Here is a 112349-nt window from a genome sequence, read left to right as displayed (position 1 = left end):
AGAATCTTTGCAACTAAGCAAAACAAGAGAAACTAGCCCAGAAGGAAACAGGTGCTTCCACAATGAATATATTACTCATTTAACATCTATGCTGCAGGGAACAGAAGCCAACTCCCATTTCACCTAAAGAACTGATTTGAAAAACAAATCTTTCGAGCTTATCAGGCGCTGTCTCTAGAAGGCTCACATCCCCTGCAGACATTTCAGGGGTAAACAGAAACTTGGAGTAAATCTTATGAAATTTGGATAAGTAATCAATATGCCAATATTGGGACTGGCTCTAAGCGTTCTCGGTTCTGAACTTTGTGCAAAAAGCATCTAATATCTTCTTTCAAGAAGTTATATCAATTCAATGTTTCTTTAAAAAAAAATCTCTTCCTTTAAAAAACCAATCAACCAAAAACCTTAGATGTATTTATTCCTGACTGAAAGTAAGGAGTTGATTAATTCTGAAGTAGTGTTCTTGGTTAGGTCCATAAGTGACATTTGAGATGTAATCCTAACTTTACTAAGTCAAGGTTGAACCAGCTGTTGATCTCAGTGAGACAGAAATTTCATTCCTGGGTTTCAGCAAAGACACGTATGTGCAGTAACACCACTTACTGTGTGTACAAAAGTGTAAATAATTGCGTCAAAAAATGTAATTACTGTTTCCAGAATGGAAACTTTATAATGCAAGGGTGCCAGCGGCACTGGCACAGAAAGGGCCTCTGGAGCCTTTCCTATCTGTACTCTTCAGTGTCGCCAGATTTGCGAAGAAGCAGCAACAATTCTTGATGAGCCAGTTATTCCTAGTTGGATGTGAAAGAGCTAGCAGTAGAAGTTATAACCAGGTACCTCACTTGAATGACATGAAAGCTAAATGAGGGAGAGAAGCATTTGACTTTTAAATGGAAATGGAAGAATGAGGTTAACTACCCAGGAAGCAGGCAATAGCCTGGAACTTGATGGAAAATCAGTCTCATAAACATAAGAAAATTCTATTCTTTTTCCTGTAATTTTTGAGGTATGAAATAACTGCCTTAAAAGCTTTCCTAGAGAAACTGTAATGAGAAGAGGAATTTAGAACATATAATTTGGTTCTATCCCAAAATGCAGAAACATTGGCAGAAAATGGCAACTGTTACTAAAATTATTATTGGAATTAAAAATATTAAATCTTTCCCACAGGAAATAATCTCAGTAATAGATAATGTAGAAATAGCAACCGTTAAAACACACCAAAAAAAAAAAGTGTAAAAATGTTTTTCCTGGCAAAGAAATCTGCTGCAGCAACATGGAAGTTGTGCCTTCCTCTGGTTTCTGTTCTGAGCAGTGAATGAGCAGTGAGCAGCACTCAGTAAAAACAGAGTCCTGGGCTCGTTGTTACCAAAATAAACTGAGGATCTGATCTGTAAAGCTGTGGTCACCTTCTGCAAATGCAACAGTAGCGCCAAGCTCTGCAGAAGAAACTGGAGCCTGGTGACATGGACAATTGAAATTTTAAATGGACTGACGGATGCACTGACTTGTCAGCTCCCGCGGTTTGGAAAGTGCCTTTACTTCAGTTCTGTGAGATGAGAAATACCTGTGCCAGCATCTGTTAGTTTTTAGGTGTGTGAAGAAAATGGGGCTTCATGAAGCAGGCCTTGTGTGATCTCAAGTATTTCTTAAATTTCAGTGGGGCTCAAAGAATAGCAGGGTGTAAGGCACACCTCGTCTCCTGGTCTTGGTCCTAGGATCGCCATGACCCAGGAAAGCCACAGGCACTTGGCCACCTTGGCTGTTGTAGGAAAAGGGGGAATTGAATGCGCGAGGGGTACGTGGGTGAGGGCAAATAGCTGATCAGGTTAGATCACAAGTGGCAGCCAGGAAAGATGGTCCGGCCTTGCTGCAGCGTGCAGCGGTTACCCCATGGGGTTGCGTGTGTTGAGGAGAACATTTATGTCGGCACCTCCTGTTTGTCTTGTGCTTTTTGGGAGCACACGGCACACAAGGCCCTCCTCAGAGAGTCCTGCTGGGCAGGAAGGAGCCTGCACACGTGGTCACGTAGCGAGCCAGACCCACAGCTTTGCATCATGGTGTACGAGGAAGAAAGAGGCGGCATTGCCGCCCGGCTCCCACACCGCCTCCATCCGTGGGCTGCTTTAAAGAAGAGCGGAGCAGTAGCTCACTGCGATGCTGCTGGTTTGCCCAGCTGTGTGCCACAAAGGAGCTCGCCGTGTGCCATGAAGTGCTTACCACAGGTGTTAAGTTTTTCCCCTAAACTCCTGACTGTGCTTCTGAAGGCTGCATCAACTGTCCCATAAATACGCTGGTCGTAAGTAATAGCTTTTCTTTTTTTCCTGCCTCTATGGTGTTGGGTAGCTATAGGTGGGTTTTTTTCTTTCCTCAGCGCAACAGTTGGCTGCACAACTCCACTCCTTTCCAAAGGGAGCACAGTTAGCTTTCTATGGCCAGAGGGGAAATTGGGCTAGAAAGGAGAAGGATCTGCGGGTCACCCCGTAACGTGGCAAGTCTGATGGCATCTCTTTAGTAATGCAAAGTCTGAAAATGAAATCACCGCTCCTGAGGGCAGTAGCTCAGCCTCTCATTGCAGTAGCCTCATGGTCTGATGAGTTGTTGTGTCTTTCTGATAATTGCTTTCCATAGCATTGGTCGTTCTTGGCCTTAATAGCAACAGTAAGCTTGGCTCAATGACTGCCTGTGGCTTTTGTTGGTCTGATGGCAGTTTCAGAGTAGTTAATTTCACTAAAAAGATACCTGATTGTGCTGAGTAATACAACCATCAAAAAGGAAAGAAAGGAACACACATTTACTTTTTATGTGTCTAACTTTGCTGCTGGGACCTCATCACAAGGGCAAACGTTCATTAGCACATTCCTATGAAAGGCTCAGTTGTCCAATACCTTACAGGTATGTTCACCGGCTATTTATAGTGTTTGGTTTTAGCTCAGCATTGGGGGATTGGTAAGAGGTTTTTTGGTTTGGTTTGGTTTTCTAGACATGAAATCTAACAGATATGAAAGGTCAAAATTCAGGACTGATTTACAGGATAACAGCTTCAAAAGCATCTGTGTAGTGTGGTTTAACCTGATGTTATGATGAAACTCCAGCAGAAGGAGTTTTTTTTAAAGGAGGAACTCACTTGGGTGGAAACCAGGGAGACCGCAGATACCCCAACCGAACGGGGCGTGACAGAAACAGCAGTGGGTATCAAGGCTGGCTTTACAGCTGCATTTGCTTTGGATGGGGCCAGGGGTGAATAAGCAATAGGACCATAGAAATGCCGTTTGGCAGGGACCTTTGGAGATCCACAGTCTGACCTCCCACTCACCGTGGGCCCACGGACAGCGCTGGGTCTGGCCAGCCAGTGCTTTGTCCAGCAGAAGCCTCCGGGAGTGGCACGTCCTCCCCCAGCACGAGGGGCTGAGGCTGAGGGGAGCAGGAGATGGCTGTCGCCAGCCTGGCAGCGGGGATTGCACGGTGGTTGTTCTTCTTGGCATCGTGGCACTGCACAAAAGCCTCATATCGCCATCAAGCATTGTACCGTGGCTGTAGGAATGCATGGAGAGACAGTGTCCAGCCAAAAGATCTTGAAAGAAAGTATGGCTAAAGGGCTGCATGAAAGATTATGAAGCTGTTGAGATGTTGGCGCACATACCGTCTTGACTACGTCCCCAGCCTTTGCCCACCACTGAATGGAGCCGTGCGCAGCCAGAACACAAGTCTCACCTAAAAGGGATCCTTTTCAGAAAATGCGCACCCACAAAGCCGCAGGTAGATGGGTGACTGCCAGAGACCGGGTGCCATTTCACAGATGGAAGTGCCAGACGAATGGCAGAGCACTGGTAGGGATGACGACGATCTGCTGCAAGCCTTGCGGGACACTCGTGGCATGTCACCAGGGGAGTAACGCCTTTTCTATATTCAACTTCTCAATATATGCCTTCTCCCAGCTGTGCAGTAGGACTGTAAGACTGACACAAGTCAGTGCTCTGCCCCCCAAATGCTTAATACTGGAGGAATTGTCTAAATAAAAGTATCTCCCAGAAGAAAGTCGTCTTTCCGTTCCCAGGGATCGGGAGGGGACAGGCCATTTCCCTCAGGGAACTGTATTCATGTTGCTGAAGACCAAGTCACTGGGCAGAAGGAGGCAAATTCAAATCCATAGTGGTTTTTTTCCCCAAAGAAAATGCTTCTCATAGGAAAATATTGGTTTGACAAAATGGAAATAATTTGGGGGAACTTACTGGTGTGTTTACAATCATACTTCCGAAAAATGATAAAAATATTTTGTTTCCAAAAAAATCAAAGCAAAAAATGTAATAAAAAGGCCAAGGGCTTGTATTGTATATAACACATTATATTCAAAATTATAAAAATAAAAATGAACTGCTGTGACTAGGTCATTTTGACTTTTCCAGAACAGATTTTGGAAATATAATTTCTTGGAAATTTCCAACTGTGCGTGCCAATTTAGGCCTAAAGGATTTTTTTTTAACATTCAATTTCCCATATAACAGGACCTGCCAGTTTAAACTAGCTCTAAAAATAACAAAAGAGGTCACACAAATCCAAGTAATATCTGGAATTAAAATGAACTTAACTGACAACCTCATCTCGCATGTAACTCTGATGCCGTCAGTCTTCTTGCCCTCTTTTTATATTTAATCCATATCCCAGCCAGGGCTAGGAACAGGAGGTCACGGCAGAAACGGTACCGAGGTTGCGATGCGCTGGTCCGGTGTCTGCACCGTCCTTTGGCGGAGGGTGTCACATGCCGGGGGGGACAGTCCCCACGCACGCACAGCAGCGCAGTTGCGGCACCCTGCCTGACCAGGGGGTTAAGCCAAGCTGCTGGACTTGCAGCACAGCAGCCGATACCTGTGGCCGAGCTGATCGCTGGGAAGCACCGCTTTGTGAAGTGCCAACACAAGACAAGCAAGACCTTATTTACCCAGGCTCGTAGCTGAGGGATTGGCACCGCTGGGCACACAGTTTGCTTTAGTTTATTGAAATGCTGTGGTTTGCTGATTTTTAACTTTTTTTTTTTTTCTGTTATGATTCAGCTTAGGGTAATGGTGGTCACTGGAATCGGTGTCCCAAGTGGCTGTGTGTTTGCAGCAATGCAGGAACATTTTGTTATTGTTGTTTTTAAAATGAACTGTAGCCCAGATCTGCTTTGCAGCTTTCCCAATGGAAGGTAAAAAGTAATACAGGTGTGATGACATAGCGATGTGAAAGCATTTCAGGGTTGGCAAGTTTAACGCATACTGACCTAAGGCCACGAGCAGACTGGAAGGACTGAGCATGTTGTAAGGGCATGACTTCTGCGTGGGCCATACCTGTTCTGACAGAAGTGGACCGGGGACCGATGACTGCTCCTGAAGCCAAGTGGTACCAATGGGCTTGTGTCCACACTGACTGGGACTAGTGTCCCACCCCCCAGGGATACTTTTCTGTCCCCGCTAGCTGGGACAGCCTGACACAGGGCCGGTGAGTAACTGAGCAGTGCGGACAGACGGTCACAGCCCAGGAGATCTGTCATCTCACTGTTACAGCGGGACGCAGTATGGGGGACATGCAGCCATCCATGGGTGATAGCCAAGCCTCCATCTCTGCTGTCACAGATAAGCACGGCACACGGAGTGCCTGGCACATGTCAGGCTGAGCACGGCACACGATGCCCACAGGAAGCAGCGTTCGGGGACACGTCCATCTTGCCTATCCCCACGGGCTGTTGCTGTTTGACAGAGGGGCCTCCTGGTGTTCCTCAACTGAAAACAAAGCCCACATAGTCACAGCGATTAACAGCAATCCCTGCCACATGTAGCTCCCCAGCCCAAGCCAATTCCATGTTCCTAACAGTCTTGCACTTGGCCCTGGTAATTAATACAGTCACGACCTTGAAGCCTAATTACTCAAAGTCAAAGTAAAATGAAGAACCTCAAGCAAGATGGAGGTGACGTACTAGAGGCAGTCTGCTGAGCGGCTGTGATTGCAGTGCCCCTGTCTCTACAGTGCTTTACTCTTGTGTTTGGTCTCTATTAAATTGAGCCTACTTCAAAATTTCCTACATAGGGTGAGAAACTTGGTGGCAAGCTGCAAAATTATAATTGCTCAGTGTGGAGATTGCTTGGAGGGATTTTTAACAGCTGGTTCGGGAATCAGCTGATTTAATAAGTGGTTTTGCCAAAGCAGAGTAAATTGCTTCCAGCACATTCCTGCTTTCGTTCCTGCTCCACCTCAGCTGTAAGACACGTTGAGGTGACCTTACGCTGCCCCAAGCAGCCCGGTCTGAGGTTGGACTGGAGACCTGCAGGGCCCCTTCCAACCCAGAGGAGTCTGTGGCTCTGGGCCAAGGATGGCCAGGACCTGCTGGAGGCTCTCTGGCCAGAGGGTGGAAGTCTCAGCAGCAGAAAAAAAGGATCAGTAAATAAGATGGAAAACAGTTTATCTGGAAGGAAAAATCCTCTTTTCTAGCAGCTGAGAACCAGTATGGAAAATGAAGCACGGCTGTACCCAGTGAGAAGAAGAAAACACAGTCATGATTAGTGAGCTCAGGAGTAACTTTGTGGTTCCCTGCTAAGGAAGAGCCCTGGTGCAGTACAGCCAGGCCAACCCCAGCAACAGCAGCTGGAGTTCAAGGGACTGGGAGGAGACTTTCCAAAACAGATTGCAGATCCCTGGTTTTTCCCTGTCTTTTCAAATACATTTAAATTCACTTTGCAGCTAAATGACTGACTTAAATTAAATGATTAACATCTTCCCTCTTGCATAAAGCTTCCTCATCCCTTTATTACGAATTTAAATGTTACTTTGCATTTTCTGAGTGTCAACATACATAATCAGGCTTGACTTCCTTTTGAGAAATATCAATAAAATAACAGCTTCTACTGTCAGGCTCTGGCGTGGTTCCCAGTTATTGAGCTACTTGAAACAACATTTGTCATTGCTAAAAAGGATTTTTTAATATAACATGAAATAGGCCATAGAAGTTTAACTGCTGCCCTCTTTAGGGTAGGATAATTACTGCTCATCTCTGTCGAGATACTCTACCACCAACAGATACTGAATTATCTCAGCGTTGGGAGCACAGTGATGGAATGGTTTTGTACATAGCATAACATCCTTTAATACCCCAAATTCCACATGCTGTTTGTACCTTCCTTTACAATTAACAGTGGCTTGCCTATGAAGGACTTCTGCAGTCAGGGACGGTTTCTGTGTCTCCCCGATCTTCTTCTACGGTTCCTGTGGGCACCAAACAACTCCGTGCTGCAGGACACTGTGGATCACAAACTCATATTGTCGGCATGAGTTTTAATTGCTTACAGAATACCAGGGAGAATAGCGTAGGTTTATCCAGTCTCTGCAGCCTGATTTTCAGATGGCTTTCTCTTGCACTGGGAAGCCCAGAGTTAATATGTACTTATATTAACATGAACATGTTGTGCTTCTATTAAGACTCTTTCCCCTAGTGTCTGTATTTATTTTTAAAGCGAATAACAGCAGTTAAGTGGTCACAAGGGGGATACCAGAAACTGTCAGAGCAGATACTGGTAAATGTCCCAAGACAAAAGCAGTAGAAGTGCAGAGGCAGAGAAGGATGTTTAAAGCCAGTGAAAAGACATTAAAGAACACCTGTGCCTTTGCAAATCAGCTTCTAGTTTATTTTTAAATCCTGGGATATGAGTCAAAGGTGAAACATTTCCCTCTGAGTCCCTGCACGGGGCAGCTATAGCTGATCAGCCCCCGTGAGAAGAAGCAAGAGGTGGCCAGTATGGAATCAGTGGAGATTTTTTTGGAAAACGCCTGTCCATGGGTGGCACACTTTGCTTCCTCTTTCACACTTGCTGTCAGTGGACAAAAAGTGAAATGAGGGGAGATGCAGGTTCAGAAAATGTGGTGGTGTGTGATCCCTCCAGTCTGCCTTTGCCTTTGGCTTCACTTTTATCACTGAGGTTAAGCAGAGGAGATGCAAAGGCTTGTCTCTAGGATGATTTTCCCTTCCCCATCACGGCTTTCCCTAACAGACTCTTGAGCAGTGGGTTGAAAGATGGATGTCTCATGGCATATCTTTGAAAGGAGCTGAAACCCAGTTCCTAAAAGGTGCTTACATGCATCTGATTTCTAGTTGCCTCTTGCCTCATTTAGACAGCTCTGGCAACTCTCAGGTTGCTGCACATCTGCCACAGAAGCACCCCCTAAGTCCAAATCCCATGGGGTCCCTGAATTCATGGGATAAAGATGCTCAAACACCAAACCTTGCCCCACTCCTTACAAGCTGCTGAGGGTCCTTATTCAAGCTGATGCCAGGTTGGCACAAAATGAGATTCTTGACCTAGACAAGAGAGTGCTTACCTGACCATCAGAGCCCATTTTGTTAGACATGTTCTGCGTATCTCTAAGGCAAAGGGTGGCTAATTGTGTCTTGCTCATTAGGGTACTGGAGTGGGGTGTAGGGTGAAGTTTCTGCTTCAGAGCAAGATTTTTCAGTTTCTTTCTTCCATACCTGAAGGCAGATGCTACTGTATAGCCTGTACAAAGTTATATGGTTTTTTTGCAAGAGATTTTTTTGGTAGGTGTGTGTATTCATCTTTTAAAGGAGTGTCTTATTAACTGGAAATAGAGTTGGTCCCTCTCTAGCTTAATATTGCTATTTATACAAAATAAAACATCTTTAACATGTGAAGTCAAGAGGGCTTCTATGATATGACAGCCAGTGGTCTGAAGAGATGGACTGTCACAAGAAGGGTAAGAGAAACGTCTGGCTCCAGGAGAGGCAGAGGTCCAACACGAGCCCCTCTCCCACCTCCAGCCATGAGGCCGCTGGCTACGCTCAAGCAAAAGCAGCTTCCTATTTGTTCAGAGGTGAGAAAGCTGGGCTTTGGGTTTCTGCTGCCCACAAACACATGCAGATCTCTGGCAAGAGGTACCAGATGGCTGACATAAGTGGTGGCTTTTTTCTCTGTATCAGACTTGGCTGCCTCAGGTGGCTCCCTCAACAAAGGACAGTATTTATTCTAAGCTTCTAATAAGATACACAGCTCTCCCTAAGAATTATTTATGGGACCTGGCTATGTAATTTAAGGCTTTAGAAAACAAGTGACACCACAAGTTCAGGCACCGATGTCCCTTTTGTTGATCTACTCTCGGCAATCTTTAAGGCTGAGGTCTGGATGACCTCAGCAACCGCTGATGCTAATGAGAGGTGAGACCACCCCGTGATCTCACCAGATTAAGCACTAACCTTAATAAGTGCTGATCTAAACGTTCCCACTGCAGCAGCCAAGGAGAGGAAAAATGCTCTGGAAATCTAATTTAATCTCTCAGGACAAGCCTCCCGTGTGGGCCTCGTCCCCACCACTGGACCGTCTCCTCACGGAACGCCTCAGCCACCGCCTTTGAGGGACCTGCTGATACAGTGCTAAAATCTCATCCTAAATTTGATCGCTTTAGACATTGTCTGGCCTTCACATAACTACAACCATATTAACAGTGTAAAGAATTTATGTTCGTGACGTTTATCACCTCACGAGCTGGCAGAGAGGACTCGGCATTTAGTCCCTGTGGAGCCCAAGGGTAATCACGTCCCACAGGCTTGATACATTGAAGAAGCATTTTGTAGAGTAAAATATAACAATAATAATTCCCGGACCCTGTAAGAAACAGAAGCCAAGGGTCAGCGCTTCCACGGGCTGCCACGCCGCGGTCAGACGCGCACAAGCTGCAGTTGGTAGGGGCCATCTTGTGGTAAGACGCTCGTACAGTCATTTTAAAAAGGTCCATAAGGAGATGCCGTTAGGTTACAAAGAATAATTTGAGCCTCCCCCAACCTTTCCATGTTACTGATAGTATTTTAGGAACCTAACAGTGAAGATGACTGTGTGATAACTGTTTCCAGTAAATGCAGACTGGGCAAGGGCCTGCAAACACAGCTGAGTAACAGTCAGGCCCCAGCAACAGGCCAAGCTGGGCTGCAAAGAAAAATGGATTTTATCTCTTTCATGGAGATTTTAGAAACTTCTCAGGTTTCAAATTTAATTACCTGGAAGTTTTAAAAATGGTGTCCAAGAATACTTTTTAAAATACATACCATAGTTACGACAACTCCATGGAAATGCTAAAACAAGACTATAGCAAATCTGCTAAGTACAGGCTACCACAGTCGGGGTCATCATCTTCACGCCGGAGCAGAGTATTGCAGGCTGTCATACGGCCAGTCGAGGATGTGAAAATAGTGGTGTCAGACCTGAACAACATTTGAAACTGCGATGAAGATGCTCCGCTGCTGCATATTTTGGCCAAAGTGTGAGGACACGTGCAGCTCGGCTTCCTGTGAAAAAAGGGTAAACAGGTTGTCTTCTGGAACTTTCCAAATACTAAAAAAACAGTAAGAGTAGTTCTTTTTTGTTTTAATTTCTTGATTTTTGCTAATAAAGCCGTGAAATTGAACTACATTATATATTACTCATATATTGTTCTCACTGTAGGCTGGAGCATTGCTTACAGCTTAATTAATACCGATGTCTAACAAGTGGCACTAACGTATCTAGTTTTTTAATACTCGGTTTTCAGAAAAGCGTCCATTCTCAGAGTTGACTATAAGGTAATCCTCTGCTTCAAATAACTGGTGACAGCAAAATACTCGATGAATAGTTCCAGTACAAAAAAAGAAGGAAAAAGACACCTGGAAAGGGCATCTTACCTTCATGCCAGAGAAACTGGATCAATCATTGCGTTACTCTGGGGACTAGTATTGCTTGATGGGTCAGCTCCACCCTGCTCTTTCCCAGTTTGGACCCCAGTTTAGGGGTGATTGTCCCCAGCTAACTCCCTTTCCATCCGTGGTCATGTAACAGGACAGACTGGTGTTGGGGAGCAGCTCACCTGCATCAGGTGAGAAGTAGCGTGCACAGGAGCATTGCTCAGCTCAGACAGTTTTCCTTTTGCGTTTAGTTGTGCTAGAGCGGCTGTTCTGCCTCCCTCCACCGTTGCAAATACAGCACCGCTGGAGTAAGTACAGCAATGCCTTACACAGAAAGACAACGTGAGGAAAGGAAGGATGGGATTCAAACATAGGCAGCTGGTATTCTCTTAGGCAGCTTCAGGTAGTCCACGGACAAGTTTACCAGCACTGTCTGGACACAGTCCTGAGTTAAACAGGTCATGGAGCCTGAACCATCCTGTGGTTTCTAGAGGAGTTTCCTCCAGTCGAGGATGCTGTTGATCAGCTGGGAAGCTTGCATGGCTGCTACCAGCACGGGAGGGAGCGTTTTGTCAAAACTGCTTAATAAATCAAGAGAAGGTAGATCCCAGGGTAGGATCCCATCCTGCCCCTGGGATCCCACCTCTCTCTGAACAGTGTCTCAGCATTTCATGAGAAGCTGCCTCCAGCAATGACAGCTGTTGAAGGGATCCTGCCGGTGCTGCTCGTGCTCCATCCTACCTCTCCCTGCTCGTTCTTGCCATTTGCCACAGTGTCACAGAGTGCAGCTGCCATCTCTCCGAACGCCCCGTGTGACAGCAGCGGCCAGTCCTGTTTCATGAGCACTATCATCACCAAAATATTTGGAGTAGACAAACGAGATGCACCCCCCCTAAATAAAGGTGGATTTATTTGCAGGATTGGCTGGAAAAAATGAAATTGCCTGTTCTCAAATAAAAGTTAATGCAGTTGCCATTGTTATTCCAAGATTTCAACAACACTGGGAAAAGATGACTGATACGTATAGCTATGTTGGAGTTGGCACATCAGCCTCCAGCACATTTCCTGCTAATTAACCACTTCCTGGCTAATAAACACAGTCTCAGAGTTTATTTGCTTTCATCACCTTGGCCTTCCGCTTCAGAGTTCATCCAGCCCAAAACAATGCTATTGCATTTCTTTTTTTTTTTTTTTTTTTTGACACATCCTGATGTCAGAACTACAGCTAGCAAAGGAACAGGATGGAGGACATTGCACTGCTGGATCCCAGAAAAAGGAGCTACTGTTAGTGGCGTTGCCTGAACTGTTGAAATCTTCCTGTGTCGGATCCTACAGACCTGCTATTGCCTGTCATGATGTGTTTCTTCCCATTTTGCAGCATATTAGCACCAATACAGGTTTTACTTAGATTACTTTGGACGGGTTTTTCCTAAATGCAGCTGCTGACAATCAGTTATACCTATGGTAGCAAATAAAACAAGTTCTGTACTAACAGCTTTGAAGAATGGAGTCAAAACAACAGCAATAGAACAAAGCAAACACAGTCATAATCTGACTCCTGTCACACTTACTGTCCCAACATCCTGACAGAAAACCTCCTTCAGCATTTTTTTCAACGTGTTAAGTCCTTTAAATGCCCAGTAAAAACAAACCAAATCTAACTCCACATAATACCTTCTTGTTACACGTGTGGCATTTCTCCGTCCTTTATCCATACCAAAAGTCATGGTTGGATGATACCATTTTCTCTCTTTAAGACATGGTAAAGGACAAATTTTAGTCAGTATTTCTGCACAGAAAATGCTGCTTCCAAGCTTCAGAAATGTCTGACTCCTGCATTTTTCTGTGCCACCCTGAAAACTTGACCCCTCCAGCCTCCTGAGCAACTGGAATCTGAGGGAAACCATCCTCTGAGTAAATCATCAATATTACTGTCTTTGAGGCTAAAATGAAACTGTTTATCTCAATACTCCTAGTCATTTAGGCAGACTGTTTACTCTGATGCTCACTTCCAAATGACGTAGAATTACTGAAAAATATGCTGGCAGATGCTAGAGCTAAGAATAATGTGAAACAATCAGGTGATTTGCACAGGGAAAAATTCTGCTTATGAAGATGAGCAATCCAACAGAATCTTTGTTTTCTTAAATCAAAATCCTAATTGGGAATATTTTCCTCATTGCAAAGTATCTATAAATTATCCATTTGCTTTTAAAATGAAAACTTTTAAAATAAACTGTCAGAGCATTTAAAAATTATATGTAGAGACTGATTATAAATTAGGATTGCTGCCTCCATTTCTCCAAAGCAGGACCTCTACCTACTATTTTTGATTGTATAGGACAATTCCTCTCAATATTTAAATTTGACATTGGTTGTTTGCTCACCATGGTTTTTTTTGTTAAGAGTTAGGCTCACTTTAAACTTGGTAGTTTTTCATATATTAAATAATCAAGCATGCTTCTAAGGGTAATGCCCCCCAAACCAAACCCAATCCAACCCCTGAGGAGTAAGAGTGATTCCGTCAAGCCCATGGTATTTGGGAAGCAAATTTTCAAAATGTGTAACATACAAAACATATCTCCATTATAAGATTGTTATTGCTCTTTCCTCAATGGGTAACGTTTTGGGTGGCAGACTAGGCTACTTAATTAGGCTGCTGGGCTACTAAAACTGTGATTTGACATTCAGCATCTGTACTATCTGAACACATGCTAGGCGCTCGCTCTCTTTCCTTGTTGCATTGACTTTTCAGCCCCATGGCACCCTCTTCCCAGGACAGGTGTTTGTGTGACCATGGGACTTTCCAGATTGGGGAATTAACCTTGCTGAAAAATAAGCCAACAGAAATGCTTGATTTTTTGTTGTTGTTAGGAAAGTGTCTCCCCAGCATGGGTCACTGCACAGCCTCACAAATGCTTATGCCAGAACAGTGCAGGAGGTGGCAGAGAAGCAATGACAGGATCAAAACGTTGCTTGTTGGATTTGTGTCGGTGAGGATTACACAGCTAATGGCAAACCCACTGAAGCTGTGCTTGATGGTGCTGCTGCTCCCCGCTGCCCCTGCGATGCCCCCTCGGTTGTGCTGCCGTAATTGTGCAACTGGGCAGCAAACTTAGAGCAGAGAGCTTAGGCCAAAAAATAACCCAGTAAAACAGCAGCTGCTAATTTTAGCTGGATTGATTTTCTGAAACACTTCAGTCACATGGACAGTCGTGCCGGCACAGTGAAGGAGCACGGGGAACTGGGGGTGCTGGGAGGATGGGGTCAGGACGGGCAGGGTGGGGAGTGCCTGAAGCGTCCCTCTTGCTGAAAAACATCAGTGTAACAGTAATGAGACTAGCTCTGTCACTGCGGGAAAATTCATGGGTACAGTCTGGCCTGTTGTGAGTCATCATTCTTCACGTTACTGTTTTCCTTTTGGAGCAGATCACACATTGATTTCAGGTCACCAGCTTTCACCTCTGATCCTACCCAGTGCACAGGCTTCCATAGGAATTGCGCCTGGAATAGGTCCTGAGGTTTCATGCCTATGGGACCAGTGGCTCACCAAGGAAAAAGATTGTTTCATAAATTAAACATTATAGTTTTCTTTATTCACAATATGTTTGCAAGCAAACCAAAGTTTTAACAGACCTAGTTTGGGAAGCTGTGTTCGCAGCAAATTTCAGCTGTTTACTACAAATATTCCTTTGAGAAGTTAATACTCAAGGCTGCTTATCTACGAGATAAGATGCCTTATATCATAGTGCAATATTTCAATTTCTGACTGGCTAACCAAATTATTACGTAATTGCTTTTCTGGTCAATACAAATGTAATCACAAAATAAAACTACTCCGTGATTAAATAAATCAAAGCCTGTATCTGAAGGAACAAATGAATGCAACTTACTTAATCTGAATTTATCTGAATAATCATGTGAATGTACCTTCACTGACAACATTATACATGGACAACTAATTACAAAATCATTGTTGAAATACTTTTTAATATGCATTCCTTTAATACTCTGCTAACTGGGAAAGAAGACAGGGAACTCATGACATGAGAAAGCTGTGACGGCCTCAAGAAGGTAAAGCACATTCTGATGGTGAATTGGCTCATAAAATCTTCATAGCCATACTGTTAAAAGTACTTGTCTAATGCCAGCCATTATGTGAATGTATCTCCTAAATCAGCTGTAGGGCTAAAGGGTTAAGGGGTTGGCCATGATTGTACCTGCTTTGTAAAATAACTCCAGGTTGGATCCTGAAAAGCATGGATCAATAAAACTTTTGTATGTATCTGGCAAATTTGTTGAAATGATACTTGAAGAGAGTAAGCAAAAGTGCCTAGAAAATCATGAGATGCTCTGCTAATGTTTAACTAGCATGCTTTCTGTACAAGACAATCATGTTCCAGCAATCTCATAGTGTTATTGTGATACAAGGATGGAAAAGTGAGGGGGTAATTTATATTTATTTAGTCTTTCAGGAGACTGTTTAAGAAATTAAGTGGCCCTGAAATGAGAATTCAAATAACGTAATAAAAAGGAACTGGTTAAAAATACAAAAACCTAGAGAAGATTTATGCTATAACTGATAAAAAATAAGAACAGGTGCTTCAAGGTTGTGTATTAAGGTTGTGTGTTAATTCTGCCCGGCAGAGAAAGACCTGGGGGTGCTGGCTGACAGCCGGCTGAATATGAGCCAGCAGTGTGCTCGGGTGGCCAAGAAGGCCAACGGCATCCTGGCCTGTATCAGAAATAGTGTGGCCAGCAGGAGCAGGGAGGTGGTTGTCCCCCTGTACTCGGCACTGGTGAGGCCGCACCTCGAGTCCTGTGTTCAGTTTTGGGCCCCTCACTGCAGGAAAGACATGGAGGGGCTGGAGCGTGTCCAGAGAAGGGCAACCAAGTTGGCGAGGGGCCTGGAGCACAAGTCTTATGAGGAGCGGCTGAGGGAACTGGGGTTGTTCAGTCTAGAAAAGAGGAGGCTGAGGGGAGACCTTATCGCTCTCTACAACTACCTGAAAGGGGGTTGTAGTGAGGTGGGTGTTGGTCTCTTCTGTCAGGTGGCTGGAGATAGGACAAGAGGAAATGGCCTCAAGTTGTGGGGGGGGAGATTTAGGTTAGATATTAGGAAAAATTTCTTCACCAAAAGGGTTGTCAAGCATTGGAATAGGCTGCCCAGGGAAGTGGTTGAGTCACCATCCCTGGAGGTATTCAAAAAGCGAGTAGACAGGGTACTTTAGGACATGGTTTAGTGGGCATGGTTGATGGTTGGACTCGATGATCTTGAAGGTCTTTTCCAACCTAAACGATTGTATGATTCTAATTCCATTATTGTTTAAGATATTACCAGGGGAAATATTAGATAAAAAATCTGCAGATTGTACAAGTAAATTAATTAAAAAAAAAAACAGGCGCAGGCCACAGTACTTGAGAGATTTAGTAAGAATATACAAATGGACAACATGATATCAAATGAAAATTCAATAGTGACAAACACAATATAATAAACACTGGAGACAAAAATGTAAACTATCCATACACCTTCAAAGGGTCTAAATTAATTTCATCAGCTCAGGAAAAGCACCTTTGCATGAACATAGGCAGCTTATTGAATACCTCTGGTAAACATGCTGCATAGCCATGAAAGCATGTAAAATGTTACAATGGTCAGGCAATATATAATAATATTAAACAAATCTGTGGAATATCTCCATGTGGCACCTTTCATCCAGTTCCAGATCCTCTCTCAAATTTTCCATTTTTGATGGAGGTAAAAAGACCAAAATGAGAGAGAGCACTTCTGAGGGAGTCTACACGCTGCACTAATAATAGGAAACATATCTGCACACAGAGTATGATGTAGCACAACTCTAAGCAAGTTTCTGAGGACAAAAATCTGAGAAAAAGGATTAACTGTGCAAGGGTAGTAAAAGTTCATAAATGCTGTTGTATATTTCTATATGCAAAAGTTAATACTAAAATGTCTTCTGTCTTTGGAAAGGATAGCTTATTCCAGGTCTATCTTCAACCATTAAAGATGCAGATGGCACCCACTGAGGACATACGAGTCCGCATCTGCTTGCTGTTCATCTACTTTCACCTTCCTCTTTGGCATTTCATTCTCATCACCTCTAGATATAAGGTATAGTATTAGATCTATATCAAGTCTGATCCAGAATGGGAATGCTTATGTACCTATGCATTTATTTTGAAGAACAAAAAAACCTACAAAGTCAAACCATTATTTTATTCCAGATTAAATCTTCTGGAGTTCAAAAAAAGTTGTTCCATTGTCTCACAGAAAATTATTAGTTAAACTAGAGATGCTTAAGATTGTTAGAATGGAAATTATCAGAGAGAAAACTAGAATGGATTGTATTGGAAAGAAAATGGGAGGAGAGGATGTTGACTGAAAGCTTCTAGAGCCATAAATAGCAATTCATTAATAACTTTCCTCCCATTTTCTTGTCAGTGGCAGCATACAGTAGCCATGAAGTAGGTCTAGTGTCTCAGCAGTAGAGGAAGCGTACCCTAGCTGGACTGATCAAAAGGGTGGACAGCACCTGAAAAATATAAATGGCAAACAAGCAGCAGCAGTCACCCAGGATTGTTTGGCAACTTCCAGGGGAAAACCCCTGACTGGATGTCATGGTTTAACTCCAGCTGGCAACTATGCAGACGCTTACTCATCTCCCTCACAGTGGGATGGGGGAGAGAATCAGAAGGGTAAAAGTGAGAAAATTCATGGGTTGAGATAAAGACAGTTTAATAGGTAAAGCAAAAGCCATGCGCACAAGCAAAACAAAACAAGGAATTCATTCCCCACTTCCCATGGGCAGGCAGGTGTTCAGCCATCTCCAGGAAAGCAGGGCTCCATCACATGTAACGGTGACTTGGGAAGACAAACGCCATCACTCTGAACGTCCCCCCTTCCTTCTTCTTCCCCCAGCTTTATACGCTGAGCATGACATCATATGGTCTGGGACATCCCTTGGGTCAGTTGGGGTCAGCTGTCCCAGCTGTGTCCCCTCCCAACTCCTTGTGCCCCCCCAGCCTGCTCGCTGGTGGGGTGGGGTGAGAAGCAGAAAAGTCCTTGGCTCTGTGTGAGCACTGCTCAGCAGGAACGAAAACATCCCTGTGTTATCATCAACACTGTTTCCAGCGCAAATCCAAAACATAGCCCCATACTAGCTACTATGAAGAAAATTAACTGTATCCCAGCCAAAACCAGCACACTGGAATAAGGTGAGATATCTATGGGAAGAACTGTGATCTTTCCCCCTGGAAAGCCAGAGAGAACCTGAGAGACTTCTCCATCGACCTCCCAGAACTAGAACACCTAGTCTGGGGGACCAAAGAAAAACCTAACCTAGGAAAAACAGCTTGAAAGATCTATCCCCTAGTTCCCCCATGCTGACATACCAGAGGTAGAGTGGCAGTAAAAGGATTTGCTGCCCAATGTCTTCAGCTAAAGTCACGGACTTGGCCACCAAGGTACCCACTTGCTATCCTGCCAGACCTCAAACCAGAGAAAGCAAAGCGAGATCAGGGCTCTCAACTGCTGACGGAGGGGCCGGCTGGGGGACCACAGAGAGCTCCCACTAGGAAGGGCCGCATATGAATAAATGGGAGGTGGGTACATAAATGGGATGGGGATATAACTTTGGAAAGAGTGGTTAATCTAAAATTTTTTATACAGCTGCTTGAGACTTCCAAGGCCCTCCTGCAAGATGGAAAAAAATGGAATTCCTGTTCCGAATTTATTAGAAGGATTAGGAACTCCTCTGTAGTTGTTTATATGAATTGCCCTATGGAGAGCTGATTCTAGCACTTCGACAATCATCTGCAGTGAAGTCCCTGAGGGGCTGATGATGAAAAATAGAGATGGTATTTCTGCCACATAGACCACATTGCAAAGGGGCATGTCGAGGGGTGGAAAGCCTATAAATAGACCCATTTTAATACTTTTACAAATGGCTTGAGAACAAAAAGTAGAGCACGTTAATGAAATCTGCAAATAGTATTCAGGCACATTCCGTAAAAGATTATTAAAAGTACTGTAAAAGGAAAAACTAAATTAATTTGATGCATGGAATAATAGAAGTGGCATGAAGTTTTTTACTGTAAGACTTCTGGGACTGACACCCTAAAATTCCTGCTGTAATGTATGTATGGGTATCAGGCGATTTGGGGATGACTAAGCCACTAAAACGATGCAGATGTGAAACTAGTGGAGGCAATTTTACAGCTTTGGTCTATACATTTCCAACACAGCCAAAGAAAAAGCAATGCCCTTGTAAAACGTAGTCTGGAGTACCACCATTCTGGTGATCATTTTTTGAGATAGATGAACTCGTGTTAGAACAGGAGAAGCACTATTTGTGGGAAGGAACTTATTTATGGGAAGAAAACTCCTCTAATTCTATATGAACTCACAAAATGAAGAATAAGGGCAATATAACTTTCTAAATATACCTAGAATAAACATGAGGAAGGAAGAAAATCTAATTGGGATAAAGAACAGTATCTACTCCTGTGCCAGCAAGCTAGCAGCAAATAGAGTGAAAGTAAATAAGCTGGAAGTCAGAAGGATTTACAACTCTGAAAAGTCAAACTCTGGAATAGCTGTTCAATTAGAGATGTGAGGACAAGAAACTTAACTCACCTTAGACACTATTAGCTTATGCATGGCTGCACATGACTCTGCAATGTGAGGGGCTTAAACTTAGAACTGTAAGGCACTTCTGATTTATCATGTTCCTCTCATAGATTTTTCCTGGTTGACTTCATTAGGCTGTCATAGATCTGGTCATACCAATTATCCAGATGGACAATACTAACCTCTGATAAGGCTAGCAAAAACTGAAGCTGCTAAAGGATCTTTCTAATGTCTCAACACACTAGGAAAATTAATACTTTTTTTTCAATAAAACAGTCAAATCCACCTCAGACTAATGTAAGAGTTCGTGTCTAACAGTGCAGTGTTGCGGTGTGTTACAGAAGCCGGTAGGGAGGTGCAAAACAGAGGCAAGACTTTCATTGGTTCAAAACCACAGTGATAGTGGTTATCCACCCTGGAAACACGGCAGGTGAGGGTGATGCCCACAGTTCATACTAACCCATCACCCAGGAATCTCCTTCTAAGGCACACTGTGCCTTCAGAGCAGGGTCAGAACAGAACAATCTCAGAGGCAAGACTAGAGCATCAGTACTGTAGCCTATGCTAATCAAAAGAATGACTTATCTTGAGTGAATGACACTTACATGAAACAAGTAAGTGTCTAGAGACAGTAGCCTAAAATACACTGGTGCTGCATTGATCCCTGTTGGGTTGGCAAGTTTGCCTTCACAACAGTCTTGAGATGAAAGAGGCAGTAAGCTGGCAATCTGAGTTGGCATTTTGTGTGCTTGAACATAGATATCTGCAGCATGAAGATTTTTAAGTGTTTGTTACAGACAAGATAAAACAGGCTAGTTTAAGCTATCATCCTACCATTTACTGTACTGGTGAATTGTTCCCGAATACCCCAGAAGACCATGGTAGAGGCAGCACAGAGGCTGTGTGAAGGAAAGCCCACATGTTTTCCAAATATTTAGTGTAATTTATTGCTGATAAACTTCTAAGTATGAACCATAAGCAACATGTTCTGGTCAACCAGTCATAAATCCTAAAGATAACTTTGAAGGTCAAAATAGCTAAACTCAGTGACTGTTATGTTCAGCTCCCCGTTTCTTCTCAGTACACTGAAGTGCTAACTGACACAGCGGTTGCTAGACAAGCAGAGCCAGGAAGAAATGGAACATAAGCAGATACAAAAACAAACACAGTACGTTTCCTGTAAAATAATTAATTCAGTCACTTGTTTTAAACAATGCTCAAGCTCTTACTATTACAGCTTCAAATACAGGAGTAAGTGTCACAAGATGCCAAAAGTCTAGATCCAGTCACACTGTCCACCTAGCCTACATTTTTTTCCTCTACTGACATTTTGCCTTCTGGTGTCAATCATATTTACCCCAATGTAATGCCTTGCTTGTGAAAAGCCAGGTTAAGTGAGAGGTGCGTGCCTCAATTCTTGGGCAGAATATTAGTTTAATAAACACTGAGTGTGACTCAGTCAGCTGTGTGTCTGACATCCTCCTGAATTCCCCTTCTGCAGGCTGCTGTTGTGGCAACTCGACAGCCGCTCTAGTTGTTTCGTGGCTGCTCCCGGCCACTGTCACTGTTCACTGCTCTGACAGCGTCACTGGTACTGCACACACGCAACTACACAACACACCAATTCTCTATAACCTCGTTCTTCTCCCCTGTATCTCTGTCTGCATACCACTGGTTAATATGGTTTGTACCCTCCTTGCAGTAAGACCCAGTCTTACAATGTGGAGGTTGTTCACTTAAATACCTAATATTTTACCTCTTCCCAGTTAACCTCACTTACAACACATTCCATTCCTAGTCAAACTCCATTCTTAACAAAACTGAGAACTTGAAATGAATTACTTGAATGGCTAATATAGTTTTGCAGCATTGCGTACTGTTGCTTTGCAAGAAATAAACTGAAGAGCCAATGTCTACTTCAGAGTGTGAACAAACTGAAGGAACTCTTCTTCAGATACCTAATAAGCTTGTTTTCAATTATGCCAATGAAGCTCACATTGTCTTTACTTGCAGTTGTAGACCTTCAGTGCTGCTACAAATAGACCCCAGAAATCAAGTCAAGACCCATAAAATAAGACACACAGCAAAAATTTGAAGCCTGGTTTAAGCCCCTCACCAGAGAAATGCAGGAGACCAGAGCAGTGCAAGAACAGGCAGGCAAAGACAGTTACTGTCCCAGAATTCCTGGAATCTGCTTAATCATTTTCATTCATCCTGCACTTCCTCAACAAGAAAGGTAAGGTCCCTACTACGGACAAGCTGCTTCTCTCACAGACCTCCAGTTTAGAGTTGGATCTTAATTTATTCACAAAAAAGACTTTGGAGAATAACAAGAAGAGTACCATTCTCTGCATCCTGAAGGAAAACAGGAGTAACGGAGAAATGGATGGTGATTGCAGAGATTTCAGCCAGAAGCAAAAGCTGTGAGGGGCTGGGGCATGCTCTGGAGGATGAGTCGTGCAGTCCAGTCACATGTGAGAGCTGTGAGGGAAAGGATTGTTCTGAGATCCTCCTCTGAGATTAATTGCTCCCAAGCTTGCCACTTGCAAGCTTGCAATTGTCATCGTGCTTTCATACTAGTGATCCACTTCCCTACTGACTTTGATTTCCTTATCTCACCTAACTTAGCGCTCAGTCACTTCTATTGCCTTACCTTAGACTTTGTCAGATGCTCCTGACTACAGCAGATCTTTCCTAGTGTTACTGTGTGTGTGCACAGGGCTGCCCGATTAACACATATTTAAAACAAAGCAAAACAAAAAACCCTAATTCATGACTGTGTTACTACCAACTGTTGGCTCATTTTCCTTAACATTTTAATCTTTAGCCAACACTAGCACTAGTTGGATGTTTTCAGCTGTGGAAGAAAGCAAGCTACAGAAGGACTGCTAGAGCAGCAAGCACAGGCTCCACTACCGACAACACTCTGGCAGCAGCCCAAAAGCTTTGAACTATTTTAGGAGTATTAACACCACAAAAGAGGGAAGCGTTAAGGAAGAATGTGATGCATCTTTTTTAGCCAACAGCAGAAATAGCTTCAGCGTTCACTCTGACAAGATAAATGAACAATCAGCTTTTCTAAGAGTAGCCAAGAGAACATTAAGATTGTAATATAGCTGAGAGAAAATGTGACTACTTGAACATGTTCATTTTTACTGCAGATTACTCCACTCAGTCCTTCCACTGAAAATGAGGGCAAGATGCACCTGATGATATGGTAAAATGCAAGATTTTATCTGCACATATTGTATTGATTTGTGAAAAAAGAGTGCATTTAATGAACATGCTACTTTCAAAGTATGCTCAAATAGACAGACAACTTCAGGAGAAGGGAAAGGTACAGACTGATCAAACCACTGTGTCTATTCAGGGAACTGACAGATGGATCCTAAGGTGTCATACCTTACTTGAGATGGAATAACCACCACAACAGTATAGACTGAGGACTGAAGAAAAAAGGACTCTGGTGGTCCTGGTGGACTGTGTCACAGACAGCAAGAGCAGGGCCACTCCATGAGGGCGGATAAACTGGGAACCAAGGCTGACCACAGGACAGGCAGGGCAGTGCCCTCACCAACCAGGGTGCAGTTCCATAGGATTTGGGCAGGGCTGGGTTGGTGACAGGTCTTGAGAGTCCAAGACAAGGTGAGATAATGAGTCAGGTCCAGGGTCCAGGCAGCAAGTCCAGCCAGGAACAGCAGAAGACAGAGTCAGAGACAAGGTCCACTCAGGAGAAAGGGTTTGAGACAAGGCTATATATTTACATAGGTCCATCCAGGAAGGCCAACTGATAAGCCAAGACAACAGGAGACAGGACTTGGCACAGGTAAACCTACAGTACTGCACATGCTGAAGTCTCAGGTGAGGATGTCAGGGCAATTAAGGCCCAGTCGTGCACTTTACTTGGCCCTGAGAGATACCAAGCTAAACATAAGAAGTGAGCAGAACGCCACAGCAGTGAGCAAGGCTACCTTTATAAAGACATACTAGGTTCTTTTTACAGGCATGAAGCCAGTAGATCAAGAGAATTATTAGTCCTCTTTACTCAGCACTTGTTAGATCACATCTGGAAAACCACACCACACTTTGGGCCCCCAGTATGAGAAAGAAGTTGACAAATTGCAGTGAGTGCAGCTGAGGGCAATCAAGACAGTGAGGGGGTGGCAGCACATACCCTGTGAGGAGAGGCTGAGGGAACTGCGTTCAGTCAGAAGGCTTGAAGAGGAACCCAAGAGCTTCCTTCCAGTACCTGAACTTGTCAAGAAAATGGAGCAAAACCCTCCACTGAGGTGCACGGCAGCAGGATGAGAGGCAATAGTCACATGGGAAAGTTCTGATTTAAGGGAAAAAGACTTCACCGTGACAACAATCAAGTATTGGCACAGGTTGCCCGCATAAATTGGGCATATTCTTGGAGGTTTTCAAGACCCTGCTGGACAAAGCCCTAAGCAACTTGGTCAGAAGGCTGAAGAAGCAGGTTGGCCTAGAGACTGCTTGAGCCCGCCCCAACCTGAACAGTAATATTCTATTTCTATTGCTCCTATGGCTATTCAAGTGTGCTGCTGAACACACAAGTCCACAGGACAATGAAGGACCTTTGAGCATGCTGAGGAAGTTGTTGAAGAATCTCATTACGAATACAAGCTACAAGTACAGAAATACTCAACTGAAGTAGTCCTTTATTGAACACAGAATTCTTTAAAATAGCTTTTTCCATACTCTTCAGGTTTTTTTGACATTACCTCTTTGTACACAAACTTCTAAGTCTTTAGCTCTTGTTTTGCTGTTCTTTAGAGTAAGACTGATTGTACATTGCGCTGTTTGCCCAATAAACACACTTCAGGGCTTAAGTGTGTTGTCATACTTTCACTACCTTCGAACTCCTCCACCTCTGACTGTTGTTTTAATTTTCCTTATACTCATCTCTCCTTTCAGTGCAGCCCTGCTGATCTCCCCACATTCTTCAACTGTGAAGCTGAATGTTACCCTGAAAGACGCTTAATGTTTTAGCATGAATTACATTACCTCCTAGGTAAACCACATCAATTTTTTACATGGTTCTCTTGCCACTTCTGATTCTTGTCTAGTAGTGAGCACCATGCCCCCTTCAGCATTGAAAGCTGTCATTTCTTGGGAGAAAAATACTTGCATTCTTTTGAATGCAAAAGATGTGTTTCTTGCCGTCATCCCATTTCCTTGACCCTTTCTTCTGCCTTTGGCTATCACATTGTATCACCTGCATGGAAACACTGCACATTTACACCCAGTTTATGTGAACAGTCTGTGAGCGTGCAAGACTCCTATCATCCTGCTCAGTTAGCTGGTATGTTCCAAGCTTTGCGTAAGTTCAGCACTAGAGGTATGCTAATGTCTTCTCAAGGTTGGGAGGATGGGAGAACTATGGTTGGAAGCACCAGACTGCTGTTACGAGTAGAGCAGTCCAGCGGGATCTGGGGAACTAAACAGCCGATGCTGCTCAGTGGCCCGCACTGCAAGGGACTTACTCTGGAGGAGATCTAGCCTGGTCCTATGCACTGAATACGCCTTGGCAGTTGCAGATCTTCCAGTTTAGTTTCATCTGAAGGTACCAAAGCTCCAAGTCTGCTCCAGTGTGCAAACGGAAGTGGAAACCATTAGATTTGTTTAAAAGGCAAACTCCTAAACCAATACGGAATGCCAGCGAAGGCACAATCTGAGAGTCCTTTCACTCCTACAGGTGTACAACACAATGTTCTCTCCAGCACAGTTTTCAGAGGTGACTCTGCCTTGTAGCTCACATCCAGTAGCGTGAGGCGAGCTCCAGATGGAGTTACGTGGGAAAAAAAGGCATTCTAGATCAGTTTTAAACCTGGGCTGTTTTTCTTGTCGGCCCTAAAGCAGCTCCGTTTGTAAAGACGCGGGCCACCTTCTCCACTCCCCACCACTTTCTAAGCTGTATTTTAAAAGCGAATCCTTCTCCCCCCACTAAAAAGCTGCGAGCACCGCTCAGCACAAGGAACGGCAAGCAGCTAGCGCCCGCGGTCTCGCTAACGCCCGGTACACCCCGGGAAGCACGACCGCACCGGGCAGCCCCAAACGAGGCTCACGCTCCGGTCTCGCCCTGCCCTCCCGGCGCTACCACCTCAGCCGGCGCTCCCGCAGCCGGCCCGGGCGGCCGTGCAGCGCTCCTCCGCCCACACGCAGAGCGGGCGCAGCCGCCGGCCCCGGCAGGTGCGGCGGCCTCGAACCGGCGGCCGGAGGCGGAGGCGGCGGCGGCGGCGGCGGGCCCCGCCCCGGGACTCCGCAGGTCCCACCGCGTGCGCCGGGCCCGCCCCGGAGGCGGGCGGGAAGGAGGGAAGGGAGGAAGGTGCGCGGCGCGCAGGGGTGGGGGCTGTCTCCGGCGGCCCCCCCTGGCTGGCGGCCGGCGGTCGCGCTGCTGCTGCGGCGGCGGCGGCGGTGGTGGCGGCGGCGGCGCCGTCTTCGCCTCCGCGCCGGGGCCGGGCCGGGCCGTGCCGGGGCCGGGATTGGCTGCGCGGCCGCCTCGTCCCAGAATGCAGCGCATGGCGCGTCATTGAAGAGAGACCATGATGGCGGCGGCCGCGGCGGCGGGGGGGGCCCCCGAGGTGATCGCCCAGCTGGAGAACGCGGCCAAAGTGCTGATGGTGAGGCGGGCGGCGGCACGCGCCGCGCCCGGAGCGGCGCCTCGCGGCGGGGGCGCCCGCGCCGGCCCCCTCTCTCCGCGCCCCCCCCCCCACCCCCCCAGCCCTCGCCTCCCCTTCCCGCCGCCCGCGGAGTCTCCCGCCGCCCTCGCCCCTCAGGCGCGGCGCTCGGGGCGCAGCCCGCCGGGGCGCGGCGCCCCCGCCGCCCCCTCCCCGCCTCCTCCCGCTCCCCGGCCGGCCTCTCCCTCCGCGGGCGGCCGCCGGCGCCGCGCCGGCTCGTCCCTGTCACCCCGCAGCCGCGGTCGGCCCCCGCCGCGCACGCCGCGCCGGTCCTCCATGTGCCGCCCGCTGACCCCCGCCCCGGGCGGGCTGCCCGCTCGCCGGGCTTCCCGCCCCGGCGGGCCGTCCCGTCCCCTCACGCCCTCGGCCCCCGCACCGCCATTGTCCGCCGCGGAAGCCCTCGCCGAAGTTGCCAGGGAGCAAGTCTCCCTCCCGGCGGCGGGGGCCGGGGTCCCGGGGCGCCTGGCCGCGGCAGCGGCGGGGCGGTGGGAGGTCGCGCCCGGTCCCCGGCCCAAGGAGGGGGGGGGGGGGGGCGATGGGGCACCGTCGGCAGCGTGGAGGCCACCTCAGAAGAGCCGCGAACCGCGGGCTGAGCGCCGCTCGTTTCCAGAGTTTTCCTTTCAGTGGAGGAGCAGGGAGCAGCCAGCGGCTCGGGGTGCTGCTGCTGCTGCTGCTGCCGCGTTGAAGCAAAGCGATTAATCTTTTCGTTACCAGTGAACTGTTCGTGCTGACCGTGAATGTGTTGTGTGTTGTTTTCCATGGCTGCGTGGAAAAGACGGTGGTCCGCACGGCAGAGATCAGAAATGTGGTGGGCCTGAATAGCTATAGCGAGCGGTGGTGTTTAAACGTCCTAGGCGCGCATCCTTGTAAAAGTTTTTGTTTGAATGAAAAGCTGTACGTTGGCCGCTGTCGTTTAGAGGTCGGTCTTACAGATCTTCTCAAAATGTCTAGCTGAAAGCCTTCCCCACAAAATTTATCTTGCCAAAATGTCATTCCAACAGAAATAAAATTTGTAAGTTGTTGATATTAAAGAGATTTCAAAAGACCCAAGCAAATAGTAGGAATTTTGCCTGGTGTTGATAATGGGTCAGTGGCCAGAGCCTGAAGCATTGCGGTTTAATGTCTAGCTGAAGCAGCCTGACTGTAAAGCAACAGGCGATTAGCTTTACTCGCAGGCATCCTCATCAAAATATGTGTGTGTTACTCCTTGTGATGTCAAAACCTGAAAAACGTTGGCTATGTTTCCAAACAGGAGAGTAAAGGTAGATAGCTTAGCAGCGAGCACTAATCCTTTTAGAAGAAAAAACTTCTCAAAGTATGCGAACAGTGATGCATTTTAAGCTTTGAGCTGCTTTTGATTCATGCATGCCTTTGCAAAATGTAACTGTGTAGATTATTGGAGGTTCTCATAATGTCTGTGTATCTCAGTTTTAAAAATAACGCACTTGCTGTAATTACCAGAAGTGTTTGACTGCATAGGGGAAATATGTAATAAGTATTATTATGAGGCAGAACATGTGTGTGAAGGAAGCTGACAGTTAGGTAGTTTTCAGTATCAAACTGATAGCATGTGGAGTGGCATCTCCAAAGTTTTGCATCTGTGCTAGAAAACTTAATGTTACTTGTGTTGGCATCGTTTCCCTAGCATAGCCCTGCTATCAGAGAGAGGGAAATGCAACTTAATGTGGAGTTAGAGTAAAAAAAAAATGTTAATACAACGAAGAGATGCAAGCCTCTTATGGTAATGTTTGTGCTTCTGTTGAAGAATAGGTGCTAAACTTGCTGGTAAAAATACGTCTCGGGTCTGCAAGCACATGGTTGTTAGGATCTGTGTTGAATTTCAAGCTTCCTGTCTCCCTCCAGCCTCTGACAGTATAAAAGCTGACTTGTTGCAGTCATTAGCTTTTTTCTTGTTCTTTTTTCTTTTCCACAGCTGCTCTTGGAAGTTTCACTGGCAACAGTGAACTGACAAGAATTAGCTGGATGGCTCTTCCTGAGGAAGCCGCATAAAACAGATATTTACTAAAGCTATCTGTGAGGCTAAGGACCCAGAATCAGGCTTTAAGCTGGGCTGGCTGTACAAGAGTTGCGACAACTGTTTAGGGTTATCGCTCCGTGGTTCTTCTCAAAAATCATCAAGTCTTTGGAGTGATGGAGGAGAGGAGGAGTGCAGCTCGCCGGGTGCTTTACAAAGGTGGATGTGCGACCCTAGAGACTGAAAGGGTTATGTGCTCTGCTTCTGTTCTTTCTCACTAGCAGCTGTGGCAAAACAAGGGCTGTTTCAGGACTGCACCTGGACAGCGATGATCTTAATTTAATTTAGCCAGAGGACTACGCTGTTTGGTAAAATCTGATAAAAGGTCTACTTGGGGATGAGGGCAAGTAACTGTGTGTGGCAGCTGGGAGGTGTGAACTGATCAAGCAAACTGGTGGGATCACTTAGGAAGGTATTTCTGTAAAAATCTGATGACTTGGGGGAGGGTGGTGAACCTGGTGCTGGTAATGGAGGTCATGAGTAGAGGCTGGCACCTTGCAGTGGAGCCACACTTGAAGCGATGGGAAGGGGCAGAGCTGTGAATGGTCTGACAATAGATGGCAGCAAGTTTTAACTGGGCAGGAAGTTGTGGAGGGATTCAACGAGGTTTTCCTGGGGCAGTCTGCGGTAGCTGAAGCAGTAGCAATCCTTGCAAAATACGGTTGGCTAGGGAGGCGTCAAAGGTGGTGCAGCATATCTGAGGATGGAGCAGGGAGTGGTGGTGTCTTACGTGATACTTGTCTTGATTTCAAACTGAAATACTGAGCCTTGGGGAGAATAGTGGACTAGAGGAATTCAGACATGCTAATAAAAAAACCCCCTGAATGTGTTTAACTTTCCTTGAGGGTAAGTATGGATTACTGTGAGCTCTCTAAATCTTTGATAAGTATTTTCATAATTCTTGGTTGGGTTTGGTTTTTTTTTTTTTATTGCATTGGGTTAGTTAGTTTTCCTTTGGAAAAATCCCTTTTATAAGTCAGATAAGAGATATATTAGTTCTGATCTCATAAATGACTGATCTTCATGGACTTTACAAACCATGGCGTGCAGTGTATGAAAACTGGAAAGATTCAATCTGTTCTCTCACCAAGCTCCTCTACAGCTGTATAGAAATGCTTTTCCTTTGTTGCCAATAATACCTTTCAACAGGTTCTAGGTAGCCCAATTTCAAAAGACACAGTTTGGAAAACGATTGAAATTTGGTGTAAGTTGAAGAGTTGTTATAAAGTATGAAACTTGAGTTGTCATTAGCTGCCAAATACGACTTTGAGTGCTGGTCCTGTGACAGTTTTCTTTGGTGTGTGTAAGAGTATTTGCTATATTAAAAAGTGTGTGCTTTTTGTGTACTTAATTCCTTTCCAACAAAGCTAAATGGTGTTTACTTGAAGTAAGGTTCCCATAGTGCCTCGTAACTTAAAGCGTAGAAAGCTGTGCAGTTTTTCAGTGCTACAGGCTGGTAAACACCTTTGACCCATGAGACTTTGGCTTGCTGAAGAGCATACACCAGCATCTGTATGAACCAAATGAATTTACTGCTACTCCATTTCCAGCTGGCATGGCATCTTGTAACCAAGTGTATATAGTTCCTATCTATTACGTTCTGCTTAGCTCAGATTGTAATTAATGCTGAATATAATTAGTATCAGTTAAGCACTGTTTTAATAACTGTCTTCACAGATGAGAGAAGACATAGGTTGTGTTATTAAGGAAAGAAATGTAAATGTTATCCCATAGGTGAGAGGATGAAGTAGGAAGCATGTGTAAGACTGTTTAGTTATTGCCAAGAGTTTATTAAAGCAGGCTGAAATTTTTTAGCATGTGATGTTCTTTGACATCTAAATGTAAATACAGAGGTTGCAGCTTGTTCCCCCTGCCCCCCTCCAAAAAGGGGTGCTGTGTTCCTACCTGCAGCTCCACTTTCTCCCTTGTGACCCTGTGCTGAACATATTAATACTGCTGAGATGACATAGGAATTAAACAAGGGAATGGACTTCTGTCAGATTAGCAAGACGAATTGGCTATCTGTGCAGCCATTTAGGTTGCAGAGCTAGCACAGGGGGGTGGGATGGCTGAAATTAGATTGTTGGATATGTACAGGACTGGTCTGCCCCTATTAGCAGTGGTGAGCTGTCAGGTTGGCTCAAGTGTATCATATACCTTCACTGTACAATTTACTTGTTAACTCAGACTGCCTTGGTATCAGAAATGCCAGACTTTTCTTAGAGGTGCACAGTGAAAAGACAAGAGGTTACAAGTTTCAGAAAGGGAAATTCCAGCTGGAGAGAAGGCAAAAAAAAAAAAAAAGAAATCACAGTAAGTGTGGCTGGTGAAGGCAGTAGAGCACGCTACCTGGAGAGGCTTATGGGATCTCCCATCTTTGGAGATATTTGAAACTTGACTGAACAAGGCCCTGAACAACCTGATCTAACTTTGAAACAAGTTAGATCCCCTGCTTTTGGGCAGGGGATTGAGCAAAGTGAGGTCCAGAGGTCCCTGTCATCCTAAGCTGTTCTATGCAGTATGGGTCTGGGTAGCATTAACAGGTTCAAGAACATTTGAGCAAAGGCTTTTGCAGAAGAATTCCCTTCTTTAAAAGTTTGTAAATGTTCTCCTTTCTCTGTGGTCTGTTTTGGGGGTGGTGGGGGAGTCACACATTACTATCTTCTCGGGGTGCTACTTAGTTTGTGGCTTATCCTGCCCTTCTGAGGGAGGTTTCAGGCTAAAGTTGGGTAGTCTGACAATGGTCATGCAAACTTCTCTTTTAGATGTTGAAATAAACTTATGGAATAAGAGCATGAGGGAACACATTAGTGTCCTTAAAATCCAAGACCAAATTGTTTATATCATCTACCCTGACAATTAGTATGGTTGGCTTTTTTTGACCTGCCTTTCTTGGAGTTCAGGGCTGTGACAATGCTCCCTCTGTGAGGAAGTTCAGTTTCTCATTGCAACCTGTCTTCACTGTGGGGCAGTTTTTCAGATTGTGAAGCATATCTAATAGTAAGGGTGAAAGGGAGAGATGGACTAGCTCTGATTTTGTTATGGCAGGTTACCTGTTGGAAGAAATCAGACAAATGAGTCATTCCAATGCTGAGAAGATTTGTTGAAGTCCTCCAAGACATCACCCAGCAAAACAAGCTGGATGTGTGCTATATTATGGCTGGATTAGACCAAACATCTGCCCAGCTGACTTCTGTTTCCAGTGATGGCCCATAGCTGCTAATTTAGAGAAAGGGTCTGAAAAATAAGGGTAATCTTTTCACTAGTATACACTTTACCTTATTTGAATTAGTAATTTCAAGAGCTTGAGGTAGCATTGTTGTGTTTAATGATTGTTGATCAACTTTTCTTCCATGAATATGTCCAGTTGTTTCTGGAATGCATTTATATTTTTTATTTTCTTTGTTTTTATATTATACTTGTCTGGTAATAATGAGTTTCACAGGTGTTTTTGGAAAAAACCCAACATTATGTTATTTGAGAGAAGCCTGCTGTTTGATCATTTCATTCATTCTTGAATTATGAGATATACCTGATCATTGTTGTGATTTTTCTTCTATGGTATCCTTTGTGGTTTTTATAGCTCTCTATCATATTGCATCTTCCAGTCATCTGTTAGCTAAACTGAAGGGTCTTGTCAGTTTTTGATGTGGGGGATTCCCCATACATCTCATGATTCCTGTACTCCTCTGTAGCTTTTTAGATTTATGATACCGTTTTTGAGATGGACTGACTAAAACTGCATTCTTTTGTGATGTGGGTACTTGAGGATTTTAAATGATTGTAAATTTATGGTATTGTTCTGTATTCCTTTCCTAATAGTACTTAAAATTGTGCTTTTCTTTATTACTTCAGAGTAGCAAGGTAATGTTTTCAGAGGACTATGCCCAAGCCATCTGGATCTTTTTCTGGAGTGGTACTAAGTAATTTAGAGTCTATCATGTATAGTTTTTCCTCATTTTGCTTAAGAACTGGTATGGTTGGTGCATTTTACAGGCACACGGTTCAGATTACAGCTTGGGAGATAAGTACGTGCAGCATGCTAATGAAACTTTTACCTGGGAACTGAGAACAAATGTGCGTGGAGCATACCCGAAGCACACAGTACTAAGGGTGAGGAGTTGAGAATAGGAATGTGAAGATTGGTACAGATTCTGGTATCTTTGAAGAGCAAACATAGCATCTGATGAAATGAAAATCTAGTGAAATGGGATTCTTCACACTTAGGGTTTATTTCCCCTGACTGTTTCGCAGAGGGAGTATTCATCTTTTTGAATCAAGATGATGTTTCACACTCATTTGACATGTCACTGTTGCATTGGGATATTTCTATATTTTGTTCTGAGTCGTCAGTGAAAATACTGGTGTGTCTGCTCCTAGATTCGTCCGCTGGGGAGCTTCATTAGTCCGTAACTCCATCTGGATAATTCTTCAGGCACTACCTACTGCTGTCTTCCTTTTAACCTGCTTCCTAAGAGTCTTATCCTTGTTGTGCTAATCTGTGTTCATTAGTTAATTAACAGCTTTCCATATGGAAGGGTAGAAGAAATCTTCTTGATTATTAAGTTGAGCTGATGCTGTCACAAGCAGCTAAATAAAATATTCCTTTTCATCAATTTCTGACACTGTTCTGATACTAAAAGTCTGTCTGGATTAGACATACATAAGATCTCCAGTTCTGTGTCCTGGCTTGATGTAGGGGTGGAATTCTGGATTTTGATGATCATGCCCTTTTCCATTTTACTAGGGGAAAATGTATTCCTCGTATCTATCTCCTGCTTTCCTCGGCTTCCCCAGAACAAAACAACTGAGGAACTGAGGCCTGTGTAGAGGCAGTGACCTGGTAGAGGGAATGCAGTAACATTTGGAGAAATTTTGATGTGTAGTGGGTTGTATGAGTGGCATAAAACCATGCATGTGCTGGGAGTTGTGCTGTAGAAGCGAGGGTGTCAGATCTGGGCTGTAGGAGACATGATATGAGTCTTCAGTTCTTTTTCATCCCTTTAAAGTCTGTCTAAAACATCCTGTTCAATAGGGAGTAGTTGTTCAAATAGGAATTTTAAGAAATGGGGGAAAACTGGCAGAAGGATGTATTTTAAATAGTCCCTCTTCTTCCCCCTTTCTGCCTCCCAAAAAGGAAAACCCCAAACTTTCCTACTTCTGAGACTTAATGATGAATGGCAGCTGTACAGTGCTGCCTTTGGCTCTACGAAAACACAGAGTAGTAGTACACCCACATGTGTGGCTGCATAGTGAACTTGATTGGGAAGTGGATGCAGGGAGAAAAGGGTTTTTTAATTCAGGTAATTTTCACTGTGTTGCATTATAAACAATTTTGCTACCTTGGCTGAGATGAAAAAGCTTGCATATGCTCCTAAAAGAAACTTTGGTCAAATTATGCTGTCAAACCACTTGGGAAGTAGCGGATATAATTCTCTTTGTCTTCAGATGAAGACTGATTTTTTTTTTTTTTTAATTGAAAATACACTTAAAGTTATTTGGATTAATATAGGAGCAAGTGAATAATGTTTTATTGCTTTTGTTACTCTAGAAGGCAGGTAAGTTGGTTTAGTGGTGCCTACCAAATTCAAAATTTACAGACTATAGAAGTGAATATGAAGAAAGGCTAAAGATATATCATGGTTTGTGCTGAAATTATGAATTTCAGTATTTATAGTCATGCAGTCCAGCTGTGTTATGTGCAGCTGTGCAAAATGGTAGAGGCACAGCTGTAGTAGTGTTGAAAATATGCCTTATGCCAGGGTCTCCTGAAGGCTTTGTATAATTAATTTGTGGCTGTGAAATCAATAAAGTGCAGAAAAGTGTTTTGCCATGGAATTTTACTGTTTATGACGGTGGTCCCTGGGATTTCAAAAGGCTTGGCCAAGGTGAAGAACATCTGCAGTCCTAGGCTTGTAAGTGTAACGCAGACATAGGCTATGTTTTCACAGAAACCTAAACCAGCCTAACAGTGAGTGGCTGAGGAAAATCATTACTTGTCTTTTTGCTGGATTGATTAACTGCTAGTTTAGTGAGCTGGACTGGCTTATGGAAGGACCTGCCAGTTGCCAAAGCTCGCACGAGATGATGTTTGTCTAGGAATGGAGAAGAGTTAGCGTGGTTGGAAGGAGAGAAGGAAGGTCTCTGTCACTGCATTGCCTCTCTGGGAACCACAGCCTTGTTGTTCTGGAGAGGCAGCCCCTGTTCATTATCAACTTAGACTAGGATCCTGGTGTAACGAAGGAAAAGAATAATATCAGCATCCTTCACGAATGTGTTTTGAAATCCGTCCATGGGAAGAGCTGCAGAGAAGTTACACGATATTTGTCTTTTTGGGTACTTTACTGAAGTATTCCGTTTTCGAGGTAAGAGTGGACTGGAATGCTTAGAGTGCTGGTGTTTTGAGGGGGTTCCTGTAGTGTGGCATTAAGACTGTGTTGGAGTGAGTGGTATATTCTTTGACTTTTTATTTCCAGTTTTTCAGAAATGGGTAACTTGATAGCTTTTAAGACACCAAGAGGTGGTTGAGCCATGTTCAATCAGTTCTCCAGGTTGCTTTGGAAGGACCTTGAATTTGACTCTTTCACATCACAAGTAAATGTGGCTGCTGAAGTTTTTGCTCCAGCAACAGGTGAAGTAGGGCAGAGGCAGTTCATAGAATTAAAAAAACAGGTCGCAGCATCATTAACACAAAGTCTGAAAATCCAGTACCTGGGTGTACTCCAGAGGCTGGTGCGCTGGCCTGTGCCACAGGGCATCCGTGGCTCTGGGACTTAAGCATTGGTTTGTACAGAGACCAATGGTGCAATTCGATAACAAACAACATTGAGTTATAACATCCTTTATTATTATGAAACAGTATTCCAGCTATTGTTAACTGTGGCATTAGTGGTGATATGCAAACAGTATCAAAGCTAACAAACAGCAGAAACAATTTTACAAACACAAACCATGTTGGCTCATACACGCACTTGTTGAGGAGTTACTGCAGAACTGCCACCTTTCTGTCACGTCGCAGCACAAGAGAAGTCATACCTCCATGCACTGCCTGCCTGGGGACAGGGGCAAGGTTCCATGCTGGTGATGTGGGGGCAAGCGTCGTCCTCTCCAGACCAGGATCTACTTGTGTAGCTTCTGCCTTGGGCACTCAGCGAAGGCTTTTCTCTTTTTGCTGCTTTTGTCTGGCTCTGCAAATAGGCGATCTTCAAGGTTTTGGAATGAACTTCCCCAAACTTGATCTGCCACAGCTTGGGCTTGTATCGCTGCTCTTGGCATCATATTGGCCCTTAAGTCAGTTCCTCTTTTGTCTTGCCATGACTTTACCCAGGCATCGTTGGTGCTGGCAGACCCTGCCTGCCTGCCTGCTGTGGGTTTCACCTTACAGCTCAGTTAGTTTCCTCTTATGTTACACCCCTCATCTTAAAGCTACATTTTACACATTTGTCACTGCTAGATTTCATGAGGACTTCTCCACAGCACCTGTATGAACACATGTGTATACAGTAACTGGAGATCCCCAAATGGGAGACGGGATCTGTATCTCTGTTGCAACAGGACTGCAGCCCTGGAGGGGGAAAAACGTGTTCCCCCTTGCAGCTACAGATGCTGGTTTGATATTAGGTGCCTTAAAGCTGAATTTCTGTGTTGTTAAAGCAATGGCTGAAAAGCATTTACTTAAAACTTCACTGATCTTATGTACAAACAGAGCTTTGGGTGTTTTCTGCACTGATCATAGTTTGGGTTTGTTTTTTTTTTTCATTAAGGTCTTAAGTGTTCACATTTAGCTTAGCTTTATCATCTCTTCAGTCACTGACTTCTACTATTTGCTTTGCTAATAATGTTGTTGCTATTTGACTTTATTTTCAGCCATGCTTTTTTGGTAGCTTCCCAGATGGCTACATCTTGCATCGTTACTGAGAAAATGTGCAAATAGATTTACAAAACATGTACACTCCTCTCTGGTTAAGAAAACATGAATAGTGCTTTCCTTACCTGTCAACAGCAACAACAAAAGCCCAACCCAAACCCCAAACATGCTTCTTCCTGAAAGAATTAGGGAGGCTTAGCTGCAAAGCCTTTATTTTGTGAGGTTGTTTTAAGTGGTATTAAGAACAGATGTTGGGTAGCTTCAGGATAATGAATTGTTTAGTGGGGAATATACAAATATTAAATTCTAATATCGAGAAATGACAATATTGTTTCTGGAGCTATTCTCCTGTTCATGTCACAATAACATTCCCTCTAACAGTGCTGAGAATAAAATACATAATTATGACTGCATTTCTTCACAATTGTTTTTCAGTAAGTATGTGGAGCCCTGTGACTGTGCAGAACTTGAGACTTAGCTAATTTATGCAGGTTTCTTAGAGCGAACTCAAGCACTTTAAGGGAGTCTTAAAAACTGCCTTTCTAATTAAAACGCCAAAATGTGTGTGTGTGGAATAAAAAAAAATTATTCATAAAAAATACTTTTCAGAAGAGGATTTCTCAAAATATGTATGATGTCTGCTCCTCTGTATATTGGAGGATGAACACAGAGATATAACTCCTTCGGTAATGTGGTTCAGACTGTATCTGCAAGAGCAGAACAAAGTAGTGAAACAAGGGAAAAGTAAATGACATCCTACCTCTCAAGTACGTACAATTCTAGATATACTTTTGCCATTTCCCAGTAATGGCCAAAATGTTAGGGAAAGGAAATTTTTCTAGGTGTTCAGTGAAAGTCCATAATTTTTCCTGGTTTTGAGTGAAGTTACTTCAAAAAATGGTTCAATTTCACAATTTCTCTTGGCTTCCTTATCCTCCAGGCTGGCTTAGGTGATGAGCTTCCTCCTCTGTCCTCTGTTCTATTGCTCTTTGTTGCTAAACCTTGATTTCGTGTCTCTGTAGCTACATTTCTGTTTGCTTATGTGATTCGGGAATTGTATTTTGTGTGTATTTTACTTGTGTCTGCCTGCAAGTTTCCATTAATGCCCTAACAGTTAAAAGACATTAATAAAGTTAGGTGTTTTAGGCTGTGCCATTTTGAAAGTACGCTAAGCCAGAGGAGTCCTCCATATCAAATTTAGATAAACTTCAAAAACTTTAAAAACTCCCTTATCTCGCTTTTAATCAACTCCTTCTAAATAACTAAGATGGGACAAAATGGTTTTGAAATTTTAGCAAGATTGATGGAGGAGGAAGTGCTAAAACCTGAATTTTGGCAGGGAAGCTGGCTGCCCTGTGTGTCAGCCTTCATTAGCTTGGTGGGAGGATACTTTTGTGATAGGGGGCAAAGCCTAAAACTTTCTGAAACCAAAACGCATCGCTATCTCAGTTTAAATCTTTCACGGAGTGATGACATTTAACTTCTGTGTTGGGGGGTCCGCGTGAGGCGGATGGGGGGGTTAGCCCTGTGATGTCCTGTTAGCCCTGTGATGTCCTACTCCATCCGCACATGCTTACTAGAAGGCTACATGCGAGTAAAAATAAATACTATAAGACACTTCTTCACATATGAGTAATACTAAAGTTTCTTTTGCAGGAGGAGAGCAGTTGCTGACCGTGACCTTGATAAATGGGTTATATATCACGTACATCTCAACTTGTGAACTTTGGAAAATGAGTATTGCCATTACCAGCATTATTATGATCTGCTGTCTAGTAGAAGAGGGGTCACAATGGTTCTTTCTTTACTTAAAACTTTGTCTTGAAATTCACTGTCACAATCTTGGCATTTTTTGTTAAGCCGTGTCTATACTGTCTTATAGGTACAGAAATGGGCAATACAGAGATGAGCTACTTGAATCTTACGATCGAGTTGCAATTAGGCTTTCGGGGGTATGGATGGGCTAGGGTCCTGTCTCTTGCTGGAGAACCAGGACCTGTCATGGGGGGAGTCTGCCCTGCAGTGGAGACTGTGGTGTATGTTGATGCTGAGACCCCTCTCCTTCCCCAGTAGGATAACAGACTCGGGGCCTGAACTTGGGACCCATTTATCTTCCATGCCTGCTTGCTGGGGAAAGAGGGAAGCACCTGTAGTTGGTGGGAGCTGAGGGAAAAGTTTGGTTTGTTTCACCAGCCCTTCTCCTCCTTGCTGCAGGATGAGGAGGCCAAGTCCAGTCCAGTTCCAGGAGACAGTCAGAGGAAGGAAGGAAGCAGGAGAGCAGAACTTGAGGCTAGTGTGAGTGCAGTTGTAGTAAGGGCACTTTATGACTTTTCGTGTCCTTTAGTAATGTATATTTTTAGGGTTCCTGTGCTACTGTAGTAGTGATGTGTCACTCCTGCTAAAGTCAAAGCAAGCTGATTTTACTTGTTAACATTAAATGGTTTAAAAAGATTTGGAACAGTGAGGTTTTCCATAACTGTTCTGTGTAGTTATGATGTTTTTCTTATCTTTGTCCTTCTCTTCCATATTGAGTTGCTCTTGTTCTGTCTTGACTGAGCTTTCTCTGGTCTGCATGGGTTGACTTCTTGTTGCTTTATAGGATCTTACTGACTTCAAGGGACTCTGCCTGGATTTGCCCGTTGCCATCAGCCAGGTATTTTACAGAAATTACTTTGCTAAACAGAACTGCAGGTCCGACCTTGCTTGTGCTTTGAAATGTTGGAACAGTGAATGTGGAGATTAGGAAATAAATAACGTTTAGTTTAAGGGTCTGAACTGTAACCTCGTGTCAGCATTCATCCTCTGGCTGTCCACAGCCAGACTACGGTAAGCTAAATATCCATTATAGGACATTTCTCAGATTTATCTGTTGTCAGCATACTTAAACCAATGTCCTAACTGCAGTTACAGAGGAAACAGTAACAAATAGGTATAATACATAATTTTCTAAAGTGTTTTGTCTTCACTGACGTGTTGCACTGTATCCTGGTTTTTATTGCCTAAATTTACAGAAGTGAAGGACTATTTAAGTTTACACTAAATTTTCTTGAAACCAAATTGAAACATTTTCTTGACCCAGTGATTATAAAGAAAGCATTATGATATAAAAAGAAAACTAGATTTTGATCTTAGTGTATGTAAGGTCTGATAATTCTGTGTGCTCCTTTTGTGATTACTTTATATAGGGCTCTGAGTTTGGGCCAGCACTGACAAGTTTAAACTTGTAACTCTTGCGATATGCAGAATTTCCCATGCAGAATTCAGTCATTTTCCCAAATTCTGCTGGAGCAATCCTCTGTGGGGTGGATGGAGTTTGGGCTGATCCTGTTCACCTAATGCTTCCAGAAGGTTAGCATGAGTCAATGTACTGTTAGTTTGGTTGAATTTGTGGATTTTCTTGTTGAGCAATGTGCACAGTGGTCAGAAAAGAGAAAGTCCTAAATGAATCCTGTGAGGAGACAGACAACGGTCAGAGCTGATAGTGGATGAACAGCTGCTATAGGTACATAGACCAGCTACAGACATCCGTTTGTCAGTGTCCTACCACAGCTACCTGAAGGCTATACCTTCATCATCCTCTTTTTTTCTCTTGCTTCGTTGAACAAAGACTCCACTCCACCTTCCTCCCTTTTGCCTTTCAAGTCCTACCTGCTCTTCTTCAAGCAGCAGGTCCTGGGTACCTGTTTAGATGCTGAGAAGCAGACATGGACAGTGGAAGCGGTTCCTCTGCAGACTGGTTACCACAAATCATGTATCTGAAGTGTATTGTGCACATAAATGAATGGTAATTTTAGTGGAGTACCTGTAATAGTCTATACTTGAGGGTCAAATTGTTAGCAGAGAAGTAAAATCTGTAGGTCTTGTTGCTTATCTTGGAGAGGAAGTCTTATCTCAGAAAATGTTTTGATATTGATGGTAATGATTTACTTTGGCTCTCTAGTCAATTAATGTGTGTTTATATATAGTATCTTGTATATGACCATTTCAAAACTGAGAATAGATCTTATCACAAACCATAATTTATCTCCTGTTTTACTTGCAAAAGACTTAATAAAGTACTTCAGCTCCAAAATATAAAGCAAAATCCGATACGAAGAAAAAAAAAAGTCTTTTTTCCCTTATTGTTAAGTCTCTACATGAAAGCAAGACATGAGTGAGTAGATGTGTAGGAGGTAATTCCTCCAGCAGTCACGCATTTGTTCCAAATATATACTGAAAAATACTGGGCACTCTGGGGTTTAAATAATTCAAATCATAATTACTTTTGGAAAAGAATTTTTTAAAAAATGAAACAAAGTTTTTGTTCAGAAAGTCTTATCTCCACCATGCTGTCTCTACTGCAGGTGTGGTCAGAAGCCATCTATTGCATCTTTCTTACTAATATTCAGATATAATCTTGAGTATCTTCTACATTGGAAGATGAGTTACTGCTGTAATTTAAATGATTATTCCAAAAAGCAAGTGCAAAGGGAATAATTGGAACATAGTTGAAGTTGTTTATTATGCTAGCTAGGTTTTCTGTAGTAACTTAGCTGTTACTCAAAGCTCTGGCAGTTGTGTAATGACAGATCTGAATTGGACAGCAGAGGCTATCGATACCAGTTGTCCAAACGGCTTCCTGGCCTGGTGCCCGAGGCAGGAATGTCTGATCCACTTGTGAAACAGATGCAGAATGCTGCAGAGCTGAGCATCTTCATGTAGCCTGAATTGTTGGTTGGTGGCATCTGCTTCATGAGTGGATCAGACATCCTTGCATTGTTAGGTATCAGCGTCTGCTAGAGAAGTAGGGTGAACAGCTGAGAACAAAAGTGTGGCTAACCATCCAGTTCTCTGTGTCTGACCCCTGTGTTTGATCTCTTTGAATAGCTATTTTAATAAGGCAAGTGACAGTTATTGAATGTGCTGTGATATACTGTAGGAAAAAGCTTATTTAAAATGCTTGAAAAGTGTTACTGGTAAAACTGGGATGGAAACTTGTTAATGGCTTGACTCCATGGAAGTTAAGGTAATGCAGTCTTGGGGCATGTTGCTTGATGTGACTTTGGTAGAGTTAAACTTGGAATCTCCTTATTCTGAGAATCTGATTCCTTTTTATAACTCATCTATATAGCAGATGTGCTGTGCTGGGGAGTAATTCTTTTAAGGTGTGTTTGTTATTTAAGAAACAGAAATCTGTTTTTAGGGGGTTTTGAGCACCTTAGTAGAAGAGCAAAGTAAGTTAAAATTTCGTGACTTCTGATTATTTAGGTATGTTGCAGCTGTAACAATTGCTTACATGGATAGAGTAATATGTTTAGCTGTCCTAAATGCAGTATGTGCACTAGTTAAAAATTACTTGCCCTTGTGTTTGATTTTTTTTTTCCTTTTTTTCTCTCTCATATTTTTGCCCATACTCCTCAGCTACGTTACCACTATCACATGGTGTTCCCCTTGCATGTGCTTCTCAAGTTCACTCATGATCTTTCTCCTTTACATATGCCTCACTGTTACTTGGCTTCCCTGCCTGCTGGGATGTGTTGTCGAGCCATCTGGGCTTCCTTTATTCTGCGCTTCTCTGAGCGTGTCTTGCCTGATGGTGGCTGTCAGCAAGGTCCAGACCCAGTGGTGCCATTGCCGTCTGTGGTGGCTTTTGCTTATCCTTGCTGATTGATAGAGATTCAGTTTCTTATTCTTGTCTCCGTTAGGCTTCCAGGCTCTCTGCAGCACAGAGTCTAGATACCATTCTGAAGAACAACTAACGTGTTTTTCATAAGCAGATAATGGCCCACAGATCAGAGTTTGGGAACAGTTTCATTTTATCCCTCTTGACTGCAGGGAAAGCAAGATTCCCCTACATATTTGGGGAAGCTCAGTTTGGAGAGTTTGTGGTGAATTTTATGAAGTCACACTTCAGTAGAAATCTCAGATTTTTGTTTCTACCCTTGTCAAGTTTGTAATGTGCTTTACTTGCAGACATAAACATTGCCTTTGGCAAGAAAGTTCCTTCTTGACTTTAGTAGTAGCAGGTACAAGCAATTTGATCTTTTTTTTTTTAAACCCAAGAAAATTCTCTTAGTAGGCATGTTTGCCTTTCCATAATCCTACTAGTGTTTAGGCTGTACTGTTCATAGGGGACCTCTTTTGTAGGTGGGAATACTGTGGGTGTCAGCTTAAAACACTCTGGTGCGCTCTCTCTGTGTTCTCTTAAGCAGCAAAGTCTGGAGGAGTGCGTGACTGTTCTTTGTGACATGCTAATTTGCAGATTTCCCCTAGTGTAATTGTAGAAAGGTACTGAATTGGGTTGTATTCAGTGCTGTCTTACCATAGCAAAAGTCTGAAAAATCAGAATTTGTCTCTAGCAAACTTTTCTGTCTGCAAGGAATGAATGCTGTTCATCCCATCCTTAATTATGTTTATACAAGATCATGGGCAGGTTTTTTCTTAGCAAAAGTATGATGCAGAGATAACAGTGCAAACTGGTTAATTAAATCATACTTAAATAAAAAACCTATTTCATTATTGATTTGAATAATAATGTTGTCACTTGAATGTTAGAAGTTGTTAATTTTAAGATACTGTCACTGTCCACAAGTGACCAAGAAGTAGTATTCTCTGGCAACTAAAATCATTAAGAAGATAATGTCACTTCTAATATACAATCAAAAAATGTTGTATTTTGTATGTCTATGATGATCAACATGAAACTGCCTGAACAGAATCACTTTGCAGGGGGGATTTGATACTTTTTTTTTTTTTTAAAGCAAAAAGTGTTTTTGGAAATAAGGGGAAGGAGGTAGAAAACCGGACACCACTTCAAATGTGGATGTGGTATTACTTCTTCAGCCTGTTATTGGCAAATAGGCAGTGACTTCAATTTTAGTCTTACGAAGAGAGCATCTGGTATTTGCAACCCATTTGCTACCTTTCTCATGTCTCTTACCTTCATTGCTTGGCATTCTCCATCCTGACAAGTCATAATTGTATATTTTTTTTAAAGGTACGTTACTGAGGTAGGAAGTGATTATACTAAGCATGTGGTTCTGAATACGTATGTGTAGCTTCAGATACTCTATCTGCATCTAACTACTTCTATTTAAAACAAAACAAAACCCCCAAGCCCCCTATTTTTACCCCTTATTTTTTCCATGTGTACCTTCACCAGCTGTTTCCTACTCATGTGTGTATTTTCCAAATGACAGTTGGTCTATCCCTTTCTCATACTTACTACTTTCCTGTTCTGAGTGTCACTATCAACTAATATTTTAAATTATTTGTAGTATCTGTTTGTGTTAATCAGTTTCTGCCTAGGTCATGTATGCCAAATTTTTAGCCTTTTTAATTGTTCCTGGTTGTGCTGTCCTTTCTTGTAGCATCAGTGAATAATATATCATTTAAATTGATGGTGTACCATCAAGGGAGGAGCAGAAAAAAAGATGATCAAAGTTAGAAATGAGAAATCTGTGATATATAAGGAAGAAACAAAGACAGGTTATTGTGGAGAGGAAAAAAGTAAGTGGCAATATATAGACTTATGGAATTAAATGCTGCTGCTGTATCAGGTGCTCTTCTTCCCATAGTACAAAAGGATGGTTGCAGGCAGTAAGGATGGGAAAGCTAGTTAAAAACCTACCAGTACTCTCGTGGCTGTTGAGGACCTTGTGCCGTTTGGAGGGTTTAATATTGTTAATTTGTTACATTTGTGACTTCTGCATTTTTCAGATCAGCGGCTTGCTTATCCTAAGATTGTGAGAGGTAGACAGTTGTTACGAACAATGTTGGGGCACCCCCTATTTTGTTAGTAGAGTGAAGGGTGCTGGAGCTTTGTTTGTGGTATGGTTTCTCGTAACATTCTCATAGTGGTAAGAAAGGGGAGAAGGAGGATTTAAAGGGGCTGTGCTGACCTTGAACTCATTGAGGAGAAACTTTTTTCTGATGCAAAGCTGAATCCAGTTTTGTTTTTATCAGGTTCTGCACTGGAAAGAAAAGGTAATTGCGTGGAAGTTATGTTTAGGTTTTTGTAAAGTATCTGGTCTAATAGTCAAGGAAAGCAAAACCTGACTTGGGATTAGTTTTACATGACAGTTCCTGTCCTTCCAAAATAATTGTCTCATTGCTGTAACACTCATGTAAGCTGAGATAACCTATGTCCTAAGAGTGATTTGCTTTTATTGTTTGTTTAAATGTACAAAAAGTGAAAAATCAAATGTTAGGTGATATGTGAGTCTGTGAAAGGAAACTGCTAAGAACCTAATCAAGGGTATAAGAGCCTAATCTCTCTCTCTCTCTCTCTATCACTGAAGATCACTGCCTAACTTTTGGAAGGCTTGCCTGTGTCCAAGATGCAGGCTGAGGGACTTTCTGTTGGCGGAACTGATCTTTATGTACAGAAGGAGCTGTAGCCATTCCCTGTGGATTCAGTCTTCATAAAAGAAGTTGGAGAATGCTTACGTTACACCAGAAGAATGCGTTTGTACCTATGATTTGGACAGCTTTTCTGTTTGGCTGATCTGTGCCAACACGTTCCTTCAAACTGCATCTGTCTGCCTGTATCCCAAAATATTAGAAAGATGCTGACTGCTGAGGACTCAGTATTTACCATAATATGGAGAACCTCAATCTCCAGCTCTTTTCTTCTTTTTTTCTCAGTTCTCTTTCTTTGACTGTGAGGTGTTAAAGGTGTTTTCTACTTTTGACTTCACTATTTCCTCCTAAAGTTTAGTGTTTCTGCTCTTTTCAAAAAGATTTTTTTTCCACTGGCTCATTTACTGTTGATGGCTTGAGGAGAATTATCACAATTATTTGTGTTCTTCTAAGAAGAAGTGAGAAGGGAAGCAAAGATCTTGGCTTTCCCATGTTTTTTCCTTGAGCAGAAAACCACAGAGAAAGTACAGGTTTTCTGTAAGCATGCGCAGGATTTAAATCTTCTAACATATGCTTATTGGCTTTGTTACAATTTTGTCATCAAATACCTTAATTTTTCTCTGTCTCTTTTTTCTCTTTGTTGTTTTGTTCAGACTAGTGATAGTAGGACATAATGAAGTAGAACAAACTGTTTCTTTTTTTTTATAAACTGGTTGATATGAAAGGGAAGGAGTTACATTACTTACTTATTAGTTGTCCAGGCTTTCAGATGAGTTTAGTAGTCCTGAAAGTATTAGGGCTAGTCTGCCAGAGTGTTTCCAGTCTTGTCATTTTTCAGTTTCTCTTTCCTTTGTGTGAATAATTGCCATTTGAGTCAGTAGTCCCACTGGATCTGATCAGTAGGCACTGCTGTTGCTGTTGCTGTTCCTGTTCTGTATCCAGACAGTCTTGGTAGCTGAAAGGATGTAATTTTATTTATAATACTGTGTTATATAGAAGCTCTATTCTTATGGGGCAGCATCTTGCTATGCTAAAACCAGAAAGATGATCCTTGTCCTGGTGAATTTTTTATAGTTAACTTCTGAGTCAAAAAAGTGAGCAGATGGGTGTTAGCAGTAATATCAGACAGTGTAGAAAGGAAAGCGGTATAGTGGGCAATAGTTTCAACGTGCCAAAAGAGCCTGATCATTACCATACTTGTTTTAATTCCCTGTAAGCTGGATGGTAGAGAAGAGTTTGAAGGAGACAGAAAGAAAACAGTGAACATGTAGGTATTTTGAGGGGGACCTTCCAAGAGCGATGGGTACTTGGGGTATGTTTCTAACCCTGTTGCGCTGAGGGGATGTTGGGCACGGGCTTCCAGGGCTCTTGAACTTACCTAAGCCGGTGTTCTTGTAATGTGAAATTTGCACACAGAATATGTATATGCTGGGCTTTCGTTTAAAGCCTTACGTTAGCTGGACTTTAAAATACTTTCAGTGTACAGATAACTAGTGTTTGAAGGCAGTAGACTGTGAGCTTTAAGCTCCCTCTGGTGGCTGTATAGTGCAGTTTAAAGCTTACCTGTTGCACTTGTCTGTTCTGGACAGTTTTGAGAGTCTAATTGCATAATGTATTATTAAATTATTGCGATTTTTAAAATTAATACAGGAATATGATGTGCTGTATGCCTTTTCAAGGTGCCAAAGGTCTTCTGTAATCAGACTTCAGAGAAGTAGAGTTAAAATAATGTAAAATTAGAGGTCTCTTTTCTAGTTATTGTAAGCAAAAAGGGGTATTTCCCATAAAACTCTAATTCTGTCTTTTTTTAAATGGTGCTATAGTTTGCTGCTGATGTCCCTGAAAGTGCCCTTAAGTATTACAGAACGCTGAAAATAGATACGATCTCTGTATGACAAACTCAAATATGCTTTGTTAATGCAAAATTAGTTCAAGATCAGGTAACCCTGATTTGCTCTTCTTGCTTTAAGAATGTGAATATAAATGACTCCAGACTTGAAAATGTTATGCTTTGTCACACCCAAAGGATTCCTTCTAATGTGGCTGTAATTAGTGAGGCTTCGCAACACTGCAGAGCTGTGAGCTGCAGGGTCCGTACTGCTGAAGGGGCAATGTCACTCCACTCCTTTTCTCCCTGTCGTTGCGCTGGCTCTGGCACTTGTCTGACTTCTTGATGCTTATTAAAGTAACAAAAGACTGTTCATTCCCCTTGCCCACTCCGCCTGCCCCCCCCCCCCTTTGGCAGGCTGCTTGATAGATGGGATAATGCAAGGACAAGACCATGCAGGTGAGAGCAAGAAAGGAGCGGGACCTCTCCTTTTGGTAGCAGAAAGTTATTTTAATAAGTCACTTGTCTAGAGAAATTTGATTCTTAGTTCTCACAAAACTTCATTGACCAAAGCTGTGTGTTCCTTGAGACTTCGGAGTATTCCCATGGCGTTGCAGAGCAACAGAGGCTATAGATTTAAATGCACTTTAAATGGTAGTTAGTGCTGAAAAAAGAAGCCTGTCACCAGCCATTATGTCCTATGCTGTGCTGGCACAGGTTTCTGTGCTGGCTTATGGTGAACCAGGCTGGGTAACTGATCCAGATGAAAATAACTTGCCTTTGGTGGGATGCTTTTTGGTGATAACTTCCCCAGTCTGGTTCTCTGCATTTGTACAAATGTGTTTCCCCCTTACAACAGGGAAAAAAACGGGGGGACTGGTTGGTTGGTTGGTTTGGTTTATTTGTGATAGCACTGACTAAAGTGCATGTCAGGCTGTTGCTGTGTAGGTCATTCCTGCATTTTTGATAACGTGCTCCAAATGTTGTTCTGGCATTCAGTACAGCTGGCTCTGTTGCAGTGAATGTAGCTAGAGTCCACACAGAGAGGTACTGTCCTTCAGACTGCAGAAAGCACGGGTGGTTGGGAACAGCTCCTGCTGATGGCTGGCTGCGCGTGGGAGGGTTGAGGTTTTATCACAGAAGTGTCATGTGCCCCAATTTGGTGCGGCTGCTTCTTTACAAGTTTACATTTGCTTTAAAAGTTATTAAGGTTTGCGTTTCTCTGTTGGGTTGGAGTTCACCAAAGCTCAGTGTCCTGGAAGGACTTGGGTACCACCATGGAGCTTATTTCTGTCTCAGTTGTTCAGCAGTGCATAATGCCTCAAATATCTGAAAGCTTTTCTGCGTGTGTATCTGCTTGCAACCTGCTGACTTAGAGACTTGAGACGCTGCTCCAAGCACGTGGAAGACACGTGAACTGAAGGCACGCTGCCGTCTATGCCTGTGCACAAGCTAACACGAACTGATGCCTGCCCAGAAGGGGGCATGGACAAACAGTGTGACCTTGTCCCCAGAGCTGGTAAGGTTGGGCTGTCCTGTGTATGTTCAAATCACTGTCCAGGGAGGTCTTGCCCCCAGATTGGCTGTAGAGCAGAGCAGGTTTGTGAAGGGACAGAGTGTTTATTCTGCATCCACAAGGCTTTTTTGCAGTTGCCTTCCTCCACTACTTATTTTGCTCCCTTCACAGGCATTCATCATATCTACACAGGAGAGGTTGTGAGAGTCAGAAATTGGCTGTGTAGGAAGGAGCACAGCTGCTTACTAGGACCCCCTTGATCCAAGGATCAGCAGCCTGCTCTCCCTTGCTTCATTTACACAGATTGAGTTTTAATCTGTGGTGTTATTTGCTCATATTTGAATCTTCTGTCATCTTGTGTTTTGTCAAGGGTGAAAGAATTAAATCAGATTTGATATGTTTTATTTACTGAAAAATATTTCACTTAAGTTAAAAACCTTGGTCTTTATGCTAAGGTCTTAATGCTTTTATTACCAAAGCAGTGGCTATAAATCAAAACCAAAAGATATGTGGCACACACATTCTCCTCAGATTGCTACAGGCAGGACTGGAATTAGGAGTTTGGAAGTTCAGCTGAAGCTCGATAACCTACGCTGTCACCTTGACCTGGCTCTGCAGTTTGTATGCAATCTTTCTATGTGTGCACGTTCCTTTCTCAAAGGCGCATCAGTTCAGTTTACACTGCCTTGTGGCATCAATCCCCTGTAAGAGTATTTTGTGCCATGTGCTTGTTCAGATAAATCCCAAATAGCAGAAATCAGAGAATATTAGTGGTAAAAGTGGAGAGCAGCATTGATGTTGTGAGCAGCTGATGTTTTCTGCAGGATTGTTTTTATCTTGTGGGGCATCTTGGCGATGTTCGATGAGATGAGGCTGCAATGCAGGCAGTTAGCTCTCATCTGTGCTCTGTAGGCAGTATCCCATCTCGCAGTGGTCTAGGTTACTACGTAGTTTCATGCTTTACCTATGGCTGATTTTCAGGTAGAAACCACCATGGAGCTGGCTTTCAGCAGTAGTGGAGCAGCAGGTGTTACCTGAGCAGCCAAGGTGCCCATGATGTAAGGGGGTGGGTATATAAGGAACCACTGTAGCCATCCCCAAATGGGCTGACCTGTCTCTTTAATCAGAGTCCTCACTCAGTCTTGAGGATGTCAACTTTAATGTTAAGCACTAGAGGGTAGTATGTTACTGCCAATACTTTATTTTAGAACATATCTGTAGTAATTTTTTAATTCCTTGACTTGATTATACAATTCAGTATTTTAAAACCAATGTAGAACTAAAGAAAAAATAGTGCTTTGTTTCCGTGACTGTGAGCGTGTGTAGCAGCATTTAGTGGTGTGCAACAATATTTTTGGTTTGAGTAGGAAAAGGATTGGGTTGAGTTTAGATCTGACTTTTATCTTTCTTCAGAAGCATCATTAGGAACACAATACCTAGAATTATTCACTCTCTGCCTGATGTCTCAATATTCACACTCATGTGCACATGATATAAATACAAAGTGGTATATAAGAAGAGGCTGTGACTGAGAGAGAGCAGGCAGTTTTACCAAGAGATACTTGGTTTTGATGTTTAACAAGGCAAATATTTATAAGTTCATGACATTGCTCATATATGTTTACAATCGGGATGGGGTTTTAGTGCTTGAATAGCTCCCCCCCCCCTCTTTTCTTTCAGGCACCACCTTCCATGGTCAATAATGAACAACGCCAACATGCTGAGCACATATTCTTATCATTTAGAAAATCAAAATCACCATTTGCTGTTTGCAAACACATTTTGGGTAAGTTTTAATAAATTAAATTAAGTATGTACTTGTTTTTATAACTGGAACTGTGCTCTTCTGCAGCTGAGAATATGAACATCGGTTTTGATTTTAATGAGGGGTACTTTTTGATGGAGGGTGAAGCCTACTGCTGCCCTTTTTGGTTTTGTTTCTGGCAGCTTTAAAGCTGTAAGATGTAACTTCATGTAGGTAAGCTCCTAAACTGATTTAATAGATTCAGGTTTCCTCTGTGACATGATTATTGTAACACTGTCTGATCTGTGGAGCTTGTAGAGCCTGTAGTGTGATTGCTTGGCTTGATGCTTCCCATTAAATCAATCAACAATGCAATTTTATACACTTTTGCCAGATTTTGCACTGGTGCTGAAATTTTCCATGGTGAGAATTTATTTCAGGTTGAATGTCTCAGTAAGTTGCTGTTAACAGCCCAACTGTTGTGTTTAAAAAAAAAAAAAAAAAAAAAAGGTTAGAAAAGTTTCTGTCCACCTGGTAGAAGGAAGAGAGTATTGATATGAAGTGTTGTGGAGAAAGGAAAGAGATAGGTAGGTATCACCTTTTATCAGAAATTCCTTGGGTTTTAATGGAAATGCTGTAAATGTGATTGTGTTACAAGTCTTTAAAAATAAGTCTGTTTTTACAGGCATTAGAGTTTGGCAGCTAAATAATCTGAAAATTGCAGGAGCAGTAAGCATGTAAGATTCCTGCTCAGCACCACTGTACTGACCAGATGTGAGTGTTGGGGGCAGACAAGGGGGAAGTTTCAGTGAAAGCTGACTCTGAAACCCAGTGAGGAAAACCTGGAAATTTGTGGAAAAGAACACATGCCAAAAACACAAAAAAGCAACTTTTCTTTCAAAGAATTTGCCAGAATGAACAGAGAAATATTAGAATTATGTTTAAAATATGATTATTTTCATACTTAATTCATTCCACAGTATTTTTTTAACAGTTATTTCTATATTTACTGGATTAGAGACTTAAAATTCATGAATATTGTGATGTCAGTATTGCAGGTCTACTACTGTGGTGTTAAATTATACTGTGATATATAGAACAGGGTGTGGTTCCTTTCCTACACCCTGTTGTGGTTTAACCCCAGCCAGCAACTAAGCACCACGCAGCTGCTCACTCACTTCCCGCCCCCCCCCCCCCCCCAGTGGGATGGAGGAGAAAATCAGGGGAAAAAAAGTAAAACTCATGGGTTGAGATAAGAATGGTTTAATAGAACAGAAAAGAGGAAATTAATAATGATAACACTAATAAATTGACAACGGTAATAATAAAAGGATTGGAATATACAAATGATGCACAGTGCAATTGCTCACCACCTGCTGATCGATGCCCAGTTAGTCCCCAAGTGGTGATCCCCCCACCTCCACTCCCTCCAGTTTATAGACTGGACGTGACATCACATGGTATGGAATACCCTGTTGGCCACTTTGGGTCAGCTGTCCTGGCTGTGTCCCCTCCCAACTTCTTGTGCCCCTCCAGCCTTCTTGCTGGCTGGGCATCAGAAGCTGAAAAATCCTTGACTTTAGACTAAACATTACTTAGCAGCAACTGAAAACATCAGTGTGTTATCAACATTCTTCGCATACCTAGCTCAAAAACATAGTACTATACCAGTTACTAGGAAGACAATTAACTCTATCCCAGCTGAAACCAGGACAACCCACTCCTCAACCAAATTTTTTTCTGCAAATGAGTTTCTTCTGGTTTTAGTATATTATAGTAGTTCTTAATCTGGTCCTGAAGACTGTAATCACACTTTTTGCTTTATGGGTCAGCAAAATTGATACTTTCTATTTTCACATTGATTTTTAGAGAATTTTGAGTGGGCAAAAGAACATACTTAAGTAACTTTGCAGACCATTTTTATCTCTTAAGTGATGTATTCATCACTAATCAGAAATAAAAAATGAAAATTCATGAAATCACTGCAGACAATTTTCCTTTTTTTTTTTTTTCTTCTGAAATGTGGCTGGTTGGAAGGAATGTGATCCTGTTTTTAACACCTCTTGGATGACTAGAAATTTTACCTCTTTAAACTGTTTGTATGCTACCACCATTGAGAAACTAGCATGCTTCCGCATGGGGCAGGTTTTTCCTGGCAGTGTAGGCAGTTGTGATGCTGAGACCTGAGACTGGGAGATTTTTCCCAAAACTTTGTGCTTCTTGAGTAAGTGTTTGAATAGTTTGGACAGAAAGAACAGCTAGTTAAGACTTGAGAGTTGAGAAGGGAGAGGCAGGGATTGTGAAATCGAGAACCAGGGAAGGGAAACAAGCTGTTCGTGGTGAAGAATAAAAGAGTTGAAGTGTACTGAAAGGATATGTGCAGGTAAGGATGGGCAGGAACCAGAGGATCAGGGTAGATGGCTGTAAAAAGAAACAAACAAAAAAAATGGTCAAGACAGGAATTGGAATAGAGGTGGAGAGAGATAACAGGGGTGTTGATGGCATTCATGGAAAGAAGAGTGTACAAGCAATGCAGGGAGAGCAGTGGAGATGATGAGCATAAGGAAAAGGGGAACAGCCATGTGGTGTCTTTAAAAACCTGAAGTCGAACCCAGGAGGCATGAGGCTCTACGTTCTTCTGCTGTAAGCTTATAGCTGTTAAGCATACTGGCAAAACTTGTCCTGTCTTTCTTTAGTAACTTCATGTAGAGGATAATGGTGCTCTGACCAGTTAAAAGCTTACACTGAGTGCTGGAGCTCTGTGCTGTTAATGATTGCAGTTGTGCATCTGTGGTACTTGACACAAAGGAGAAATTCCATCATCTTTTCTAATAGCATTCTCTTTTTGTGTGAGTTTGTACAGTTTGAAAAGCCAAAGACCCAGAAGTTAACAAATGCCAGAATTAAAATTGCCATGCAGGAATAATTTGGCTCATTTTTATGTATGTGTTAGACATACACATTAATCTTTTAATTAAGTGGTTACTTAGTTTTCCAAATTAAGCTAAGTAGATTTAAAGGTGGCTTATTTTGATTTAAGCATGTTTACCTGTGTAGGGTTTAGATTTGAAGCCTGATTAAATTACTTAAAAACATTTAGCAAATTGGCCACTATCTTGGATATAGAACTTGCATATAAAGGAAATGTATATTATAAACTTGTGTGTATATAATCAGGGGAAGAAAGTTTGTTTTGTAGTTTTTTAAAGCCCATCATCTCATGACCAAGGTTTTCTCAAACAAACTCATTTTTTCTAGTCCTGGCAGGTCACCCACCATAGCTCAAACTCCACTTCTTGTTTGGGAATTTTATTTCACCATTTCATAATTTATGCTTCTGCCACCCTGTGGCTACACCCTTTCTGAATGCTCTTTCTGTGTTTTCTACAGAGCTCACAATGTTTTGAAGCTGGCTAATGAGATACCGCCTGCTATTTCTAAGTTAAAATTTTTAAAAGCAAAACAACAACAATGTCTCTGTAGCTTTCTATTGTCATATAAATTAAAGTTAGATTCTGGAGTTTTTCTTTAAATTATACTTTATAGTCACCCAAGCTGTTACCTTTTTCCTTAACATCTTTTTCTAGTTTTTTTTAGTGCATCCATATACAAAGCAATCAGATACTCAGATAATAAGGGCTATTGGTTCCTACACTGTGGTTGGAAGTTATATTTTGATTGCCTCAAGATAAATATGCAAGCTTGAACATGATGTAGAAAACCTTAAATACACCAGTCTATAAATAATCATATCTTAATGTATTGGGACTAAATCTGTCATCTTTTTTATTTTGTTCCACAGTTGTGTTATCATTCTTATTCCTGATCTTTGGCCCAGTCTCCTTGCACAGCCAGCTTCTCTTCCCCTGAGTCACTGACTCAAATAATACTGGACAATTTGATAATTGGGTTATTGATTATTTTTCCCCCCTTTTGAGTTGTAAATTCTTTGCCTGTTTTCATAGCAAAAAAAAAAAAATTTAAGAATAAATAATACTAAATTCCATTAATTTTTTTTGTTGGAAATGCATACAAGCTAAATACATGTATGTCTTCTGATACTCAAGTTGCCTTTATTTTTCCCCACAGAAACTAGTAAAGTGGACTATGTCCTTTTTCAAGCTGCTACAGCAATAATGGAAGCAGTTGTAAGAGAATGGATTCTCTTGGAAAAAACTAGCATTGAGTCACTGCGAACATTCCTTCTAACCTATGTCTTACAAAGGCCTAAGTAAGTATAGAAAAAATACCTCTGAACATGTAGGATTCTGCAGAAAGTCTGGGTTAGCCTTTTTGTTTCTCAGGGTAGTGGTGGAAGACGATTTCAACAATAATTTATCTTCCCTTCTTAACACTTAGTTGACTTGTGTAGAGTTGTTGGCTTTCCCTTATGAATGAAATGTTTGAAAAAGAAATGTGTTTAAAATTTTATTGAGCATTGATGTTCAGAATTATTTGCAAATATGTTTTTGCAATGTTGTTCACAGCCTTCAAAAGTACGTTCGGGAGCAGATTCTATTAGCAGTAGCGGTGATAGTGAAACGGGGATCATTAGACAAATCAATTGACTGCAAAAGCATTTTTCATGAAGTCAGCCAGTTGATCAGTAGCGGTAACCCCACTGTGGTAAGTATTTTATTTTTTTTCTTCAGAATTTAAGCAATCTGTATCAGCAGCATAAGTCATATACTTAGTGACTATAAAATCTTGTATACTTCTTTTATCTAAAAATTAAAATTAGTAATTAAGTTGATATCTATTCAAGCAATCATTTACCAAGTTGGAGATTTTTGAATAAGAATGTTTTGGGACTGGGAGTAGTATGTGTAGTTCTTTGGTACACAATTACACCATATTTTTTAGGGAATAGGTTTCTATGAATAGCTGCTTTAAGTGCCATGGGGTTTTTTTTGCTTCTCTGGGTTTCTTTAATAAAACAGCGTGATCTAAAATGGATTTTCCATTAGCTGGCAGGTTCTCTACACGCTCTGTTCCCCTTCCCTCTGTGCAGCGCTGCACCTTCCTGTGGCTCAGCTGTTGGAATAGGCTACTGAGCAAGAGGCATAGGCCTCTGCTGTTCTCTGGGAGGTGGGTAGGTGGAGAGAAAGGGGTGTGAGGAAGTAAAACGTGGAATGGAAATACAAAACTTACTCTAGATTTAATGTCATACTACTAGGGGTAAGTGTTACCTTCCATACTGAGCTCAAAGTGGAAACAAGGTGTCCAATATCTATCTATGCATTTAGTGAAATTCCGTTTGCTATGCCAGGAGATAAGTTTAGAATAGGTCATAATAGAGGCATGTAACTAGAGATTAAAGAGAGGTGATTTTTCTCCTTCCAAATGCAGAATCAAAGAGTATGTAGATTCCATGCTGAAGCTTCAACTGAAGCTTTTCTCAAACAAAAACCTTGAGGAAACTGGCTCATAACACTACTGAGTGTTTAGAGCAGCAGTTGTACTAGATGTGAGCAGCAAATGTTTAACTCTGAAAATTCGATCAAAGTGTACTAGAAGTAATGCAGCTCATGTCATGGTCCTAAAAATAGTGTGTCACCTCTGAGCACAAGTGATATCCCTCCAGGGTATGGAAATTTCAGTTACACTTGTAAACCTTAATTTCACAGTTATTTAGCTTAAGGAGAACATTTCAGCCTTTTTGTTGTGTGTAATTTGGATAGAAATGGGTATTCGTTTAGAGCAATGCTGAGTTTGTGCTTTTTTCCAGGAAGCATAGCCTTGTTATAAAAATGGAGTTACAACTGAGGTTTTCAAGTTTTATGCATGCCAGTGTGTATGCTCGTGTAGTTTATATGATCTTTCCATAAAGATACAAAAGTGGAGTAAATAGAAACCTGGATGTTGACAGAGAAGTCCTCTTTGAACTAGCTCTTGCACAGTCCAACTTCTACAGTTGTATTCTGTGGATGCACTAGTAATATACAGACACACTACACTGACCACAGCATACAGCAAGCTAAGGCTGCCTGCTCTAAGTATATCATCCTGGGCTTGCTGCAGAACAGAGTGTGTCGCAGAGGAGCTCTGGCTGGGGGAAGGGACAGTAGTATTTCACTGTCCTCTAATCCAAGTTCCGCTTGCTGCCACCATATAGAGACCAAGTTTGGCTCAGTTTTTCATTTCCCTTTATCCACCCCTCTTCACAAATATTACTTTCTCCATAATTTTTCCAAAGTATTTGTTCTCAAGTTTTAAGAATGGTATTGAAGAATGTCTTGATTATATAATGATGTTTTCTATTCTGGTATGCTAATGTGATGTACTAGCAAAAAATGACACGCGATGCTGCTGGAACACCTTTTCTGTAAGGTGCAGTATATGTTTGTTAGTCTTTGGCAAGCTGGTTATAAACACATACTCCCATGTTTGTATGAGGTTTTATATTATAAAATAGTTCTCATTCATAAAAATGTTCTTGTAGTCTTCTGAGACTTTGCTGCAAGACAAACTCCTGTACTGGGACAGCTTCATGTGACCCAGGACTTGGCATATGCAATAATAAGCAGTAATAAAATTGTGTGTCAGGACAGTACCTGCCACAACTGAGCTCTGAGTGGGTTCAGGGCATGCCTCTTGTGTAAATATAGCCTCTTGCGTAAATATATAATAACTTCGAAAGGTTGTATGAAATAATTCATACAATGAATTATTCACTCATCTTTTCAAATATAGGTGAGGGTTTTGTGTCCCTGTAGTGTTCAGCCGTGCCCATCAGGCCGTGTGGAACCACAGTGGTGCAGCTGCCTGGCTGCTGTGTAGAGTCTCAGCTAAGGGTGCTTCAGGGTACAGTATGAGCTAAGGGACTGGTACTGCTTTTAAGATCACTTTGTATTTAAAAATGTTTAAAGTTCTCCAACATGGCTCTTAGCTGTTGATGGCTTTCTACAGCAGTTCGTAATTGAGAGAAAGTCCTTTTTAAAAAAGCAAAGTGGTCTCTTGCCTGCTTCCCACTTGCTTTCTCCTCTCTGCTGGGCTCCAAAGCTTCCTTGGCCCTTCTTTATCTTCCAAGAATAAAGTAGGTACTTCATCTTTTCCATTCCTTTCAATCCTCCACTCAGTTCCTGTCAGACATCTGTACTAGTTTTGTGTTTGTTAGGCACTCCTGCTCCATGAAACCTTTGGGACTTTTCAGTAACATCTTGTCAGGGTCAAGTCCTGAAGGTTGGTGCAATGAGGCCAGCAGCCAATGTAGATGGTGCTGTGTCTTTTGCCTGTGTCCTTTTGTGGGATTTGGTATGTTAAATACCTTAACTTCTCGAGTAGTACTTAAAAATATTTTCAGAAATGGATGTGTTCTGAGGATGGAACTTGAAGGTATGTTGAGTAATGTTGTGGCAAACTGACATGGGAGAAAGACTGATGTATGAACTGTTGAGAATGAAAAAATGAAAAGGAGATTGGAAGGAAGAGAAGGAGAATAGTGATGAAAGGAAGACGTTGGGCAGGAGACTAAAAAGATGGCTTTAGCATTGAGTAATCTCTCAATGGTGGAACACAGCGTACATGTTAAGGAAATAACAGGGCACTAAGGAGAAGTAATACTATAGGGATGGGAAGGATGCATGGTTAGAGCCAGGGTTTGAACCTGGAGCGTTGGCTCCTGCTGCCGCTTCCCTGCTGTATGGACCTTTATGGATCTCATGGAAGAAACCTGTATCTGAAAAGGGAAAGCTAACTATAGAGGGTCTGGCTGTCTATTAATTTATAGGTGAGTTTAGGAAGTAATCCTCTGGGAGGACAAGGGTTAGCTTTGGAGTTCCTGGTTTTGTTTTTCCTGGCTTTTCCTGTAAGACTAATACAAGCCATCCTCCTGCTCATGAAGGAGAGTCTGTAATCTCCCTCCAATAGCAATTTCAGGATCTCTTTTCAAAATCTGCATCTCTGGGGGACAGGGCTTCTGGCAGTAGATGCAGTATCATGGGCCAATCTTAAAATGTCAAATGTATGTTTTCTATAGCTGATATCAAGATTTTGGAGAATTGTGTGGGCCAAATTCTTCTCAACTATAAATGCCTTCAATTTCTTGGCCTTTTCTTTTTGTGTTAGGATATTCTGCTTTTGCATAGCTGAAGGATTTCATTTGTCCTTCATCCTTGCCAGAAGGACAGGAATCCTGGCAGCAAAGGTCACTGATTCCTAGGAGGAAGAACTGGTCTGCGTGTGAACACCATCAGATGGACTTTGTTTAAAACTGGACTAGGATATGGGTCACACCTTGATTTCTTCCAGAATATGGGTAGGCAGATGCAGAAGGGTTCAACTGCTGTAGACCCGACACAGGACTGGGAAGCAACAGAAGCTGTGGGTTTTTTTACAATCTACAGTGTGTACAGTAGAATGTGTTCTAATATAAAACTCCATACCTGAAGCCTAAATTTTTCCGTATATACAAGATGACTTGTCAAGACCTACTGAAAGAGCTCTGGAGATCCTAACAATTCCTTCTCTCTTAAAATCTGTAAATCTGTTGGTCTGTTTCTCAATGTTCATGATTGGGCTAGAGAGGAGATTCAGATGCTTCAGGTTACCTAAAACTGCTGAGGAATGTGCTGTGGATGGATTTCATGTGAACAGTCAGAAATATTAATAAGCAGAACTGTAGGCATTCATCTTTATTGAAATTAATCTATCAATAATAATGGCTGCATAGATAACTAGTTACAGTTATTTAGCATTTATGGTTCTTATTTCTGTTCTTTGAGAGGAATTTTACTTCTGGATCCCTGTCTAGCTGTTGTTGTCTCATGTGGTAGGGTAGGAGTTGGAGAGAATCTCATGACTTTTACATTTTGACAAAAACTTATGTATTATTTTCCTCCCTCTACCATCAGCTCTATCTTCTGGTCTAATAAAATTATTACCTTGTCCTATGAATCTTACTGCCCTTGAGACATGTTAGGTATAAAAAAACAGATGGTAAACCAGGATATTTAAGCTGTTTCCTTCATGCTGATAAGTGCTTTATAAAGGCCGAAGTTAGTGTATTAAAGATTGGTTTGGGAATTTTAGGGATCTAGAAACTACCAAATATGAGGTTAAAACTCAATAATAGAAATGTAAGAGAACTTTAAAGCATCAGTATTTTTTTAGTAGTTGTATTAACCAAGGTGCCTTTTAAAATTTTCCGATTTTTCTTTTGAAAGAGAGCCGACTTTACTGGAGATGCAGTACAGCAAGACTCCAGCTTAGTTGCTTAATAACTTTAATATTAGAAATTGATAGCTCCCAGTATTATCATTTACAATAGAGCTACAGGTTCAAAGATGAGGCTGGGAGGTGAGGAGATGTGATCTAGAAGAGAAGATGTGTGCCCCCTGTTCTGTGTGTAGCATCCAGGACTCTTCATTTCCTCAATTCTGCAGTCTCCTGAGATGTGCAGGTGTGGAGGCCCTCACCTGTAGACCTCAGACTCACTGGGAAATAAGAAATAATGCCTTTCCATGCGTCACCCCCATATTTCTTTTATTAATGTGGTAACACACAAATAAACAGGCTTGAGGGGAAAAGCCTCTTTAAGAAGTTTATTGACCCTAGCTGCTTGGTCTTTAGTCGTTCTTCCTCTCAGAGGTACTGTCCTTCTGAATATATATGTTCAGAAATAAACTGGATCTGTGTGGGAGTCTACTTAAAAACAACCAGCCTTCTCCCTCCTAACCTCTTCCCCCCCCCTTCTTTAAGCAGACTACTGTGGAGCACAGCCGTGTAACACAGCTCATTTGGCATATCTGGCAGTATGGCAGGCAGAGGCGGGCAAGAAGGACCAGGAATGAGTAGTGGGAAAAGTGGGGGGAGAGGGGACACTTGCCCACCAAAGAGCACTTGCCAGGATGATGGATATTTAAAGCTGGGTGATACTGATGGCGAGCTGCATGGCTAGTCTTACTGTTCATTATTTTGAATTTAATTGAAAGTCTTGGATTTGTTCATGCAACTACTGGAGGATTGAAGATTCAACTGGTGCCTTTCAGACAAGAACCTGGAAGAGGAAATGTTACCTCTAGATAAATGGTTTTCAGACCTTCACTTTTTTTGATGAGATTACTTTTTTTTTTCTCCTGATTTCTGCTTCACAACTTTGCCTGTCCCCAGAGAAACAAAGAAAAGCATGTTTTGCACCTTAAGCTCCAGCAAACTCTGGCTGGACCTCTTCCATTATTAGTAGAGGCTGCTACTTCCCTTCTCTCTTTGGCCAAAGCCTGCATGCTTCACATACCACAAGATCCTTCCTGTGGCCCCCAGTGATTCACAGAGGAATTGGTTTTCTCTTCCTCCGCTCAACCTAGGGGTTTCTTCCCTCGCTTGGTTTGCCTGGTTACCTCCAAGGAAGAAAGGCAGGGTCTCGCCTGGTGTGGTGTCTTAACCTGGTGCTGCTTGTCTGTCTTTGCATGGTGGCAGAGGGGGAATGGGAGGAAAGGGGTGCGCTGCCCAGCCAGTCCCTTACTGCTGACAGCACAAAACTGCAGCTGTGGGTCCTATTCCTATCATTCTGTCCCTGCTCTACGGCTCTTTTCCACCAGTTGGCTCATTTGGGAAGGAACAAACAGATAAAATCCAGTGGGTTCTTCCTGGAGCTTGCTTATATTTCTTCAGAATATATTCTGGTTTTCTGTGGTTGGGAACTACTACTTGAGCTCCTAGGTCCCCCTGCCTACCCCCATTGCAATACGCAGAAGTTGAAAACCTGGAGTGGCCCCAGTTACTCTGTGTACGTAACAGTGTTTCTTTTGGTCCTGTGGCCATCCTGGTAACCTTTCCATTTGGAGTGGCAGCTTCCATTCTGGAGATTTAGATACTCTGCAAATGTTAGCAAATAGATCCGTGCTTATTCAAGGAAGTTGGGGAAGAAGTATCTTACTGCGTTTCTAAAGGAAGCCTTGCTTTAAACAATTTATTTGGTAAAATTGCTTTTGACATATTCTCACTACAGAATTTTATCAACTAGGAGCAGCACAGCAAATTCAACCTCTGATTTTCTCTTTGATTCTTCCTGCTCTTGTGCAAGTTAAAATTAGCTGGTTTAGGGGTATTATTAAATGCCTCTTGTGGCTTCCCTTTGGTTTCAGTAACAGGGTTTACATTATACAGATGGAGATAAAAAGTCCTCTAAATGCATATTCAGGCTGGCAGTGATCTAATGTAACAGGGTAGATGTTATGATTTGCTCTGGTAAGGTGATACCTTTATTATTTTAAATATACTTACTCGTTTTTCTGTAGGTGTAAATGACTCCTGCAGAAGGCGGGGGGGATGATGTTGCTTGATAGTTTAGGTTTTGTAGTAAAATGAATGATTTAATCAAACCTCTGACAACCTAGCTGTATCTCTACTCTGAATTTCAGAACAGAGGAAACCTTTTTGGTGTTGTAGTTCATTCTGCTTTGTCTGTTGGCTTTTCTGCCTTAGAGCTGGTGTACCACATGTCCATTTTTTCCTAAGCTGTATTTGAACTCTTCTTCCTTTCAGATGCTTTGTAACCTAACTACCCTCAAATGAAGCAGTTCACTTATTCCATGGGCAATCCAGGCACAAGTGTGAAATCCCTTCAAACATTATGGCTTTAACTTTTGTTATAGGGGACATTCCATTTAGAGGAATAAGTTGCATTTACCTTCTGCATCAGAGTTTTATGAATGGTATATAAATGTTGTTTAATGTTAAAATGGTATATGGTCTTTCCATAGTGTCTGTGTTTTATTAGAGTAATTTAAAAAGAAAACCACTAAAACGATGTTACTACTGGGTGTCTGATTGCCAAGTTAATCTCTTATCACAAGTCCCATTGATCTTCTGTTTGAGCAGCTGAGAGTCTATTTTATGTATAGCGATCTTTCATAAAGTTTATTCCTGGTAATAAAGCTAACTGGGGTGAGTGCCAAGCTATTCTCAGAGGCAGTCCGCTCTCAACAAGAGAACTATTTTATTTTGTTAGATGGGCTTATTGTTTGGGTATGTACTTGTGGCAGAACTAGTGAAATTGCTAGCGAGTGAGTCAAACTAGGTTCAGAGGTGTACTCTTACTGGTATGAAATTAATGGCATTACTGTGCAATAGACATTCAGATCTGACTTTTAATATGATGCCCAGAGTCACGTACATTTTCTACTTATTACTGTATGGTATTACTAAATGAGATTGTTAATCTCCTCTATGGTGTGGCAAAAAACTTAAAAAATGCTACAAAGTAACAAAAAAAACCCGCCACTGTGGAACTTTACATGAATTAAGTGCATTCAGTTTTATTATGTGTAAGAGGAAGTAATTTTATTTCACAGAGCACAACTGTTTTGGCTTATCTGAAATTATGTTGTTTTTCAGATTTTTGAAGTCGTCTTTTTTCTAATAGCCTGCATTTGTGTTGAGATACTTAGTGTCTTCATACCAAACATACATGTAAATTTAAAAAAAGTATTTCAAAATATTAGTAGTTAACCTTCAGTAGAGTTACTTTTCATAAAGTAAAATTTTACTTTTAGTAAAGTTTACTTAAGCTTTATTCCAGAGTTTCTGAAGTATTACTGTGTATTCAGAAGAGTTCAATAGATGGTAGAGCACATGTTCTTTTAAGCTAACTAGTTTGTTAATCTTCATATGAAAATGGCAATCCTACTGCTATACACAGCGATCTATATAAATTCCTATGGTCTTATGGCAGTTTTGGGAAGCAGTGGTGGTTTTGTATGCAGCTCTGTGCAAATGCTTGTCATGGCAAGGATGGGTTACATGTCTTGATCTGTTCCTCTGCTCTTGTCTGTATGCTAAACTCCTCGGGGCTGGCACCTACCTCTAGGAAACCAGTCTCGAGCAATCTCCTCTCAGCCTGTTGTTGCAGTAGATTTTAAATTACTGGCCAATATCTTATTTTTGGTCTTTTCCTGCTCTGGTGACCTGGATATACGGGAGTACTTACAATTCCTTATGGATGCAAGGGGTAAGCAGAGATGCAGATAGTTACAGGAGGGCGTGGATGTGCCCATAATGCACACAGTGCCCTTGGGATGGTGAGGGAATCGGGCAGGATTTGCACCCCAGGTATTGAAATAGCAAGGTGAAGGAGTTGGTGGGATGCTGGGAATTCAGTGGGAGGGAGGAGAGCGGAGGGATGCAGCGTGCTCTGGTGTTTGCTGTGAGCTAGGCTGCTGGAGGGTATAAAGTGTGTAAGTATCTAGTAATGTCACACTTCTCCTTTCATGCTCAAAGTAGGTACTGATGTCAGAACTACCTGAAATAGCTCTTATTGAAATCAGGGGGGCAGGTAACTGCTCAAGCTGCTTTATCAGGCTCTTAGCAGATTCAGTCAGCCTAGCTGCATCCATTGCTTTTTACATCTTTGAAGAGATTTCTTTACCATCAATCATACAATTTAACCTTCCTTTTAAATTTCTCCTTGAAACCAGGAGAAAAGCACACAAAAAAATATGGAACTCACTTTTATCATGCAATAGCACATTACTATCCAAACAGAAAGGATAAATTATTATATACCATGTAAACAAACTGGAGAAAATGTAAGGAGAAACATCTGTTATTTCAGCTAATATTAACTATTTGTAACCATGGTGGGAACAACCTTTTTTTTTTTCCTATTGCTGCTTACCTGTCATTCAAACTTAGTGATTTATTTTCTAATAATTGCCAACCGACTGCAAGTGATGGGTGCGCTGCATCTCTGCCCTGCTTGTCCTGTGGTGGTCTGGATGGTGGCTTGGTGTGACGATCTTTGCATGATAAAGCAGAGGCAGCTTAGCTGTAGCCAGGCTGTTGTACTATTGTAGTCATTAACACTACTTGGTAATCATGGTATGTTACAGAGCATCAAACTATAGATTTGTAATTGCAACTAATGATGTCCTTGCATCATGGCTCCTCTGAGCTGAAAAGTGTCAGTGTGTCAGTAATTCAAGCATCAAATAAAAGCTTGTGTTTTAAAGTATTTAGAGAGCCTTGTGAGACTTCTGCGTCTCCTGGCACATAATGAAATTGGGCAGTGTTCTCTGGCAACTTTGCATTATTCCTTTAAAAACATGTATTCTTATCTGAAGCATTGTTCTAGAGCTAAACTTCGGGGTTTTTTTTCAGTTTGGGTTTTTTTTCCACCCAGATTAATTGTTTTCATATGGAACTTTTAATGTTGGATTTAAAATTCAGTGTTAGCCTAGGCTGATTTTTTTTTTTTATATTGGATCAAATCTGGATTTCCTCCAAATAAAAAATATTTATTGTGTAAATAGCTTACACAGAAATTTGGAAATAAAATACTGAAATGTTTGAGCTAATTAGAAATATTTCTAAGTCTAGTATAGAACTGACAAAATTGCACTTTTGCTGGAGTAGTTTAAAGTGCAGTACTGTTTTTCACTGGCTCAACGTTGCTTTTATCATATGTTATGTGTGACAGTGGTGACTGTAGATGAGAAATAGTCCACTTGGAATAAATAGGTATTTCTTCAAAATGGGGAAGCTTGGATTTAGCAACTGATCAGCAATATGCTGGTCCACTGTACAGCTTCATTACATAGTAGAAGAGAAAACCCATATATTATCATGAAGCCACTATGTTCTATCTGTCTGGGACTTATTTAGCAAGTAAGAATGTTAATTTAGTGTATACTGGCTAAGATAACTAGTTGTCTGGGGGGTCAAGGTACTGACTTCAGAGGCATTTCTGAACAAAGATGTTGCAGTTGGTGGGTGGATGGCACTGGTCTCAGCTGTTGTATGAGCTTGCATAAATAGTATCATCTCCACTTTAATCTTTCGGGTGTTCAGAGGTAGTGTGCATATTTCTGTTTAACCCCTGGACACTTGCTGGCATGCATGACCCTTTAACAATTCCTATCCCTCTGTCCATCCCTGGCACCTTGGCTCCAAACAGTCTGGGAGGATAGCCAGTAATTTTGAAGTTTTTTGTTAAGAACATCTCTTTAACAGAAAGTGTTTTCATTTCATCCGTATACAGTTTCTATTGTGCTTGTTATAGTAGTGTATGGCACACTCCTGAAGTACTGCTTGCATCTCCACTATACAATATTTACTTCCCTTTGTGTGTAATGATCAGTTAAAAAAATATTAAAACTGGTGATGGTGGTTACTGGACTTTGGCATCAGGAAAAAAAGCTTTTTTTTTATTTCAAAAAACAGCAATAAAGGCTGGAGCAGTGTGTTTCATAAAGGAAAGCTGGCTTTTAAGTTGTGTTTTAGGATAAGCATTTGATTTACCTTACCTTACATTTTGAGAATGAAAAAGATACTTAAACCTTCAGTCTTCATGGATCTGTCTCTCTAAAATTAACGTGCCTTTTTCTTACTAATTTTTATACCACTTCAGAGACATTATTCTAATAGAGTAGTTTTAAAGGTTGTTTCTGTTGTGCTTTGGAGGGAAGTATCCAAAAGCTTTGAAGCATCAGAGCTTTCTGCGTATTCCTCTCATTTATTTTTTTTGGTGGGGGGAGACGGAAAAGATCTAGTAGATGGTGTATTGCAGGTGGTGATTTTTTACTAGCTTTTATCACTTTCAGTGGTATAATTTTAATCATGATCAAATACCAACACGGTAAGTGTAGCGAATGCAAAGAAGGGCCAAAACAAACTTCAGGTGACCTGAACTGTTAGATCAATAGAAATAAGTGGAAACTGAATCTTCCCTGAAACTAATACCTGTAAAGCCCTGCGCACAGGGAGAGAAAGCAAGCAGCAAGGCTGGGAAATGGATTGCAATAAATTTGTTTCCATTTTGTAGTGATGATTGCACAGGTGCTAGTTTTTATATTGTTCAAATACTTGAATTTCTTTGTAGGGATGGAGCCTTGATGATTCCAGAGATGGTTCACCCAAGGAACTATACTCCTGAAAGTTTGACTTGTTCCAGTTTGTATTAGAAGAAACTGAAGTAATAGTCATAGAAAAATGCTAATAAAAAAATTTAAGGACAATGTAGGTGGTATTACATTATTGGAAATCTTTTAGTTATATTATTCCCCCTTATTTTCTTTATAGCAAACATTGGCCTGTTCCATTTTAACGGCGTTGTTGAGCGAGTTCTCAAGTTCAAGTAAAACCAGCAACATTGGACTAAGCATGGAGTTCCATGGTAACTGTAAACGTATATTTCAGGTAAACTAGTTCTGTATCAATATATGCTACCTGTCTTTCTAAAATTTAAACATTGAGAAGCAGAAGTACTTTCTTGTGCCAGGTGCATTCAGGTACAGTGCGTGCCTAACAGCATTTAATAGAACAAATATTTTATTATAACTGCAGATACTGGCTACTTCAGGAAAGCTGATAATGTATTTTTTAAAAACTTATATCAAAAAGGTGCAATCCCTTTTTGCCCATTTTATGAATGTAGAGCTACAGGTCTTTATGCGCTTGGACTCTTTAATTCCTTGGCTACCAATTGCAAACAAAACGAATACTCTGTGGAACAATGATAGTCTTAAATATAGCTTTGGTTTAAAGCCAAGGAGAGCTATGTATTTAAAAATATTATTGCAGATGGTGTAGTCTGGTTGTCTCAGATGTATTGTTTGGCCAGGCAGAAATGTTTTTGTGAAGGCATTGCTTTAAACTGACTGTTGTGGAACAACTTACCAACTTTTTTTCATGCCAAAGACCAACCCTCTCCTCCACCAGTTGTTAAAAACATATTGTTAAGTTTTTCTTTTAATGACTAGCATTTATGAGAAAATTTTTTTTCCTTATTCTTTACAAACACAGTCTATTAATTTTGGCAAATGAGGCGGCGGGGGGGGGGGGGTTCTGACCGAAAACTTCAGAATATTTTCTGTATTTTAATGAAAAATAGGGTGAAACCAGAAAATTCTTTTCTCTTTAGAAAAGTATTTCTTTTTAATCAACATTTTAATTAATGACTGAGAGACTCTATTAATATATTGTGTTCGTCCTGACTATAGGAGGACGATCTGCGGCAGATCTTCATGCTCACAGTAGAGGTACTTCAGGAATTCAGCAGACGTGAAAACCTCAATGCTCAGATGTCTTCGGTGTTTCAGCGTTATCTTGCACTAGCCAATCAGGTCTTAAGCTGGAACTTCCTTCCTCCAAATTATATCCTTTTAATGTCAGGCCCTTTATTGCAGCTGACTTGGGTCACTTCTACCAGATGATAAGTAAAGTCTTTGTGAGGAGAGAAAAATGTAAAACTTACAAGCCTTATTTAGTCCTTGATTTATGTTTTCTTCCATTAGTGCTCTTGGTCACCCCCCTGCTTGCTAACCGATGCTTATATACAGAAGCTGCTGCTGTTCTTCATTAAAGTTTTAAAGTGTTTCATATAAAAGGCAAAACTAGTTCAGCAGAGCAGCCCCCAGTTATGGGTTGATGGTCTGTCTGGTTGGTGCAGGGAGGAGGAAAAGTGTAATATAAAGCTTTAGTGCAGAAACAAATGGTGAAGAGGTCTAAGCTCTGTTGAATTTTTTTGCGGAGATGTGATCTGTCCTACTTTTCTACCTCAGAAGAGGAGGGGGCAGGTAAATGCCCCATCATCTAGGAATGGACATGTTCAACCGACTCCCCATAAAAGAGCATGGTCATATACTAGAACATGTAATAGGTTCTTTTCAATCTGTAGAAAAAGTATTTGCTAGCTGAGAGGAGAAATGGCATCTCCTTTTTACACAGGTGCCATTGCTTCCATTTTGACATCTTTCTGATGTGTGCTGATTATGAAAGTCCAGAGAAAGGTGGAGATGGAAAGTAGAGGAGAAAATGGGAATCAGAAAGAGAGTCTTAGTGAGGGAGAGAAGAAAAAAGATATGAAAATGCTCAGCCCAAAAAACGGGCTAGAAGAATATTGTAGAAATAATCGATCACATTCTCTATTTAATAAAGGGTTAAGACAGCACTTGCAGTAAAACATTACAATGCCTCTTTTAATAGCTAGACCGTCCTTCAGATGCTCAGCAAATTTCCAAGAGCCAAATTTTTAAGCTCGTTTATAAACTTTTTTCTTAAAACCTTTTGAAATTGTTACTAAGTTATATATACTGCAGGAATCTTGATGTTGCCTTCAAATCCTCTGTAAAGGATTTTATTTGCTTTCCTGGTTTGATGGTCAGAAGGTGATATCTGTGTGTTTTTGTTGTCTTTGATTCTGTTCATTATGCAGCGGGCAGCAAAAGTGAAATTTATTCGAAACTGGATATTCCTTGGTTCACATCTGTAAAGCAGAATACCAGTTATATTGTCTTTATGGAAGGTGACATGGATTAAAAGTAAATATCCCACTCCTATTGATCACTGAAGTGATTTGGCAGGGGTCCAGAGAAGAATTTTAGTGCATGTGCCTACAAGGCTGAGACTGGAGTCAAATTATTGAATCTAATAGAAGTTTTTTGGAAGAGGATTTAGGATTTGTAAGAATTCAAATAATGTGTGAACGCTTTTTTTTTTTCCCCTCCTAAGCTGTAATGTTAAATAGAAAGGAAATGCTCTTGTGTTTGTGCAGTGGTGGTTCCCTCTGAATTTTAGTCTTGCTCTGTGCAAACCTGTGATGTAGTCCTAAATACTGATCTTGTTACAGTTTGAAAGTGAAGGCTCTAGTTCTTCATGAGCATTTTATCCTAGGCTAAGGTTTGCAGTGGTGGAACTAGATATACACAAGCAAGATGTGGAGCCTTGGGAGTTCCAGCTTTCACTTATACCTCTAAATAATAGGAAGTTTAGTCTATAGGTGCTAGTAAATAAGTGTTAATTGAAATAGCTAAGCAAGCCATACTGCTGCTTAAGGTTAACTGTTTTCTGCTACTTGGCCTACTTTAGATACTACAGCTGTTAAGCAAATTCTGGCCACTTGTGGAGATCGGATGGACCTTTAGTCTGAACCATCACAAGTGCTCTTACATGGTACTATTTCAAATCTTTTCATAACTTCTGCTCCATTTGATACCATCTTTTTATTTTCTACCATTGGACATTCCATTTTGTTGTAAGAATTACAGTGCCAGCTTGGGTCTCCCTCCTTTATGTAGCAACTTGTTTTCACAGAAGTTGGAATGGCTTTAATCATCCTTGAGAAATGTGGGTCTTAGCTGATGAAGATTCAATAACTGTTGGGATTTACAGCACCATGTTGATTGTATTGTGGCATAAATCTCTTCCTTAAGACGACTAGTTTAAAAATAACTGTTGATTGTTAGCTCACGGGCAGTGAAACTTAACTTGGCTGCAGTTTCTAAATAGATAGCACATTACATAAGAACATAAGAATTGCTGTGTTGATTGATCAGTTGGTATCCTTTTGGTATCCTCTTTCCAAATCTTGACAGTACATATGCTGAAGCAATGGGCATAAATTTAATACTCAAAGCATGGAGTAAAATGATCCATTGTATCCACAGATATGTCTTTTTTCCTTTAGTTGGTATTTCCCCTGGCAAGATAGTATTGATTCTCAGTATTGCCTACAGTATAACAGTAATCTGCAGTATTTGTATATAATCTTTACCAAGACTCTTGTATCTCCAAAAAAAGGAAGTAGCATAAATATGCATTAACTCTAGAGTGACCATCGTCAAGAGGCACGTTATTTAAATCGTCGAGTTGTGAGAATTACATCAAAACGTATCTCTTCTCAAGAGTTCCTGTGCTGTTAGAGGATAACTTAATATGTGTTGCATTGTTAAATGCAGTCTTGGACAGTGCTGCCACCATTAATAACAGAAGAGTTGTAGTAAGTCTATTGTCTGTTGCTAGCATGAAAGTTGCTTTCTGGAGTAGCTTTCTTATTGGAGCAACGAAAGGAGAGAGGCTGGGACCTACCTACTTTCAGGTTAGTATTTTTCAAGTGTCTTGGGATGTAGTGCCTGCAATAGGAAGGGCAGGGCATGATGGCCTAGGAGACCTCCTTTCAGTCGTGCAGTTACTTCCATTTCATTTTATTAACACACATGCAATCATCTATTGTTATTTTTATTTGCTACCTCAAGATATTAGTTCACCTGATGTTTGCGGATGCTTCAGAGGTTTTTGGCAGTACTGTTGGAAATGACAGTAACATAGGATTCCTATTTTCACTAAGAACGTATGGTGGTCTGTTGTGGCATGTTGGCTTCTGCAGAGTTTCTTTTTTCAGTGCTGCTACAGCACTGTTAAATATTGTTTACTCAGATGGAACTAGTTTTAACTATCTTTTCTTAAATGAATATTTTGACTAATTAAGGAAGTGCAGGTGATCAGTACTAAGAGGTACAGCCCTCTCCTTTACAAGAATGCCTTCAAGGATCTCACTCCTAATACCTTGTAAGTGTCCAAAGTCTCCATTTAAGGGGCTGAATGTTGCTGGGCTTTAAAGCATCTTGACACACACATATATGTCCTGTGGAGTCAGGATATAATGATAATTTATATTCTCTTACCTCCAGAGATGTTTCTCACTTCTTGACTTTGGGATTTATCTGTTCTTGGCAGCCACATTCTAATAGACTTTGGGATTTATCTGTTCTTGGCAGCCACATTCTAATAGACTTTGGATGAATGTCCTCAAATGAAAAAGTTCTTAAACAGAACATAAGATTTTTATCCAGCTGTCTCCCATCTACAAAAAGGTGTCTATTATAGAACTACTTATCCTTATTTGTTAACATATGGATTATAGTACATGAATAAAGAGGAACTTGAACTTTAGTTCTTGTTTGGATTTGGTGCCTCTACTTGCTTGGAGGCAAACTGACAAATTTTCAAGTGAATGTAGAATAGGGGATTGGATTTAAAATACAGGTTACGTAAATCTAATGGGATGCACTCCACTAATGTGCGTCGTTGCTGTTCCATTGAAATTAATGGTCTGATGGCAATCGTATGAACTGACTGAAGCTTTTGTCCAATCTGAATGCATTTTTTTTTTAAGTGTGAGTGTTCCTTGGCCACACAGTTAAAGGAACAAAGCTCTTCATATCTCTGTTTTGAAAATGTCTTTTAAACTTCAAGCCAGAGTGAGACACCTTTCTGGGAGGTGCTGTGAACCATATAGTTCTGCAGACTTTCAAGATTTGAACTCAGTCCAACCCAGATTGGTAGCATCTGTTATGTATATTGGAAGTGCATGAAAAACACACAGAATGCTGCAGAAAACTTGAGGTTTGTTTTGAGGAATGATTCAAGTTGGCATTGCTGCTGAAATGCACCTCCCATGAGCACGATACTGAACAGGCAACCACCTAGCTGAAAACTTTTTTTAGCAGGTTGAGGTCCCCAGTTTGATTTGTTGCAGAGCTACAGAAATGATTGAACCTTTACCGAGGAGCGACAACACAGATTTCCTTCAGCAGCAGGGCTGCTTTCCTTAGGTCTGTGTTTGTTAGCAGCCTGGGATTATCCTGAATTTACTACAGTAGTCTGTCCTTACCTGAAAGGTGAAGGGTTGGGGTACTATCCTGGCTATTGTTTGGGATATAAAGAAAAATTCAATGTAACTAGAACAGCTGTATTTAAGAAAGTGCAAAGGAGAGCTGCATTTTACTTCTATCAGACTTATCACTCTTAGGTGAAAATTGACCCGAGTTTGAAATCCCTGATGTTTAGAAATTATTTCTAGGATACTATGTGTTTTCCTGACAATCCTTTCTAGCAACTGTGTCTTAAAAAGTTGGGCAAAACCAAGAAGATTGACAGATCCCCTGAGTTTGGTCACAATTGCACTAAACATGTTTGTGTTGATATTGAACTTTTTAACAATTAGTGTTTCATCATTTGGGTTTTCCTGAATGAATTCTGAAATTAGTTTGCAACATAAGAGCATCTTAAAAGCATTAATACCAGAAGAGGAAAAGAGACCAGTAGTGACCTTTTTTATGAAGGGGAACTGATAAAGTATATAGGTTTCTTCCCCTTCTGCTCTCTCGCCCCAGTGGTTTTAAGTTTCCAGTTTGGCAGTGATTTGTCATCAGCTTCCTAGGTGGCAGCCAGTCTATAGTGGAAAGGTGTGACTCTTGAGCTGCATCTGCATTGCAGTCCCTTCTGCATAGGTGCTGTAAGTGTTAAGTTAGGCTTAAAGTGATTAGCTTGCATACTATTAGCTGTATAGACGTAGCAGCAAAATGTAGCAGGAGCTGCAGAATCCACTTGGGTGGTCAATGTGAGACTTGTTACTGGCATGGCTATACCACTAGTGGCTCCGGAATTGGCCAGTTTTAAAATTAGCTTGGGACTTCCTACACTTCCTACGCCTGTTGCTGCAATCTGAGTCCAATGTCTCCAACACAAAGTTGTTGTTTCATTCTCATGACAGTTAACAATACTTGTGTTTAATAATTAAATATTTAAGCATACATTCCTTCTCGTGAATGCTGGATATGTTTGCTGAGAGTGTAAGTTAAAGATTTGTGAAGCATTTCTCCATAGGGGGCAGCAAGCCTATGCATCAGTTTTAGACAGTTGCTCCTAGACTCATCCCATGTGCTTGGCCGACTAGCTAGCAAGCTAGAGGAGGTCTTAAAAATCCCAATAAAATCAGTATGTTAGCATTATGACACTGGACGGCAGATTTCCAAGCAGTTACCTTTCTAATGCAGTTTTTTATTTGTAAAATATAAGTCTAAGACTGACACAAAGCTCTCCAGAAATGTTCCAAACAACAAAGGTGAAGTGACTAAAATAACTTTTAAGAAAGATATTCAGACCTTAGCACTCCAGGAGTTTTCCCTCCATTTCTGAGTTGTTCTTGAGTCCTGTGAACAAATTTGTGAATGGGGGTCTGGCAGAAGAAGTCACAACTTTGATTTTTGAGTTCCTAATTTACTGCTTTGTGGAAGGGCAAGCCTTGCCTCTCTTAGGAAGAAGACCATGGGATCCATTCTTAGGTACTGGAATTTGTGGGAAGTCCTGAAGTGAAATGTTATAATCCCTCATGTCTGACTTAGGATATGAAATATTTTGATAGTCATCTTCACCCATCGGTCCCTTCCTGGGACAGAGGCAAAGAGTGGGAGGAAAACTACACATTCGTTTATCTTTTTATTTTCTTTTTTTGATATGTTCCTCCAAGAAGCATATAAAACTTCAAAATTTTTTTTCTAAATTACAATTTTAAAATTACAAATTTATAACTTTAAAAAGATTACTCTTATTTCTCCAGCTCATGAAACAAAACCAAGCATAGAGCTAATGTCTACATACATAAATTTAGGTAAAGATAAAAGAAAATCTGCCTTAAACATTATGATCTTCTCTTCCTCTCTAGGCACTAATTAGTGAGCATATAAGCCTTACCATACATGAAGGCATCTAGTTATAGTCTTATGCTTTTCAGTAGAACTTGGTATGTATTATTGAATAATCTGTTCCAATTCAGGCAGAAGTTTCTAGTCTCTGTAGGAATCGGTGTCCTAAGTCTTGTGAACTGGGTGAAACATTGCCGTACTTTTGGTAGCTGTTTCCTAGCTTGGACTTCTGTGTCATTCAAAGTGAACTCTAATGAGAGTTACTCGTTCTTCAGAAGAATTAGCAATGTTACAAACATTTGTATTATTACCAGAAGTGGTTTACAATTGTTTTTCATTTAAAAAAGAAACAAAAAAACCCCAAACCCTCCAGGATGTCATAGCAGACTGATCTATGCTTATCATAAGTCTATGTTATAGCTTGAGTGCTTACAAAAAAATGTGCTAGTTCTGTACTTTTTGTTTCCTTATAAGTATTGAGAAGTAAATTAATTTTTGATGATGAAGACTGCATTTGTCCTGTGTACACCCATGTAGTAGGTAATTTAGTGCCATTTTTTCCAGGTTTGGCATAACTGGACTGCTGCTAATAAGGCTGAACCATAGCACAAACTAGGTTGAGGTATTTCACGGCAGCAAGCATCTCCACAGCCAACTTACGCTAATGTTTGCGTACATCTAGCACATGACAGAAAATGGGTACAAGATCTCCACGATAGGTGCAGGCATAATTTGTATTGTTCAGTGAACAGATATTTTACCCACAAAACCGCTATTGTCAGATGTGTCATCAGTCTATTAGCATGAGAAACAGTACTAAAAATAACAGGATAGGGCTGTTAAATACTGAGGCTTGTTAAAATAGTGACAGCAAACTAGCCCTTCTTTCATTCCACATGAAAAGTGTTATGTAGCTGGTCCCCTCTGTAGACTCAACCTAGTGAAGAGCAAATTGATTTTCAGAGATTGATAATGTATCTATGATCATCTTCTGATATTGATGTATTTCCAACCCAAGTATTTATTGGAAAGTTTCAGCAAAGGATACTCTTGTCAATAAACAATTTTAAAATACTTTTTTTTCCTAAAACATTCCAAATGAAAAGGAAGAAAAGCATAGCTTAATTTGCCAGATAAAATTAGTTTTGATTTGTAATATTACTTCTAATAAAGGATGTTTGGATATGATAATTCCATGCCCATATTTCTTTTTTCATCTGGGAGAAGTGAAGCATTTTTGATCACTTAAATTACATCTGTATTTCAGATGGAAGTAAAATAGACAATTCCGTGATTTTTAGTTTTTCCCCATCTGAAATAATGCAGAACTGGCTATGGTTCAGCACACATTGATAATTTTGAAAACGGTGAAACTGGTTTTGTTTTGTTTTGCACTAATGTGAAAATCCCTGATTGTTCTTACGTGTTATAACATGCTGACAACAGTTCTGGACACATACCACCAGTGAAGGTCCACTTGGTACTGTGCTGTGGAAAAAGTTGCTTTTTTGGAATGTGTTTCTGCACGGGGTTGTTAGGAATTTCTGGTTTTGGCAGAACTCAGAAGACAAGTGTAAATAAACTAAAATTGTGCATCCTGCCTTGTGCCACAATTCCTCATATTAAGCTAGATGTTTGCTTTATATATTATTCTCTTAAACAAAACCCATCAAAAGTTAAGGGGTCTGCTTTCTTGAATGATACCATTGTGAAATTTATTTTCTTCTAGACATATAAATACTTTGATACATGTTTTCTACAATATCTGATGACTTACAGTACAAAAGTTAATGCAGTTCATTACCAATAAGTAAATTACATGCAGCTGAGCATGCTGTTACTTATTCTGATGGTTGGGTTAGAAAGGGATCAGAGAGGATAATGAAGGGTTTAAAAAGGACAAATGAAAATATAAGTTGCTGAGTTTTAAAGCAGTTTTACTACTACTTAGATTGGGGGGTGTCACAGAAGGAAGCACTTTCAAAAATCTTTGATAAACACTCTTCTGCATGATCAGACTGACAAAGAATGTAACCTGCTTGTTTAAATGTTTTTGCTCATGTCTCTGTTTTTTCTGTATTAGAGCATTTGCAGAATTTTGTAAATTGTTATGCCAAAACACATGGTAAGAACTGAAATGAGTGCAGCAAAATTGTGGCTTCACAGTGTGCATGTTTTTCACGTGCATCTTGTACAAATGTGTTTAATATGACAATGCCTTATGCTTTTGTTCTTCACGGTGTGATTAAAAAATGTAGATTAATGCAAGGCTAATATATCTGCATTCTGTGACACATATTTGGCTATTTAGAAAAATTAGATATAGATTTCAATGAGCTATCTTTAGCTATCATAAGGCCTTTTTAAAAGCTGCCAGGAAAATTTTTTAGAAAATGATTTCCTATTTTGCATAAATTTTAACACCTGTTAATTGCGGTTGCTTTTTTCCCTTCTCGCTGTGTCACATTAGACACCCTGGTTATCAAAGTGATCGTATCACTATGGTATGTCTCATAATTATGATCAAACTGTTATCTAACATTCCTGGAGCATTCTTTTTTTCAATACTTAATACCTTTTATTCCTTGGCCTCATGCATGAATTATGCTGTGTATGTGAAGAGGCTTAAAGTTTGTTTCCATTACATTCTTTCTGAATGGATCCTGTTGTATCTAGGATTTTTTTAAAGCCAAGTAGGAATGTTATTGTTGACCTTGACACCAGATAACTGGGCAGACATTATATAGCTATGTTTGAATCCTCACAAAATGTGATGCTAAAGCCAACAGAATCCTGGCGTGAGACCCTCCTGGACAGCAGAGTTATGGAGCTTTTCTTTACAGTAAGTTTCTTTCTTCAACTTTCATAGTCCAGACCACAGGGAAAGCAGCTCCTTCCTGTTCTAAAACTGTATTGTTGGACTCTTCCTTTTGCATCAGGTAGGACTGATTCTGTTAACTTCAGATTGCTTATCAAAGCAGACAGAAGTATTGTATTTTTCCTAGGTTACCAAATATATATTTTGCCTATAAATTGCTTTAAATTGATGACCATTAACAAAAGAAAAATGTGTATAGTTATCTAAACTTTTAGACATTTAATACTTCTGGACATGTACTCATCAAACGAAACCAAACGTGATGAGCAGTAGTAGAGTATATCTTTCAGATAAGGTGTAACGGCTCTCAGAAAAGATCAAATGAATAGTATGTGTTTGCTGATCTTAAAGAATTTGCTCAACAGAACAGCTGAAAATAAGTAATGTAGTTGCAGTTTTCTAGCCAATTTCAGCATACAGAATTCAGCATCTCTTCTCAGCACAAAGTAAATCCAATCAAGTTAAAATAGTTTAAGTTAGGAGGGATGGGGAAGAGGTAGAGTTGGGAGAGGGGAATGTAATACTCAATTTCTGTAACTTAAAAAGCCCCATGATATTAAAACTGGATAAAACTAGTATTGTTTTCTTTCTGCAACTGTTGGGAGAAGTTTGTAGTTGTTGCTCAGCTAGGAGTTACTGCAGCCACAACATATATTGGCTTATAAATTTGTTTACTATGCTATTTTATCTTATGTTACATCTCTTGGGACCTGAGAATTCAGCATTCTCAAGCTATTTTCATTTTTGCAATAGAGAAATTTTGCAGAGAGAGAGAAATAACGTGCTCAAAACTTGGACAAAGTTGTTATTAGACAAAGTAAATGTAACTCTCCAGTGCTGCTTGAGAGTTGTCTGATACGTGTTTGGATACGTGTCCTTCCTTTAAAGGATTTTTTGATAAATTAGTTTGGTTTCTTTTAATTTTTTTTTTTTTTTTTTTACTGCAAGCTTATCTGTTCCAGCAGTTTTGAAAAGGTGAAAAAAATCACTGGCAGAACTCTTAGCAGCTACACACAATCTGAACAGCTGTCTAGACTATCCAGACAGTTGCTACTGTCAGCTGTGAACCTCCACGTGCAAATAACTTTTTGGCTTACATATTAACCCTTCCTTGTTTAATAGTATGTAGTTGTCAGATATCTGTTTCTTTGGTTGGTTTACAATTACTTATTCATGATAAGAATAATGTTTTGAATGACATGCAGCATTGTTTCAATACATTTGCATTTTACTTAACAGTAAACAAAACTCGCCTGCATTTGATTATTTTTGAATGAATGCTAGCCAGGGCAGTACGCTGTCAGTTTTGGTTTTAGATTCCTGATTTGCAATGGTTGAGGCTTGTAGTATTAGTTTGCTATTTGAAGTAATGTAAGTGAATGGTAGTAATTTATATTCATTTATCTGATCTGAGAAATTTTAATAACCTTGCAAAAGTTGGCAGGACTGCCATGTTAAAGAGAGAGCCTTCAGTTCTAATCTCAGCCCAGTGTGGGGTGTATATTAGGAGGGGTATTTCTGTTGCAGGGTTTGTTTCTCCTGCTAGTTTGATCCTTCGGAGATTAACTGTGCAGCTAATCCAACCAGGTATGAGTTGGGTGAAGTTGCAACTATAACACCACAGAGAAATAGTGTTTTAACTGTACTTTTATGTATAATATTGCTGAAATAATTTAACTAGATTTGCTTCTGGGTGAAAAAGCTACCCTATATTTATTCAGTAAATGTTATGTGAAAAAGTAGGCATGAGCCTAAGAAAATTCTTTAAATCCATACTTGACAATTAACATAAGTATGTGAGAATACGATTACTGAAATATTAAGATTTGAATCTAGAAAGTCTCACCAGCAGAAGTAATGACGTAACAGTTCGCAGAAATGTGGGAAGATTACTGTTGGCCTTGTATAATGTAAGGGTGTTGCCAAGGAAGTGATGCATTCATTTTTGTATATGTCTTCAGTGTTTACCTCGGCTAAAGAAGCATCTGTATAATCTTGATTGAACTTGTTGACTAACTTTAGCAAGACTCCGTAGCCTAGGCATAGTTAGCATAATAGAGATGACTGTCATTATTGCTGTTTTTAGAAGGAGCAGTATGTCTGACTGGCTGGCATCTGTTTCTCCCTTTAAGACATAACATTCAGTAGACAGTTCAATTTTCAACATGTAGGTGAGACTTAGTTTCAGTGATTTAATTCAAGGCTTGTGGTTTTGTTAGCTGAGTCATGATCTTGACATTTACTATGATTTAGAGAGTTGTAGAAACCATTGTATTTTGGACTGAATGGAAGTTATAGTAAGCTTTTTTTGGTGTGTGCTCTTTTGGATTGAGAGCCATGTGACACTTGTAAGAACACCCTATTTTCCGTGTATTACTAACTATCTCACTTCCTGAAAGGTACATCGAAAAATCAGAGAAGATACAGATATGGCCCAAGATTCATTACAGTGTCTGGCACAGCTGGCGTCTTTGCACGGGCCAGTCTTTCCCGATGAAGGTTCACAAGTTGATTACCTGGCACACTTCATTGAGGGATTACTGAATACTATCAATGGGTATGTATGCCTGCTCTCTAAATTTAGATGGCATCTTTTAATCTTTAGTTTGGAGTGTAGTGTATCTGTGTTGAGAGCTTGTATGGCTGGCTTATTTCTGGGTATAATTTGTGTTTACTGTTGGATTACTGAAATTGAGAACGCAGTTTAAAGTAGGTGGTGCTTAAGTAATATGAAATAGAGTTATTGATTGAAAATATATCAACAAAATCAATTCACTTTTAGCATTTTTCTTAATGGCAAAAAACTAACTGCTATTTCTATCTATAGAATTGAAATAGAAGACTCTGAAGCAGTAGGAATTTCCAGTATTATCAGCAACCTGATAACCGTATTTCCTCGCAATATTTTAACTGCCATTCCAAATGAACTTTTCTCCTCATTTGTTAACTGCCTCGCACACCTCACTTGTTCTTTTGGAAGAAGTGCTGCCTTGGAGGAAGTGGTAAGTATCCGCTCTCAAATAGTAGGTAGTCTTTTTTTTTTCTTTCTCTGTATTTGTGATAAGCATAATTGACATGAGAATTTGGCTGTTTTATTAATAACTGTTGTGAATTCAGTAGTTCTAGATATTTCTGAAATTGCATCTGAGAGGATTTTCTTTTTGTTTCAAACAACATACTGAATATAATTACACACTGTGTGCATCTTTCAGACTTTGTTTTGATTTAAAGCACTTGTCTCATTTTTATTTTAAAAAGAATGGATTCACTTAAAAATATTAAAGTCTTTAAATATTGCTGACTTGCTCTTGTAGGACTTCTCTGAGAACTGTTGTAGATAATGAACGAGCTACAGTCCTGAAAGCTTAAAATGACTACATGAACATATGGACAGACCGAAACTTAACTGCTGTCAAGAGTTCTGAGTCAGGAACTTCTGTTTCAAGTGAATGTAGCTGTTAAGATCTGTTGTTAATCCCATACTTCTAAGCTGTTCAAATCATCCCTTCATTGCTGACACAGTTCAAATGGTAATTCTGTGTACAAAACTAGCACAGGAATTCAGAGGATTTTTTTTTCTGTTTACTTCTTTCAAACTTTGGTTGTAACATTAAAGAGCAGTTGGGATAGTCTTAAGTCTTCTGCTTCTAAAAATTGTATTAAAAATAAAAACTTAAGGAGACCTAGTTTTAAGGAAAAAAGCCCGTAAGAAATTAAGGTGAATAATCTTGCACTTGACCTATTTATGTGTAGTAGCTATTGATTTAAAATGAGACTATCAAGATATTAGCCAGTATCATTAAAAAGTATGAATTTTTACCAGTTTTGCTATATTGACTGGGCTTAATTACCTGAGTTTGAAAATAATTATAGAAGTATTTAGTTATAAAGTTGATGGATATGTTTCTTTACCAGACATCACAGGTGTGTTAATTAGCATTCATTGCAGGGCATTAGATCATGTCTTTGCTGCAAGGTTAAAATGTATTATGTTTGGCCCAGTGCTCACTTAAACTTTCAAGTGTGTTCATGTCTTAATCAAAAAATTGGTGGTTAATTTAGAATCTAAAATACAGCTACTTTCCAAACCTTATTGGTCAAAACTTGCCCTGCTTTTGAGATTTTCTAGTAGAACATTGAACGTATGTTCTGGTGCTCACCAACACATTTAGGAATGCTCCTGAAGCCTTTATGGAAAAGATTCAGCAAAACCGTAGGCACCTATCATTTAAATTAAAGGGACTAAGGGGATGTTGTTTCCTCAGTTAGCTGCTTGTTACTTGAGAGCTAGAATTTGCAATCATGTTTAATGAAAACAGCACTCAACGTAATGCCATTCAAAACACTTCATCTCTCAGCAAAAGCTTATAGTAGCTTGTACCACCATCTGGTACAAAGTTTGTTTTGGAAATGACTGGCCAGTTATGCCTAGTAAACTGTGGCTGCCTACACTTATATAATCCCATAGTTTTTGCTGAAGAAAATCTTTTCGTTATTAAACTTAAATGTTCTCAGATTCAGTAACATCAGAAAGAGAGAATGCGAGATTTTTTTGTTTTAAGAGAGAATTTTCTCACTGTCCTTGAATCTTTAACCATTCTGTGGAAGGAGAAACATTACACTTTCACCCCTTCCATTCTGTCATAGGTCTTACAGATATCTCAACTTCATGCTGTTTCTCTGATTTCAAGGATGATATGGAATTCTGTGGTGATGGGTCTTAAAACAAATAATTCTTATACCTTAACAGTGTGTCAACAATAAGGCATGCTACCAAGGCTTTTAAGTTATTGCTGACTTAATCCAGATGGTCTAATGATACTGTGTGCTGTGCCTGTAGAAATACTACTTTGCATCCCTGAAAACAGTCTTTTGGCTTAGGAATGTCCCAGCCATGGTTAATGTGCTCCCCGAGCTTCTTGCTTAGACTGCTTGTAGTGACACCTTCTGCGAGCTCATGCGCTGTCTGTAATTAGGAGCTTTTGATAAGATGAAATACCGTATGCGTTGGGCTCAGTAGAGTCCTCACATAATATTCCTGGAACTTTTCAGAAATCTGAAGTGCAGCAGAATGCACGCAGGCGTACTCCTTAAGCTTTGCTGGTCAGAAGAGCTGTTTTCCGCATATTTCTGCCACTTCATATGTCAGCAGAATGCCTCATGTGAACATTGCAGAAACCCCGTTAGGAACAAGGCATCTGCTTAGCTGAAGACCTGCCATGGGAACTGTCGAAATTGGGAGGTCCTGAACCATAATATGCAGACCATGTCAAATCAGCTCTGATTTTCAGCCAAGGGGGAAAAAAACCACAATCCAAACATCATGTTCAGGTGCTGTTTTACATTAACCTGCCTGCTGGGTTGCGGAGATTGACTGAAGGAAGTTGAAACATTTTCCTGAACAGCTACACTGGTGGAGGGCAGTAAGCTTCAGCAATGCTGGGTGTTAGTTTATGGTGCAAGTCGGACCAGTAGTCTCTTCCTTTAATAGCACTGGGTCTGAGAGAAGATGCTTGTCCACAGCTATGCTTCGCCTTGCTCAACACTCAGTGCTTATGCAGAAGTAGAAATCAAATAGTCCATCTGAATTAGTGAAGAGTATGAACAGGATGTTGGATGAAAAGTCAAGTAGAAAGTATATCAAAGGCTTCTTTTTCTCAAAATGAATCTTAATGCACTGTTCCTGTTTCATGATATTTTTTAAAATTTTTTTAAATTTTTTTTTTTTAAATATATGTGATGGGAGAGGTCATTCTGAATTTGGTCCTCTCTGGTATGCTTCCAACTCTTTCAAGCCTGTTGCTGCTTGAAAATTTTAGAAGTGTTCTTTCTTCAAAGGCTCAGCAGACTGTGAAGGAAGAAGTACCAATTTGCTTTTTGTTTCCCATACTAGAGAAATTAACCATCTTTGCTTTGACTTTTCTGGTTGTATCTTGCCTCTCCTGAAGATCTGAGTTCTGAACTGGTCTCTGCCATTGCTTCTGTTGGATCCATCAGAACGATTCAGCTCCCCAGTCTACAGTATATCCCTGAGTTTACCTGTGTGACATCTTTGGTAGCCCAGCTGTAGCTAATCTGAAATAAGGATTGGGAATTTTTAGTAAGGTTCCTTTGTGACCAGATTCGTTCAATGTGGATAAACTCTTTCTACTATTGGGGCACATACTTTAAGGAGGCACTTACTAATCCTAGCTTCCTTATTAGAATACCGTAAAGTGTTTAAAAACACTTTTTTTCATGGCATTAAATTCTGTATTACCTTTTCAAATAAATTAATTGGATGGATTTGAGTTCCTTTGTTCTTCATAAACCAATGAACAGACATGTCTTTTTATGCTCTGGATTCTTATAAATTATTAAAAGTTACATGTAAGTTATATATGTAAATATATTACACACACATGTCAAAATATTTTGGGATTGAATGACTGTCTATGAATTCATGTGTCCTTTAGCCAAGTTTTAAAAAGACATGTTGGGGTGTCCATCCTAAATTTGTGGCATATGTTAGTGTTGAATATGATTTTGCCTCTCTTCTTGTCATCTTCAGCTTTTGTTTTCACACTTGCATCAGTGTGTCCTGTATTTTAACTTCTGTAAATGTGACCACTTTGCAGTTATAAAATGATGCTGTGAAGCTATCTTGAAATGCTTCCAATGTGATATCAGTTTTCCCTCTTAATCAGTCATCCAGCCAATGTTTTCTTTTCCTTGCCTGTTCATTCAGCCGTGTTTGTAACTTCACTGAAAGTCAGGAATTCTTCTGTCTGGAGCATGATTAAGGCCTTAATATCTCTTTCATCAAGGAATCATTTTACAAAGCTCTGCTATCTCAAAGTAATTTTTGTGAGCAATCCTATTGGTAGAATCTTGAGGAGCTTTCTTAGAGGAAAGAAATGTCCTGCTTTAGCAGCATGTTTATCCGTACTGTCACACTTAGGTTATTTGAAGTTGGGTGTATTTACTAAAGTTCGATTTTTGCATCAAATGAAAAAGTTGATAGGTACATTACAAATACTTTTAAAAAGAAATGGCTTTTCTGCTATTTGGGTTCTTTAGTTTGCCTGTAACCCAGGACTTTGTTTTTCACATACGTTATTTCCTTTTGCAACTTATGTACTACATAGAAATACATACGAATAACTAAAACCATGAAGCATCAGTTAAAATGCACTAAGCAATTGGAGGTGCAGGCTTATTCTGTGGAATTCTGCTTTTTTTTTGTTTGCTCATACAACGAGAAGTTGTGTATCATCATCAAAACTGGCTACCTGTAGTAAGGTTTCTTGAACACATGCAATCTTACAGTGATTTCCTCTGGAAGAGCAAATCATAATCTTTTCTCTCTCTATTTCAGAAATAGTGGAATAAATACAAATCTATATGCACATGTTCTGTATTTGTCTATTTAATTAAAAAGGAATAGCTCAATTCTTTGTTGTTACTAATAAGAGCCGAGATGCTTGGCATTTCTGGGGTAAAAGCTCAGTAGCTCCTGTATTTAGGTAATTATCCGCGAAAGGCTTAATTTAAGACTGTTTTAGTTTTGAACATCAGATGAATAGAAATAGCTAAACACTTTGACAGTTTTTTAAAGCCTAGCAAGTATGAAAGCTGCATTGACCTTTTTGATGTGTTGCTTCAGTTTATTCTGATATTTTCTTGGCTATACTTAGATGGGTTTTGTGACTTTTTTTTTTTAATTTTGTTTCAACGTTAGAAGAACATCTGTTATATTCATTATTATTTAAGTATGTCCCTCTGGTTTAGTTTAGAAATAAGATTTGTGTTTCTTTCATCTCTTACAGCTTGACAAAGATGACATGGTGTATATGGAAGCATATGATAAGTTGCTGGAATCTTGGCTTACTTTGGTACAAGATGACAAACATTTCCATAAAGGTTTCTTTACCCAACATGCTGTTCAGGTCTTTAATTCCTACATTCAGTGCCATCTAGCTGCTCCTGATGGTACAAGGAATTTGGTAAGCCCTCATTCTAGTAATTCTTGGTGATGATATATAGTAACTAGCCCATGTCTTTTGGTGTGTACTATATTATGTAGCTCAAGGGAGCTAACATACAATTACTATTTGTGACTTTGGAAATGAAAAATTTGCTGAATTTGTTACTCAGTGGTCATTTTCCAGTCTGTTTCTCTTGTTCCAAAGAGGAAATAAAGGAATACAAATTTGGAAATCATGTTTAAAAAAAAAAAAAATAGAAAAAAGTAAACCTGTTACTCAAATCAACATGCATCTTACTGTTCTTCCTGCAGATGCAATGACTAAACTTTTGACCATCCTTCTCTGGACTAGGGTCCTAGTTAAAATCCCCAATGAAATTTGAAGCCTTTTATACAGTTGTTACCTCCCATACATTATCTTCAAAGTATACTTTTGAAGTATAATTGACATGCATAAGTATCTGAAAAAAAGTAGAATGACTATGCTTAGATGAAAAAAAACTTGCAATATTATGTAGTTCGTTTGGATAAAATGAATTCCCAATTGAACTTCTGTGGTGGCTGTTCTAGAGAAAACCTAAAAGTACCTCAAGTATCTCTTGAACCATTGAGAAAGAAAGCAGATTAGTCTGCCAGGAGTCTGGATCTTACTAGAATAGATTCCCATACAGAAAATTGGATGTAGATGTTGGATGAATTAATTATTGCATAGATTCAATTCAATAACTGTATAAAATCTCTCTTTAATTTGATGCTGTGCAAAGAGCTCAGAGATACCTCATTCTGAAAAGCACCATATAAAACTTAATTCTGCTATCTCAATATGTAACAGATGGTAATAGCAGTGCTAAAACAGAGAGAGATATTTCACAAGAGAACTTTGAATTCATATCAGGCGGTCTTGACATAACTTGTATACACAGGTTAATTCATGTCATTCTGCGAGATAAGTCATTTATCCCATGGGTAACCTTTTAAAAGCCACAGCTGGCATTTTAGAATGCTTCTTGTTCAATATCAAAGCAGTAACAGGAACTTTTAGTCTCTGCTTTGAGAGCAGAGGCTCACCCTTCAGTAAACAGCTGCAACTTTGAAGTTGCCAAAAGAGAATGATTTGCTGGGTTACATAAAGAAAAAATGGGTTAAAAGCACTTTGGATAAGGAATTGTGTGTGGATTCAGTATTCCAGAGCCTTTATAGAAAGAAAACCAGACAGATAGCTTTCTCTGTCACTTGTATTTTACTTTCAGTTGTGTAAATTTTGTGATTCTTTAAGAGGTTTTTTAAAATGTTTTTAACATCAGTACTTAGTTTCTACATATCATGGTTCATCTCTTCAAGGAATATGGTCTGATGATTATTTAAGTAGTTTTATAATGCAGCCAAGATAAGCTTTGAGAACTCAAACAGTGCAACTTCTGTATCAGCAAGAAATAAAACTGAGATGATGATTATTGCTGTTACTAGTCTTCTGTTTTCCTGAGGTTATAGCATTTACTTTTTAAAGCTTTTTCCCCTCAAACAATGAGTTACCAAAAATCTTTAATGAAAGAGATTATTTTCATTTCATCATGAAAAATACTGCCTATTATTTGATTTATGTAAGATCTCAGACAACTAAGAACAATATCTTTGACTAATGAATAGGGGAAAGCATGGAAGTTCCTGTATTTAAAATGGTTCTTGGTCTGCTATATATGTGATTTGAAATGCAAATGTACTTCAGCAATTTTCTGCCCCCTGGGTTTGCTGACCACTCTGTGAGCCAGTCATTCAGTACCTTATTATCATAATTCTAGCAGTCAATGCTCGACAGAACTGATTTATATACCCTGTGGTGTAAAGAAGCTGTTTTGCTATTGTCCAGCCTGTGCTTGTCCTATTAATAACAAGTAGCAATTTTCATAACTCATCCTTGACTCTTTTCAAAACCAGTGAATCTTTTGACTTGAGAGCACTACTGGAAACAGTAGCAAATACACAATTAACTGAATGTGGCATTTTGCTAATGATTTTGTGAAAGCTGATTTTAAAACAATGTGAAGCCATGTTTACTTCTCTGTTTAACTCTTCTGTGTCTAATTCAGTACAAGTCTGTTGTTCATCCATGCAAAACACCTTAAAAAAGGCAAAGTAACATAGAAAATTGTGGTGATGATAAAATTTAACAAGTATAACACTAACTGGTTGTTTCTAATTTTGTTGAAATAACCAAAGACTGCTAATGGTGTGGCCTCTCGGGAAGAAGAAGAAATAAGTGAACTGCAAGAAGATGACAGAGACCAGTTCTGTGACCAGTTGGCCAGTGTAGGCATGCTGGGGAGAATTGCTGCAGAACACTGTATACCTCTTCTTACAAGGTACAAAAAAAGTCATGAATGCAAATCAATAAAACCATCACATATGAAAAGCCTGACTTTACTAAAACAGTTTAAAAACACTGAAGTTATTTTATTGTTATTTGTCCACAGTTTATTAGAAGACCGAGTGACAAGGCTCCATGGTCAGTTGCAAAGACATCAGCAGCAGTTACTTGCCTCACCAGCATCAGGCTCAATTGACAATAAAGTGCTTGATGATCTGTATGAGGATATTCATTGGCTTATTTTAGTCACAGGTTAGTGAGCAGCTTTAAATAGTACTTACTCTGGTATTCTTATAGCAGCTGGAACACATCAGGAAAAAAAATAATCCCTGTATATCAACTACTCTTAACTGACTATAAATTTTATCCCTTAAGATGCTTTCATCTTACATACGCTACTTGCAAAGTCTTTGTTTTACTTTCACCTGCCTTGAGTAACATGAACATTATCTTTAAAAGATTGATGAAATCTTTACATGAGGTAATGTCCTTTGGAAATTCCTGCAACTAATTCTGTTACAGATTTTTTGAGATGTTATCAGTCAACCTAGTCAAGAAATTAGTCTGTTCATGATATCAGTTGTATTGTCTGAGGGCACATGACTTTATAAGGGAATCGACATAAGATCAGGGTAACGGTGGTGGCAAAGAATCGAGTAAGTTCCAGAAGCTCTCAGTGCTGATGATCTATGTCCTGGCATTTTGTTATGTTTCAGGGAACTTGAATTTAGAGCCTTTTTGGTCTTGATTTTTAGATGGAACTATTTTATATTTGATTCTGGTGTGATGTCTGTAGTTAAGCCAATGGATTCTCTAATCAAAAAGCCATAAGTTAACCTAGGGTAGAATGTTGTGATCACTCTTTCTTTTTTAATGTAAGGCTACCTCTTGGCTAATGATACTCAGGGAGAGACTCCGCTAATACCTCCAGAAGTAATGGAATATTCCATTAAACATTCAGCTGAGGTTGACATCAATACAACACTTCAGATCCTGGGGTCTCCAGGAGAAAAGGCCTCTTCCATCCCAGGGTACAACAGAACTGATTCTGTAATTAGGTAAGGATGCATCTCGTGCTATTAAGTACATTAAATGTTTTTTCCGAGAGAAAAAAAAAAGTGAGAATGTGAGTGGACTTCTGTGAATTTGAAAAGTAACAAAGCAATATGTAAACATTGAACATTGGAAAAGAAATGTCTCTTTTAACTAGTGCTAAAGTAAGGGCAAATAATTTGTAAGAATGGTTTTATAACATGTATTAAGGCAATGCTGTAAAAGAGATTAAGAAGATAGAAAAGATGAAGTGATTTTTTTTATTTTTTCTTAGGCAGGGTAAATACAGATAATATTTCAAGTCAAGGTGATCCAGGGGAGGACTGAGAAGAAAAATGAGAGTAAGGCTTCGAAACAGATAAAACCGAGTCAAGATGGGAAGGCTGAAATGACTAGCTTGACCTAATAGTCTTAATGGAGGACATGAGCCAAAGTGTTGAAAATAAACAGAAATTTTTTATATCTACTGAAAACCCATCTTTGATCTATTTGTTACAGAAAATCCTTAAAATTACTTAAAGTACTAGAAAGTTGGTAGATCAAAATCTTTGGATAATATACTGTATACTCAGTAATTCACTCAGCACGTGTATAGCTTAAGCAAATGCTTTCCAGAGCATCAGTGAGCATGTCTACTTTGAACATGAGTTACTGCCCAGGCTTGACAGTAGCAGCAAAATTGGTCCTCTATGCGGGAGGAATTGTTGTCACTTACATACATATATCACGATTAGCCTATAAAAGGAGCAGAAGAGGGGGCTTCCATTCTCTTGCAAGAAGGCTGATGCCCACAAAGGACTTCTCAATTTGAATACTCACATTTCAGAAGATTGCATTCCACTTTTAATTGACATGGAAGATGCTTCACCCAAGATTAGTTGTTGTGTACATAACATTTTCTTCTTCTGGAGGAGGCTAGGAAAAAATGGATCTTCATTAGCAATGATGTGCCTAATGTTTTAGAAGCTTGAATACTGCCTACTGATACTATTGGCAGCTGCAAGAAGTGGCCACCAAACAGGATTTCTTGATGCAGTGTCTCAGTGGTGATGGGAATAAAATCAGACCTAAATAAGGAGGGATTTGAGGCTCTCTGGTAATAGCTCTGAAATGTCTTCAAGAAATAGACCTCCATCAACTCCTGAATTACTTGTGCACTATCGGATTCTTACTAAATTTAATTGATATACTAGAAAAGCTAATATTTAATGTAGTTTTATGGACTGATTGTATTGATACAATCACCTGGTGACCTGCTGTTTCAGACTGTTTCTCTACAGTAAAGAAAAAGAGAGAAATAACTGGTCATTTCTGTATTTGTTCTTTCATATGCATCACACTGCAAAAGCTGCACAGTTAGGACCCACTTAGTCACTAAGCTTGATGGTGCAAGGAAGGGAGAATCAGTTCTTGAAAAAAGCTTTTCAACTACTCCAAGTAGTAGTCCATTTGTCTTCATTCCCTCAATGTCAGAATGCTTGTGAGGATTCTTTGTTGCAGTAATTTTGATGTCAAAGATAAGCACCTTGTCTTTTAATGCATATTCTGACTTTTTGGAGGATATTTGCTGCTCTATTCTGTCTCTGTTGCATTTAAAGAAACAATAAATTCAGGTGCTTTTTACTTCATTAGAGTTGAACTACTTTGTGTTATCCTGTTCCTTCTGTAATATTTCATGAAAATGAAAGTGTTTGGTAGTCGCATTGCTTCTCCAAAAACCACTCTCAGCATCCTCATTGTATTTTAAATCTGCAGGTTGTTATCTGCTATTTTAAGAGTGTCAGAAGTAGAATCTAGAGCAATAAGGGCAAATCTCACGCACCTCCTGAGCCCCCAGATGGGCAAAGATATTGTATGGTTCCTCAAGCGTTGGGCAAAGACTTACCTCCTAGTAGATGAAAAGCTGTATGATCAGGTAAGGATATAACTTTTATGAATTAATTGGTGAGTATTAGCAATAATATTATCCTGTGAATGCAGATGTCAGTGTAGGTATTTTAAAGGGCAATGATAAAGCATTTTTAATATTAAATGGGTTGTGGTTTATTCTTGGAATTTGTTTGAAAGTTGGTATTTTCTTCAGTTTTTTAATTAGAAATATAAGTTTTTAGGGGACCCTTCTTGCACATTTTGGTGCAAATGTGATACTTTTTGGGTTTTTTTGTAGCCATTGCCATAGCAGAATAGCATACCGTGCTCTTGGGCTGCATAGTGGGTGAAGGTCACTGACTACAGCAATTCTATAAGCTACTTCTCACTATCCATCAGATCCTACAGTTCATGTGTAATACAGTGGTTGCCCTTGATGGATTTAGTTAGTAACCTGGTCATGATTCTGAATTAGATATTTAACACCATCGCAAGGTGGTATATATTAGCAAATGTCATGCTACTTTCTCTCCTCTCCCCGTTCTCATATGTTCTCATTGTATATATCATGATTTCAGCAGCGCATTCTTTGTAAAGGGCAACTTCTTACTGTGTTTGGACAGCACTAATCATGATTAGACCTTGATCCTGATTTTGCTTATCGAACTAACTGTAATCCAGCTAGCGGATGGAGGCCACTCATCCTGGGGAGGTCCTATTGGCTCTAACTTTTGAGAAGGAAGCCTCCTCCTCCTCCCCTTTATTTCCACTGTTGAAGCAACTAAGACTACTAACCCTTCAGGAGGGCCCTCCTTAACAAAAATAGGTATACCATAGATTTGTAAATATTTGGAATCATATTATTCAGCTTGTACTTACAGCAGAGCTAAGAATTTGTAAAGGTACCAGTTGGGGAAGAATTGGAGAGCATGTAAGGAGGAGATCCACATGAGAAATGTTCATGTGAATAAACAAAATATAGTATATAGGAAATGCACACATTTAGTTTGTGTTGACGTGTGAAAGTGAAACCTCTATTTAAACCTTATGCTCAGTCATGTATATATCATGAATTTTAAGGTTAGAAATGTTAGTGGTGTGCTGACAGGAAGCCCCTGCACAATTATTACAAAATCCTTGGATTTCACTCTTGAGAAACTTTTTTTAAAGATAGGAGAACAGGCAGTTTCAAGGAAGCATATATTAATGTGCCAGGACCGGAATCTGACATCTTTCCTAAAAGATGTATAGATTGAAGGAACAATCTGCAGAAAGCGGATGCAGAAAAATTGTGATGAAAATAAGTTTTTACAAGATTCAATCTAGATCAACAGCTAGGTTTATTTCTAATAATTTTTATCTTGTAACTGAATTTGAGGAATTTCATCATAAATTCAGAGAAACACTTTTGGGAGATGATTTTGGGATCTTTCTTTTAATTTTTAAAGGTTTTGAACTTTCACTGGTGTTAAAAGCTAGACATACTCAAACCTGATTTTGTAATGAGCATGAAACTTTCTTTGTTTTAGGTGTTGTGCTTAAAATTGCAAGATAAATTTGGCAAAGATTTTTCTATTACAGGTATTCTTTGCCTTTGTCTATGTAACATTTGTGTATTTTAAGTAGGGAAGAAGTGACAGCCTGAAAAGAATTTGCTGACAATGATTACCATACACTTTGGGATTCTGGCTTCTGTAAAACTCACTCATTTTAATGCTTTTCTTATAGATAAGTCTGCCATTTAGTACAGCATTTGGTGCTGATACAGAGGGTTCCCAGTGGATTGTGGGTTACCTTTTAGAAAAAGTGATCAGTAACCTGGCAGTGTGGAGTTCAGAGCAGGACCTTGCAAATGATACTGTACAACTGCTAGTAACATTAGTGGAAAGGAGAGAGCGGTAAGTTGCTATACCTCTGGAAGTCAAAAAATTCCTTTTGCTTCCTTTAAATTTTTTTGGCCAAAGTAATCCAGATATAGGACACTTCATATTTGTGTCTCCTGTAAGTCAAATTACTTTATTTAGTAACATACTATAAATGAAAAAAAAGTTGTGTGACAAAGTAAGGAGTGAGACCTATATTTGACAAAACATAACTTAATTTTTATTGTTTAGAAGTGCACTCTCCTTCTCTTACCCTTGTGCCTCACTCTTAAACAGTGAGAAGGGAAAACTGTGCTGGTCTCCACTCTTACTGCAAGGATTTTTGTGGTGTTTATTTTTGTTGAACAAGTTCTTCTGGATTAAGAGTTCAGATACTGGTTAAGCCAGTATAAAACGTGTTTTGTAAACATACAAAAAAAATTCTTTAAAAACTCAGGATTTGGTGGATTCAGACAAATTTCAAAGTCGTCTTCGGTATTACGAACTGTGAAGCAGGAAATTCTTGAATGTTTTACTTTTGTGAATTGACATGCAATTATACATGCAATCATGCATTCACAGTCTGCTGAAAGACTGTTCTGAAGTTTGAGGATTTAAATACTTGAGGAATTTTCTTTTTAAAAAAAATTAAAACCCACAGGAGTTAGTTTTGGAATAAACTGCTTATTTTATCATGACATAATGAGACTAAGCTTTTAATCCATGCAATATGTCCATTAACTCTCTGTGTGTGTATGTAAAACTAAAGCATTTCCCAGCTTTTCTCCCACATGAATTGAGCTATTTTCAAAGTATGTTCTTTAGAAATCTTAGAGGTGAGGCATTAATAAGATGAAAGTCAAAAGGCGATTTAGCCTTAGAATAAAGGAATTAAAAAAAAAAATCTTCTGACGACTGCTAGCAACCTGATGTGCTCTGTTCATACAATTTTGTGAAGTCTTTTCTTTAATTAAACTGGTTTTCCCTCTTTTAGGGCAAACTTAGTTATTCAGTGTGAAAACTGGTGGAATTTAGCTAAACAATTTGCAAGGCGAAGCCCTCCTCTTCACTATTTGTCCAGTTCTGTGCAGAGAACGCTAATGAAAGCTTTAGTTTTAGGAGGTTTTGCTCATATGGATACAGAAACAAAGCAACAATACTGGACAGAGGTAAGCTGTTTTGATGCTTCTGCTAGCTCCATTTTAGCAAGTAGTACAAACAAGTTAGTTTATGGAATTTTACGGTGACAAAATCAACTCATATAGAATCTTTTGATTTTTAACATCTCATACTGATAGTTTTTTAAATTATTCTGTCTTTGAAGGTCAACAGTTATATGGCACCCATGAGCTGCCAAAAATTGTATCTAAAACATCACAACCTAAACAGAAACAGCTAATAATTACCTGGAGGATTCGTGAAGCAGCCAGTATAGCAGTACACTTGAAAGACTATTGTAAAAGGTTAAGAATTTCCCTTGGAACTGTGTCTGCCGTGGTTTAACCTCAGCCAGCAACTAAGTGCCACACAGCTTCTTGCCTACTCCCCACCCCCAGCAGGATGGGGGAGAGAATCGGGGGGAAAAAAAACCCAAAACAGTAAAACTTGTGGGTTGAGATAAAGACAGTTTCATAGGTAAAGCAAAAGCCACACACGCAAGCAAAGCAAAACATGGAATTCATTCCCCACTTCCCATGGGCAGGCAGGTGTTCAGCCTTCTCCAGGAAAGCAGGGCTCCATCACACGTAACGGTTACTTGGGAAGACAAACGCTATCACTCTGAACATCCCCCTTCCTCCTTCTTCCCCCACCTTTATATGCTGAGCATGACATCATATGGTGTGGAATATCCTTTGGGTCAGTTGGGGTCAGCTGTCCCAGCTGTGTCCCCTCCCAACTCCTTGTGCCCCCCCAGCCTGCTCACTGGTGGGGTGGGGTGAGAAGCAGCAAAGTCTTTGGCTCTGTGTAAGCACTGCTCAGCAGGAACAAAAACATCCCTGTGTTATCATCAACACTGTTTCCAGCGCAAATCCAAAACAGAGCCCCATACCAGCTACTGTGAAGAAAATTAACTCTATCCCAGCCAAAACCAGCACAGTGTCATTTCCTCCCTTTATTCTAATTTGGTGGTGTTACAAATTATTCAGTTATTCACTTAATGATAATGACAGTAAGTAAAAAGCTAGTGTGGAACACAATGAAGAGCCTTGACCAGTTTTTGGTGCCCTGGCTCCATTGAAGCTCAGATATTTAATACCAGAAAGGTTGGTGCTAGAAAGTAGCTGAAATGTGATCAGGAAGCACCGCATGAGTTTGTAAAGCATTGGCCTTCTGAGAGAAACTTGGTTTTATTAGCAAAGCTATGAAATTAGTGATTGAAGGTAAGATTATAATGTACTGGAAGTAATTGAGAAAAACATTTTAACTATTTTATGGAAGTTTCTAAATTGGTTCCAACACAGCTGATTACAAAAGAGATTGTGCTATTGAGAATTCTAATATGACAAAGATAATCGGGAACATGAATCTTAATTAATGCTTTCATTGATGAACTGTAACAATTTTTTTCCCCTAATACTGAATTTGGAAGAGAATCAAATACTGTGAGCCAGAGAAAGTCATTGTAATTTGTTTAAACACTACAAAATAACATAAAATATTTATGGAGGTGCTCATTTTGAAATAAGCCTGCAGGTGATGATGGCTAATGAGAATCACCAATCACTACCACTTTAGCTTATGTTAATGTGACAGATAATAACATAATTGAGCCATTGGAAACTGGAAGTGATTGATACTTGTACTGCTATGCCAAAAGCAACCCATGAGCTTGCTAAATCACTTAAACCTCAGATCTCATATAATAGTATGCTTATCTTAATGTGACTTTTCTAAAAAATTTCAAGGTTCTTCAGCCACTTCAGCAGCGATTCTTGAATGTGATAAACCAAGAAAACTTTCAGCAGATCTGTCAGGAGGAGGAAGTGAAACAGGAAATCACTGCTACATTAGAAGCACTCTGTGGCATTGCTGAGGCTACCCAGATTGATAACGTAGCAATTCTCTTCAATTTCCTAATGGACTTCCTTAATAATTGCATTGGATTAATGGAAGTATACAAAAACACACCAGAGACTGTTAATCTCATAATAGAAGTCTTTGTTGAAGTTGCACATAAACAAATTTGCTATCTTGGAGAGGTAAATACAACGAGAAGGGAAAGGAGGGGAAAAGTGTGTGTGTGCGCGTACGTACGTACATGTGTATACAGTGCTATCCCTTAAAATAAAGTGTAGTGATTTTAGATTCTATAGAGAAGGAAATGCTATCAAGTTGCATCTGTTAGAGGAATTCCTTTGTTTAAAAACATACTCGCAGGACATCTAGACTGTTGTTATACCAATAAACTTAGCCGCAATTCATCGTTAGTCTAACTCTGTGCATGGGTGGCAAAAGAGCGCAGACCATGTTGAGTACCTTTTTTAACCATATCAAACTTGTCTGAAGGCTAGTCTAGGAGAATTGGAGCACTATTTTAAGTGACAAATGCATACCATAGAGACACTGCCTTGGTCCTAAACAAGGCATTAATGGATACCAAAAAGTTAATGGGTAAAATGAGTCAGTGCAGTACACTTACATCTTCGCACTGTTGGCTAATTTTGCTTTTGCATCTAGAGGAGTTCATGCCTAGTCCAAACTGGGTATGCACAAACAGTGTATTGTGGCTCCAAACTTTGATAGCTGAAGTGTGTCCCCAAGGGATTTTGTTGGTAACCTAATTTGTGAGATTAGTGAGATGTGTCAGCCTGTTCCAAGCCACTTTAGTCTTTTTTTTTTTTTTTTTTTTTTTTTAGATTGAGGAATTGATAAAAGTAATGTTCTGCTGTTTCAGTCAGTAGCACATCATATATGGCTGTAAGTGTTCTTATTGTTTAAGGTGGCTGTTTCCTTGATTTTTGTGTGCAGTTGTTACAAAAATTGGTTATATAACTGAAATTAAAATCTTGAGGTATCGTCAACCAAGTAACACCATCTTAAAACAAAGTTTGTCACTTTTAGCATATGGAAGTTTTCTTATTATCTAACATTGTTTTATAGGCCAAAGCCATGAACTTGTATGAGGCCTGCCTAACTCTGCTCCAGGTGTATTCCAAGAATAATCTAGGTCGACAACGGATAGATGTTACAGCAGAAGAAGACCAGTACCAGGATCTCCTTCTTATTATGGAGCTTCTCACTAATCTTCTATCAAAAGAATTCATAGATTTCAGTGATACAGGTATGAAGGAATTGGTAATTGCTGAACCATAACTTGTGTTCTAAACTGTAGAAACCATTGTGGGGCATGCGTTCAATCCAGGTAAAGTGAAAACTAAAGTTTAGGCTTGATTAGCTCAGGATATGGAAATTACTATTTAATGTCCCAGTAGCAAAGGAAGGACTTTTCACAGTATTCTAGCATCTGAAATTATTATTGCTGTCATAAAATAAATAGGGCATGTATGAAACAACTTGAATTCTGAATGTTGCAAGTCTGAATATGTAGTAGCAGCAGTTTTATAACAAAAAACAATTAGAGAAGTTGGAATAGTAAATTACTGCAAGAGGGCAGATGCATTATCTTCTTCATACAAGATACAACTTTTGTGAAATGCTGAGCTTGTTAAAATTCCATCACGTTTGAGGGTTTTCTGTATTCCTCATTCACAGAACATGCTTTATGGTATGTGGGTGTAGTTAAGGGTTCTTTTTTGTATCCCAGCCTGTTACTTTCTTCCATGTATTTGCCACTTAAAATTGCAGTAGTCCTGAATATGATCTGCCAATTCTAGCTTAGCTGTGCTGCATTGCTTTTGAATAAGCTGAAACACATTTGCATGATTCAGATCTTACCATGTCCTATACAGTTTGCACAGAAAACATGCTCAGTAACAAACTGAATCTGCCTAGGTTGTTTTGATATTGTTAGTTGCTTTTCTGAGGTACGTCTTGAAAGAGAGAACCTTGTGCTCCAAAATTCAGTGCATCGGTCTAGTTTTTTGTCATGCATGCACAACACAAATACAGAACCAGATTTAGACTTTGTCCATTGAATGGATGACTCAATGCCATGTAATGTATTCTCTTTGAGGTCAGACATTGGATGTTAGTTGCATGGAAAACACTGTAAAATACTTACCATGAAACTAAGGAATGTGAATACTACCTGAATGTAATGCCCAGAGATCAAATGTATTGAAAGTTGTCTGCATACTGTTGCTGACTCAATGCAGAAATTACAAAAGTAAGGTCACTGCCAGCTGATGGGAAAAGTAGGTCTTACCTGTAACTGGAGAAAACTTGGCAACATCTAAACTACAGAATTTTCTGCATTAACTCGCATTTTTTTTCTCCTTGTGTTTATAAAATATATATAAACATATGTAAATATATTATATATAAAAAGTATAAAAATGCAGTAATATTTTGCTTACTATCTGTTTATGTGTGCAGGCATGAAGCAGCTATCACTAGAAACAAATGTGATGTTCTGTAATGGAAGGGAGCCCTCAGTATATGAAGTGTTCTGTTTTAGCATGCCATCTGGTACATGTGATTATGAAATGCTTAGTCTTAATGAATATAAATATAGTGTGATGTAGCAGCCTCCACTCACTATTCTATTTTAATACAGTGCCTCATAGTTTTGTTTGGGGAGGGGGGAAGGAATAGTCCTATTTTTAAAAATGTCTTTATTGTAAAGAAATTGGACTCTTCCTTCAATGTGTCTAATCCTCCTTTTATACAAAACATTTTTTGTCTTTTCTACAGATGAAGTATTTAGAGGACATGAGCCTGGGCAAGCTACAAATAGATCTGTATCAGCAGCAGATGTTGTCTTATATGGGGTTAATCTAGTTCTGCCTCTAATGTCCCAGGATCTGCTGAAGGTAAGTATATTTTTACACATAGCTGCTAGAATATTAAAGCTTTATAGTAATGAATTCCCGGAATTCATTCTTATATGCATTCCACCTCCATAAGTTGAGTTTTCTAGGCTTTTTAAAATGTAAATAACTGTTCTGTAGTTTTAGACACTGTTTGAAAAGAAATATTGTAAGCTGAGAAAATGTATATTTGAAGGGCCTAAACAAAACTTTTTTATTCTAAAAGTGAGTCTGTGTAGGTCAACGATTAGCCAAACCTGAAATGTGGTTTGTGGAATCCTTTTTCTGATAGTGTCAGAAATGTGATACGAAGCATAAACAGTGATATTAGTAAAAAGAAAAAAAAAATCTGGGAGCAAGTAGTAACTTTTTAATTATTTTCACAATACAGTTGGCTTTTGTATCATAGACATCAGCAGCTTGTCAGTAGAGCAGTAAAATATGAAACAATGGAATGGCAGTATTTCATTGGGTTGCACTGTGTTAATGTTTTAATTACAAACAATCAGGGGAACACTTCTGAAGTGTATCTCAGTTGTCCCCTCTTAACATGCTTTCTCATCTGGTAGCGCTTGCTGATCATGAGAGCTACATCCATTTTAGATGAGACTGAGTCAAAGGATGTACCCTAGGAGCCCCTCTGTTGTGCTCCAAATGCTTGTGAGGCTTTTATCCCACAGGACTAGACTTGCTCATATCTGAAGTAAAACTCCTTGAATTTGTATAGAGCAGATAGGAGACTCTCACCATTAACTGTTTAGCTTTAGCAATCTTTTTTTATTGTACCACAGTGTTTGCTAATAAAGTTGTAGCCATTCTAATGTCTCTGAAGTTGTCTACTAAAATTGTCTTTTCTTCAGTGGAAAGCATCAGTCCTGTCTCTTTGTACAGGTGGAAATTATGTCAGAATAGAGTTATGTGATTGATTCTAAAGTTACCATGTTTTTCTTTTGACAGTTTCCATCCCTGTGTAATCAATATTACAAATTAATCACTTTCATCTGTGAGATATTCCCTGAGAAAATTCCACAACTTCCAGAGGACCTCTTTAAGAGCCTGATGTACTCACTGGAGTTAGGGATGTCATCGTATCCTTTATAGTGCTTGGGAGCGTTTAAAAATCTGAGTTGCTTTTATTATAAGGACCTGTTAAAAATCTGATTTTTTTTCTTTGCATTTTTTTCCTTTTCTATCAATATCTATAATTATATATCGCTAATTGACTCTTACTCTGCTCTCTGGTGATTGAAAGTTTTGCTGTAGTGTCTATTGAGATTCTAGCATTAGCTGAATTGCCTCTGACTTGTGTTGCTTGAATGCAGCCTTTAAGTGGTTTAGCATGTAAGTTTTTTCTGGCAGCCATTCCTGCCTCCTCCATTACTTCATTTCAGAGTGTGTAACTTCATAAGCCTTCAGCTGGTATCCCAAAGCCATTCCTGAATTAGTTTCTCAGCTGGTAATACAAAACACTGCTGCTGTTCTACTGGGCTGGCTCCAGAGCATTTCCTGTCAGGGTGCCAATGGGCTCTCCCTCTCATAATGGGAGTACCATTTTCACTAATCTGTGGCACGTGTCAGAAACAGATGAGCTTGACCATAAGGGACTCTTTCTGAAAATGTTATGTCAGAGAGGGTTATGTTACCTTAGAGTGCGTAGCTAATAAAAGAAGGCAACAAAGTTGGAATTCTTTTTTTCCCCTTTTTCTATTTTTTTAAAATTTTATTTTTTTATTAACAGTTTTGTAGTAAAAAGAAATCTTGGAACATACAAGTATTTAAAATATTTTCTAGTGACACAACTGGGAATTTTTACCACAATTTAATTGAAATGTGACTTTGATTCTTTAATGCCCATTATCAGAATGAGTTCAGAGGTTTGCCAGCTCTGTCTGGAAGCCGTAACACCATTAGCAGAACAGTGTGCAAAAGCACAAGAAACGGATTCAACCCTTTTTCTAGCAACAAGGCACTTTCTTAAGGTAAGGCATCTGCATTTTGTGTTACTTTGTTTTTTTGCATTCAGGTAGCGTCAAGAGGCCAAACAGTAATCATATCTGACCAGGTTAATCAGGATCACACATATAGTAAGAAACAGCCTGTTACCTAAAAAACTGGCAGTTTAAGAAGAAAGAGAGCATGAAGGACTGAAGACATTGGACTAGAGTACAAAAGAAGATGGAGGCGTAGAGGGAGGAAATTACTTATTGCCAATCAACAGAAGACCTGAGCCTCTCAGAATGCAATTTATACTTATCCATGCTCTGCACACGAGCTCTAGAATGAACCTGATTGATAATTTTAGCAGTTCTGTTTACTGTGAAAGCTGTGAAATAGAAAGCTTCCAGAATTGTGTGAACTGGGGGCTGGGTAGAGTACTAAAACAAGAGGCAGAAAAAAGAGCCTAATTGGGAACTAGAAGGAAAATGCTGTCATTTATTCAATGTATCCAATGAATTAGGCATTTTCTTAATCCAGTATCGTATTTAGTACTTCCCTTTTAGGACTATCCACTTTATCTCATCGTATTTTGGAGGGACCTGGTAGCAACCAGGTTCCTGCTTACTGGGAACAAAGTAATTGTGGAATTTGTGTGCTTGTCTTCTGATTTTGTAAAGACTTCAGTTTTCCTTAAGGCATCTTTTCTTACCAAACTGACATTCGAACTTCTGGGGATTGTTCATTAAAAGCACACATCAGTCAAGCTGAGAGAATGAGAAACACCTTAAATAATTTTATTTGTCTTTATATTTCTTCTAAATTAACATAGCTTTCTGCCTTTTCTCTAGATTTCCACTTAAAATTATACTGTTCTTATTAATCTGTTCCCTGTTTGGCTTTCTGTGAGCTGTAGGAGTCTCCAAAACTTGAGGAAAAAGTTCCCTGTTTTATTCTGGAAGAGCAAAGGCTTTTTTCATTATTTCTCTGGCATATCTGCAGCTTTTGGAGAAAAATACAAAAGATGCCATTTCTCTCTGAAGAACACATATAAATCAACAACAGGTTTCAGTGCTTTGAGATGTGACTTTGTGCTGTTAACCCAAGACTTGACTTCTAAAAGAACTTGGCTTTTCAATTACTGATACCTAAATTAAAAAAAAAAAAAGGCAACAAAACAAACAACCACCTTGGATGTTTGTAAATGCATGTTCATTGTTATTACCAGAAGTGAAGATGAGGCTCAGCAGCAAATGTTGGTAAAGCAGAAAGTTGTTTACACTTCCATAACTACAGCTGTTTTGTGATTTCAGATGGTCTTTGATATGCTGGTACTTCAGAAGCACAATACAGAAATGACAACTGCAGCAGGGGAAGCATTCTACACATTAGTGTGTTTGCATCAGGTATGGCATTTAGACACTTACACCCTGAAAACCAGTCATTTGTTAAAGGAGAGTGGTTAGTTACTATATGTCTGGCAAACCATAGAATTGTTCTGGTTGGAAGGGACCCTCAGGTGGTCTGTAGTCCAACCTCTTGCTCAAAGTGGGGTCAACACTGAATTATGATCAGGTTGCTCAGGGCTTTTTTCAACTGTCTTGAAAACCTCCCAGATGGATATTTCAAAGGCTCTCTGAGCAGACCAATGAATGCTTTATTATCGTTGTAATACATGTGCTTTTAGCACCTGCCAGACAGTCTTGGTGGCCCACCACTGGACTCATTCAAGTTCATCAATATCCTTCTTGTGTTAAGGAGTCCAAAACTGGACACAATATTCCACATCTAGATACAAGTGCTGTGTAAAGACAAATAATAAATACAGCCCAGTATGCTGCTAGTGTTTATTGCTGACAAGGCACACCACTGACTTGCTTAGCCTGCTGTGTCCACCAGGACCTTCAGGTCCTTTATTCAGCAGGACTGCTCCCCAGCCTGTCAGTTCCCAGCCTGTATAGTTCCAGGGGGTTAGCCTGTTTCAACTGCAGAACTTTGCATTTGTCCTTGTTGAATTTCATGAGGTTCTTGTTAGTTCATTCCTCCAGCCTGACTAGGTGTCTCTGAATGTCAGTCCTGTCCTTGAAGGCAATGGCTGCACTCACCAGTTTGGTTTCCTCCACAGACTTGAGACAGCATTTCCTCTTCTTGTCCAGGTCACTGACTAAAATATTTAACAGGGCAAGGCCCAGATGAAAGCTCTCAGTGCCACTTGTAACCACCTTCCAGGTGGGATATGAGCCATTAACCACAATCCTTTAGAGGCTGATAATACAGGTGTGTCTTCACCCAGGTAGTAGTCCAGCCATCTAGACAATAAAATCCCAGCTTGGTTACAATGGTGCTGTGCAAGACAGCTAAAGACTTGCTAATATCAGGCATCCACTGCTCTCTGCTCATCCACAGATGTAGTCATTTCATCACAGAAGACAGTCAGGTTGGTAAAGCACAATTTACCCTTGGTAAATCCACGCTGGCTGTTCTCAATCCCTTTCTCTTTTATGTGCCCAGAGGTAGCTTCCAGGATTACTTGCTTCATGATTTTCTTAGTTGTTCAAAGATGTTAGAGAGCAGCCTTGTAATGACATGAGCCAGCTTTCTGAACCCTTGGATGGATTCTGTCAGGTCTTATGAGCTTGTATGCGTCAAGATTTCTCAAGAGACCCCTGGGTTGATCCTCTTTACCGTGTCTCTAGTCATAAAGGTCTGGGAAAAACCTGTCGGTGAAGACCAAGGCAAAGAAAACATTGAGTATTTCATCCTTATGTTTTGTCTGTTATCACTAAATCACCTGCTCCATTCAGTAGCAGGACCCACATTTTCCCTGTTCTTTCTTTTACTGTTAATGTATTGGTAGAAGCTGCTCTTGTTGTCCTTGATGTCCCTTGCCAAATTTCAGCTTTAGCTGAACTTTGCTTTTCTGTCATTGTTCATGTGCATGTGTCCTCCTTGCACTGCAGTTCAGTCATGAACTCCCTGCTCAGCTGGGTTGGTGTCCTACGCATGTTTATGTTGTTTTCCTCAGTATCCAGACAGGCCATTCTTGTGCTTAGAAGAGGTTGTCCTTAAAGACCTCTCAGCTTTCCTGAGTTCCTTTTGTCTTCAGACCTCTCTCCCACAGGATCCCACCCACCAGTCTCCTGAATAAGCTGAAATCTGCTCTTGTGATATCCAGGGTCTATACTTGACTGCCCTCTTGTCTCACTCTCTTAAGGATCCTGAACTCCACTATTTCATGATCACTGTAGCCAAGGCTGCCGTTAATGACCACATCCCTGACCAGCTCTTCCTAGGTGTGAGTAGCAGATGCAGAGTCACCCCTGGGTGGCCCATCTGGCATTCAAGCAAATCTCAGGATGATAATCTCTCCTAAGTCTGATCTGGAAACTTCCTCAAGTTGCTTGAAGATGACTCAGTCCACTACTCATCCTGTTTTGGTGATTTGTAACAAGCTCCTACCATGATGTCATCTTTACCACCTCCTGTCTGATCGTGACCCATAAGCACTCAACTAGATTGTTGCCCAGTCCATAGAAAAGCATTCTTAATTTGAGCTGCCCTTCCACATAAATGGCCATCTTCTGTCCTCTTCTTCCCTAGAGAGCTCTAAAGAACCTCCATATGTCCATTGGAGCACTCCAGTCATGCCACCTTTCCCACCACATCTCAGTGCCTGCAGTGATGTTGCAGCTCTGCATCTGCACATGGAGCTTTAGCTCTTCCTTTTTGTTTCCAAAGCTGAATGCGTTTCTGCACAGACATTTGAGGCTGGCCTCCTCTCAACCTGTTTCATCCTTCCTGATGAGCACTCTTAAACCCATCCTTAAACACTTCCTTGTGTTCTTACTACTTATGGTCTCTGTGTCCTCACTTATTTACCTCACTTATTAGGAAGCTGTTACCACTATCCCCCAACATGCCCTTTAAAGCCCTTCCTGCCAGGTTGGCAAGCCTTTGACAAAGATGTGTCTAAGCCACATTGTCATATGGATCCTCTCTCTTGTTAGCAGCCCTCATCCCTCAAAGAGGGACTCATGGTCATGTAAGACAAAAAGACCCTGTGACACCACCCACAGGTGGCAACTTCATGTTGTGTCTACCTCCACCTAAGCCCTTCACCAGTAGAATTGAGGGGACTTCCATTCTGGCTCCTGTGTCCCTCACCCTTGCTCCCAGAGCTCAGTAGTCACGCTGGACTTGCTCCAGGTGCCCCTTGGCAGTGTCCTTTTAGTCATGTTTAACATGTTTCTTTGTTGTTTCTGTCCAAGTAAGCATGAGAGTAAGCAGAAAACTCTTAGAAAGGAATCTAAGCTCTCTGTCCCAGGGAAGGGAATCTAGAAAAGGGAAAACCCGTGGTAGGAGATGGGTGGTACAGCATGCTGAACATGGGGCAGGCATGAAGAAAGAGAAGTGCAGGAATAAGCCTATGCTAAGAAAGAGCCAGAAGGCACTTTGAAGGGTGTGCCCTAAAGTTTTCTTCTTACTCTGCACTGTAAAGCACTGTACCTAGCTCTAAATGTTTCTTTAGCCTTACTAAAAAAAACTGGTCCGATTGAAGGGCTTTATCTGGTTTAGAGGTAGGTGAAAGGCTGCAGGTCCATAGTCGCTGCTAGTACGCTAGTCAGTGAAACAGGGTAACAGGTGGAGAGGTACCGATAGTTTTCTGTCACAACCTTGATTCTGGATTTTGTCCTGATGAGAGAAGTTGTATATATTGTTGTTTGTTGGTTTTTTGTTTGTTTGTTTTTAAGTTAATAAGATTCTTGTTTATTTAACAGGCTGAATATTCAGAGCTAGTTGAAACATTGCTATCAACTCAACAAGATCCAGTAATTTACCAGCGGTTAGCAGATGCCTTCAACAAGCTTACTGCAAGCAGCACTCCTCCTACACTGGACCGTAAGCAGAAGATGGCCTTCTTAAAGAGTTTAGAAGAATTTATGGCAAATGTTGGTGGACTTCTCTGTGTAAAATAAACAACAAAACTCTATGCCTAATTTAGACCCTTTCTGCAAAATGCACTGAAAAATGCTGAATGCTGACTAAATCTTGTACCTGTCTCTGGGTTCTTTGCAGCCATCTCAGATTCTAGAGAGCCTGGAAGTTTGAACATAACACAATGGAATAGGAGAGGTCAACTTTGAATCAGCTTCTGCTGTTATGTGTTAGCTGCAATCTGTCATGCTTGTGTGTGGGAGAGAATGAACAGGAAATTTGAATTTAAATTTTTTCCATATATGTGCAAACAGATATGGGCACAATGAAAAATAAATGCAGTGCCTTTCCCCCACACACTGGTTTAAAATATGAGTGGCCAGATAAATGTACAGATTTCTTTTCTACCCAAAATCATGTTAGAGTGTGATGCAGATACATATAAAGCTCTAAACAGTCTAGCTGATTTTAAGCTTTATTTTTCCTCTCTTAAAGTTTGAGTTTGTGTTCCAATGGGGAAGAAAAACCAAATGGTATTTTAACTTGTGTTTAGTTCTGTTTTTCTACATCAACCTGACATTGCATGTTTAATGCAATGTGGGTTTTTACATTATGTTCTGCTGCCTAAAGTTTGGGGGGAGAAAAAAAAGGTGTATATTTTTGTTCCCCTAAAATGAACTTTAGGAACTGTAGCCATTTCATTGCCTTAATTTAAAAGGAAAAAAAAAAGCTCATATACTTTAGGTAAGAAATTTAAGGCAAGACTTGACTCTTCAGAGTTGGTTTAGGCTGTTGGCATTAAGCTGCTGTGTACCTGTTGCAGCCCTTCATGTTGATGTGTCATTTTGGAATGAGTGTCTAATGCAAGGTTCATGTGTAGTTTTACTTTCAGTATCTGTTTTGATTCATACCCAGGTTGCACGTAACTGCAATGTATTTCTACACTGAACTGTTTGCTTAAGCAATAACAACTCGAAAGGTGTAGATTACTGGCAAACTTTTTAAAGTTGGGGCATTAGCTAAAACAATTATGCTAGAACAGGGACATCAAACCTTTTTACTCAAGGGCCATATTTATTTGACTTGAGTCGAGAAAGGTAATTGGGATGTGTAGTGCTGTGTGGGATTTTTGGTTTTGCTGAATCTAGCTCCATTTCTGCAGAGCCCTGCCAGCTGCTCTGCTCTTGCTTGGTTTTTTATGTCAGCACTTTAGCTATTACAACAGCAGAATATAGTGCCCTGAGTATAGTGGACCAACAAGGGAGAGCAGCACATGAATACAAAAGCAAGGCCTGCTTTGTCTCCAGTCATGAGTCAGAGAAAACTGAAGCAAACACAAATGCTGCATGTCTAGTAAAATTGATTTTTGTGGAAATATGTGGAGGCAGAAATGGGCCCTTTTGTTTAAGACCTGTGCTAGGTTATGCTGTTGAATATTTCCCACGTGTTTTTAAAATTTATATAAAATGTACAGTATACACCTTTACATGGCTATGTATAGCATCATGTTTGCAACTCTGTGCCATTCTTCAGCTATTCATCTCAAAGTAAGTCACAATAGCCAGAATTTTTAAAAAACATAAATCTGTAATACTGTGCTATAAGTGATCTAGGGCTTTTTTATTTTTTAGTTAAATCCATACCTGTCTCAAGCATGGATCCACAAGGCCAAAAATGCCATCTCTTCATTATACTTTTTTCTTTTAATTTATATGAAAACTGGGCTAGGGCAGACTTACACATTAAGAAGTGATCATAAAACTTGTTAGATAATGTACCTTCCCAGCTCGTATTTTATTTCTAAGATAATTTGCGTAGTATTTTATAACAGGGGCGTTGCTCTCAATTTTTTCTTGAAACTCTAATGCTTTGCTTTAAGATATTTCCTGACTGTGCACTTGCACAAAACATAATGATCCTGGCAGATCCTTCTGTTTTTAAACTGTTCCAATGGCTGATTTTTTTAAATTTGTCTGGGTTTTGCTGTGATTTTGAAACTGCTTCTGGAGTTTCTCTGGGTTTGTACATTGGATAGGGCAGCAGTTCTGAAACTTCATTTTTTTCACATGAAGGGCATTAAAGCCTGGAAACATAAGTGGCAGTAGGAGCTGCTAGTTTGTCATGATGTGCTCGATGTCAAATATCTAGACCAAAGTCTTCAAAGAGATCATAGCAAATACCTTCATGTATTTTGGATCTGACTGAATAACTGATATACTCAGTCATCATTTCTCTTATAACTAGCTCTGTCACTATAATTTTTTCAATCCTAAAGCTGGCTCACTATTTAAAAATATTTATTAACTTTAAAATTTTGAAATCCTCTTGCATATTGTGACTGATGAATGGGAGCACAAATTGAGTTCGTATTCAGGACAAAGTAATGTGCATACCCATTACTTTTCTTATCAGGCCTGTTGTGTTGTAACAAGCAAAGACACACAGCATCTTTTGACTATCAAGACTTGCTAAAGTATGAACGCTTACTTTCAAAGACTAGTTTTGAAGGTTGCTTAAAGCTTTCCTTTACTTTTCATTTAAAGTTAATACTATGTGTTAAAGGAAAACTGTCCTAGTAAGGGGGGGGGGTGTAATTTTCCTGCTTGATGTTATGCTAGACAACATTCTTCCCTTCTTGTTTCTTAATTTTTCTTCCATTCTGGTATATTCAACAGGGATCCTTCCATGCCATTTTATGTTTCTTTTAGAGCAAATGCTAAGATGTCTCTGCTTAGTGACATCCATGAAATTGTTGCAAAAGGTTCTGGGAGTAAGTTTTACTAATTCATACTCCTGCTGGCTAGGTGGCTGCTTCTACCTAAACTATTTGGCTTCTATATTGCTTCCAAAAAAAAAAAAAAAAAAGAAGAAAAAAAAAATCCTTCAGCGGTCTTCTACACATCCAGTTGCTGTAAATCTAGGTGCAAAAGCTCATTCAAGTCCATAGGAAAGACTCATAGACCATTTTTAGTGAACATTAAGAGTTGGCTCCATGTAAGTGTTCTGAAATTTTCATAGCATCGCTGCATTGATTTTTTCATTCACTGTGCAAAGTGAATAATGGTTCTGAAAATGCACCTGTTTTTTTGAAGGGGAAAAAAAAAGGCCACTCAAACTGAATTATAAATGCTGCATGATATAATTGTAACAAATACATTTGTCTAGACTTTTTTTGCTAAAACAGATTATTGCTCCAGTGTTTTCATTATGAGACTAGAAATCAAGTAGCTTCTTTCCCATTTTGCCAGCTCCTTCTGCATTGTAATAGCTAGTTCTAATGCCGGCATAATAATTTTCTGTTGTTCAACCTATAATTTTCGATGCTGGCAAGCATGACCATCTAGTTGAGTCATGAAATTCAAGACCTTGAAAGCACAGATACACATGGACAGGGAGAAGTGGATGACTACTACATGAAACTTCCACTTTCATGTGCATTTATGCCTTAAATATCTTCACTGAATTACCGCCGGATTCTGCTACTTACTGCCCAGAAGTTTGTGTTTCACTGTTTAGTGATAAAGGGCTCACCATTTTCCTCAGGAACGAGAAACTTGTTTTCTCAGCATGTCCAAATCCTACTAGTTGAAAGAGAGGGGTTTGAATTGGAGTAATCTCTTCGATAGTGCATAGCACTCACTAAAGCCCCAGTGTTTACCTGGGTAAATCCCTTTATATCTAAGCCATGTAGTTCTAGAAAATAAGCTTGCTCAGAGCAGTCAGTTGTCCATTTAAAATTTAATTCTTTAAAAGGTAAAGCAAATTCTAATTTGTGATCTGTAAAACTATTCAAAAATACAAATTGCAGCATTTCTCTTGTAAAACACGTTAAGTAATTTCAGTTTTGGTTAAATAATTAAATAAGAAGGGGTGTTTTTTATGGAAGTAGCTTGATGAATATAAGCGCAGGAGTAGGAGCTAGGCTCCTCTAATTTTGTATCAGTTTTTCCACTGGATCCTCTGTGGCCATTGGCAAGTCGCTAGAACTGTGTCATTGTTAAAATAGCGATAATACCCACCTACCTCACAGGGATGTTGTGAGGATTAGCTTATGCCTATAAAATGCATTGAGGATCTGAGATGCTTTGTAAATATTAAATATTTTAATTTTAGTTTTGTGAGGTGTAAGATTTACTGTAATGAAAACAGAAGATTTTCATAATTATAAAGCTCAGTAGAGGCAGCAGTGGTGCAGTATTCCCCAAGACTGGTCTACTGCAGTACAGAAATGCTTGCTGTAAATTGTAGGTTTTTTTCAATTACAGCCAATTGAAATGGTGGCTGCTTCTTAAATATGATAAGATTCCCCACCAGTGTGCCTCGGTTCTGGTCTACATAGCAAGAGGACAGTTGTTAGTTATTCAGGCTTTGGTGCCTCTACTTGTGACAAGTGCCACTTGTGGTGGTAGAGTTTTTTGTTTGGTTTAGGTTTGGTTTTTTATACTTTTCTGCAAGGAACAAACACCACTCATTTCTCCCATATCTGTTCCAGTCACTCAGTATAACCAAAGCCTAATGATAACAATTAAAATTTAAAGAGCCAGCCCCACCCACCCTGTAAATTTGCTTTTAATATGAGTAGATTGTGCCCTCTTTGCAGTAAATGAGATTAATGCTTTCTAGCACTAATCGTGAAGCAAATCATGAAGTGTGATTTGCTCTAGAGCCTTAAGCTCTTGGCTGTCTTACAAACCCCTTTTTTCAATATGAGATTTCTTGGGACCCTAGCAACTGAGAAATAAGATATCCCTGGCTTTCCCTTGTCCTCCGTGAATTAAAGTAGATTCTGCTTTTCCAGGTCTTCCCTTTCCCTATCTTGCTTTTCCTGTCCTTTTAAGCTATTCTTATAAAAGATTCGGAAGACCCTTCCAACCTCAAGGGAAAGCTACTACCCATGTGATTTTGCAATCTATTACAGCTTGATACTTGAGATTGATAAAATCCTTTCTAATAGCATTCCCGAGCACATTTCAGTCTCCCATTGAACCATTCTAGAGTTTATAATAAGGAAAAAAATATTATCCTCTTTTATTTGTTCCCTTTGTGCAAAATAAGGAACCTCCATGCAGTGAACATGCAGCTTTAAGGCAATAAATGCTAGTACTGCTGTTGGTCAAGTGTGTAAATATTTTAAATGTATAACTCAGTACTATGTTGAGTTTATATATTAAAAACACAGGGATTGAAGTGCTAGTTGATTTCAAGTATTATTTTACCTGTACAGTTGAAGATATGAAGTTGCATAGAAATATTTCACAATTTGTTGCAATAAGTCTTGGGAAATGGCTGTGTAATCAAGCCTTACCACAACTGAATTTTCAATTTTGAAATGAACACTTTGTGTATTTTTAAGATCCATAAGCAGGAGGAGGATAAAATTGTTTTCCACTAAAGACTTTTATTATTTTGTTTTGGCCGTGTGTGATTTGTGTGTATTCTTGTTTAATATTTTTCTAAAATCTCACCTGTGTTGAATCCCTGAAATAGCATTTGTTATACCTCCTTACAGTAGAAACAAAAATAGGAACAGTATGAAACCTCAGGCTACACATTGTGCTCTTTGGCTACTGTGAAGACGCAGTAATTCAGTTACAAGTTGATGGGGTAACTTTAATTTACATCGGCACTTAAGGCATGAGTTTGTCCATCAACAGAAAAAAAAAAAAATGTGATTAGGTGTGCGACAGGAGTATCTCACACTGGACTACAATTACCAGAAGTGGCTGTGAATATATAATCAAATTAATCTTTTCCCTCATCCTCCAAAAAAAGTTTAATGGTGACTTATTGGTGGTGTTTGTCTACCCAGAAGGAATACTGATCTCTGGGTCTCTCTCTTTTTTTTTTTTTTTTTTTTTTTTTTTTTTTTTGTGGATTTAATCCAAACAGTTTTTGATGATACCTGGCATGGAAATGTTCTCCAAGCTTGTAATCTGTTCCCATGTAAGTGACATCTATCGGTATGTTACTTCAGGTATATCAGAAAAGTTCAGTTACAGGCAGCAGTTCCTAATGTGCTATAATACAATCACACTTGGATAAACTACAGCTCTTTTCTATTGTTCCCTTCTTCTTTCATGCACTCACATCTCTTTGAAAAAAAAAAAAAAAAAAAAAAAAGCTTCACAAATCCTGAAAGTAAAACTACGCGACAGCTATGGTGGTGACAGCTTGCTATACACATCTTGGCTGTATGTATGACTAGAATTTTACTGATTTCAGAAGTAAAATTATTGCAGTTATATATTTATATTGGCCTGGTTTAGTTCAGTGAACGTTTTGGTGAAGGACAGAAATATTTAAGGTAATTTTGAGGAAATCTCTGAAAGCAGCTGGTAAGATTAACAGCAGCGTATCCAAGAGCCTTTCATGTAGAAAGTGGAACTATTTTGCTTTACCTTAAATATGAGGTCTGGAATAAACTTGAATGATTTGGGTACAAAGCCTTTATTCACACTTGTTTGTGTAAGTGTACGCAAAACCCATCAATTTTGCATTTATGAAAGTTACATTTGCTTTAGTCGTGAGTGGTGGAGTTGGTGGTGGTTTTTTTCCTTCACTGATTTGCCATGTGTTATAAGCAGAAAGGTAGGAAAGCTCAACCTTCCAAGTGGAATTTGTCTGGTAGGTGAACCAAGGAGGGGGTTGTACATGAACTGGAAGAGGGGAGCAGGAAGAGAAGAAAGTAAAAAGTTTTTTCAACCTCATGTGGAGGAAAAAAAATAAATGAAGCTAATCTGTAAGAAGAAAAAGAAATCCATGATACAAGTGTTGTCCCGTAACTTCCTAACCCGTTGTCATCCTGACAAGGATTAGTAAAAGCCTGCCATTTCATCAACGCGTTCTTGAGGGAAAAGAGAAAGTGCTATTTTGGAATTGTAAGAAATACGACACTATTGGTGTGAGTTTTGTTAATTAAATAATAAAATCTTTGTTTTGGGAAACATTCCAGACAAATGTACATCTCTGAAGAGAACGCTGAAGTTACCCACTGTGACTGATATATAACTCATTACTAGTTTTCTCCCATCTGTATTTGAATCTCATGGAAGAACTGTTTTTACCTTAACATCTATCAGATGCTCTCAGATTTGATTTTTCTGACACACTGTTGCCTTTGCAAGTTAGAGTAAGGCAGAGCTTTAGGTGTGATGTACTTCCCTTTTTCTTCCCCTCTGTGTCTGGCCTACTGTTCATGGTTGCGAAGGCATGAATGTTTGATTTGCTTTAACTTATTGCTTTGGACGATGCAGTTTGGGTTTGTGGCATATTCAAACCACTTCCACTCTCTGTGTTTGGTGTTTACTGAATGAAAGTCATCACTAGACTCCAACACAAGTATTGATTTGAAAGTCTCATTCATAACTTGGTTTAATAAGTTGTCAGGACATTTGCTTTAATTTTACAACTGCAGTGACACTTCTAATGGTCTTTTGTTCATTCAAATGATTGCTGTAACTCAGAAAAAAACCCCAAAGGCAACACCCCACCACCACACTGTGGAGTCTTTAGGAAGATCACTGATGTCCTCACACAAGATCAACATTACTTTGGGGAAGGCTTACATTCTTCTGCCACTTTAAGGAAAGACTGTTCTGAAGTACTTTTTGCCTGCTTTTAGGCTGTTATGCACTTTCATGATTTCTTAACAAACTACTGTTAAAAATGTACTGTAACATGGATTTTGATAAGCGCACATGTATTTAAACAATTCACTCAGCCTCAGGAAAGCTGGAAAAATCGGATACCTGTTTTGTATCTTGGTTAAAATGTTTGTTACCTACATCCCTTAAGATGGCCAGATAATGTCTAGATCCTGTGAGTATAACTATTTAAGATACCAGTATAGTCTGTAGAAGGAGGACAGTGTAATTTTACTCTAGCGAGTGAGAAAATGGTGTCCTTCTCTTATTTTTCTTAGAGGTATATATAGTCTGAATTGGAGTTTCAAAAGCAAAAAACAGTGATAAACCCCATTTACTGTTCAGGAAAAAAAAATGTTTTCTTTCTTAACACTAGCTTATTTCCATTTTCTTCCTTCTCCTTAAAAAGTGTGTGTGAAGTAAGTGCAGAGGTATGTGCAGGAAAAACTGTAAAATCTGCTGCTGTACATAATGTTTGCTACTTGACTGCATTTTCTGTTCCACTTTAATTTTACTGGTTTTGCTAAATATATTTTATATATTTTCCTTCCTGCTTCTTGTGATGGCAGAGTGATTACATCTTGGGGGGGGGGGGGGGGGGAAGCAAAAACAACCACGAGAAGGCTCTGGCCAGAAAATTCCATCAAGTTTGTATGTTAGCATGCATCTCAGGGCATTTTTTGAGAGAACAGCATAAATTAGGGGCAATATGGCATAGTAAAATCAATGGGGATATTAAGATGTATGAAGGTATAGACACTGGTAATTCTGTTTCCGTTTTGGTTTTTGGGGGGGGTTTTGTTGTTGTTTGTTTTTTTTTTTTAATTACTTCTAAAATCTATTTAAAACATCAATACCACTAGGTGGTATTAAGTGACAAGTGGTCACTTAAGTAGAGTGTTTTTCAGTCTAAAGACTGTAGCCCTCTTTGTGGCCCCTGAATTACTTCCAAGGGATCCACAAAGCCTGGCAAAATAGAAGGAAGTCACTGTGATCATGTGTCACTGTAATGTTTCTAAGAAGATTTGCATCTCCAATAGAGAAAGAGTTGGGAGTCCATAAACTGAGGATGAAAACTGACTACTGTACTTGAATTCAGAGAGCGACTGCAAGCTTTTAAGAGGCTGATGGATAGTCTGTCCTATCGTGTGACCCAAGGTCTCGGGAAGCTGCGATGCACCTGGCCCCCAGAGCTGCCCCACGGGGCTCGCACGCACGTTTTCTCCTGCATCTGTAGAACAGCTCGGTATTGAAAGAAAAAGTGTAGTAAGCCTCTCTTACAAAGATGAGATGTTGCAAGTTGTTCTGCAAGTATAATATTTCCACTTCTATTATTTTCCA

The 112349-nt window shown here is 40.1% G+C and overlaps 1 protein-coding gene across 2 annotated transcripts; it reads left to right on the top strand.

The window, feature by feature from the left end:
* The first annotated feature begins 25822 nt into the window (after positions 1–25822).
* Positions 25823–108907, top strand: XPO4 (exportin 4). 2 transcript variants are annotated; one of them, XM_052812682.1, is made up of 23 exons: positions 25823–25984; positions 49308–49413; positions 53461–53602; positions 53859–53997; positions 65389–65505; positions 66309–66462; positions 75302–75414; positions 77850–78007; positions 78278–78452; positions 83259–83435; positions 85634–85776; positions 85888–86033; positions 86662–86839; positions 88590–88749; positions 90432–90601; positions 91560–91734; positions 93472–93765; positions 94667–94847; positions 96380–96498; positions 97453–97583; positions 98357–98474; positions 99744–99836; positions 103209–108907. In XM_052812682.1, the coding sequence occupies exons 1-23, from the start codon at positions 25907–25909 to the stop codon at positions 103404–103406; spliced, it is 3465 nt and encodes a 1154-aa protein (XP_052668642.1). In that variant the 5' UTR covers positions 25823–25906; the 3' UTR covers positions 103407–108907. The 2 variants fall into 2 exon arrangements, with proteins under 2 accessions (XP_052668642.1, XP_052668644.1); XM_052812684.1 differs by lacking the exons at positions 65389–65505; positions 66309–66462; positions 75302–75414.
* Positions 108908–112349: the final 3442 nt, after the last annotated feature.

The sequence above is a fragment of the Harpia harpyja genome, chromosome 17 (assembly GCF_026419915.1).
Source record: "Harpia harpyja isolate bHarHar1 chromosome 17, bHarHar1 primary haplotype, whole genome shotgun sequence".
In the NCBI taxonomy this organism is placed as follows: Eukaryota; Metazoa; Chordata; class Aves; order Accipitriformes; family Accipitridae; genus Harpia; species Harpia harpyja.
The sequence above is the reverse complement of the archived record's forward strand: the minus strand, read 5'-3'. Positions and strand labels throughout refer to the sequence as shown.

What these genes read in the sequence shown, in the direction of transcription:
- XPO4 (XM_052812682.1), top strand. Translation starts at nt 25,907, where the DNA reads ATGATGGCGGCGGCCGCGGCGGCGGGGGGGGCCCCCGAGGTGATCGCC. An exon ending in ACGCGGCCAAAGTGCTGATG is followed by an intron (nt 25,985 to 49,307) that starts GTGAGGCGGGCG and finishes CTTTTCTTTCAG; the next exon opens with GCACCACCTTCCATGGTCAA. An exon ending in TTACTGAATACTATCAATGG is followed by an intron (nt 78,008 to 78,277) that starts GTATGTATGCCT and finishes TTCTATCTATAG; the next exon opens with AATTGAAATAGAAGACTCTG.